At 37.3% G+C, this 144,179-nt stretch overlaps 2 protein-coding genes and 1 long non-coding RNA gene across 4 annotated transcripts; all 3 read left to right on the top strand.

Moving 5' to 3' along the window:
- Positions 1-32,419: 32,419 nt before the first annotated feature.
- LOC149784096 (uncharacterized) lies at positions 32,420-104,131 on the top strand. The gene is made up of 2 exons (XM_089932945.1): positions 32,420-34,290; positions 100,159-104,131. Exons 1-2 carry the CDS (start codon positions 32,704-32,706, stop codon positions 100,366-100,368), a joined length of 1,797 nt encoding a protein of 598 aa, XP_089789071.1. The 5' UTR covers positions 32,420-32,703; the 3' UTR covers positions 100,369-104,131.
- Positions 104,132-129,803: 25,672 nt separating this feature from the next.
- Positions 129,804-131,112, top strand: LOC149784095 (uncharacterized). The gene has a single exon (XM_089932181.1). It carries the CDS (start codon positions 130,120-130,122, stop codon positions 130,846-130,848), a length of 729 nt encoding a protein of 242 aa, XP_089788307.1. The 5' UTR covers positions 129,804-130,119; the 3' UTR covers positions 130,849-131,112.
- Positions 131,113-133,967: 2,855 nt separating this feature from the next.
- On the top strand, positions 133,968-140,141 carry LOC149784094 (uncharacterized). 2 transcript variants are annotated; one of them, XR_016413740.1, is made up of 4 exons: positions 133,968-134,098; positions 134,735-135,055; positions 135,177-135,418; positions 135,688-140,141. It is a non-coding gene; the product is annotated as an uncharacterized LOC149784094 (long non-coding RNA). The 2 variants fall into 2 exon arrangements; XR_016413739.1 differs by having other exon boundaries at positions 135,177-140,141.
- The last annotated feature ends 4,038 nt before the right edge of the window (positions 140,142-144,179 follow it).

The following is a 144,179-nucleotide window of genomic DNA, read 5'->3' as shown; positions in this document are numbered from 1 at the left end:
CGCTGATGAATAAGTTGGCGTTTGCTTAATTACTCAAATATAATTAAATGCCCCGAATGTATGTGCATGCTTATTTTCTTGATAAACATCAAATATAAATTTTGATAAAAAAAATTTAATATAAAAAATGTGATGTATCAACATGTACTGAATGCTGGCCAGAAATGTGTATCATCCTGAGTAATACCTAATATCGAAATTCAATCTAATGCTACTTCATGAAAATAACGTGTATCCCTCTTTCATTATGTGCATGACATTTGACTGATATTGAACTGAAACTCTAATGTCCTTTGCCAATCACACCAATGTTGGTTTGTGCTGCATGCGTGCACTAACCGTGATCAATAGTATTAGGTTTACATTAGAAAGATAACCACATTCAAACAATCACAATAAATTATATTCAATCACAAGCTATATATATATATATATATATATATATATATATATATATATATATATATATATATATAATCCACATTACTCATAACAGGTTATATATTTGGTAAATATGGTATACTGACAAACAATTTTGTGACCATTGACTCCTTCAAGTAAATTTGTTGTGCATAATTACATATATATATATATATATATATATATATATATATATATATATATATATATATATATATATATGTTACCGCACTTGCCTTCTACTCATTGGTGAGAAAATACAAGTCCAGTGTTTTGTTCAGTATTGGATTTATTATGCCTTATTGGGTTCATAGGTGGAGATTGAGACATTTCTCTTTGCTTTGTAACATAAACCCTACAAATACAATAAAAACTACATTTACTACAATAATAAATAATATCGTCATCAGTGCATTATTGTTCTGTATGTTTACATTGATTCTCTTTACAGTACATTCAATACGAATAACTTACAACTCCATATATTTATTAATTATCCATCTAGGGAGAAAATGGACCAACTAAACCTAAACAACAGTCAGTGTTTAGAGCACAAGTAGGGAACAGACAGACAGACAAACAAACAAAGGTATGGACAGAACGATAAACTAATAATAAAATGCAGGTTGATAACCTATTAAAATGTAATAAAATACAACAACATGCATTCCCGAGAAATATGCAGAGTACATATAAAATAAACTATTACATTAATCATATTATAAATATATATTTACCTTATCATATGGGACAAAGGCCAATTTACATCCTTGCAAGCACAAGAAACTCTAATGGACTGACCACTAATATGCTGTTCATACTATGTTGTTTATCCAGACAAGTAGCAAACTAACCAATCAGAAAGTTGTTTACCACTTGTTATACAATAGAACAACCTAGCATGACCAGCAATCAGGGTAGTTGCATTGCTCAGTGAACAAAACTCTTAACAGGTAATCCTGGTTCAAGGTTACCTAAATGGCTAAATATATGTAAACTGAGAACAACACACTAATTGCAACTGATGACTGTATTTCACTCAATAATAAACATTAACTATATAAAATAATAAAATACCTGTTTCTGCCTAATTAAAACATGACTATAAAATTATAAAACATATGCTCCTGCTACACACGTCCCTCCACACATTAAATGATGTCCTCATCATTTAGGAGTATCCACCATGATGGAAATTATGGCTTTGAAAATGGTATCAGGCATGCTGTTGAAAACTCCTTTTGTGTGCAATGACTGGAGGATACGGACTTTTGTTAGCCAGTCTGGCTCATTAACGGCTTGGGACATCACATAGTCTCCAGAGGTCATCCATGAAGGTGGTTTTGTAACTCTACTAGAACGTCCTGGTGCTGGAACAGGCAAGGAACTCTTCTCTGTTCGTAACTGATCAGTAACTACTACGTTACTGGGGCTCTCAACCCTGGTTTGCCCTGGTACTGCAGAGTCATTATCAATGTTGATCACAGTGTATTCTGGATTCATAGCTCCAGACTGTTCTGCAGTAAGACCACTCTGCTCATCATCATCAACTGCACTAGCTGAAACCAACTCTTCTCCCACACTGGGATTACCATCATCTTGGTTTGAAGAGGTTTCATCATCCACTGTAAGACTCTCACTGGAGGAGTCTGTAAATGAATTTTCGCCGGCTAAATCATCTTCAACACTGTTCCTGACAGATATATCTCCCGGATCTGCCGTTGCGGAACCACCAGTTACACCAATCATTTCATTATCACTTGGAAGATAAAGCGATATAGAGTTATTTTCATCCTGGTCAGAATCTGTTTCCCTGAAATTATTCTTGGGTGAATTTTTATTTTTGGATGTCGCAGACTTGAAAGCTTGTTTCTCTTGCTTACGATTAGTATGCTCCGACTGAATTGGCAAGGCGCCAATAGGAAGCAGCAAATTTCTATGAAGAGTGCGTTTCAGTCCTTTGCCTCTTCCGATCGTACAACGTATACTGGGATATCCGGGTTTTGTTGGGATTCCACAATGTAAACATTAGTTTCCCAGCGATCAGCAATTTTGTGTTTTCCATCAAATGCCACTATCTTCACAAGAACCCTATCCCCAGTCAGAAGAGTTGCAGCTCTTGCTTTTATGTCATATGTCCTCCTCTGTTTTTCTTGAGATTTTTCCGCAAGACATGTGACTAGTTTGTACAATTCATCCAATCGGTTCCGAAGAGATTTTATATAAGTAGACAAATTGTTTGCTCCACTACCCTTATCTAGTCCAAATGCGAGGTCAATAGGTAAACGTGGCTCTCTTCCAAACATCAGAAAGAATGGAGTCTGGCCTGTAGACTCATGGCGCGTACAATTATATGCATGAACCAATGGTCCTAAATAGCTCTTCCAGTCCCTTTTCTGATCTGGGTCGAGAGTTCCCAACATACCTATCAGTGTCCTATTCCATCGCTCACACATACCATTGCCCATTGGATGATAGGGTGTCGTGCGAGACTTCTTTATTCCAGTAATTTGACATAATTCCTTGATGATCTTGCTTTCAAAGTGTGCACCTTGGTCTGAATGTAAACGCTGGGGCATACCATAATGCACTATAAAACTATTAAACAGAGACTCAGCTGTAGTCCTGGCTGTCTGGTTTCTTGTCGGAATAGCTTGTGCATACCTGGTAAAGTGATCTGTAATAACCAGTATATTTTGGTAGCCTCCTTTGGACATATCAAGAGTCAGAAAATCGATGCAAACGAGTTCCAATGGCTGTGTGGTCACTATGTTAACGAGTGGGGCTCGAACATCCGTTGACGATTTTCTAAGCATGCAACGACGACATTTTTGGATCCATACTTCCACATCTTTTGTCATAAGCGGCCAATATAATCTATCCCTTAGGAGAGAAAGCGTCTTGTCTCGGCCTAAATGACCGCAATCATCATGTAAGTAGTGCATAGCCTCCTCACGGTGAGACTTGGGAAGTACCAGCTGTAGTTGATTATGATCATCAGCACTTGTCTTCCGGTATAGCACACCTCTTCGCAGGCATAAATTATCAGAAGTCCGAAATAATCCCAAATGATCTCTTTCTGTAGGTAGGGACTGTCGATTAGGCTTTCTTTTGTCTCGCACATGCTTTACCCATTCCCTTATAACCGGATCATTGGATTGAGCACCTCTCCAATCTCTATCCGTCATTGCGTCTATTCCCGAACCAGAGTCAATGTCGTCAACAACATCTGCAAACATACAAAGACTTTCAACAAATGGTTGGGCACTAGTTAAATTACAGAGAGCATGTAAGGTCTCTCTGGTAATATTCTTCATATCCTTGGTACTGCTAATGCTCTCTACACATGGCAACCGAGATAAACCGTCTGCGTCCGAATTCCTTGAACCGGCTCTGTAAATGATGTCAAAGTTGTAAGTGGCTAGAGCAGCTAACCATCGATGCCCAGTGGCATCAAGTTTGGCTGATGTAAGAACATGCGTGAGCGGATTGTTGTCAGTGTACACAGTAAAGTACTGTCCATAAAGGTAATCATTGAATTTCTCCGTGATTGCCCATTTTAATGCTAGGTATTCCAATCGATGCGCTGAATAGTTTCGCTCACTTTTTGTTAACCCTCTGCTGGCAAAGCTAATTACTCGTTTGATACCATCTTGAATCTGATGCAAAACTGCACCAAGGCCGTGTTGACTGGCATCTGTGTGCAGCTAGAAAGATTGCCCAACGTCAACGTAGCCTAGAATAGGTGGTGAAGAACGAGCATCCTTCAGCTGTTGAGAGGCTTTCTCCTGTTCCGATTCCCACTTCCACGGTATGTGTTGAATTTTCTTCTGACGCTTACCTGCTTTATTCCGAGTGCTTGGCATTAATTCTGATAATGGTCTAGCTATCTTCGAGAAGTTCTTCACAAACTTGCGGTAATAGCCAGCAAATCCAAGGAATTGTCTCACTTCCTCAGGGGTGTGTGGAGCTGGCCAGTTTATGATTTTGTCAATCTTGGCTGGATCTGCCTCAACACCTGCCTCTGATACAATATGGCCGACATATATGACCCTTTTCTTGAAGAATTGGCACTTCTTTGGGGACAACTTCAAGCCACACTCCCTAAGCCTTGTTAGGACCTTTTCCAGATTTGTTAAATGTTCCTTATAGGTTTTACCGAAAATGATGATATCATCTAGATAGATCACGCAGATGGTCAAATGCATATCTCCGAGGCACTCTTCCATCAATCTCTGATACGTAGCTGGTGCATTGCAAAGCCCCATGGGTAGTCTCTCAAACTCGTAGAAACCCAGTGGACCCACTGTAAAGGCTGTCCTCTACTTATGAGATTCATCTAATTCAATTTGATGATACCCCGACTTCATATCCAGCACTGTAAAATATTTAGATCCAGCCAAACAGTCCAATATATCTTCTATCCTGGGCAAGGCATAGGAATCCTTGATTGTCATCTTATTCAACTGCCGAAAATCAACGCACAGGCGAAGTTTTCCATCCTTCTTCCTCACTAAAACAACATTGCTGGCCCAAGGACTATGTGATTTACGAATCACACCGCTAGCAAGTAACTGATGAAGGTGATCTTTCACCTCACTGTACATGGAAGGGGGTATCCGAAGATATCTCTGTTTAAAAGGTTTTTCGTCGATCAGATTGATGCGATGCTTTACAGCTGCCGTAAATCCCACATCTGTTTCACTTCTGGAAAAAATGTCTTCGAATTTCTTTATAAGATCTATTCCTTCTTGTTGCTCATCTTTGGACAGTTTATCCGAAGTAATGTCCATCTGACTGAGAAGGTCATCTACTCGCTCCCTTCCAACCACATCTGCTGCGATATCAGTCACAAACACTGGTTGCAACTCACACACAATAGCTCTGGGCGGAATACTAATTGTCCTGGCAGTCACGTTTGACACGTGAACTTCTATCAAACCATTCCTCGTGTAATTATAAGTCACCAGGCCTGAAGAAATATCTAAGTCTTCATTTACTGTGGACATCACTGAATTCTGAAGCAAAGCACATGTTGAATGATAAGGTATCTCTTTATTGACGAAAGTTCTCAATATCACATTGCTATTGCTTTCTACAATAATATCATGTGACTCTGCATTCTTCAAAACACCTAGACAAAAGTTTCTCTTTGCTAACTCCTTTTCTCGCAAAGTCAAACATCTGAATGTCAAATACCACGGAGTTGGGCAATCGAGCTGTCTGTAGAAATCTTGCTCCATGCTCACTTTTGCATTCCTCTAGAAAGCGCATTAAGTAGTTTGTTCCTAGTAACACATGAACGCGACTACTGTAGTTGCTGTCTGGCACGACTAAGATTAGACAACGTTGTCTTTCCACATTTGGCAGAATGTTACTTTCTATTTCAACTTCTATGTAGCCATTATATGGTAGCTTCTCTCCATTTGCACATTCAACATTCATAAGGTGTGTAATGGGCTCAATTTGAGTCGTCTTCAAATTCTTGTTATAAAATGTCTGGCTAACTGTTGATACGGTCGATCCGGTATCAATTAATGAATTTACTCTAATACCATTGATGACAACAGAAAACTCGTTAGCTTGTCCTACTAGCTCTATCGTGTCCGCTCCTTTATGCTTCTTGGGCAACCCCTTGAAAAGCCTACTTCTTGCCCCAGCCATAGGACTCGTGAAGTTTAAATCCCGTTTTGAATGGTCTAGTCGAACACGACAAGCGGAAGCGATGTGTCCGATTTGCCTGCAGCGCCAGCATATTCGGTCTCTCCTCTCATCAGTATTATTTGTCTTAAATCGATTCATATAGTGTTGCTGATTGTTGGATACACGGGATGCTGAATGTTCCTTAAGCATCTTCACTTCATTTGACAGCTGCTGGACAAGATCTCTCAATTCACTTAGCTCCTTGTTTTGTGATGTGGTTGAAGTTGATGCCATATTAAGATTAATAGTTCTCTTGGTACGTTTCAGCTCATCTTCCCGTTGCCTGTGTTCAGATTCAATACGACGAAGAGCTATTCTCAATTCGTCAAATATCTTGAGTGAATCAAACTTATGGCCAGACACATCCTTAAGTGTCTGTTTAAGTCCTGTCCACAACATAGCCCTTAGCATATCATTTGTCTCACTGGTCTTTACTAACCCATGCTGGACGGCTTTGTTTAACAAATCTTCCAGCCTACAACTCCATGTAGAAATATCTTCATCCTCTTTCTGGCGAGCACTGTAAAAGTCAGCTAACAAAGTCTCTTTGAAATCTACATTCCCATAAACACTGTCCAGCTTTGATATCAATTCCTTAATGGATGCTGTTGGACCCAATCGCATAGCAATCCGTCCAGCTTCTCCTCTCAAGGAACGTCTGATGGCATGAGATACCTGGTCCTGTGAATACTTGCCTTGTTGTAAGCATGTAACTTCATATCTCCATAATTCGTACGATGTTTCACTCTTCTTTTCTCCTGAAAATACAGATATCCTTAATTCATGTGGTAGTGTGATTGATATAGGACCACTGCTCACGGACGCCATTGCATGTGATGCTGTCAGCTCTTCCTTAATAGGATGTGCACCCATCGAAGACGTGAAGTCTGCCATCCACTTTGCGAAATCTTCAGGTGTGTCTGCCTTGGGTTTGACTTTTAAAGCCTTAAAGGCCCCTACTATGTTTTGAACTTCGTCCTCTGTGAACTTCATATGTACTCGCACACACAAAAAAAAAATCGCGCGATCAAAACGAAGAAATGCACAAACTTCTGTGCAATATCTATATAGGGTCAGTTAAGCAAGAATATTTCAAGAAATAAGGATCACCCTGAAAGAACAATGTTTGCACTGTCAATAGCAAATATTGTAAAATTGGGGGGGGGGGGGGTTAATACATTCTATGAGAAAATAGTTCTAGACGAATCAATTGAACCAGAACTACCTGTATTCTAACTCTAGTATAAAACAGATTTTAAGATGAAACAAATTTCCAAAATAATATATGTCCTAGAAATGTCATAAGGAGAAGAAAAAAATTAATGGCAACAAAATTAGGAAGGAAATTCCTTTAATATGAACATCTGTTACAATAGGTTGCTATATGATGGACTTAATATATAAATGCACCAAATATATATATATATATATATATATATATATATATATATATATATATATATATATATATATATATAGCAAGTTCAAATATTCATAGATGTTTCTGTAATAAATACAAATTATTTCAACTTGCACTGATGATAGCCATTCTTACCTACTTCATCAAAGAATTATTTAGTCCAGGTTAAATGAACAAACAAATTATACAGTGTCATAAGGAGTCAAAACACACAAATATCAGTCTATATAAGCACAGGATGAATGTCACTGTCAATCACAAGGTTCAGATGATCCACAAAGTCGCAATTAAAATGATTCACAAACATTTCTTGAATCCCATGAATGAAATAGAATAAATACAGCTGGAGTTCCATTTGTATTCTTCTAAGCTGATATGGCTGGAGTACCCACATGTCCACATCTACTGGCAGCGTGATACTGAAGGGACTGCATCTATTGCATCTATTCTTGTTTAATCCACTTGGTCCTGCCTTCCATCATACACATGTACACAAACTCAGCTTCAGCACAATAAGTCCCACGACCTTCAGCACAATAAGTTTCACGACCCTCAGCACAATAAGTCTCACGGTGGGCGCCAAATGTTACCGCACTTGCCTTCTACTCATTGGTGAGAAAATACAAGTCCAGTGTTTTGTTCAGTATTGGATTTATTATGCCTTATTGGGTTCATAGGTGGAGATTGAGACATTTCTCTTGGCTTTGTAACATAAACCCTACAAATACAATAAAAACTACATTTATATGTATGCCATAATTATTCTTTGATGATATGTATCAGTTCTTGATACCTGACTATACTCTTGAATTAATGTCTGCACGTGCACATTTGTAATTATATAAGTTTAGTAAATTTCATGAGATATAACAGTTACTTTTACTGTGTATGAAGCTGTGTACATTCATTAGGGTTTTCATATAAAGGGTATTATTATTTCTGTGGTGAATGAACACATTTGAAAGAAATGAAAATTTGATGCCTTAATTGGTGTCAAGTATGTTTGATTTAGTTGTAATCAGATGGCATTTGATGCATATACGTGATATAGCATTCAAGGTCGCTTTTGATGAACTAGTATTTTAGTCTTAAAAATTTATTGGAAGTTTCCAGAGCCATTTTGTTTGCATTGAACTGCCAAAGTTAACGAGCAGTATTATGCTTGATAGAATAGTATCATAGTGTTTGTAGTTCTGTTGATATTTACAAACCAATCTGTATTCATGAAACACTACAATAAGTTTTCCTTTCTCAACTCAGTATGAATATGCGTTATTTATCATTTGACTTGATGTGTAAATGCAAGAATACAACCATGTTCACCCTCTAATGTTGTGCCTTACATCCTTTGCATCCCAAGACAATGCTAGTCAACTTTAAATTTTCCTAGTTTTTAAATAAATTTTCTTTATAATACAAGTAAATGGTCTTCTCACAGTTGCTTTTAAAACAGAGCCATACATATAATCATTCTTTGGCGGATAGGTAGCTAATAAAATGTTAACAAAACTTGTTCATGCAAAATAAAAATTGCATAATACAAAAGAAATGCTTTATACAACTTAAAATAAAATCACGAGTTCCTAAGAAAGAGAATCCTACCAAGAAATTAATATCTGGAATCAGATACTAAATATCTAATATATTTAAGGACAAGTATTCAAGTAAAAATTAAGATGTATGCCTAATAACAGAATTTCTCACCCATGTGACCAAGAAATCTAAGAGTTTTGCTAATGTTCCTTTTTTATCTCAGCCTCGCTGTCTACTTTTAAAAAGAAAAACCCTTGTTGTCTTCTGCTTTGCCAGATGGAATATATATATATATATATATATATATATATATATATATATATATATATATATATATATATATATATATATATATATATATATATATATATATATAGATAGATAGATAGATAGATAGATAGATAGATAGATAGATAGATAGATATACATACTCCAAGAACTTTGCTCATAAATCAACTTAGTTTCTCCAACTTTGTTAACACACCATACAAAATATTTTGAGACAGATACACATACAAGAGGTTGATCTATTTGGCAGAACTGCAGACCCACAGGCAATACATATCACTGCTTAAAACAAACCAAATTCTCTCAAGAACTACTGCAAATCCAGCAACAACCAGAAATGTGTTATGTCAAGCTTGTTTTTGTTTCTCTTAAAAACTTTTCAAACATCTGAATCTGCTCCATATGAGAATGCAAATGAAAACTTGTGCACTCGCTATTTCACAAGATTTCTATGTAGCATACCACTAAATTAGTAATAGCTATACTTGCCACTTTTCCAGGATAGACAAAATAAATTTCTAAGTAAGTCATCAATTCAAAGTCTCCTCGTAGTCACTACATACCTATTTAGAACTGTGCACCAAACATTGTACTGCACGGTATCATGCTGCTGCATACCATATAATGTTTTCCAAATTGATGACAGTTACAAGTTAGGAGTATATAAGCTATTAATTACTTATGATTACTTTTATAGGACATCCTTCAATTAAATGTCATAAGTTCTCACTGGACAGTTTATCTGGTGAATTTTCATCCAACAAGGACATATTGCAGAAATATGAGAATAATTTTACACTGAAGATACAAATAAAAACAAACTAATGATTTTTGTAGAAAGCATACATGTGAGATTTTGACTGAGGCAATGAGGCTAATTCCTATTGCAACTGGTGGCTTTTATACTGAACCAACCCTGCCGCCAACCCCTATTTTGAATGTTTTCCTGTTACAAGGCAGCTAAAAGAATCAGTATGTGCCTTATGCATGAATCAAGTTCACTAGTACTATAACAAATTAGCATACTTGTCATCACCCCTCAACCATCTAGATGTTTAGATATTTACCTCTGTAGCAGACACATGTAAATACGTAAGCCAAGTCGGCTGCTCATTTTCAGCCCAAGTTACGCATTTGATCTCCAATGCTTGTCAAACTGACAGGCAGTCAACATCAAGCCAACCCATTTCCAAGCCTAACAAAGTAAATCTCAACCACATTACAGATTTAGCTTCTGTGGGAATTTATAAATGATATGCTTGTGATTGTTAGGTTCATGTCTTCTACCTCAAAAATTAGGGAGGTGTCAAAACAAGAAACTATCCAGTGAGACCTAATACAGCAATAATATCAAATGTTTTTATTTTTCTATTTTCTAATGCATGAACTTGAGTAATTAGTGTTGACAGGTCACCCGATTGCCCTCATTCATATATTTGTATCAATGTGCTGTATTTATACATAATAGCACATTTTTCCTGATGCTTATTGTGCAGTACTTCCAACATGTAACAATTATAACTCTTCTTTATTTCCTTTTTCTAAGAGCAGCATATAAAGCTATATTCTATTTAGGTAATTATTCTTATTTTAATACAAGTGTACAAGACCTGTTGACTTTATATAAAGTGAGAGGCAATAATAGTACTTGCCTAATATGTGTTGAATCTGCTAACTATATTACAAACTTGCAGGGTTCTTTTAATTGGAAAAATTGCGTGAGAAAAATACTTTAAGTCAGTGTTTGTACCAAGACAATAAAATCACAATCTTTGATGGGGATTTTCTTGTCTTGGTGCAAACCCCAATATAGATTCTATTATTCACACATCATATCACTGGACAGATCACCCAAGTCTTCCTTGAGTAAAGCCACAGTACTGGCCAAACCAATCTGGGTATTTATCCTTTATACGCCATACACAGCAGCTTGGAATGACACGTCTGTTGCCAGCACCAAGGTATCTGTAAGTCCATAAGATAAACTGCCTATAAGCAGCATGCCTTTTCCCCCCAGTTGTAATCGTTATCTTCTTCTGCTGCCAGAACAAAATTGCCTATACCTCTGTGCAACAAGGAGCATGACTTCGTCTAAAAGAACCAGGTCGAAGTCCTGCAGAAATTTAAAAAATTGTCAGTATAAAATATTCCAAAAAGATAAGAGCATTAAATGTTCTGTGGGAAAATAGTGATTCTTCTGTTATGTAATGAAGCAAACATATAATGATAAACAAGTGTTTCAATCAGCTGCTTAATTCACTAATAGTAAGTTATAAATAACAAAAATATTAATTCTGGATGGGCAATTAAGTCAGATTACAGTCACGAGACTTATGGAAAGTAGAACTACAAAGACAATTTACCAAAAAATTACTTACAGGAGCCTTGAATAGCAGTTTGGCATTATTTGTTTGCAGCACTGCTTTTCATCATCAGTTGGCATTTCACAGCAGTTACTATATATGCACCAACCTGGTGATTCACCTCTTGGTCTTGGATGGTATCACTGTTGGAGCACTGTTGATGAGCCATTTATCACTTCAAAGACTATGTTGGTTTGTTTTTGGCATATTCGAGCCTAAAGTTTATCTTTTCCTTCCTTTGTCATTTTGGCTGTGTGTTCCTATAAGAAATGAATTCAACAATTAAAAAAAAAACTGGCAAAAAATATATCATAAATTTACAAGTCTTAATACAAAAGCTAACTGTAATGGGTAACAAAAATCATGTTTACCTTCCACTGATGATCCCTGGCTTCAGCTGTAGTAGCCACTTTTGTCCTGCTAAGTGATGGTCCTTGTTTTCCTCTTCCTCTCCTTTGCCTTGTAACTCTTCTGCTATCCCTACTTGACTCCCTTCATGTAATTCTTCTACTAGACTCACTTCCTGTACCCCTTCTAGTAGACTCACTTCCTCTAATACCTATTCTTCAAACATCTCTTACTTGATGTTGGTCTGGGCTGTCAGTACTTGTATGAAGTGATGACGTCTGAGATCCTGATTCACTTACAGTGTTATCAGAAACCTATAATTAAATCATATGTGATAAAAGCCTGAAAAATCACAAGTTTTTCAATTGTAATTGGGAGTGGGGTATTAATTATTATTTTTAATTTACACTTTTGTCGAAGCTAATATTTTTATTTTTAATTGCACTTTTGTCGAAGCTAATACTTCTATCACAAGTTTCTAAATGACAAAGCCATGAAATCGATATTTATTTAGAATGGAGCTTACCCACAACACTATTATTATTATTATTATTACTGAAGCGTAAAAACAAATACGCAAATCACATTGAGTATCGGATGATTGAGCCTGAGGTGGTGATGCAAATTTACAAGATAATCAATTTCATTCTGAGTCAAAGAGGCGACTTTAGCGAGATCTTTTAATAGCGGTTCTGACCGCAATGATACGAATTGTCATATTTGTATTTAGTTTATCTTGCAACGTAACACACAATCTCACAAACACAAGTAATGCGGAATGGGAATTTTAAGAATTGCCCCATGAAGGAACCCCTTATCGTCATAATGCTCCATCATATTGCCGTTTTTGCCTACTTCTTGTAATTTGTTATATACAATGAGAAATCTATAATCAATACATATATTGCGCCTGACTATAAAGAACTAAGGAGAAGGACATACGAAGAAATATGAAGAATAAAGCAATAATTACATCAAAAGAAAAACGCATGTTTACCTCGACTTCCATATTTCTTGACACGCGTCACGTGACACTGCGACTTCGGGTAATATGGGTAAATTCCGCTTCCGCATAAATAATTAGCAATCCGTATATACGTGACTAGAAAATCATTACATTTTCATTGATTAAATTGACAGTTGTGCACTTTATGAAGCTGGATGACGTGTAATTACTCATTATTTGTACTATACTTTTCATAATGTCAATTATTTGCAAGAACAGAAAAAGTCGAAAATCTTAGGTTGTATTCCTTTAATCAACTATATATTTACTTATTTATATAGGCAACAAAGTTGGTTCATCGGCTCGTCTTTGTCTTCACCTACCACCGCCATGGTCATACGTGGTAGAAATAATTTCTTAATATTTAATTGCTTTATATCATACTTGATTAAATTCTCTGCATGTCCTGCATGTAAAACCGATTTACCCTCTGTTATTTACAGCCCCCCCCACCCCCACCCCCCCCCCACCCCCGTACGCCAGCAAGGATATTCCTAGAATAAATAATTTATTATATAATCTTCTAGGATAAATGTTTCGATTCATACTCAGTAGGATGTACAATTAAAACCTGCAAGGGCCAAAACATTCATACGAGATTTAATGGAACACACGAAGCTAAATATCACCATCATTTGCAGAGAATTGTTTTAATTGTCTTAAATAAAGAGAATTTTATTAAATAAATAACTGTTTCCTAATTGTTGTGCCCTGTGCTGTAAAGGTCAACACTAGGCAAAAGTCTCGTCGATTATTTTATTTTCAATGGCCTGCATCGCCATATGTATGTTTCATTGTAGGACTTGTGACTTCAAGAAAAGGTCGAGCACGCAAGACTAATAAATGTGTTTGCTCATGCTCCCCTATTTCCAATTGAATGGTTATGCTGCATAGAAGTGAATGTGAAGATTATATATGCTTTTTAAAGCATACGCGTGTATTTTAAGCATTACGATTGCTTCACATAATATGGCTGACGGTAACCAATTCTAAGGGTAAAACGCATATATGTTATCAAATAGGGTTGATATTGGTGGCAATATTGTATATTAACTTTTTATCTTAAGCATAGTCTTATTAATATGAATATGAAACTATATTTAAATTTGTCGTTACTAGTGATGCACATGCGATGTTGCCAAAACCCACACATGTCACAAGCAATCGCATGCTGTCGTGGCCTAACTACCTTAGCACAATTAATACAGTGAACATACGCCATTGTACTAATTGCGTATCTTTTTAATAAGTCGTAATAAATTGATAGACTGGTATTGAAAACAGATTATGGTGAAACAAAATGAAACAATATGTAACAAAACCTTAATTGTGTGTTGTTGAGATAAGTTGTACACACCGTGTAATTTAGTAAAACATTGCTAAAATTAAAATAAATAGATTGTAATAACATTATCACACAAATAAATCACTAAGCACCTGAATCAGTGATTACCAGTAAAGACTGCCATTTATATAGGTATTACATGTTGTAATTATCTTATTTGTTGCTGCTCATGCGCATATACCTTATGAGAGTAGAGGTTTCCTCGTCCCATAGGATGTTTACAGATAATCGCCGGGGGTAGTTCCGTCAAGAGTGTCTCAGTAATCGCTACAAAAACTGTTAAAATCGTATGACACATCAAGCGCTGTTGAGACTGTGGATATGGGAAAGTGTTGTGATGGTAGAGACTTGTATTTGCGTCTTAATTGTGATTATCAAAGTTTCCTAACATATTAAATAAATCTGAGACAGAAAAACAGGTAAAGGAAGTGTGAAAATTACAATGCGATCGCTATTTCTTTTCTAATATCGGTACTACAATCTGCGTAATAGGTAAAATTCTGATGTTTGCGATCTGCGCTTTTGTTTTGTCTAGGTGTTAATCTTCACTGACTGTGACCAGTGCTTCAGTTTTAGAAGCTCATTGGTTTAGCAATATATGTAAAAATTTCATTTTGACTTAGAAGTGAATATATATGGGTATTGTAGAAAATTCTTCTTCTTCTTCTTCTTCTTCTTCTTTTTCTTCTTCTTCTTCTTCTTCTTCTTCTTCTTATTATTATTATTATCAGTAGTAGTAGTAGTAGTAGTATTAACCAAACTTTAAAACGGTCGTTTCTAACTCGGGCCTTTTCCATCCAGGTCCTTTCTGACCCGTTACTGGTCTTTCTGGACCGGGCCTTTTTAACCCGGGCATTTCCCGTACCGGTCCTTTCTGATTCGTTACCATTCTGGTGACAACCAGGTTAGAAATGATAAATCAATGATTCAGTTGACTTAGTTCTGTGCACTTTGTATCACATTAAACGTTTTCGTCATTGGAATTGGTAAGGGGGGGGGTACAAACTATATTTTGTCCTGACAAATAAATTTCGGCAATGTAATTTTTTGAAGATAAAAAAAAGATATTATACCATTGGGGAAAAAGTCGGGGGTCGGCAATGAGAAACATGGACATTCCGCCAACTGGAAACACATATTTTAATATTATTATTTTGTATTTGCCTAATCCAATATGACTTGACTTCCTACAGATAGAGCTTCATATCATACGTTAACGTGATTTTTTGCTCGCGATTCTAGAACAACAACAACTTGTTTACGTGTGTATTATTAGCGAGCGACCGAAAATCTGACAAAAGATTGATTACGGGATAATGCCGTGATCTCCGCTACTAGAAATGTCAATAACAAAAAAGCGGATATCTCACAACAGACAGTACTCATACTAGATGTAAAGATAAGTGGATTATGATATAACAATGAACTGTTAAGATGGTTTGTCAATGTGGACAAAGAAATTGTTTATGAAACAATAGATACATTTCAGTCCATTTTATATCAGGTTTGCGGCTTACTTTCTTGGGGCCTCTGAATTTCTCCACTCCATACCAATGGTTGTATATACAAGTTTAAACAGTCAACAATGTCGCCAATAATAAAAAGTCCCCAGATGGTATATTTTCCAGCCAAAAAGAAAAATAAAATCGCAGTTTGCGACATTGGCGAAGCCCTACGCGATCCTAGAATAAACACTTTATACTTTATTTTAGTACTTTTAAGAATAAAAACTTTTAGTATACGAAAAAATACATATAAAATTTCAGAAGCCACTCCACGATCGTCTTGTATTATTCATGCGTGATCTCTTCCCCAAAATAATAATAAACATTTTACGTTTTTTTCGCGTATTTTTCGAAAACAAATGTGTGTGTGTGTGTGTGTGTGTGTGTGTGTGTGTGTGAAAAATACGGGTAGATACAATTTCGGGAACCACGCCGCGACCGTGTTATATCCGAATTCGCGTTATAACGAAGCGTGTTATAACTGGGTTATACTGTATATTGTTGATGAAAATCCGTGGAAAAACTTTCATATGCTTCAAAGAAACAGAAATATCAATCAAAACAGGAAATACAATATGTGCAGCAAATGCAGTCCATATACAATTGTTTCATAGGATCGTATAATTTAGAAACATTGCAGTATAAAGAGAAAGAGCTTGAAAGTTTTAGAAACAATAAGCTCCGAGGAAATATTATTAGATCTAGAGTAAAATTGATATAAGGTCAGAAACCAACCAGAAACTTGTGCCATCTTGAAAATAGAAACTATGTTAATAACATAATTACAAAATTAATTACCGGTGGATATGCAATTATAACTAGTCAATCTAATATTCTAAGGGAAGTAAAAAAAAAGTATTACAATAATCTGTATAATGAGGAAAACAGGAACATGATATAGACTTAGAGGACCTTCTAAAAACGTTCAAATTCCTGGTCTTAACCAAAAGTGGAAACCTTAGGATTAGAAGGTAAAGTTACCAAAACAGAAGTATTTAAATGGTTAAAAAGTACGAAAAGTATAAAAAGTCCATGATCGGAAGGTTACACAGCTGAAATGTTTCAAAGTCGTTTGAATTTACGTTGGGGCATTTGTAGTTATAACAAGTAATGAAGCATATAAAACGGGATCATTCGCTTTAAACAAGGCGAAACAGTATCGAGATATCTCTTCTTATCATGTGCAGAAATCTTTTCTATACAATTAAAAATTAAGTACAAATATAAAATATATTAAGTTAAATGAAACAAAATTGCTACTGTCACATAATCCAGATGACACTACTTTAATTCTTGATTGCTCTTTTGAATCCTTGGTATCCTCTTTTTGAAGTAGTTTTTGCAAAGATTTCTGGACTGAAACCTAATATTACAAACACATAAGCAGTTTGGAGTGCAAGCAATATGTCCAGCGCAGAAACATTTCATCATAGACAAAAGTTACGGTGGGTGGCTGAATTTACATCTCTGTGCTCTGTGCATAAAGGTTTTGGTACACGTGGATGAAATGGTAAATAGATTTTTGAACTTTTGAGAACTTTAATTATTTCAAAGTTGACTCATTGGTCCATCTCATTACCTAAAACTCTACAAAATTTTATGCAGGAGCTAAATTAATTATTTTTCACCTTAATATGGAAATAAAATATAAACAATGTTAATAGAGAGGCTGCGAATGAAACTTGATCTAGAGGTGGATTGGCAATGATACATACTGATATACTTACATTAACTTTAAAAATAATATGGATTCATAACATTCTTCTACCTTACAGAAAATTGGTCAATTTATTTCTGAATAAGACAAATGCAAGGTACAAATGTGATGATCGACTAAACACGAGTGATGGCTTGGAAACTATTAATAAAGAAAGTTATACCCGGAAGGGGAGATGTTATGAAAACAAGGTTATGATGAACCCCCTTCTGAAGATAAACAAGATACCCATTTTCCATAGGTACTCAGTATTAGCACACCCTCCGGTTTGTTTGTACCCCCTCCCCACCGATTTTTGAAGCGAAAAGCATCAATCATATAACAGAAAGGCACACAGCATAGTCATTTCATTCATTAATTTAACCAGATTGTCGACAAGGGGTCCATACTACGGTCGAATTATTGGTCTTTCAATGAAAACGGAAGCTACCGAATGTAGAAAAGCAGAGAGACCTATCGCTGTCCATTTCATTTTCAGTAAAACCTTGCCTGCGTCTAATATTTGCAATGCCTACTTATAAAATTTCAAAAGCCAATTCAACAAAAATGGAGAAACTCTTGAACTTGAATACATGTGTTGAATCTTAGACAGCCGCAAATTATACAGAATTATTGAGATTATCTGAAATGGTGAACTACATCACATTTGTTGCTTGAAAACATAGACTCACCGTAGCAAAAATGGAGAACGTGCTACAAACGAAACTGCATAGCCATTGTTGTGACAATATACATGGTAATTAAAATAAGAATGAATTGTTGATTTAGGGTCGTAATGCAAGAGGATTATCACAGTCGTCATGTAACAGTCTTCTTTTTCTCTTCTGTTAATGCTACAAATATAAACCACCCTGAACAAATACGGTCTTGTACACTGACAACTGTTTGTTTCATCGATCTCTCTTTCACTCTCACACACGCACATACTTGCGCGCACTAGCGCACATTAACTAAAATGTGCCTTCAAGTTCTTTATTTTTATTGCAATTTGGTAATAAGATTATTGTTGACGTAAAAATACAAGTTGCACGTAATTTCTTGACAAGGTGGTCTCATATCGTTGCGTACAATTTATCAGTAAATAATACCCATAACTAATACATGTTCAAACCATCTTAATCATTTTGCTAGTCATACAATGTAAGAATTCGAAGCTGATTTTTATTTTTTGACTTTTGTGTGCACTAAAATATAATAACATGTGACACGTCTTATATATAAGACTATCATTTTGCAAACATTGCACAATATAACAGCTACATATGCTCTAAATGCAGACGAGCTTGCACATCGAAATATAATCATCTCTCTCTCTCTCTCTCTCTCTCTCGCTAATAACAACAACATCCTGTTGAGTACTGTAATTTTTGTTGTAATTTTGTTCTTGAGTTGAGAGCTGAATGAGACAGAAAAACTATGCTTACTTTGCACGTTTGTACCGTTAGGTTGTCGAGTAGCGTGTATTCCGTAGAACTTGTTCAGGTACGATCCCTTTATTTTCGTCTCTTTCATGAAACAGACATCATCCGTACAGACTGATTTTACACCAAAACACATTTCCTTTTCTGTGTTGTGGGTCTTCCTTATGCTAATGTTTACATGGAATCATCAGCTTCAACCGTAACAGTCGCAGTTATTTGAATATGTATACATTATTTCTGTGAGCTTTTTATAAACTCATAAATGACGCTTGATGCGTTTCAAAATCTGAAAGTTTGACTTTGATTATCAATGTTTACCTAAAAGTTTGAGAAGTAATGTATGGGTCTGAAATTTGTGTCTTTAAGGACTACAATTCCCTGAAGGTGTTTGTAATTAACTATTTCTTGATATGATACAGTACTGCTCCTTTAAGACCTAAATTCATAACACTATTAAGCTAAACATAAAAAACTGCACCCTTTAATGTCTATTCTCCATTATGTTTTATCATGTCATGGTTGTATATATCCTCTCCAAAAACCACTGAATACTTCACCAACAACATAAAACATCCTATGGCATTACATAAAACTAGTGTCCAAATATTTAATAAGAAACAAAATAGTTGAATGGTTAATGTCCAGTACATATTCTCCTGTCAACCCCGCATAAACATTCTATCACAAACTTAAAATTTTCATGTTTTATTTTCTCCAGTATTCATCCTCCTGCGTTTATCAAAAAGCAGTATTTTGCACCAAAATGCTATTACCAACTTAATATGTGAATGGTTTATCTAAAGTGCCTTTTTAAACAACATTATGTCTAAACCTTTACTCTTGCACTTCACCTTGTAATTGTATATTTAAGGTATGAAGGATGTGATTTCATACAAGGTTAAAATACTATCGATAAATTTGGATAGGTTTTCAGTATATGAATTACAACATGATATAATGGGTAGTGCTGGAAAAATTAAAGGTAAATTATGGTCAGGATTTTTACGAGTTTAGGGTAATATGTAGAGTTAATGTTAAGAGAAAAAATACAAATTGCTCATATACAATTTTTTTGTACCGATCTCATTAATGCATGTTGAAATGTTTTATTTAATTTCTGTTGACGGGTCTTCGTTAATATGTTTGTAGTATTTGTCATCATTTAATTGAAGTTCAACTTCTTTAACATAGCCATTTTGATTCACAATAATAATAGTGTTTGACTTATCCATTTTAATCACTATACTGTCGTCATTCATTAGATTATATAAAAACTTAATTTTGTCCTTAGAAATATTACTATGATATTGCTTTTTATGATTACCAAATAACATCTCTTTTGTGATTGCGAATATATAAAAATCTAAATATGAAACAAGGAAAAGATGATTTAATTCTGATATGAAAAGGTTATCTGGGTGACACGTTTTGGGGTGACTTCTCCAACCAATTGGGGTGAATTCTCCCACCACTCTGGGGCGACTTCTCCAGATACGTTGGTGCCAGTTCTCTCAGGGCTAGTTCTCCATGGGGCGAGTTCTCCGCATACCTGAAATAACTCCTATGTCCAAATATGTTATCACAAAATTCACATCTCAGTGGTGTATCTCTAGTATGGATTCTCATGTTGTTCTTCAAATGAATAGTCTATCTAAAGTTTTGATTAGAAACTTTACATTTAAATGGTTTATATCCAGTATGTATCCTGTTGTGGTATTTCAAACGACTATTATATCAAAATATTTTATCGCAAAGTTTACATCTGTATGTTGTATCTCCAGCATGTATCTTCATGTGACTATACCAACTGCAACACCGTGAGGTATAATATTAAACAAATTCCAATACAAGCACCGGTTACAACACCAGATTGTCATTGGCTGATTCGCAGGAAGTTGACTGGCATAGCCGCTGATGGACATAGAACACAATTAATGTTACTATATGTTCTCTACATTTGTCTCTCAGTACTGACCTTTCCACTGTGTGACAATCAATACAAATCAAATATTAATCTAAAATACCTTCCAAGATGACTTCACGGTGAAGTTCTTGTCAAAGGTTGACCTACTCGTTTTTGAGAAAATGGACCGTCAACAGAGCAGCATGTAAACAGAACAGATTTCACTTCCAGATCATCGCCAACTGTGCATTGTGGCCGACATACACACAGACAACAACGCCCTGAGTTCATATTATCAAGAATTAAAAAAATACCTTTAAAACTCTGCAAAAAATGCAATAATAAAACTCTTCTATCAAAATGAGAGCATAAAAATGTTCTAAAATTATAATAGAACTACCTTCGTGGGTACTTAAATAGAAGTACTAATTGTGACCCGAATCCTGATGCACTTGAAAGACACGTTGGTTTAAATTTTCAAATGTTTCCTTTGTCTGTTTGCTAAAGGCCATATTCAGAGATAAACGTTCAGGAAATATCTGTGCAAATAAAACAACTGAATTCAGATCACAAGCGGAGGATGTGCTCTACGTGACAGTATTTCAGAAATATTACTATGGAAACCCGTGAGGTTATATTTTGGAGAGCTTGGAGAAGAAGGTACAGTAGTATTTTTTCTTCTCGATATGATATAATTATTAGCATAAAATAGTAGCACAAAATTTAGCTATCAGTTTTGTTTTGTATCTGTACATAATGACATATAAATAAATTAAATAAGTAAAATATGTTGTTTTCCATTTTGCGTAACATTTCTGTTGGGTTTGTTTATTAGCATCGAGATCTTACGTGTAGGACTAGGCCCATTCCTAATCTATAGCTTAAAATAATATTTCGTGGGCCCCCGTGCTTTTCATTCTAACAGTAGGATTGAACAGACTTTGGTTAAAGAAAGGTAGTGCCAAATATTAAAATAACAATTTATATCTAATTGAAAAATGAGAAAATGTACATAAATATCCCGTCTGACTTGTACTATATTTATTCTCTTTCTGAAAATGAGACATAATGCGGTCTAGCTGAAGTTTTATATGATTATATTTTTTTAAATAGCAGGAAGATGTATGCTGATAATATGCCCTTTATTTTTGCAGGCTAAGATTTGGGTGGAAAATTCAAATGATGAACCTAGCGTGGTAATGTTTTAAGTGCCCAGGCCTAGCAAGTCAAAACCAGTACCACAAATTTATTTTTTGGGTAAGTGGTTATGCTATGCTTCTATTTAATGTAACTTACTGGGTGGTTTAATATATGTTAGTCAGTTACATGATCTTTTGCAATTTGCGTGTAAAACCTAAATTCCATGACAGTTTTGTTTATTAGTTTCATACCTGGTATATTTGTTTTTCTTTATTATGAACCAGCATCTTATTGAAGGGTCACAGAGTTTAGCATCTAAATGCTATACAATTTGATTATCCCCATCACACAAAAAGCATGCACGCAAGTTTCGATATTTTAAAAGTTAAAACGTGTTTTAGAGTGAAATAAAAATAAGTTACAATTATCGTAAATTTTAATGTTTATATTGTAGTTTTCACAGTTCACATATTTTGTTCACTATGTTAAAAATGATATTACTTCTAATTTGTATGAAGGGTAAGTCATTCAGTCAAGACTATTTATTCTTGGAGTGATAATATACAAAAAGCACACAATATCATTTTTGTGTTGAGACATTCTACGACAACAATCTAAACATTATGCTTTATGAAAAGGATAAAATTATACATGTTTGAGGGCAACTTACTTTCTATTATTATTGATGCTTACATAAGAAACATTTTGTTCTGAAGTAATAAAAAATAGCTATCAGAGGTATATCCTGGGTTAAAATACTGTCGTATATATCCAGCAAAAGTCTTATACATTTTATTCATCACACCAGTTTTCAAGGTATTAAAAGCTACAACATATACACTATCTTCGGGATCGTCGATCATGAAGAATTTCATAGATGATATAATAGTACAAGGTAAGTTTGTTGAGGCCTGCGAAAAGCCCATTGAAGTTGAAGAACCTAAAAGCTAAAATGTGATATGTCTGTAATAATTACCTTTCTAACTCTAGATTCTGTACTAGACATACAAATTATTAGACTCATAAATGAAAGAGAAATACAATGGTTCCCCCGGCGTCTACATATGCCACCCACCATCACCAGCGGCCACCTACCTTGCAAGGCCAGTTTTCTCAGCAGTGAAGACTTTGTGTACCAAAATATTCCTGTGATTTAGAATGTGGTCATCATTTTAGGCACAATGTATACCTAACACGCAGCCAAATGTTATTTGATGTGTCCAATACCGATACTTAATTAATAAAGTATAAGTAATCCTATTATAGTTACTGATGTACGTTTCCCAATTTCAGGTTCTCATTAATGAAAACAGTGTTGACCAATCTAGATTATAACATGTACCAGTAATGGTTATTATTATATAATTATATTATTATCTGTAAATAGATACATTTACAGGAATTGGTACAGCAAAGTTGTTATAAAATATTTGGCTTCGCACAGCTAGGTATATATTTCCTCTGATGATTATAGCTAGACATAATTGTCAAGATCATAACATGGTCAGCGTAAGCTATGTATATATTTTGTGGATTCACGCAAGAAGAAAAATTACCATTGAAAAAACCAGGGTACCGAGACCAAACAATCATGTGACAATACGTGTATCATTTACTTTATGACTAAGGCATATCATCTACTCTGCAAAAACTTCATCTGTACGACTACATTATGGTACTGTACAAGTAACAACATGGGAATATATCATCACAAAGGTAACACAGTAATTACAGAAAAAGTTCAATACAAGATTAATGTACAATCACTCCAATTCCTTGTGTATTTTACATCAACACTGATTCTCCTATCATTGTCACATCTGTCAAAGTTTCGATAAATTATTAGCAGTACCATTGACTTGCTTCCAAAACATAACCTGTGATTGGGAAACATGAAGCCTTTTGATAGGTCTGCTGGTGTAATTATGCATGAAAATATGTGTTAACACTTCAAACAGTTGATGGTTGAAGCAGTTGCTCAAACTAACCATGATCAAAAACAGTTGGCTTTAATGAGAAACCTGTGATGATTAGGTGAAAATATGCTTCATGTGGTTATCTCATATAAAATAACTTAACATATAATAAGCCTCTCTCATCAAACAGAAGAAGTTTCATTTGCATACTCGGAGCTGTCACTGTTTATAAGATTCAACGACTGTTGTAGACTGGGTGAAACTATTTCTTGTTTAAGAAACATATGGCTACTATATATATATATATATATATATATATATATATATATATATATATATATATATATATATATATATCGGGTTTTTATTTTGTCTCCTAACACGTTACTTTACATATTTAATTGGCATACGTGTCTATAGATTATTCATCCCAATGTTTATGTAAAATTTTGCCTTTTATTTCCACCTTTACTGCCAATCAGTTTTATTGTTTTGCAGGCTTTTTCGGATAAGTATTTTAATTCACATTACGTTATAATTGTATGTATAAGCCAAATAATTCAGAACAAAAGGAAAACATATGAGAAGGGAGGTTGCCTTGTTCGTGGTACATGGTCTAAACTTGGAAATTTGTAGGTTTTCGTCTTTACCAATGGCATAATATTGTTGTTGTATATCACCCAAAATTATATCACATACTTTACCTGAACTCCTAGTACCTCCTGCACTGCATCCCCATGTCAGTATGACTATCCTCTCAGACGGATTAGCAATAACAAGATTTTCAGTACAGTTGGACATTTTTGTCAACTTATGCATGTGTTGCGCACTTAATGTTTTACCTATTCTGTTTGGGGCAATAGGCTTATATGGAAACATGCCTATTTGCGAGTATATACGGTAAGTGTCATAGGGTTAAACTCTAGCTTTCTTTGTTATTGCATTTTGTAAGTACACTTTGAATGATTGTATAGTTATGCTATTATGTTTTTGTACACTACTTAAATAATACAACAATATGAAAATATGTGACAGAGTTAATGTCACTTACGAGCAAATGTTCATTTCTTTTGATCAACGAACAAAAATATCTGACATTGGATGAAAGGGGGATGAGTCATGCATAATATGAATCTTATGTCTCAATGTTTTTAGAAGACAAATCTAAAAACAAAGATTATGTTTATTTTTTTTATAACGAAACAATATGTTAATTTTATTATGTATTTTTCATCAGCCTTAAACTGCCACAATACAGACATGATAGGGATGTTACTGAAAAAAATCCTAAATCATCAGATATACTTGTAATAGGTTTTGTATAAGGTGACTGTATCTTATCATATGTCTTAGTAGCTAATTTGTGATAATTGTTTTTACTTGTGGGATATATGCAATTTTGTTTAATTAAAATGACATCCGTATTATTTCCAATCTTAAAGTTAAAAAATTGGTACAAACTGCTTTTCTCACATTTTAACAAGTCAACGCGTATTTCTCATGAAAGCATTGTGTATGGATCGGCAAGACTTAAAAGATGCAGAGATACATTTGTTACCTATTTAAATCAAATATGTTTTAGTAAAGTCAGTTTGGTATTTTGAACTTTTTACACTTAGGACACACCTTAAGTCATGATGATCATAGCAAGATTATTGATTCGTACATACTTTATAATTTTGAGGAACAGTATGGTGTCAGAAAATAATGGAGAAATAATGTTCAATTACATGTTATGCCAGTACAAAATATTAAGATATCGTAACTGTCAGATACTTAAAATACATTTGCTGACTTATTTTTAAATGTAATGTCCCTATTGTATATATATATATATATATATATATATATATATATATATATATATATATATATATATATAATTTGCTAATGTTAAAAATAAAATATGGAAAGAGGTTTTTAATTTGCCCCAGCTTATTGTCGCAATTCTGCCAAAGGTTCCTCCAAGACTGACGAGTAGCTTGATAACTCTAAGTCATTTGTTTACAACATTATTTTATAGAAAGTATTTTTTCTTGCTAAATGTTACCATTATTTGTTACATTTGTTGCAATGAAACATACATGGTATGCAAGGAAGTCACATTCAGTACGTAGGATTTAGCCGGAAGCTGTTCGTTTTTGCATCATTTTCATCTGAACGTTTGAGTAATGATAGTGCCCAGGAATAACGTTTAAACATTCTTCTCTTGGTGCCATCTATGTTTAAAGATAACAAACCTTACTGTAGACAAGTGCAATATCATAACTATGATAATGTGATACTACTACTACTACTGCTACTAATTATAATAATCATAATATATCTAGTTATGTATGTTTTAAATGATATATGTTGTGTTGATTGCACTTACTGCTTTTTAAAAACCCAATTGACATGCAAGACATGTAACCCTATGCATAATACTATGGTTTGGAAATAGGACTTCATAAACGTCTTTGAGTTTCAAAGATTGATAACTTAATTACTTTAATGTTTTTATTTATGATTATATATAATGTTACCCTGCAACATAATATATGTGCAGTGTGGTTGTTTGACAGTATCGTCTTCAAAGTCAAATTCAAAGTGAAATATAATCTAAGTAACACATGTTTGAAGTCAAACCTGTTAATTCTCAACTCGTCATAGGACATATTTTTTATGGTATTTTTAGGATGCTATGATACATAATATGTTAACAAAACAGTGTCTGTATAAACTGTTTAATAAGTTTATTGTAATTTAAAATGTTTGGTAGCAAAGCTAAGACGTTATTGTCTTTAATATTCGATATCGTTGCTGAATTAAAAACAATGATCCTTTTGGTGCAAACAAATCTTTTACTGGCTATAGGTTTAGGAAATGAAGGTTTCTTCTCTTACAAGTGCAGTATGATCCAGAGAGGATTACTGGAACTTATAGCTGCTAAAGATTTTCTGTGTTAAATATAAAGACCACTAAGGTATTTAATAAAATTATTATTTATTCAGTTGTATAATTTTTAGACATATATCAAGCAGATGAAATTTCTCTTAACTTAGTATGGAGATTAATTAGGTAGCCCTAGGTCTGAAAAAATTCACTTTGTATGAGAAGCCATATTCATTATGTCATGCTTGACTTGTCAAAAGTTTAAAACACTTGCCTGCTTCCAAACAATTTCGTTTCATAATGATTTCATTCATTTCAGAAATGTCCAGGATTCAGTCCAGGATATTGTCCAACACAGGTAGGTTGTTTATTTTCATCATTGTCATACATGGAGACAGGTGATATGAGCCAGATTGTTCAGGTTTTTATAATAGGGGCTGAAGCACATGCAACGTTACATATTGATCATCATTTAAGAAAGGTTTGAGAAATTATACTGTTGATCTTATTTTGTATTTTTTTTTAACCTGGCTGCTCAGAATATACAAGTATTCATAAAGGGCATACCTAAGGAGAATGATATATATTTGGAGTTTATAAGGAATTGGAATGTATACAATTTAATCAGCAATTTGATTCTTGTGCTTATATAGTAACCGCATGAAGCATATAATCATAGGATATATATATATATATATATATATATATATATATATATATATATATATATATATACCCACTGTACATTGCATCAAGAGTTGTGTATATCATCTCATACATTCAGAAAAGCTTGTGAACGCGATTGCTCAAAACGTGTCTAACATAAACAAATGCAATTTGGTATGCATATAAAAATGCCTCTGTTAAAATCTTAGGCAAATTCAGCAATTTCTAAACTGTTTGATATGGCTTTCAACATTTCGTTTACTAATACTATTTGAAGGTAATGCTTGTGGATAAACTTAGCAAGGGTAGTAAATGGATTACTTAAATTACGTGTCTATGTTTATATCAAGATGTAAAGAATATGATAAAATAGACCGGTATTCTAAGCGTTTGTTCTTATTTTCATTATTTTCTTACTTTAACCTGAAACACATTTAAATAATTGCAACAGTAGAGATATTGCAACCCTCAGAATGTCATAACCATCTGCAGTTTGCACTGGAAGCTGTTCAATGAAACATAACAGTTGGTCTGAAGATAATTGTGTCTGACTGCCACCTATGTGAACAGACAACGTTTAGCTTGTCATAATTAAATACTTTTGTCTGGGGTGGGGGATAGGCTGTATTTATATGTTCTTGGTTGTGATCCTAACGTATTATGATAAGACAAATATTGTCGATCAACATTTTTTACTCCAAAATTTTGAATGCCTGATAATATTAGCATAGGCAAATCAGAAATCTCGTTGTTTTACGTGATGTTTATGTTAAGTGTATATGCATCATGTATCAGTAACGCAAAAAGAACTTGAAAATTGACAGTTGTGCAATAAAATGGTATAAGTTTTGTTGCTACATGGATTTCTCAACTCAGGAAATAATTTTTCTTCATCGAGGCCATTAACAACACTGAAGTCGTTAATTGTTTAATGTTAACCGCTTAAACATTGATCTTATCTTTTTTAAAATTTCAATTGGACGAGTTTATACTAAATTTCATCCAATTTATGCTCTGCTCATCTTTATACTTTGCCTTTTAACAACCAATTATATAGAATTATGTTCAGAACAGCAAGTCACATTGCATTACTTTTTTTCAGTGAAAGAAACATATTCTTGAAGCAATTTGTTACCAGAAAGATCAGTAAATAGAACAACGAATTTATAAAACGTTTTGGCAATAGATTCATATCTACTAAATTATTTTATCTTTCATTCTTGGCTCTTAGCTCATCTCAGACTTATTCTCCATCTGCTGATGATACGAGAATGCTGCTTGAGAGCTTCTGCCCAGAAGAAGTGCGGCAGAAATATCCAGAAGCAGACAATCCAGAAGAATTGTTAACATTCATATTGCATAAATAGTCCAGATTAACAGAAAAACCCAATTGTTTTTTTTTTTTTTTTTTCAGGTATGTGATGGCTGGAGAGGGGTTGTGTGGGGTTAGATATTATGGTTTGAATTAGCTAGCAATAAGTGTCTTGACGACATATATATTTTTCCAGAGAGTGAACATTACAATCATTTTTAAAAATAATAAAATATTTCTTTCTTACTGTGGCTGTAACTTGAGCAGCGTGAAATGGTGATAACATGGCGAATAAGGGTTTACACTTGTGTGTCTTTGTTGAATTTATATCAGAACAGTTTTAAATAGCAACGAAACATTTTCAGAAAAGTAAACATGCCTAATTTTTAATTTTAGAACTAAGTTTCTTTTTAACTCCATACATACATACGCAATTTATAACCTTGTAACTTGAATGGTGTAATAATTGTTCGGCAATTTTGTTTTTCCTCATCTTTATGTTACTGCTTTTCTTCTTAGTTAAAAATGAAAAATTACTAAGTATAGTGATCTGAGGCAGATTTTATATGGTCCAGAGTCTACATGAACAATAATTCTGTACTATTTTCTTTTACAATCTTTCGTTTTTATTCATGTATACTTTGTACTCCTCCCCCCCTCCACCATTATCTTTCTTGAAACAATTGGCATATCCAAAAAAAAAAAACCAAAACAACTTTGACTATTATGGTTAGAATAAAAGTGGCTGATCATTTCCCTTTTCTGTCCCTCTGTTTTGTCAGTTTATGCCTCTGCTGTTCACTGTGTGACTTTTCAGTCTTTTGTTCTACATATTTTGATTTTGACTTATAGTGTAACTTTTTCATTTCAATACATTCAGTTTATTTGAATTATGAATTTGTTTGATAATATAATGCTTAAAGTATATTTGCTTAAAAGTGTAACAAAAAATTATAGTTTTTACAAATGTTATGATCTGGTTAAAAATATAGGCAAAAAATATGTTTTGCCTTGAGAAGGATTCCATTCAACGAGGATTTCATAGATGTAAAGATATAGATTTATATGGTATAACATATGTTTCGTGTTAAGTGTTTCCACTGTATTTATAAATTAATCCTTAGCGTCACAAAATAATAGGTTTAACAGGTCAATATTCAAATCTTTTAATTAAGAGGTTTTACCTGTCAAAAGACTTATCATATGCTTGAAGTATATATATATATATATATATATATATATATATATATATATATATATATATATATATTCTCTGCGTAGGTTCGAGTCTCGGATTCGGCCAATGTGGGTATGTGAGAAAGCATGCCAGTAGCTTCTCGAGGGTCGGTGGTTCTTTCCGGGGATTTCCTGGGTTCTTCCTCCACTATTAATACTGGCCGCCATGTATAACCTATCTTGTGCTGAAAAATGGCGTTAAAACATACAACAACAACAACATATATATATTCAATGACTAGCTTTTTGACGTGCAAGTGTGTGTGTGTGTATGTGTTTCTAATTCTTTTGAAATAGAAATTCGGTAACTAGATTTTGGCGTGCAAGATAACCAGTTACCTGCTATAAACTGAAGCAGATGAATAGCATAGATAATAATGCCTTTATTGTTGAATAGCATAGATTATCATGCCCTTATTGTTGAATGGCACATATTATCATGCCTTTATTGTTGAATGTCACATATTATCATGCCTTTATTGTTGAATAACATATATTGTCATGCCTGTATGTATGTATGTATGCATGTATGTATGTATCTACTGTCAAATACTAACAGCAAAACAGACAAGTCTCCAGTTAAATCATTGTAATATTTTTTCATGGGGCCCATTCAAGTAGGCTTTCTGGCTGGCTACCTGGATCAGAGGATACAAATGCACTCAATTAACAACCTTAAATGGTATAACGAGAACATTCACCCTTCTACTTGCAAGCATCAGACCATTCCTAATGATCCAAATCATATCCGGGAGGGGGGAATAGGGGTGCATGTTGTTCCACTGATTCTCATCTAGATATATCTGATACTTATCTGTTTTGCTGTCTGTAGATGCATTTATTTGTAGGACTACATTTTCAGAAATGACATTTTTACTGCAGTTGAAGTATTTATTCTTTTAGGTGAGCTTTACTGTCTTTCTTTTGAAAAGTCTCATACTTATAAAATTGTATGTCTCGTGCAAAAGGTTATTTACACCTGTTCATCTGGAAACAAACTTTAAGCAATTTCAGTTCAGTATTAATTACTCTGTTTATGATTACAGGATTACACCTTTAAGTTCATTTCGTCCAAAAATGTATACGTACTTTAAAATTGTATTGCCGTATCCACTTTTTGGGGCGTCTAAAAAATAATGACCTTCCAAAGAAGTGTGGATGTATAAGAATCCAAATAAAGTTAATACTTGCCACTTGAAGGTCGTAGAATCAAATTCTATAAAATGTCACCCATTTATGAAACAATCGGTGTTAAAAGCATACATACATAACTTGTGTGACTTTTACTATGCCACAAAACGAGAGTGTGAAAAGCACAAGGGCCTACGAAATATTATTTTAAGCTATATATTAGGAAGGGGCCTAGTCATAGATGTAAGACCTCGATGTTAATATTTATGTTTTGGGTGTCTGGGTCGTAGCATTAAAACATAAATAACATGTGATAAGTCTTACATTGCAGGACTAGGAAGGAGACCATCAGTATGCTTTGCATAGGTGGTGAAATATCCTAGCGATGCCTACGATTTTAGGGCTATAATTTGCTAAGAAAATGATGCATTAATTACACATAAATTTAATATAAACAAATTCGACTAATGTCATCTTATGATTATGCCCAAATCTGTATTATAAAGGCCAAGCAGTGGTCTGTGCGGATCTATGAAGGGACCATTAATATTTTCTCATGAACTAGTCTTTCGGGCAAGTTATCGGAAAAACTGGAAGATCTGCACCTTGGACAGACACCTTTACATATGTTCCCTGAGAGGAATTAAAAAAAAAAAAAAAGCAACCAAGAAATAAGTTAAGCAAAATGGAAAACAACATTCTTTTAGTTATTTAATTCATTTATATGGCATTATGTAGATAAAATAAATATTTTGATATCTAAAGTTTTCTGTGTCTATTTTATGCTAAAACTTATAACTATTTTATGGAAAAATTTAAACATATTATTGAAAAGGAAAAATATTACTGTTCCTTCTTCTCCAAGCTCTCCTAAACCTAGCGTCACGGGTTTCCATACTAATATTTCTGAAATACTATCACATACAGCACATCCACCGCTTGTGATCTTAACTCAGCTGTTATTTGCATATATATTTCTTAAACACTTATCTCTAATATGGCCTTTAGCAAACAGGCAAAGGAAAACATAGAAAAATTTAAACCCACGTGTCTTTAAGTACATAAGGGTTATGCCAGTCAAGTTTCTGCAAACGAGTCAATGAGAATCCGGTGCTTTATCCGGTGCTTGAATAATATTGTTTAATATTATATTTCACGGTGTTGCAGTTGGAAGTCACATGACGATACATACTGGAGATAAAATATATAGCTGTAAACTTTGTGATAAAATGTTTTGACAATAATCGTTTGAAGCGCCACTAAGGATACAGAATGGAGATAAACCATTTAAATGTGGAGTTTGTGATAAAATGTTTGGATATAAGTAGTAATTTCAAGAACCACACGAGAATGCAACCATTCAAATGTGATGATTGTTATAATTTTTTTAGATAGAGTTGCCATTTGAGGAAACACACGGAATTTCGTACTGGATATAAACTATTCAAATGTGAAAATGTTTGCACAAAGTAGCCCTTTGAAGAATCACATGAGAATCCATATTGGAGATAAGCTATTTAAATGTGAAGCTTGTAATAAAATGTTTGGACAGAGGAGTACATTGAAGAATCACATGAGAATCCATACAGGAGATAAACCATTCAAATGCGAAATTTGTCATAATATGTTTGGAGAGGGCAGTAGTTTGAAGAGGCACATGAGGATACATACTGGAGATAAACCATTCAAATGTGAATTTTGTGATAAAATGTTTGCACAGAGTAGTTCTCTGAGGAAACACACGAGAATCCATACTGGAGATAAACCATTCAAATGTACAGTTTGTAATAAAATATTCGGACAGAGTAGTAATTTGAAAGTTCACATGAGAATACATACTGGAGTTAAACCATTCAAATGTGAAGTCTGTAATAAAATATTTGGACAGAAATTTTATTTGAAGAGGCACATGAGGATACATACTGGAGATAAACCATTCAAATGTAAAGTTTGTGATAAAATGTTTGGATATAGTAGTTATTTCAAGATCCACATGAGGACACATACTGGAGATCAACTATTTAAATGTGAACTCTGTAATAAAATATTTGGCCAGAGTAGTGGATTGAAAAGGCACATGAGAATCCATACTGGAGATAAACCATTCAAACATGAAGTTTTTGATAAAATGTTTGGGCATAGTTCTTTCAAGGTCCACGTGGGAACACATACTGGAGATCAAACATTTAAATGTGAAGTTTGTAATAAAATATTTGGACAAAGTTGTCATTTGAAGAACCACACGAGGATACATACTGGAGATAAGCCATTCAAATGTGAAGTTTGTAATAAAATGTTTAGACAGAGTAGTCATCAGAAGAGACACATGAGAATCCATACAGGTGATAAACCATTCAAATGTGAAGTTTGTGATAAAATGTTTAGAGAGAGTAGTCATTTGAAGAATCACATGAGAATCCATACTGGAGATGAACCATTTAGATGTGAAGTTTGTGATGAAATGTTTGGACATAGTAGATATTTCAAGGCCCACATGAGGACACATACTGGAGATCAACCATTTAAATGTGAACTTTGTAATAAAATATTTGGAGAAAGTAGTCATTTGAAGATGCACATGAGGATACATACTGGAGTTAAACCATTCAAATGTGAAATTTGTGATAAAATGTTTGCACAACATAATCCTTTGAAGGACCACATGAGAATCCATACTAGAGATAAACCGTTCAAATGTGAACTTTGTTATAGAATGTTTAGACAGAGTAGTAGTTTGAAGAGGCACATGACAATACATACTGGAGTTAAACCATTCAAATGTGAAGTTTGTAATAAAATGTTTGGATATAGTAGTCTTTTGAAGGACCATGTGAGAATCCATACGGGAGATAAACCATTCAAATGTGAGGTTTGTGATAAAAGGTTTGGACGGAGTAGTACTTTGAAGATCCACACGAGGATACATACTGGAGATAAGACATTCAAGTGTGAAGTTTGTAATAAAATGTTTAGAGAAAATTGTCATTTGAAGAAACACATGAGAATTCATGCTGGAGATATACAAACACAATTCAAAGGTGAAGTACATGATTAAAGGTTTATACAGAATGCTGTTTAAAGAAGCACTTGAGATAAACCATTCACATGTGAAGTTGGTGATAGCATTGTAGGATAAAATAATGCTTTGGAGAACTACAGGAGGATGAATACTGGTAATAAACAATGGAAATATTAAGCTTGTGATAGAATGTTTATGCATAGTTGACATGCTGGACATTAACCATTCAAATGTGTTCTTTATGATGAAATATTTGGGACAGTATTACTATGAAGTGCAACAGGATGGTGTATACTGTTGATAAAGTATTCAGATGTTTTGGCACAGTACACATTCAACCATACTATGATAATACATAATGGAGAATAAACATTAAAGGTGTAGTGTTTTCATTAAGCTTGATAGTTTCAATGAATGTGGGTCTTAACTCATTGACCCCTGAGCCAAACAGCTAGGCATTCCCCTACAGGACTCACGGTACTAATTCCACTCCAATGGTAAACATATGGAAACACTATCATATTCAAAATTCAATAACTTAAAATTTATGGGTGCTGATAATGACACCTATAATTTTTCGTGCACATCTAACCTTGGTGCAAGCTTATGTGTGGAGAACACCATATGACCAGCGGCAATTTGTTTACATACATGTGCATGAAACGTGTTATTGATTCTGCACCAAATGAATCAGGTGCTACTTTCAGTATTGAGTACTCCTGAGTCAAGCCTGTAAAAATGCTAAAATTGCATCAGTAGAAATTTGTCAATATTTTTTTTACATTACATATAGGATAAGCTCTCAAAAGATATTTTTCCTAAAATTTTAATTTTCATTATTAACCAGTTATGGACCACCAAACCTGTAAATACTCTATTATTTCTTCACCCATTTCTAGACTGGTTCACAGTTCTTCTGTATAATTTGTACCGTGTGTCCTACAGCCTATGTGCGGTGAGATTACCTAGTGCAGTGTTAGCTATACCAGGGTCTGTATCCCTGATCCTTGCTGAGAGTACTTGGCTTGCATATTTTTTCAGATGGAGCTTCTTGCAATAAATGTTATTTTCTAATTTATGTTCCTTTAATTGAGCTAAAAGATGGCACAGCAGTTTTCAATAATATTATGACATAATGGTATAAATTTCATGCTACATGGAGAAATAAAACTTGTGCCTAATGATGAAATAAGTTATTTTCTTACCAATTTTTTCTCTTGCCTTAAATAATCCATAAAATCTAAGATGAATTCACATTGGATAATTAACACAATCAACACATGAATTTCGTTCCATTTTATGTATACAGAAATTCTACTTGTCGCCTTTCTTCCAAATTTAACTTTGTGTGAATACTCCGTCAGAATCTGTTAAGTAAAAGTCTACTCCCAGCAAATGATTCTCGTAACTTTCATCATTTTCTGCTCAAAGTATTTCCACTGTTTTTGCCGCTATCTAACCCAAGATTTTTTCCCCTTTGTTCAGCATTGTTCACTCTATATACATAAGCTAAATTTTCATCGTATTCTATTCTTAATATTTCTACTATATTAACCGCTATAGTCAATTTTTTTCCCCTTTGCTTAGCAATGTTCACTTTATGTAAACTAAACTTTTATTGGTTAAAATGCCTTCATAATTAGGAAATGCTTGAAATCAACCAATGGTTTGTGACGATTTAACACATTTTGTGGGATACAGGCCTAGACTAATACTATCACTCAGACTCAGCGCTCACAAAACAAGCTAGGTAAACTGCGCCATATTAAAGCAACACTCGGGAGATGAGGAAGGTAATTATGATGAGTTATATTGGTGGCAGGGGTTAATGGGTTGAAGAAGCAGTACTCTCTCAAATGAAGAATTACAGAATTACAAACACTTTCAGGGAAATATAGTCCTTAAAAGAATACATTTCAGACCATAAATTACCATCAAACTTTTCGGTAAACATACATAATCAAAGTTAAATTTTCTGATTTTGAAAATTTTGAAAAGCATCCAATGTCATTTATGAGTTTATAAATAGCTCAGAGGAATACGGTATACATATTCAAATAACTGCGGCTGTTACCGTCGAAGCTGATGATTCCATGTAAACATTAGCGTAATGAAGACTCACATCCCAGAAAAGGAAATGTGCTTTGGTGTAAAAACAGTCTGTACAGATGAGATCTGTTTCATGAATAAGACTGAAAGAATAAATCTCTGGAACTACAACAGATGCAATGCACACATACAACCTATGGTAAACGATCAAAAGTAAGTTGATACAAGAAAAAGAAGGACATCTCTACACAGTTAACTACATATGCTAGATTATTAATGATTTAGTTCATAAAATGAATTCAAATTGATGATGCCTTTTACCCAGCTCTGCCAGAAGTGCGTAGCAGGGGAAAATATCAATTGGATGGAAAGAAAGTGAAGGTACCATTTTGCAGCAGGAAACATGGAAGGCATCCCACACTGTAACCAGGAATATTTACTGTCTTTTGACACCATGGTATGATGTTCCGTGCTTGATTTATTGATCAGTTTATGTTTATCCTTTGTTTTTAATAACAATTCTATTTTGTTACCAAATTGAAGTGAGTTCTTTTACTTTTAGTTTCTCATCATCTGCAACATTGGTTTAAGTGATAATAACAAAATTTATATGCTAAAATTTTGTCTTTGAAAACAGCTTATTGATTGTTTATCCATCATTGCGGATGATTTGGGCTACACGAATAGTAAAATAATTGCTTTTTGCCATGTTTTATATTGGAATATAGTAATAACAGATTGATTTGTTTAGTGCATTGAGTGTTTGTGATTTTAATTTGTAACGTAGCTTATACATTTTTTCAGTCATGTTGTTATGATGTCTACAGTGGCAATTTAAAGTGATGTCTAGCATGTGGGCATCATGCCATCGACAAGTTGCATCATGTCCCACCCAGACAAATTATTCTGACACCAGGCTGATAATTCCTAACACTAACCTCTTAATTCCGAGTACTAAGTGAGACAGCTCTATGTACCATTTTCATTAGCCTTTGGTATGACTCTGCGAGGGTTTGAACCGTCATCCAAGGCTGATGCTCCAACAACTTAGGCCGTCTCAGCTGTCTTTCAGAGCAGTGAGAATTATTTGTCAGTAATTCAACTGACTGAATGGTACTGCTGACATAAGGTACATAATTTTCCTTGACGTGGGTTCGCAGCCTTGTGGACAAGCATTAAGGATGTTAATAGTGATATCACAGCTATAAAAAGAGTGTTACCAACAACACATAAACAGAGCCAGTATTATGTATATTAACACAGGGAAAAGCACTACTAACATCCTTCAAACAGTACTTATGATATGTGGTCTCACCACAATTTATAGTCTTTTCGGATTTGTTTCTGTTGTATAAATGCCCCCAGTTTCTTTAATCAATCCTTATTTTACACAATAATCTGTCAAATTTGTAATATGCTGTTTTTTTGTCTCTGGTGTTTGCTATGGGTGCCAGATCATGAAATCGATGGAGTCGCCTAATATTCGATTCACATTCCTGAAAACAAAATTTGAAAGTTCTTAGCAGTTCATATTACACATTTTGATTTTAATCTTTGATGTTTAAGATAAATACTTTTGTTAATGGTGAACTCTGTAGAGCCTGTGTTGTATCTGCAAACTGGAATGTTTTATTAAGAGTATTTCATGAATATATCCAACAACAGAAACAAAAGTTCATTTAAATTACATTGGTCATAAGTACACGCTTTAGTCATGTTGAAAATACAGTGTAATTTTGGTTATTTAAAAAAATAATTCATTTATATGCATATTTTCTTATGCAAAGAAATTATAATATCACAGTCACAGTCATAAAGGTAAATTAAACAATAAAAAAGTATGATTATGGAATCTAGAGTTGATGAGGTTGTCTTTCTATGTCTTCATTATTATATGTTTTCATTTTTTTCTTCATTTGTTCCAGAAGCAATAATTTTTGACAATGCCTGCAACTTGCCTGCTTACCTTACTTTTTCACTAGAGATCCCATTGTCCTTGCAAGGACAGTTTGCAGTTGATGCTTTGGATTGGTTTGACCACATTGGTAATGCATTTCTACCTGTACGTTATTGCAATTGTATGTTCTTCATTCTGATTTTTACTCATGTATTGATGATTCTTAGGGTTGGAAACTATTAACTGCATCAGTATATACATGCATATCATTTCATTGTGATATTTTTACAATAAATGCAATTATTATAATATGGCATATGTCTGTGTTTATTCAGTCACATGACCTGTTATGAAAAACACATGTTATACTTTTTAGTTGTTTTGAATGTAGCAGTAATTGAGATCATGTTGATTCAAAGAACTTGTTTCATAGTTGCTTTAGTGCACACAGTTGACACAGAATGTTTCTAAAGTTGGTAAATAAGTGGTATAACATTAAATCTAGTTATCATTATTTTATATGTTAAAACATTTTAAGTTTGCAGCTACTGGTAACTATAAGCATTGACATTTATTTACATTGTACTAGCATTGTTGTAGTATTTACATGTTGTTTAATTTGTTTGCAGTGGTATCATGAGAACAGAGCATCATCATAAAATATGACTAAAACACACATTTCAGTTAAACAACCTTATCTCATTCTTATTCACATTTTATAAGTTGTTCCAACAGTAGGCATTAGTGACATTTTAAATGATCATACTTTTTCCAAAGATTATTATTTACAATGTACTGAGAAGTTTTTAGCTGAGGAAAAGATACTGATTTATTGCAATATTCTTCATTTTTCACAAATAATGGTCTATTCTGTTGGCATTTTATAGAAGAAAAGATGTGATACATGCACATGCCTGTGTTACAAGCAGATGATTTAGTGCAAAATAGTTAAGGTGTGATATGTCATTTGTAATGATGTATATGTAATGTTTCAATAAAACCATTATTGTTGGTAACATGTGTATAATGTCAGTCATTTCCTATGTATACAAGGGAATGTGCATGTGGTTTCATCTCTTCTAGCATTATTTATTTCTCAGACTTTTGGTTGTTTGTAGTCGTTTGCACGAAATTGAATGTAGTAGAAAAATTTAAATATGAAACTTGTAAATGTTATATATTTCCTTTGCCTTTCATAATTTTCAGGGTAATCATGTCAAATCTAGTTGTATGTGTCACATGATGTATATAGTTGTAAGTTTCTTGATTACTGTATCTACATTGTGTAAATGTTACACATGGTTTTAATGATACTCAGTATGTCAGCAGACTACACATTTGTTTATTATGGTGATTGCCTTTTGCACTTTGTTGTGTACGAGTTGTATTGCCATAGTGTATGTGTTGCAAATATTTAATTACAAGCTATAAAATATATAAAGTAGTAGTAAAGTAGGGCGATTCAGGGACAATGGGACTTACCATTAAAAACAGGGTCCCAGCACTTTGGGGACTATGTAAATTTAACATGGGGAAAACTGGCCCGGCACTTTGGGGACAATGGGAATTAACATGGGAATCTATTTTGGGTCAGTCTAGGGACAAGGGAAATTTAACATGGGAGAAAAAAGCAATTCTAGGGACAAGGGGAATTGAACATGGGAATTTTTTGTTGTTTTTTTTAAAAAAACAAAAAAAAAATAACTAAAATAAAATAAAATAAAAATAAAAAAAAAAACAGGTAGGCAATTGAAAGTCTATCTCTTTTCGAGAGATGTGGGTGGCCCTGAAAAGGGCCTTTGGGTTTATGTTAATGTATCCATTAACATAAGGGGCACTGCATTGGTCTTCTTCTTGTCCTTAGGCTGCGTCTCACTGTAGGACCGTACATCAGGACTCTTTTGAGGCATCCTTGTCTTTCTACGTAGATCCTACGTATCCACAGACTGGTGTGTGTCCTGTGGACAACTGTCCACTTGGATCGGACATACATGGCTATGTCCGTCCGGAACATCCTTGAAGACACAAGCGTAGAAGATTGCACATTGGTCCACATCTTGAGGCGCCGAGAACAGGTGAATCAATGCAGTGAACTGCGCTTATTTATAGGTAGAGGTAGGATTGAAACGGATTGAGTTTGTTGACCAATCCAAACACGCGTTACAAAATTCAGTCAGCCCGCATCCAATCCGAAGAGAGCAGTCTGTGACGTCACGTGGTCTATATAGATTCGCTAGCGCCTGTGTGCAGTCAATCTATGCGACAGTTATTCAACATGACGGAAACTCAGAAAATGATCCATTGGGGTGCACCAGCAGTGGAGACCACCCAAGGGAACCTGGACTTACTTTCAGAAGAGGTAAATTGGGATTTTGTGGATTTTCTTACCTCGCAAGAATTTGTTCCGGAACCTTCGTCACCTTCATTACAGCAAGTGGAGAATTTTAAACAGAGACAGAAAGAAGAATTGAAGAAATTTATACAGCGACAAAAGGAAGCAGAACAAGCTTTTCTCCTACAGCAACAGCAACAAGAAGAAGAGGTAAGAAAAAAAACAACAAGAAGAAGCAGCAAAGAAACAAGAGTTTGAAAGTCAAATCGTCATGGTCCTGTTGGACATTTTAGCGGAGTTAAGAAGTCTGAAACAAATGTATCAGACTTCTTTATCACAACCGAAGAGAATACGACCTTCCCGAGCTAAACACGCCAACCCTGTGACTAAGCCTACTGTACCACCCTTAGTGATTTCAACCAAATCATCATCATCAGAAGTAGCCTCGGCCGTGGCAAAGGCTTAAGACAGTTAAATTTGATTGCTTAAACTCACCCCTACACCAAAAAAAGGCCCTTTTCAGGGCCACTCACGTCTCGAAAAGAGATACACTTTCAATTGCCAATAATTAAAAAAAAAAAAAAAACATTTTACCCCTATAGTACGTGTATATGAGTGCGTGAGTGTAGCTTCTTATTTAAAATCAAAACTCAAAGACACTTACCTTTTTATACCTAATTTATTCTTTTATAAATAGTTACAATCCAATTCACAATTCACAACAGAGCACTTTAAAAAGTACATTCACTTCTTCTGTCTCACTGTTTAGTCTCTCTGTTTTTTAAATTTCTTCACCGTCACAGTCTTTTCCTCCTCTTCCTCCTCACTTTCTTCCCTTCTTCTTTTCTTCTCCTGTTTCTTTTTCTTCACCTGTCTGCTATCTTCCTCCTCTTCTTCCTCTGAAGAATCCCTCTCTTCTTCTGACTCCTCTTGTTTCTTTTTTGGGCAATCTGGAGACCAATGTCCTTTTTCTTGACAATAATAACAGGTATCTTGACTTTTGTCTCTTTTAACCCCTGTTTTTCTATTTTGACTGGACACTCTGAAGACCAATGACCTTTCTTCTGACAGATATAGCAAGTATCTTCACTTTTATCTCGAATAGAAGGAGAGTAGTCCGAAGGCTGGTCTGAAGAAAATTTTCTAATGACCCCTCGCAAAGCTCTGATGAAACGTTTGATCTGGCTAGTCTCTTCCATCGTTGTGCTCGGTTTGAGAGTGAAATGAATAGTGAAAGGACAAGACACACACCCTTTTATATACGCTGGTCTGCCATGACTATAAATTAGTCTATGGTGTTTAAACTTAAGTCATTTGACGTTTTGCACTCAAGATGAAACGATCCAATTCATTTGAGAAGAAAGAAGAAGAAAGTTAGAGGCAGAAACGTGATCTATCGCCTCGTACCAGGGCTGAAGTCTTGGCACAAATTCATGCCAGTGATTTTGAAGAGGACATGAGCGAACCAGAATCCAAACCCTCTAAACAAAGTTCGCCACCCTTAGTCAACCCTGAAAAATACTATTCCATTCGAGAAACCGAAAAGCGCTCCTCTAGAAAATTTAGAACCACGGCTTCCAAATACACGGTGAAGTTTAAAGATTTCAAGTCCGAAGTACCGTTAGAGAAAGCAGGAGGGTTCATCACAGGGGTGTGGGATTCTTTGCTCACCACACTCAAAGAAGACGATCGCTTGAGACTTTCCATACAACACGACGGTTTGAAACCCCCTGTTTGGATCGAGTTTAGCACCCCTGCAGAATTGACCGCTTCCAAAGTCATGGAGAAGATTCAACACGTGCAACAATCCAATGACCAGTTTGACATCACCGATGGAAAAGCCACACTCGACATGACCCACGTCTCTCCTCCTCAAGGGACCGGACAACGCAATAAGGTGTTATTGGTGAACGACCTTCGCAGCACCAAAAAGAGTCTCGTCCAAATTCACAATTCTCAAGACCAGATGTGTTTAGCCCGAGCCATCGTGGTGGGACGAACCTATGCCGACAAGAACGACACGGCAGAATGGAAAAGAGACTGGGGGAACATTCGAAAATCGAACCGAGCCAAACAACGAAGTGAAGCAGAACTCCTGTTGCAACAAGCCGGCCTGTCCAAAGACACACCCTGCGGCATTCCTGAAATGCAAAAATTGAAAGATGTCCTAGCTACATTCTACACCTTGAAAGTGCACCCTCAAGAAGTGCGGGGACCTCTGTTGTTTTGAGGGAATGACTTTAAGGATGGAAAATACATTCATGTCTATTATCACGATGACCATTTCGATACCATTACCAGTATCACTGCATTCCTGGAATACAGTTATTACTGTGAGAAATGTGACTATGGCTATAAAAATCGAGAGCAACACAAACATTGCGGATCGAAATGCTCAGGATGTTTGGCCTCTCCACCCTGTCTGAGCGAAGGGCAAAAACCATTGCATTGTCCTGCTTGTCTGCGCACATTTGTCAGCCCTGCCTGTTACCAACAACATCTGAAGACGCAAGGTTCACAGCAGAAATGTGCTTGTCAACTCCTGAGATTGTGCCCTACGTGTGGACAAGGCATACGTGCCAATAATGCCAAGACACACGTATGTTCAGGAAAGAAAAAATGTCACATTTGTCACCACATCGTAGACTTGGAACACCAATGCTACGTGCAAAAATACCAATCGACACCGGAGAAAGAGGATGCACACAAGAGGAAAGGCAATTTCATCTTTTTCGATTTCGAATGCATGCAAGAGACCGGTATTCACATTCCTAATTTCTGCGTGGCTCATCGAGCGTGCGAGAAGTGCATTCAAGAACCTATCTTCAGTCACTGCCCTCACTGCAGCAAGATTCCCGGAGGGCGTGAAAAAATCTTTCGGGGACCGAACACGTTAGCCGATTTTGCCCAATGGGTCTTAGACCCCATCGACAAGACGTGGAGCCAAGAGAACATCGAACGTTACGGAGATTGTCATCGTCATGCCACAGTGATGGCTCACAATTTCTCCGGATACGATGGACAGTTTCTTTTGAGATACTATACGGAACAAGGCACCGAACGTCCTAAAGTCACTTTGAACGGAGCCAAAATCATTTTCATGCAAGTGGGACAAGTGCAGTTTAAAGATTCGATGAGTTACTTAGCCATGTCTTTGAGTCGAAGCCTAAAACATTTGGAATGACAGAAATGGCTAAAGGGTACGTTCCACACTTTTTCAATACGGAAGCCAATCAACACGCCATTCTACCCCATTTACCTGAGGCTCACTATTACGACCCTGACAACATGCGTACCGAACAACGAGAAGCTTTCTACGCTTGGTACCAGGCTCACGCCTCGGACCCTTTCGACTTTCAGGAAGAAATGTTAAAGTATTGTCGTTCCGACGTGGACATTTTACGACGTTGCTGTGGAAAATTTCGAGAACTGTTCATGGAACACGGATGGGTCGATCCTTTGAAAGAAGCTTGCACCATTGCCAAAGCGTGTTCCTTAGTGTACCGGCAACGATTCATGCCTGAAAAAACCGTGGCTGTCATCAGTCCTCAAACGACCAACTATGTCAAACGTCAATACTCGGTCAAAGCCCTACGCTGGTTACATTACTTGTGCGACAAGGAAAACAAATGGATTCAGCATGCCCGCAACGGAGGAGGCGAAAAGACCACCGGAACGCATTCGGTCGATGGCTGAGACTTAGAAAACCCCAAGTTCGTGGACGAGTTTAACGGTTGCTTATTTCACGGATGTCCCGACTGTTACCCTGACCGTGGCACTAAAAATCAGTTTTTACAACGAACCATGGAAGACTTGTACCAGGCCACTTGTCAGCGACGCCTAAAGTTAGAACATGAAGGATACCAAGTGGTGGAAATGTGGGAACACGAGTACGATCACCGTTTGAAAACCGATCCCGAGTTTAAACGCCTCGTGGAAAGTTACCAGTTCATGGACCCGCTGAACCCGATGGATAGTTTGTACGGAGGAAGGACCAATGCCACCTGTTTGCTGTACCAAGCCGACGAACAGAAAGGAGAAGAAATCAAATACTTGGACGTGCGTTCGCTGTATCCCTACGTGTGCAAATATTGTCGCTTTCCTGCAGGGCAACCATAATTGTTGACGGAACACATCGACCTGAAAAACATTCGACAATACGAAGGCTTGATCAAGTGCAAAGTTTTGCCTCCCACGGACTTGTACCATCCCGTGTTACCTCACCATTGCCAAGGCAAACTGATGTTTCCTTTGTGCCGTACTTATGCCGAAACGTGCAAGCAAGACCAACCTTGTCAGCACACCCAGGAAGAACGGGCCTTGACGGGAAGCTGGGTCATCGTAGAATTGTTCAAAGCTCTGGACATGGGATATCAACTGTTAGAAGTGTACGAAATTTGTCACTTTCCCAAGACACAACAATACCACAAGGGTGACCCCACGCAGAAAGGCATTTTCGCAGACTACGTGGATGCCTTTTTGAAACTGAAACAAGAAGCCAGTGGCTATCCTTCCTGGTGTCACACTCCCGAAGACCAAAAGACATTCAAAGAGAAATACTGGACACAAGAAGGCATTACTTTAGATCCCATCGAGAAAAACGAAGGCAGGCGATCGTTTGCCAAAGTGATGTTAAATTGCTTGCGGGATAAAATGGCACAACGTCCGTGTTTACCCAAGACGGAATATTTGACAGAACCTTCCCGTTACTTTCAGATGATTCACGACAAAACCAAATTCATGAAACACGTGGACGTCGATCGCGAGGATTTGATCTTGGTCAAATACGAAGAAGATCTGGACTTTGTACAAGACGACCTTTTTGGAAATGTCATCATTGTGGCTTACGTCACAGCTCATGCTCGCTTAAAATTGTACGAAGCTTTAGAACTGTTAGGGGAAAGTGTCCTGTACTTTGACACGGACAGTTGTATTTACATCCATCACCCGAGTCAACAGCACCCTGACATCGAAGGAGACCGTTTAGGAGACTGGACAGACGAGCACCCTGACGACAAAATTCTAACTTTCGTCAGTGGCGGTCCAAAAAATTACGTCTACGAATACCGGGACCCACAAGGAGAAGTGCACACGAAGTGTAAAGTGAAATGATTGACTCTGAATTATCGTACCAGTCGTATGGTCAACTTTGGGGTATTGAAAGAAGCCTTGCAATCTGGAGAGGATGAACCCCTTAAAGTGACCACCTATCAACCCAACAAGATTGTACGTTTACCCACTCACCACATCATCAGTCGACCCTTGGAAAAAGTCTATCAAATCGTGTACCAGAAGCGAGTGCGACTTCCCATTCATTTCACCTTACCGTATGGACACGTCGGTATTGGTCTGTATATAAAAAGGAACCCTAGGCAAGATCGATAGTTCATTGTGACTACCAAGACCAAGCGAACAAGATGAATACTTTCAGAGAAACACAAAACAAGTTTAGAAAGGCACAATTCAAGTTTGGGGCTTCTGAAGTGGAATGCGATTGTGAGCCTTGCGATGGGAACGATGCTGTACGCTGTGACCTTAGCGATGCCGTAAAGCATCATGGGAACTTTGTTCTCACTACCCTTATCATGGAAAGTGATGCTGTGCGTGTCAAACCTGAGGGATGCGAAAGCGATGCCGCTCGTCCTCTTGGACATTTTACTGGGTTTCGTTTTAAAGGTGGATGTTCACCTTCACGTCTACCTCCCTACGGATGTCATCCAGCCCTGAGCAAACTCCTGTCCATGTCACCCAACCCTCATCGAAACGAACCTGTGAAAGACGAATATTCGTTTCCTGTGCGTTTGTCGGAATACTGCGACTTTGAAAATCGTCTTCAATGGTTCAAAGGAAAATGGCCTAAGTATCTGGGAGGACCGACCCCCGAAGAATTAGCCAGAGCCGGATTGTTCTACTTGGGCGAAGGAGATAAAGTCAAGTGCTTCAGTTGCGGTGTGTCACTTCACCACTGGGAACCACAAGATTCGGCCTACGTAGAACATGCTCGATGGTCACCGAATTGTCATTACTTACCCTTAGTGGGACCGAGACATTGAAGTAACTTACCATAATCTGTTTATGGATACTTTACAAGAGAACATTCGCACTTTGCCTGTGGAGTTGAGAGAAAGGATTTACCGAGAGCTGGTCAAAATACAAGTGAAACGTAAAGAACAATTGCATCCGTTACGTCACCGGTGTTTGAACCACTGGTACCTGAAGGCTATACAAGGACTGATTCAGTTGAAAGTGTTCCATTGGACAGACATTGATCAACGATCCCCTAGTTTTAAAAAGGATTGGTTTGCTATTGATGATTCTATCTACTACATTGTAAACTTACTGCATCGAATTCCAGAGGAAGAGTTAACGAATTACCAACATCTTGTACACAATGTCAACTTACTAAAAGAGGAAATTTCTGAACAAATTGTAATGTGTAAATTAGTAACTAAACGATTTAAATTCGACACTGAAATAAAACCATGTCTGTGCAAACGGTACATTTCTTGTGTCAGACAAAAGAGGATTTAGTATGACTTATTCATGGATACTTTACAAGAGAACATTCGTGCTTTGCCTGTGGAGTTGAGAGAACGCATTTACCGAGAGCTGGTCGAAATACAAGTCAAACGTAAAGAACAGTTGCATCCGTTACGTCACCAGATCTTTAACCACTGGTACCTGAATGGTATAAGAGGACTGATTCGTCAGAAATTGTTTCAGTGACCGGACCTTGTTGAACACTTTCAGTTAGTGAATGAACTAAACGTTCGTAATTTTGGTTATTTCGAGATTCACCTAGTGCAACGTATTGAGGAAGACGAGTTAAAGGATTACCAACATATTTTACGTGGAATCTGCTTAGCGGAAGACGAAACATCTAGACAAACTCTGACGTTTCGGTTACAGTATGCAAGATTTAGATTCCCTACTGGAGAACGAAGAGATCTAGTTAGAAAGTACCTTTATTGCTTCCGAAACAAAGAGACTATAAAATCAGGAATCCATGCCACGGCTTATGTCACATGTAATTGAACAGATTCCGTGGAAGGAACTCAATGACCATATTCAAACCGTGGACCATTACCATCGATTATTACAAGAACTGTATCCATTCAATTTGGGTCGACAAGTGGTGTGTGTCTTAGTGACTTGTTTTCTGGGATTTCGTTTACCAACCGATTCCTTGTGGACTCTTTACGAACAGTACTTACCACCCCAATGGCCTTCAATGGTCACGAAAGACTCCTTTTGGTCAAAGCCTTGCGTTTTCATCTGGATACTTCTCGACCTCTACGGGAAAAAAAGATTCGTCAACTTTTAGCTACCGAAGACGTGTATGACGATGTGTGTGTCGCTTGTGACTTACACCCCCATTGGACAGATGTCCGTGACTGGAAAAAAGGGGGTTTTGAGGCTTGGACCCAAGAAGTGGCCCAGTATGCACGAGAGTTGTTCAAGGAAAAAAGTTACTTTTCAACCTGTGTTAGTGACAGTGCCAGAAGAACCCGTCACCCAGGACAGGACTGTCGTGGACATGCCTGAAAGACCCTTTCGGGAGGACAATTGTGTGACCTTACCCCCTATAGAACTGGTCAGAACATTACCCAAGACATGTAGTACCGACACTTGTGTTTATTCCACGTTGATGGTTATCATGTGCCTTTTATGGTTGTACTTAAGCCTTCGGCTTTAATGTGTTTTTGTCTTTCGTGTTCATATTTAAAACATTCAATAAACGTCTTCTGAAAAAAATATATAAACTCTTGTATTGTCTGTTTTCGTATCACAAGTGACATTCCTAACACTATGGCTACCTCTGCTGTCTCTGCTCCCTCTTCCTCTACTGTCAAAATCATCGACGAACACTTAGATCGTGCCAGTAGGGAGGCTTTGTATCTTCGCCATCCTTTTAACATGCTCATTGCTGGACCTAGCGGTTCAGGCAAAATCGAATTCGTCAAACGCTTGATCGAACATAAACATCATTTGATCGATCGACCACCTCAGCGCATCGTGTGGTGTTACAAAGAGTGGCAATCGGCGTACAGCCTCTTTCGAGAAAGTCAAGGCGATTCCATCGTGTTTGTGGAAGGCATTCCTAAAGAAGACGACGGCATCGTCTCTGACTCCCGTCAAACCCATTTGGTCATTTTCGACGACATGTTAGGAGAAGACGAAGAAGAAATTAAACTGTGGTTCACGCGCAAAGGGCATCATCGTAATGCCAGTGTCGTTTACATCACTCAAAATTTGTTTCAACAAAGTAAAGCACATCGCACCATCAGTCTCGATGCGCATTACGTGGTCTTGTTTAAAAGCCCTCGAGATAAATCGCACGTGCAAGTCTTAGCCAAACAGTTACGAACGCCTTGGCTGACTCAAGCGTACGACGATGCCACTCAAACTCCACACGCCTATTTACTCGTCGATTTGAAACCTACGACTCCCGATGATTTGCGATTTCGTACCCACTTGTTTCACCACTGGTGCCAAGACGGAAGGCCTGTCCTGTATACCTCTCCGTCCTCGACATAACTTCATTCCACAAGAAAATCTATAAAAACGTCAGACCCTTTTCGTCTTCTCACACAACGTCAGCATGACGTCCCTTCAGTCTCATCTTCCCGTCAAATTGATTCGTGCCTTGTATGGCATCAGTCGAGAAAAAAATCCACAAACACGAGCTCGTGTCTTAGAAGCTAGTCTCAAAGAAGTCTTACGATGGTTCACGGTGACGGCACGTCAATTACTACAAGGGATCATTCAGATTCCTCATCAAACCAAACGCTTTTTTGATCGAAACAAAGTCGCTTTGACCCAACTGGCCGATCGCCGCATCGACACTCAAACTAAAAAACAAATCATTTTGAAACCTGGAGGGAGCGGTACTCTAGGAGGGGTCATCATTCGCTCTCTCTTAAGATGGGATCCTAATGCCCCCAAAGTTCTCCCCAAGAAAAAAGTCAAACGAAGTTCCAAGAAGAAGAAAAAGACCAGGTCCCCAAGGAGACCCGTGTCTACAAGAACTTCTCCAGTGGCGGGACCCTCCTCTTACCAGTCACCACCCCGGAAAAAGAAAAGAAGCCCCCAGAGAATGAAACAGAGAAAAAGTCCCCAGAAAAAGAAAAGCCCACAGAAGAAAACTAGTCGCAAGAGAGGCACTTCGGCCAGGACGCAACCTTACACTATCAAACCACGACCTGCAAAGGCGGTGACCACGTCATCGGTAGCCTCAGGTTCATTCACTTCCCCGTTGATGTCACCAAGAACTGAAGAGTATTTGGAGACGTTGATTACAGCAAGAACTTCTCCGTTCATAACCCCAAGAACTTCCCCAGTCGCAGGACCCTCCAGTTTAGCGGCAGTGGCTGCTGTTCACAAAGTACCTTCTCCCAAAATCAAAGTCCAAGAAAGATCGGGCACGTTACAAAGTTTACTGGATTTGTCCAAGCAAGAACTGGCTCGATTTAGTCCGTTACGTACCCCTGCACGACGTGTCATGCCTGTCCTCAAGTTGATACGACGTAAAGACAATCAGTGGCGACGCGTTCCAGTATAAAAAAGGTGTGTGACCAAGTAGGGTATCAGTGTTTTGGTGTTCCTGAAGATGTCACCCTCCAGAAAACATCCCTCTTCTAAACAACCCCAAGGAAAGAAAAGGAAAGGAATGCCACCACGTTTAGTCAAACATGGGGACATGTTATCTGTCCTGTCCAAAGGTTCTCCACCCCTACGAAAATAACTCATTCAATCAACTTCCAAAGAGGTCATCGATACCGTGTGCGAATGTTGTTTGAACGTCTTGAAAGGCACGATCCCTTTGTCCAAACACCAGAAACAATGCTTAGGCAAACATCGTCACGTTCTTCGCCAAATGGTTCAAAAGAAAATCCCCCTTCGTCAAAAGAAGAAGATGTTGGCCCAACGTGGAGGCATTTTACCCCTCTTGTTAGGCCCCTTGCTGAAAGGAGTCTTGGGAACCATGTTGGGAGGACTGGTGGGAGCAAGATTAAAAGGCCCTCTGAAGTCCCAAGATCTCAGAATCGACCCCTGACAACCCCATGGAAGGACGAAAACTAGCTTTAGTGCCTTACAAACGACGGATGGAATACCATCGTTGGCAAGAACAACGCACCCCGCATTTACCTCCCAATCCCCATTTGAGCGAGATGTCCCAGTTACAACACGAATTGCAGTCCTTGATGGATCGCCAAGATTTGTCCGAAACAGAAAAATCGCAAAAGTACGGTCAACTCTTACAACGACTGCAACTCTTTCACCAAAAAGCTTTAGACGAAACAGCTCTTCCCACTCTGAAAGATTTTAAGACCTTGATGAAAAGTCCAGCACCATCACCAGTACCACCACTACCAGTGACCAAGACAGAAAAAGGAGAAGAAGAAGAAGAAGAAGAAGAAGAAGAAGAAGGGTTTCAAACTCCACCAGAAAAAGTATGCAAGTTAACACCACCTACCTCCAGAATTGGATGGATTAAAAAGATGATGACCACCCCTTCTTCATCACAAGAGAAAAAGATGGTGAAAACAGAAGTGAAGACAGAAGTGAAACAAGAACCGATATCCCCCGCTCAGACATCCTCCTCTGCAACACCTATTGCCGGTCGCACACGCAAAGCATTGCAATGCAAGAAAGTACCCCAAGAGAAAAAGAGTAGCATCTTCCAAGAGTGGGTGCCTTATTAACACACAAACACAAAATGGAAAAAGTTTTAGCCATCATTTACTACGATCCCTCGCATCCTGCAGGTTACGCAGGAGTTCAAAAATTGTATCATGCTGCCGAAACGCAACTGAAAAGTCTCCGTTTACCTCAAGTGCAACGATGGTTACAAGAAGAAGCTACTTACACTTTACACAAACCCATTCGACGCAAGTTTTCCAGAAGTCGCACCCGAGTGGAAGGCATCGATCATCAATGGCAAGCCGATTTAGCCGATGTCTCTCATTTGGCCAGCTACAATCGTGGCTACAAATATTTGTTTTGTGTCATCGACGTCTTTTCCAAATTTGCCTTGGTCTTACCCTTGACTTCCAAATCGAGCAGCGAGTTAGTGCGAACCCTGCAACGAGTGTTGAAACAAAGTGGTCGTCACCCTCTTCGATGGCAAACAGACAAAGGCACCGAATTTCTGTACCAAGCTTTCCAAAAAGAATTAAAGAAACGTGACATTCATTTTTTTACCACCGAGAATCCTGAAACCAAAGCCAGCATCGTGGAACGTTTTCAACGCACTTTGAAAGAACGCATGTGGAAATATTTTACGCATCACCACACTCTGAAGTACATCGACATCTTACCGCACCTGGTGCAAGCGTACAACCAATCTTACCATCGAAGCATCGGACGTGCCCCGCAAGAAGTGACTCCCGAGAACGAAGTGTTGGTGTTTGAGCGCCTGTTTGGTACGTCCCCGACGAGGGCTGTCCCCAAGAAAAGTGGAGTTTTGGCCGTAGGAGATTGGGTACGCATTGGCAAAACCAAACGCACTTTCGACAAAGGTTACTTACCTAACTGGACGACCGAATTGTTTCGTGTCACTGGACGAGTGCATGGCCGTCATCCTGCCGTCTATAAATTGGAAGACATGAACGGAGAAGTGCTCAAAGGAACGTTTTATTTGCCCGAGTTACAACGTGTCACCAAAAAGGAAGACGACGTGTACGACATCGAAAGCATTCTCGAACGGAGAACCCGTAAAGTGGGTAAACGACGTGTCAAAGAAGTCAAAGTACGTTGGAAAGGATATCCGCCCAGTTTTGATTCTTGGATCGACGCTTCGCAAGTCATCGAGTATAAAAAGAAGTGACCATCATGCCCTTTCACACAGACGCAGCTACGTCGACCACTCCTTCACCCAGTTCTTCTCTGCAAGATTTACAGAAACAACCCTTGTGGGTGTGGTGTGGAGAACGTGTGCCTAAAATGCAAATCGTCTTTTTCTGCCAAATCTTCGTGGTATATTGTGTCATCGGGGCAGCCATCGCCAATTTAAGTTTGCAACAAGGAGACAAACAATTGTGGACCATTTTATTGAGCAGTTGCATCGGTTACCTGCTTCCCAATCCCTCCCTGAAATTCTCTTCCAACGGGAACCAGGGGAACCTTGTGTCCAGTGCCAGTGTCAGTCACCACTCCAATAACAACAACAACCCTATTTTGGGCGGAGACAGGCCTCTGACGTCCAGTAACCCCTCGGACAGCCACAGAACTCTGGAATTATGAGTCACCAAAACCAATTTTACTTAACCTTACCCTGTGACAGTTCCATGGAGGTGTTTCCCAAGAACACGTTGTGCTGTTACATAGCCAGATTACCTCAGACCATCCCATTAGATCACGAAGCCCATTGGGAAATGGCTTTAGTAGATATCATTCACCAGACCCAAGTCCTCAATGTCCTTCCCTATCAAAATTATTTTGATGTGGAAGTTTATGACGAACAATTGCTACAGTACTTGGAAACCTATGGCAAATATGACAAGAAAACCCCTGGCACAAAAAATCAAAAGTACACCACCTATCACTTGTTCGTTCCCCCAGACTATTATTTTAGTGGTCAACATTTGGTGAGCACCATAACCTTCAGGTTTAATATCGTGTTTCTGAAAGCTTTGGAAAGTGTCAAAAAAAGTGTCACCATGGAATACCACAAAGCAGCTCGTCGCTTCTTGATGAAATATGACGGGAGTAAAATCGTGTCCATTTTATTTTGTCCTGAATTGTTTGACATGTTGGGCGGAGACATGGACATGAGAAAGGCCATGCTCAAGAAAAACGAATTACCAATCATTTACGACAACGAGTCTTTTAGCAAGTTATTTCGTGCCCCGGTAGAACTGAACCAAGGACTGAATATGATGTTTGTGTACTCCGACGTGGTGGAGTACAACGTGGTGGGACACACCTCTGTGCCGTTACTGCGTGTCATTCCTTTCAAAGTGGATTCTGCCACGACCGCTGACGAGGAAGGTGGAAACACTTACCACGTCAACCGCGAATTTGTACATCCTCACTATTTGCCTGTCAGTAAGTCTTATTTGGACACGGTCAACATTGCTATAAAAGGAGATCTGGGACAAAATATTCCATTCACCAAAGGAAAAGTCACGGTGAAACTCCATTTTCAAAAACGGTTCTTTCACGACTTGTAAGTCATGTAGCCAGTCTACCGAGGGGTTGCTCGACAGCGAGGACACGGTTTAGGAGATATGTTAAAATCGGCCTTTCGTTCGGCGGCTCCGGTGTTGAAACCGATGGTGACACGCAGATTGTACGTCTTGAAAGATGCCGCACTGACGCAAGGCAAAGAATTTCGCCAAAATGTCATCATCGACAAACAAAACCCAAAAGAAGCCTTCATGAGGGCAGGCAAAAATGTCTTGCTGCAAACGGGTAAAGACCTTTTGGGCCGACGAGACAGACCTATAAATGCCCTGCACGCTACCGAGTCAGACATTCAGCAAGGACAAGGCAGAAAGAGACGACGAAGAAAACACCCTTTCACCAGACTTCACACGTCTAAAGCTAGAAAGACAAAGAAAAGAAGAACCGTTCGAGACTTAGACGTTTTCGATTATTGAGAAAGAGAAAAAAATGATGCACCGAGAGTCTTGCGCTTGTTCCAAGTCGGAACTGGATCTGTTTGCCATGCCACCCACCATGATGACCATGCAAGAATCCCAATGTGTGGAATTTCACCCCGTCTCCTCTTTGACGGATTCCGCTCCCATCGAGTTTGAAATCAAAGGTCAGCCCAAAGATTACATCGATCTGAATAGCAGTTACCTGTATTTGAAAGTGAAAGTGATCAAAACGGACAACACTAATCCAGGAGGCGATGCTAGAGTAGCTCCTGTCAACAATTTCATGCATTCCTTGTTCAGCGAAGTGGACTTGTACTTGAATAACAAACTGGTCAGCAGCAGCATGGATACTTACCCATATCGTGCCTACCTGGAAAATCTCTTGACATACGGAAAAGAAGCCAAGAATACTCATTTGGATGCTTGCGTGGTATGGAAACCTGACACGGCAGGTGTAGCCACGTTTAGCGACACAGTCCTGACAGAAGATGACAATCCTCACAATGTGGGGTTTAACGACCGTCGTAAGAAAATTCTGCAAGGGCGAAGTTTAGAACTGATGGATCGTTTGCATTTGGACTTGTGGTTACAAGAAAAGTATTTGCTGAACGGGGTGGATATCCATCTGAGACTGAATCGTAGCAGTGCCGCTTTCCATTTGATGGCCCATGCCAATGAATACAAAACTATCATTCAAGAAGTCCGACTTTACGTGCGTCGTGTGGAAGTGTTATCTAAAGTGGGAAACGACGTCAGTCAGACGTTGAGCAGAACGACCGCCAAGTATCCGATACGACGCGTAGAAGTGAAAACGTTCACCATTCCCGCTGGACAGCGATCTATGATCGAAGATCATCTGTTCCAAGGACAGTTACCCAAGCGTTTGATTGTTGGTATCGTCAGGAATTCAGCCTTCAACGGAACCCACGATCAAAATCCTTTTGAGTTTCAACATTACAGTGTGTCCAAGATCGAAGTCAGTCGCGACGGCAAGACCTTGTGTACCCGTCCCTTTGAGCCCAACTTTGGTGTCGCGAAGAATTATTTGAGATCGTACTTGTCCCTGTACGAAGCCACGGGACAGTTAGGAACCAACACAAGTCACGGTATTTCGTACGACGATTATGCAGGAGGCTATGCTTTGTGGGGTTTTGATTTCACTCCAGACCAAGGCAGCGACAAGGGACATTTCCACCCTATAAAATCGGGTCAGATTCGTGTGGAACTTCAGTTTGCAAATCCACCTCCAGATCACACAGTGAACGTCATCCTGTATGCAGAATTTGACAATACCATAGAAATCAACAGTTTGAGAGAAGTCATTCTAGACTATTAGAAGCCATGGAGGACTGTTATCCCTCTTTGCCTAGTGGAGAAACTTTGAAGATGGAATGTGAGGAGACCGGGGAAGAAGAATCTCAAGACAAAGACGAAGAAGTTATCACGATGAAGTCAAGATGGCCAGAACAAGAAGCCCATTTAGTCTCCTGTTTTGCCAAACACTTGGTTGAAAAAATGACGGAACTGATCAAGAAAGATTGCTATGGATGTCAAAATGATCATCCCAGTCAAATTCAACACGATAAATGCCTAATGCTGAGTCAAGAAGAAAAATTGAACGAGTATCTGGACGAAGCTTGGAGTCTCATCTCGCACGAAGCCGTGTTGCATCAGTGGTATAAAGACTTGCGTGAACATTCTTGTCCACCATTAACCACTCAAGAGATCCATCGTATCGAAGCTCTCCTGAATCAGAGTGGGGAGACGAGGCGAAGAAACGGTTATTTGTCAGACATTTTCAAGCAAAAAGTCAGGATCGAATTGATGAATTATTATTACCTGTGAAGAAGAAAAAAACACACAAAACATGGATACCTGGGAACTTTATTACCTTTTGAACCACAGTTTGTACACGGCTTCTTGGAATCCTGTCGTATGTGCTAAAGATGAACTCCCTCATCGCAAACCTCAAGACCATCTAGCTTATGTGATCAACACGGACGACAGTCATCTCCCAGGAACCCACTGGGTAGCCATCTACTTTCCTCAAGAAGGATGTGTGGAATATTTCGATTCGTATGGATTGCCCCCTTTGGAAGAAGATATCATTGACTTTATGAGAAGAAATGCTCAGACCACCAGATTCAATAATGTGAAATTACAAGGCACAGATTCCTTGGTGTGTGGACAATATTGTATGTATTTTCTGCATCATCGCAGCCTGGGCTATTCCTTAGAACATTTAGTGACTCATTTTGATCCTCGTTCTTCTTCTAGAAACGATGTGAAAGTAGATTAATGGTTTTGTGACCATTATGCTTATCCTTTGTCTCAAGCTAGGAAACGTAGTGTCCATCAATGGCCTAATGACTTCCAACAGTGGAAATCACAATTTCATTCACAACGTTGTCAGCCTTGTCCAAAATAATGTGTGAGTTGGAAAAAAAAATGTTTGTCATTTGAAACAAAATGTTTGATGTTATATTGTTGGATTATTGTTAAAATGTTCGAGTTGTTTATTAGTGTTAAGTGATTTTGAATAAAAAATGTTGTGTTTTGAAAAAATGCCTTGGTCTTTTGTTTGGCTATAAGAATTTTGATTCATGCTCTTTGACTTCTTACTATCCCTCTCATGGCACTCATTGAATGTTCCGGCTGGAAAACCGTGGAGGGATGTTTTCCTTCACGTCCGCGCTTTGACTTTAAAGCCGGGGTAGCCTCCAGTCTAACCATCCATTGTCGACTCATCCTCCTACGAAGATGTGCTCCAAACTAGCTAAGCTAAACGAAGCCTACGTGAATTTGCATAGGGTCAGACACAGTCTGATACCGAAAGCTGAAATGATAGAGAATGTGAGAATGTTAAAAGTCACTGAAGACCTGATAGAAGAGCTCTTCAAAAAAGAAGTGAACAGGGAGAAAGAAGAATGGACAGAGAAGTACAGACTTGAAAATCAGCAGAGAGAGCAGCAACAGCAGCAGCAGCAACCTGACAGAGGCTTTGTAGATTGTCGTATCGACACCAAAGAGTTCTTCTTCTCTTTCCGAAGAAGCAGACCTATCGTCAGAAAGTCTATCGTCAGAGGACGTCGCATTCTTAGAAACTAAAGATGGCCCTAGCTTCAACTTCACGCAAGCAATCTGAGCCATTCTATTATTGTATCGACATGAAATTCCATAAATAAATTAAATATTAACATTTCCGATTTCTTCCCCACCCCCCTGTCCAAACTTAAAATAGGCTAGTATATTTCTGACGGTTTAAAAAGTTACATAACTTGTTAGGAATGATGTCCTATTTTCCATTTCAACATGGGAACTTTACTAAAAACTGAAGGTTTTTAATGAGAATGGTACCACTAAGGCCACCTCAGTCACCATTTTAATGGTCATATCAGCATGGTGTTTTAATTGAAAGACTTATTATGTTTGGTTGATCATAAATGACAATGATGCTATACTGACCTCCCTAATGGTAATTTAGATATTCTTATTCTACTCTTCAGTGGAAAGTCATTTTGCCATGTGTATTTATTAGAAGAGTTCTTCTGATGCCTAGTTAGTCCCGAATGGAAACAATGCAAACTGTCCCACAGTACGACCACTATGCTAGTCATGTTGAGGTGTCGTTATGCTTCTCCTAAATGTATGGCTATATCAACATAGAGTTTTCACCAGTAGACTTCTTATGATACGTAGCTGTTTTTAAGTGAAAATATTGCCATTGGCAGATCCAATATTGATATTAAAAAGGCTGTATTGAAAATGTGGCTGTCACGAACGCCCTCCCCCGTGCATGGTTGGTCATATTTCCATCGAAATTTCACTAGAAGACTTTTAATGCTGTCTTATTACAAGTTTATAGTCTTCAGCAAAGTAAAAGAATAAAAGCATAAAGTTTTGTAAAATTCAGCAAATAATTTTTTTTCTTGGAATAATATGAACTTAACAGTATTGTGAATAAATCCCAAATAATCCTAAAAATTCTATCACATTTCCAAAAGTATTGTGTTCCAAATAAATTCCAATGTTATTCCAAATAAATTCCGATATTACATGTATTGATATGTGAATGGTCTTGAATTTGCGAATTTGCAAATGATCTTGCTGTTTCAAATTGATGTAATCTACAATGTCTCACTGATAAATTTACAATAGTCAATGAGCACTGTGCAATTCCAAATAACTACTGGTAATTAAAATAAATGAATCTCCTCAAATAATAATTGTACACTACCAAAAGACCGATTCCACTGCATATGTTATGATAAGAATAGCAATTCTGATTTAAACAACATTACATGTATGATGTATATACCTTCCTACATGAAGTATTTTGTCATCATAGTAGAATTTCCATCAATTTTGTGCAAAAAGATCATGTCTGTTTGCATAAATTTTACCAAGCTGTCAGGAAAATGGCAGGTAGAACATGTTTTTCTGAGAGGAATACCAACATCATGATTTCACATCCAGCTAAACATGTTTACAAACAAAATAACATCATCTTAAAGAACAGACCCACAATAACGGACGAAATTACTATTTAATATGTCCTTTACAAAATTACCCATAAAAATGTATAATTATTAAAAGAAAGTGTAATATAGATTTACATAACATTCCACTTAGACGTAACGAAAATGGTATTGTATTAAATCCCTGGAAACTCTTTTCACACAGAAAAGCATCAGTCCATTCTAAAGACTCTTTTTATTTTTATTGTAAACATTAGTATTCGTTGTTATAGTTAAGAGATTGTTGTTGTTATTTTCTGAAATGTGGCAAGGAATTTTGTGCAAGAAAACTAGACATTACTCAAGAATTGCTTTTAATTTTGCAGAGTATACTCCTAGCAAGAAAAAAAACGAAAAAAAAAACCACATTGATCCCAAAACACAACTGAAATTGGTGCTGCACTAGGACTATTACTTTTATATATCCAATTAGGAAAAGGTACAACTTGGATCTTGTAATTTACCTTGTTTTGAAAAGGCAAATAAAAATGAGGGATTTCTCCTTTTAATATTTTTTCCAATGATAAACTAGTTGCAATTGGAAATTTTTGCATGATAATTGAGTGTTGATAGTTTGCAAGCATCATAGTGCTGCATTAATTGTCATTATACTTTCATTTGCTAGAAGCACAGACGTGAGTAGTTAAGTGGGGCGATTTGGCGACAATGGGAATTAGCATTAAAATACCCCTTGTGTTCTGTATAGCGACATTGGAAAATTAACATGGAGAAAAATCGTGGGTCTGTATAGCGACAAGGGGAATTAACATGGGGAAAAATGGTAGGTCTGTATAGCGACAAGGGGAATTAACATGGGAATAAATTGTGGGTCTGTATAGGGACAATGGGAATAAATCGTGGGCCTGTATAGGGACAAGGGGAAATTAACATGGGATTTTTTTTTAAAAAAATAAACAAAAATAAAAGTAAAAAATAGGGTAGGCAATTGAAAGTAGATCTCTTTTCGAGAGATTGGAGTGGCCCTGAAAAGGGCCTTTGGTTTTATGTTAATGTATCCATTAACATAAGGGGCACCGCATTGGTCTTCTTCTTGTCCTTAGGCTGCGTCTCACTGTAGGACCGTAAATCAGGACTCTTTTGAGACATCCTTGACGTTCTACATAGATTCTACGTATCCACAGACTGGTGTCTGTCCACTTGGATCGGACATACATCGGTATGTCCGTCCTGAACATCATCGAAGATACAAGGGTGGAAGATTCAACGTCGGTCCACATGTTGAGGCGCCGTGAACGGGTCAATCAATGCAGTGAACTGCGCTTATTTATAGGTAGAGCAAGGATTGAAACGGATTGAGTTCATTGACCAATCCAAACACGCGTTACAAAATTCAGTCAGCCCGCATCCAATCCGAAGAGAGCAGTCTGTGACTTCACGTGGTCTATATAGATTCGCTAGCGCCTGTGTGCAGTCAATCTATGCGACAGTTATTCAACATGACGGAAACTCATAAAACGATCAATTGGGGTGCACCAGCAGTGGAGACAGCCCAAGGGAAACCGGACTTACTTTCAGAAGAGGTAAATTGGGATTATGTGGATTTTCTTACCTCGCAAGAATTTGCTCCGGAACTTTCGCCACCTTCTCCTTCATTACCGCACGTGGAGAATTTTAGACAGAGACAGAAAGAAGAATTGGAGAAATTTATGCAACAGCAAAAGGAAGCGGAACAAGCTTTTCTCCTACAGCAACAGCAGCAAGAAGAAGAGGTAAGAAAGAAACAACAACAACAAGAAGTAGCAGTAGCAAAGAAACAAGGGTGTGAAAATCAAACGGTCACGGTACTGTTAGACATTTTAGCGGAGTTAAGAAGTCTGAAACAAATGTATCAGACTTCTTTATCACGACCGAAGAGAATACGACCTTCCCGAGCTAAACACTCCACCCTTGTGACTAAGCTTACCATGCCTCCCTTAGTGATTTCAACCAAATCATCATCATCAACAGTACGCAGTCCAGAAGTAGGCCTTGGCCGTGGCAAAGGCTTAAGGCAGTTAAAGTTGATTGCTTAAACTCATCCCTACACCAAAAAAGGCCCTTTTCAGGGCCACCCACGTCTCTCGAAAAGAGATAGTCTTTCAATTGCCAATAAATCAATAAAAAAACCAAACCCATTTTACCCTTATATTACGTGTGTATGAGTGTGTGAGTGTACATTCTTATTTTCAAATCAAAACCCAAAGACACTTACCTTTTCATACATAATTTATTCTTTTATGAATATTTACAATCCAATTCACAATTCACAGTTCGCAACAGAACACTTTAAAAAGTTCATACACTTCTTCTGTCTCATTGTTTAGTCTCTCTGTTTTTCAGTTTCTTCACCATCATAGTCTTTTCCTCCTCTTCCTCCTCACTATATTCCCTTCTTCTTTTTTTCTCCTGTTTCTTTTTCTTCACCTGGCTGTTTTCTTCCTCCTCTTCTTCTTCCTCTGAAGAATCCCTCTTTTCTTCTGGCTCCTCTTGTTTCTTTTTTGGGCAATCTGGAGACCAATGTCCTTTTTCTTGACAATGATAACAGGTATCTTGACTTTTGTCTTTTCTAGCCCCTTTTTTTCTTTTTTGACGGTCTGGACACTCTGAAGACCAATGCCCTTTCTTTTGACAGATATAGCAAGTATCTTCACTTTTATTTCACAAGGAAGGAGAGTAGTCCGTCGGCTGGTCTGAAGAAAATTTTCTAATGACCCCTCGCAAAGCTCTGATGAAACGTTCGATCTGGGTAGTCCCTTCCATCGTTCTACTCGGTTTGAGAGTGAAATGAATAGTGAAAGGACAAGACACATGCCCGTTATATACGCTGGTCTGCCATGACTATAAAGTAACCTATGGTGTTTAAACTTTAGTTATTTCACAGTTTACACTAAAGATGAAACAATCCAATTCATATGAGAAGAAAGAAGAAGAAAGTAAGAGGCAGAAACGTGATCTATCGCCTCGTACCAGGACTGAAGTCTTGGCACAAATTCATGCCAGTGATTTTGAAGAGGACATGAGTGAACCAGAATCCAAACCCTCTAAACAAAGTTCACTACCCTTAGTTAACCCTGAAATATACTATTCCATTCGAGAGACGGAAAAGCGCTCCTCTAGAAAATTTAGAACTACGGCTTACAAATACACGGTGAAGTTTAAAGATTTCAAGGCCGACGTACCCTTAGAGAAAGCAGAAGGGTCCATGACCCGGGTGTGGGATTCTTTGCTTACCACACTCAAGCGACAATGTCGACCCAAAGAAGACGATCGCTTGAGACTTTCCATACAACACGACGGTTTCAAATCCCCTGTTTGGATCGAGTTTAGCACCCCTGCAGAACTGACTGCTTCCAAAGTCATGGACAAGATTCAGCACGTGCAACAATCCAATGACCAGTTTGACATCACCGATGGAAAAGCCACACTGTCCATGACCCACTTTTCACATCCTCAAGGGACCGGACAACGCAATAAGGTGTTATTGGTGAACGAGCTTCGCAGCACCAAAAAGAGCCTCGTCCAAATTCACAACCCTCAAGGCCAGATGTGTTTAGCCAGGGCTATCGTGGTGGGACGAACCTATGCCAACAAGAACGGCACGGTAGAATGGAAAAGAGCCTGGAAAACTATTCAAAAATCGGACCGAGTCAAACAACGAAACGAAGCAGAACTCCTGTTACAACAAGCCGGCCTGTCCACAGACACACCCTGCGGTATTCCTGAGCTGCAAAATTGCAATATGTCCTAGCTCCACGCTACACCTTGAAAGTGCACCCTCAAGAAGTGCGCGGACCTCTGTTGTTTCGAGGGAAAGACTTTAAGGATGGAAAATACATTCACCTTTATCATCACGATGAACATTTCGATACCATTACCAGTATCACTGTATTCCTGGGATATGTTTATTATTGTGAGAAATGTGACTATGGCTATAACAATCGAGAGCAACACAAGCATTGTGGATCGAAATGCCCAGGATGTTTGGCCTCTCCACCCTGTCAGAGCGAAGGACGAGTGCGTTGTTCAACTTGTCTGCGCACGTTTGTCAGCCCTGCCTGTTACCAACAACATTTGAAGACGCAAGGTTCACAGAAGAAATGTGCTTCTCACCTCCTGAGATTGTGCCCTACGTTTGGACAAGGCATACGTACCAATAATGCAAAGGCACACGTATGTCGAGGAAAGAAAAAATGTCACATTTGTCACCACATCGTGGACTTGGAACACCAATGCTACGTGCAAAAATACCAACCCCCACCAGAGAAAGAGGACGGTCACAAGAATTAAAAAAAGCAATTTCATCTTTTTCGATTTCGAATGCATACAAGGGACCGGTATTCACATTCCTAATTTCTGCGTGGCTCATCGAGCGTGCGAAAAGTGCATTCAAGAACCTATTTTCAGTCATTGCCCTCACTGCAGTAAGATTCCTGGAGGGCGTGAAAAAATCTTTCGAGGACCGAACACGCTAGCCGATTTCGTTTGATGGGTCTTAGACCCCATCGACAAGACGTGGAGCCAAGAGGACATCGAAGGTTACGGAGATTGTCATCGTCATGCCACGGTGATGGCTCACAATTTCTCCGGATACGATGGACAGTTTCTTTTGAGATACTATACGGAACAAGGCACCGAACGTCCTAAAGTCACTTTGAACGGAGCCAAAATCATTTTCTTGCAAGTGGGACAAGTGCAGTTTAAAGATTCGATGAGTTACTTGGCCATGCCTTTGAGTCGAATGCCTAAAACGTTTGGAATGACAGAAATGGCTAAAGGGTACTTTCCACACTTTTTCAATACGGAAGCCAATCAACATGTCGTTCTACCCCATTTGCCTGAGGCTAAAGACAACGACCCCGACAACATGCGTACCGAACAACGAGAAGCTTTCTACGCTTGGTACCAGGCTCACGCCTCAGACCCATTCGACTTTCAGGAAGAAATGCTAAAATATTGTCGTTCCGACGTGGACATTTTACGGCGTTGCTGTGGAGAATTTCGAGAACTGTTCATGGAACACGGATGGGTCGATCCTTTGAAAGAAGCTTGCACCATTGCCAAAGCGTGTTCCTTAGTGTACCGGCAACGATTCATGCCTGGAAACACCGTGGCTGTCATCAGTCCTCAAACGACCAACTATGTCAAACGTCAATACTCGGTCAAAGCCCTACGCAGGTTACATTACTTGTGCGACAAGGAAGACAAATGGTTTCAGCATGCCCGCAACGGAGGGGGCGAGAAGACTATCGGAACGCATTCGGTGGATGGCTGGGACTTAGAAAACCCCAAGATCGTGTATGAATTTAACGGTTGCTTATTTCACAGATGTCCCGTCTGTTACCCTGACCGTGACACTAAAAATCAGTTTTTACAACGAACCATGGAAGACTTGTACCAGGCCACTTGTCAGCGACGCCTAAAGTTAGAGCAGGAAGGATACCAAGTGGTGGAACTGTGGGAACACGAGTACGATCACCGTTTGAAAACCGATCCCGAGTTTAAACGTCTCGTGGAATGTTACCAGTTCATGGACCCCCTGAACCCGAGGGATAGTTTGTACGGAGGAAGGACCAATGCCACCTGTTTGCTGTACCAAGCCGACGAAGAGAAAGGAGAAGAAATGAAATACTTGGACGTATGTTCGCCGTATCCCTACGTGTGCAAATATTTTCGCTTTCCTGCAGGGCACCCTCAATTGTTGACGGAACACATCAACCTGAAAAACATTCGACAATACGAAGGTCTGATCAAGTGTAAAGTTTTGCCTCCCACGGACTTGAACCATCCCGTCGTACCTCACCATTGCCAAGGCAAACTGATGTTTTCTTTGTGCCGTACTTGTGCCGAAACGTGCAACCAACACCAACCTTGTCAGCACACCCAGGAAGAACGGACCTTGACGGGAACCTGGGTCGGCGTAGAATTGTTCAAAGCTCTGGACATGGGATACCAACTGTTAGAAGTGTACGAAATTTGTCACTTTCCCAAGACGCAACAATACCACAAGGGTGATCACACGCAGAAAGGCATTTTCGCAGACGACGTGGATGACTTTTTGAAACTAAAGCAAGAAGCCAGTGGCGATCCGTCCTGGTGTCACACTCCCGAAGACCAAAAGACATTCAAAGAGAAATACTGGGCACAAGAAGGCATCACTTTAGATCCCATCGAGAAAAACGAAGGCAGGCGTTCGTTTGCCAAAGTGATGTTAAATTGCTTGTGGGGAAAAATGGCACAACGCCCGTGTTTACCCAAGACGGAATATTTGACCGAACCTTCCCGCTACTTCCAGATGATTCACGACAAAACCAAATACATGAAACACGTGGACGTCGTTCGCGAGGATTTGATCTTGGTCAATTACGAAGAAGATCTGGACTTTGTACAAGACGATACCATTGGAAATGTCATCATTGCGGCTTACGTGACAGCTCATGCTCGCTTAAAATTGTACGAAGCTTTAGAGCTGTTAGGGGAACGTGTCCTGTACTTTGACACGGACAATTGTATTTACATCGATCACCCGAGTCAACAGCACCCTGACATCGAAGGAGACTGTGTTGGAGCCTGGACAGACGAGCACCCCGACGGCAAGATTCTAAGTTTCGCCAGTGGCGGTCTTAAAATTTACGGCTACGAATACCGGGACAAACAAGGAGAAGTGCACACGAAGTGTAAAGTGAAAGGATTGACTCTGAATTATCGTACCAGTCGAGTGGTGAACTTTGACGTATTGAAAGAAGCCTTGCAGTCTAGAGAAGATGAACACTTTAAAGTGACCACCTATCAGTCCAACAAGATTGTACGTTTACCCACTCACCACATCGTCAGTCGACCCTTGGAAAAAGTCTATCAAATCGTGTACCAGAAGCGAGTGCGACTTCCCAATCATTTCACCTTACCGTATGGACAAGTCGGTATTGGTCTGTATATAAAAAGGAACCCTAGGCAAGATCGATAGTTCATTGTGACTACCAAGACCAAGCGAACAAGATGAATACTTTCAGAGAAACACAAAACAAGTTTAGAAAGGCACAATTCAAGTTTGGGGTTTCTGAAGTGGAATGCGATTGTGAGCCTTGCGATGGGAACGATGCTGTACGCTGTGATCTTAGCGATGCCGTAAAGCATCATGGGAACTTTGTTCTCACTACCCTTATCATGGAAAGTGATGCTGTGCGTGTCAAACCTGAGGGATGCGAAAGCGATGCCGCTCGTCCTCTTGGACATTTTACTGGGTTTCGTGTTAAAGGTCGATGTTCACCTTCACGTCTACCTTCCTACGAATGTCATCCAGCCCTGAGCAAACTCCTGTCCATGTCACCCAACCCTCATCGAAACGAACCTGTGAAAGACGAATATTCGTTTCCTGTGCGTTTGTCGGAATACTGCGACTTTGAAAATCGTCTTCAATGGTTCAAAGGAAAATGGCCTAAGTATCTGGGAGGACCGACCCCGGAAGAATTAGCCAGAGCCGGATTGTTCTACTTGGGCGAAGGAGATAAAGTCAAGTGCTTCAGTTGCGGTGTGTCACTTCACCACTGGGAACCACAAGATTCGGCCTACGTAGAACATGCTTGATGGTAACCGAATTGTCATTACTTACCCTTAGTGGGACCGAGACATTGAAGTAACTTAGCATAATCTGTTTATGGATACTTTACAAAAGAACATTCGCACTTTGCCTGTGGAGTTGAGAGAAAGGATTTACCGAGAGCTGGTCAAAATACAAGTGAAACGTAAAGAACAATTGCATCCGTTACGTCACCGGTGTTTGAACCACTGGTACCTGAAGGCTATACAAGGACTGATTCAGTTGAAAGTGTTCCATTGGACAGACATTGATCAACGATCCCCTAGTTTTAAAAAGGATTGGTTTGCTATTGATGATTCTATCTACTACATTGTAAACTTACTGCATCGAATTCCAGAGGAAGAGTTAACGAATTACCAACATCTTGTACACAATGTCAGCTTACTGAAAGAGGAAACTTCTGAACAAATTGTAATGTGTAAATTAGTAACTAAACGATTTAAATTCGACACTGAAGTAAAACCATGTCTGTGCAAACGGTACATTTCTTGTGTCAGACAAAAGAGGATTTAGTATGACCTATTCATGGATACTTTACAAGAGAACATTCGTGCTTTGCCTGTGGAGTTGAGAGAACGCATTTACCGAGAGCTGGTCGAAATACAAGTCAAACGTAAAGAACAGTTGCATCCGTTACGTCACCAGATTTTTAACCACTGGTACCTGAATGGTATAAGAGGACTGATTCGTCAGAAATTGTTTCAGTGGTCAGACCTTGTTAACACTTTCAGTTAGTGAACGAACTAAACGTTCATAATTTTGGTTACTTCGAGATTCACCTAGTGCAACGTATTGAGGAAGACGAGTTAAAGGATTACCAACATATTTTACGTGGAATCTGCTTAGCGGAAGACGAAACATCTAGACAAACTCTGACGTTTCGGTTACAGTATGCAAGATTTAGATTCCCTACTGGAGAACGAAGATGTCTAGTTAGAAATTACCTTTATTGCTTCCGAAACAAAGAGACTATAAAATAAGGAATCCATGCCACGGCTTATGTCACATGTAATTGAACAGATTCCGTGGAAGGAACTCAATGATCATATTCAAACCGTGGATCATTACCATCGATTATTACAAGAACTGTATCCATTCAAGTTGAGTCGACAAGTGGTGTGTGTCTTAGTGACTTGTTTTCTGGGATTTCGTTTACCAGCCGATTCCTTGTGGACTCTTTACGAACAGTACTTACAACCCCAATGGCCTTCAATGGTCACGAAAGACTCCTTTTGCTCAAAGCCTTGCGTTTTCATCTGGATACTTTTCGACCTCTACCGGAAAAAAAGATTCGTCAACTTTTAGCTACCGAAGACGTGTATGACGATGTGTGTGTCGCTTGTGACTTACACCCCCATTGGACAGATGTCCGTGACTGGAAAAAAGGGGGTTTTGAGGCTTGGACCCAAGAAGTGGCCCAGTATGCACGAGAGTTGTTCAAGGAAAAAAGTTACTTTTCAACCTGTGTTAGTAACAGTGCCAGAAGAACCGGTCACCCAGGACAGGACTGTCGTGGACATGCCTGAAAGACCCTTTCGGGAGGACAATTGTGTGACCTTACCCCCTATAGAACTGGTCAGAACATCACCCTAAACATGTTGTACAGACACTTGTGTTTATTCCACGTTGATGGTTATCATGTGCCTTTTATCGTTGTACTTAAGCCTTTGGCTTTCATGTATTTTTGTCTTTCGTGTTCATGTTTGAAATATTCAATAAACGTGTCCTGAAAAAAGTATATAAACTCTTGTATTGTCTGTTTTCGTGTCACAAGTGACATCCCTAACACTATGGCTACCTCTGCTGTCTCTGCTCCCTCTTCCTCTACTGTCAAAGTCATCGACGAACACTTAGATCGTGCCAGTAGGGAGGCTTTGTATCTTCGCCATCCCTTTAACATACTCATTGCTGGACCTAGCGGTTCAGGCAAAACCAAATTCGTCAAACGCTTGATCGAATATAAACATCATTTGATCGATCGACCACCTCAGCGCATCGTGTGATGTTACAAAGAGTGGCAATCGGCGTACAGCCTCTTGCGAGAAAGTCAAGGCGATTCCATCGTGTTTGTGGAAGGCATTCCTAAAGAAGACGACGGCATCGTCTCTGACTCCCGTCAAACCCATTTGGTCATTTTCGATGACATGTTAGGAGAAGACGAAGAAGAAATTAAACTGTGCTTCACGCGCAAAGGGCATCATCGTAATGCCAGTGTCGTTTACAGCACCCAAAATTTGTTTCAACAAAGTAAAGCACATCGCACCATCAGTCTCAATGCGCATTACGTTGTCTTTTTTAAAAACCCTCGAGATAAATCGCAAGTGCAACTGTTAGCCAAACAGTTAGGAACGCCTTGGCTGACTCAGGCGTACGACGATGCCACTCAAACTCCACACGCCTATTTACTCGTCGATTTGAAACCTACGACCCCCGATGATTTGCGATTTCGTACCCACTTGTTTCACCACTGGTGCCAAGACAGAGGGCCTGTCCTGTACACGTCTCCGTCCTTGACTTAACTTCACCCCACAAAAAAAATCTATAAAAACCTCAGACCCTTTTCGTCGGTCTCACACAACGTCAACATGACGTCCCTTCAGTCGCATCTTCCCGTCAAATTGATTCGTGCCTTGTATGGCATCAGTCGAGAAAAAAATCCACAAACACGAGCTCGTGTCTTAGAAGCTAGTCTCAAAGAAGTCTTACGATGGTTCACGGTGACGGCACGTCAATTACTACAAGGGATCATTCAGATTCCTCATCAAACCAAACGCTTTTTTGATCGAAACAAAGTCGCTTTGACCCAACTGGCCGATCGCCGCATCGACACTCAAACTAAAAAACAAATCATTTTGAAACCTGGAGGGAGCGGTACTCTAGGAGGGGTCATCATTCGCTCTCTCTTAAGATGGGATCCTAATGCCCCCAAAGTTCTCCCCAAGAAAAAAGTCAAACGAAGTTCCAAGAAGAAGAAAAAGACCAGGTCCCCAAGGAGACCCGTGTCTACAAGAACTTCTCCAGTGGCGGGATCCTCCTCTTACCAGTCACCACCCCGGAAAAACAAAAGAAGCCCCCAGAAAAAGAAACAGAGAAAAAGTCCCCAGAAAAAGAAAAGCCCACAGAAGAAAACTAGTCGCAAGAGAGGCACTTCGGCCAGGACGCAACCTTACACTAGCAAACCACGACCTGCAAAGGCGGTGACCGCGTCTCCGGTAGTTTCAGGTTCATTCACTTCCCCGTTGATGTCACCAAGAACTGAAGAGTATTTGGAGATGTTGATTACACCAAGAACTTCTCCGTTCATAACCCCAAGAACTTCCCCAGTGGCAGGACCCTCCAATTTAGCGGCAGTGGCTGCTGCTCACGAAGTACCTTCTCCCAGAATCAAAGTCCAAGAAAGATCGGGCATGTTACAATGTATACTGGATTTGTCCAAGCAAGAACTGGCTCGATTTAGTCCGTTACGTACCCCTGCACGACGTGTCATGCCTGTCCTCAAGTTGATACGACGTAAAGACAATCAGTGGCGACGCGTTCCAGTATAAAAAAGGTGTGTGACCAAGTAGGGTATCAGTGTTTTGGTGCTCCTGAAGATGTCACCCTCCAGAAAACATCCCTCTTCTAAACAACCCCAAGGAAAGAAAAGGAAAGGAATGCCACCACGTTTAGTCAAACATGGGGACATGTTATCTGTCCTGTCCAAAGCTTCTCCACCCCTACGAGAAAAACTTATTCAATCAGCTTCCAAAGAGGCCATCGATACCGTATGCGAATGTTGTTTGAACGTCTTGAAAGGCACGATCCCTTTGTCCAAACACCAGAAACAATGCTTAGGCAAACATCGTCACGTTCTTCTCCAAATGGTTCAAAAGAAAATCCCCCTTCGTCAAAAGAAGAAGATGTTGGCCCAACGTGGAGGCATTTTATCCCTCTTGTTAGGCCCCTTGCTGAAAGGAGTCTTGGGAACCATGTTGGGAGGACTGGTGGGAACAAGATAAAAAGGCCCTCTGAAGTCCCAAGATCTTAGAAACGCCCCCTGACAACCCCATGGAAGGACGAAAACTAGCTTTAGTGCTTTACAAACGATGGATGGAATACCATCGTTGGCAAGAACAACGCACCCCGCATTTACCTCCCAATCCCCATTTGAGCGAGATGTCCCAGTTACAACACGAATTGCAGTCCTTGATGGATCGCCAAGATTTGTCCGAAACAGAAAAATCGCAAAAGTACGGTCAACTCTTACAACGACTGCAACTCTTTCACCAAAAAGCTTTAGACGAAACAGCTCTTCCCACTCTGAAAGATTTTAAGACCTTGATGAAAAGTCCAGCACCATCACCAGTACCACCACTACCAGTGACCAAGACAGAAAAAGGAGAAGAGAAAGAAGAGGAAGGGTTTCAAACTCCACCAGAAAAAGTACGCAAGTTAACAAAACCATCTACCTCCAGAATTGGATGGACTAAAAAGATGATGACCACCCCTTCTTCATCACAAGAGAAAAAGAAGGTGAAGACAGAAGTGAAGACAGAAGTGAAACAAGAACCGATATCTCTCGCTCAGACATCCTCCTCTTCAACACCTATTGCCGGTCGCACACGCAAAGCATTGCAATGCAAGAATGTACCCCAAGAGATAAAGAGTAGCATCTTCCAAGAGTTGGTGCCTTATTAACACACAAACACAAAATGGAAAAAGTGTTAGCCAGCATTTACTACGATCCTTCGCATCCTGCAGGTTACGCAAGAGTTCAAAAATTGTATTGTATCGTGCTGCCAAAACGCAACTGAAAAGTCTCCGTTTACCTCAAGTGCAACGATGGTTACAAGAACAAGCTACTTACACTTTACACAAACCCATTCGACGCAAGTTTTCCAGGAGTCGCACCCGAGTGGAAGGCATCGATCATCAATGGCAAGCCGATTTAACCGATGTCTCTCATTTGGCCAGCTACAATCGTGGCTACAAATATTTGTTTTGTGTCATCGACGTCTTTTCCAAATTTGCCTTGGTCTTACCCTTGACTTCCAAATCGAGCAGCGAGTTAGTGCGAACCCTGCAACGAGTGTTGAAACAAAGTGGTCGTCACCCTCTTCGATGGCAAACGGACAAAGGTACCGAATTTCTGAACCAAGCTCTCCAAAAAGAATTAAAGAAACGTGACATTCATTTTTTTACCACCGAGAATCCTGAAACCAAAGCCAGCATCGTGGAACGTTTTCAACGCACTTTGAAAGAACGCATGTGGAAATATTTTACGCATCACCACACTCTGAAGTACATCGACATCTTACCGCACCTGGTGCAAGCGTACAACCAATCTTACCATCGAAGCATCGGACGTGCCCCGCAAGAAGTGACTCCCGAGAACGAAGTGTTGGTGTTTGAGCGCCTGTTTGGTACGTCCCCGACGAGGGCTGTCCCCAAGAAAAGTGGAGTGTTGGCCGTACGAGATTGGGTACGCATTGGCAAAACCAAACGCACTTTCGACAAAGGTTACTTACCTAACTGGACAACCGAATTGTTTCGTGTCACTGGACGAGTGCATGGCCGTCATCCTGCTGTCTATAAATTGGAAGACATGAACGGAGAAGTGCTCAAAGGAACGTTTTATTTGCCCGAGTTACAACGTGTCACCAAAAAAGAAGACGACGTGTACGACATCGAAAGCATTCTCGAACGCAGAACCCGTAAAGTAGGTAAACGACGTGTCAAAGAAGTCAAAGTACGTTGGAAAGGATATCCACCCAGTTTTGATTCTTGGATCGACGCTTCGCAAGTCATCGACTATAAAAAGAAGTGACCATCATGCCCTTTCACACAGACGCAGCTACGTCGACCACTCCTTCACCTAGTTCTTCTCTGCAAGATTTACAGAAACAACCCTTGTGGGTGTGGTGTGGAGAACGTGTGCCTAAAACGCAAATCGTCTTTTTCTGCCAAATCTTCGTGGTGTATTGTGTCATCGGGGCAGCCATTGCCAATTTGAGTTTGCAACAAGGAGACAAACAACTGTGGACCATTTTATTGAGCAGTTGCATCGGTTACCTGCTTCCCAATCCCTCCCTGAAATTCTCCTCGGAAGGTAACAACGGGAACCTTGTGTCCAGTGCCAGTGTCAGTCACCACTCCAATAACAACAACAACCCTATTTTGGGCAGAGACACGCCTCTGACGTCCAGTAACCCCTCGGACAGCCACAGAACTCAGGAATTATGAGTCACCAAAACCAATTTTACTTAACTTTACCCAGTGACAGTTCCTTGGAGGTGTTTCCCAAGAACACGTTGTGCTGTTACACGGCCAAATTACCTCAGACCATCCCATTAGATCACGAAGCCCATTGGGATGTGGCTTTAGTAGAAATCATTCACCCGACTCAAGTCCTCAATGTTCTTCCCAATCAAAATTTTTTTGATGTGGAAGTTCATGACGAACAATTGCAACAGTACTTGGGTACCTATGGCATATATGACAAGAAAATCCCTGGCACAAAAAATCAAAAGTACACCACCTATCACTTGTTCGTTCTCCCAAGCTATTATTTTAGTGGTCAGCATTTGGTGAGCACCATAACCTCCATGTTTAACGTCGTGTTTCTGAAAGCGTTGGAAAGTGTCCAAAAAAGTGTCACCATGGAATACCACAAAGCAGCTCGTCGCTTCTTGATGAAATTTGACTGGAGTAAAATCGTGTCCATTTTATTTTGTCCTGAATTGTTTGACATGTTGGGCGGAGACATGGACATGAGAAAGGCCATGCTCAAGAAAAACGAATTACCAATCATTTACGACAACGAGTCTTTTAGCAAGTTATTTCGTGCCCCGGTAGAACTGAACCAAGGACTGAATATGATGTTTGTGTACTCCGACGTGGTGGAGTACAACGTGGTGGGACACACCTCTGTGCCGTTACTGCGTGTCATTCCTTTCAAAGTGGATTCTGCCACGACCGCTGACGAGGAAGGTGGAAACACTTACCACGTCAACCGCGAATTTGTACATCCTCACTATTTGCCTGTCAGTAAGTCTTATTTGGACACGGTCAACATTGCTATAAAAGGAGATCTGGGACAAAATATTTCATTCACCAAAGGAAAAGTCACGGTGAAACTCCATTTTCGAAAACGGTTCTCTCACGACTCGTAAGTCATGTATCCAGTGTAACGAGGGGTTGCTCGACAGCGAGGACACGGTTTAGGAGATATACTGAAATCGGCCTTTCGTTCGGTGGCCCCGGTGTTGAAACCGATGGTGACACGAGGATTGCACGCCTTGAAAGATGCGGCACTGACGCAAGGCAAAGAATTTCTCCAAAATGTCATCATCGACAAACAAAATCCTAAAGAAGCCTTCATGAGGGCAGGCAAAAATGTCTTGCTGCAAACGGACAAAGACCTTTTGGGCCGACGAGTCACACCTATAAATGCCCTGCACGTTACCGAGTCAAGGACAAGACAGAAAGAGACGACGAAGAAAACACCCTTTCACCAGACTTCACACGTCTAAAGCTAGAAAGACAAAGAAAAGAAGAACCGTTCGAGACTTAGACGTTTTCGATTATTGAGAAAGAGAAAAAAATGATGCACCGAGAGTCTTGCGCTTGTTCCAAGTCGGAACTAGATCTGTCTGCCATGCCACCCACCATGATGACCATGCAAGAATCCCAATGGGTGGAATTTCACCCCGTCTCCTCTTTGACGGATTCCACTACCATCGAGTTTGAAATCAAAGGTCAGCCCAAAGATTACATCGATCTGAATAGCAGTTACCTGTATTTGAAAGTGAAAGTGATCAAAACGGACAACACCAATCCAGGAGGCGATGCTAGAGTAGCTCCTGTCAGCAATTTCATACATTCCTTGTTCAGCGAAGTGGACTTGTACTTGAATAACACACTGGTCAGCAGCAGCATGGATACTTACCCATATCGTGCCTACCTGGAAAATCTCTTGACGTACGGAAAAGAAGCCAAGAATACTCATTTGGATGCTTGAGTGGTATGGAAAAATGACACGGCAGGTGTAGCTACGTTCAGCGACACAGTCCTAACAGAAGATGACAATCCTCACAATGTGGGATTTAACGACCGTCGTAAGAAAATTATGCAAGGGCGAAGTTTAGAACTGATGGATCGTTTGCATTTGGACTTGTGGTTACAAGAAAAGTATTTGCTGAACGGGGTGGATATCCGTCTGAGACTGAATCGTAGCAGTGCCGCTTTCCATTTGATGGCCCATGCCAATGAATACAAAACTATCATTCAAGAAGTCCGACTTTACGTGCGTCGTTTGGAAGTGTTACCTAAAGTGGGAAACGACGTCAGTCAGACGTTGAGCAGAACGAGCGCGAAGTATCCGATACGACGCGTAGAAGTGAAAACGTTCACCTTTCCCGCTGGACAGCGATCTATGCTCGAAGATCATCTGTTCCAAGGACAGTTACCCAAGCGTTTGATTGTTGGTATCGTCAGGAATTCAGCCTTCAACGGAACCCACGATCAAAATCCTTTTGAGTTTCAACATTACAATGTGTCCAAGATTGAAGTCAGTCGCGACGGCAAGACCTTGTGTACCCGACCCTTTGAGCCCAACTTTGGTGTCGCGAAGAATTATTTGAGATCGTACTTGTCCCTGTACGAAGCCACGGGACAGTTAGGAACCAACACCGGTCACGGTATTTCGTACGACGATTATGCAGGAGGCTATGCTTTGTGGGGTTTTGATTTCACTCCAGACCAAGGCAGCGACGAGGGACATTTGCACCCTATAAAATCGGGTCAGATTCGTGTGGAACTTCAGTTTACAAATCCACCTCCAGATCACACAGTGAACGTCATCCTGTATGCAGAATTTGACAATACCATAGAAATCAACAGTTTGAGAGAAGTCATTCTAGACTATTAGAAGCCATTTAATACTGTTATCCCTCTTTGCCTAGTGGAGCAACTTTGAAGATGGAATGTGAGGAGACCGGGGAAGAAGAATCTCAAGACAAAGACGAAGAAGTTGTCATGATGAAGTCAAGATGGCCAGAACAAGAAGCCCATTTAGTCTCCTGTTTTCCCAAACACTTGGTCGAAAAAATGACGAAATTGATCAAGAAAGATTGCTATGGATGTCAAAACGATCATCCCAGTCAAATTCAACACGATAAATGCCTAATGCTGAGTCAAGAAGAAAAATTGAATGAGTATCTGGACGAAGCTTGGAGTCTCATCTCGCACGAAGTCGTGTTGCATCAGTGCTATAAAGACTTGCGTGAACATTCTTGTCTACCATTAACCAATCAAGAGATCCATCGTATCGAAGATCTCCTGAATCAGAGTGGGGAGACGAAGCGAAGAAACGGTTATTTGTCAGACATTTTCAAGCAAAAAGTCAGGATCGAATTGATGACTTATTATTACCTGTGAAGAATAGAAAAACACACAAAACATGGATACCTGGGAACTTTATTACCGTTTGAACCACAGTTTGTACACGGCTTCTTGGAATCCTGTCGTATGTGCTAAAGATGAACTCCCTCATCGCAAACCTCAAGACCATCTAGCTTATGTGATCAACACGGACGACAGTCATCTCCCAGGAACCCACTGGGTAGCCGTCTACTTTCCTCAAGAAGGATGTGTGGAATATTTCGATTCGTATGGATTGCCCCCTTTGGAAGACGATATCATTGACTTTATGAGAAGAAATGCTCAGACCACCAGATTCAATGATGTGAAATTACAAGGCACAGATTCCTTGGTGTGTGGACAATATTGTGTGTATTTTCTGCATCATCGCAGCCTGGGCTATTCCTTAGAACATTTAGTGACTCATTTTGATCCTCGTTTTTCTTCTAGAAATGATGTGAAAGTAGATCAATGGTTTTGTGACCATTATGCTTATCTTTTGTCTCAAGCTAGGAAACGTAGTGTCCATCAATGGCCTAATGATTTCCAACAGTGGAAATCACAATTTCATTCACAACGTTGTCAGCCTTGTCCAAAATAATGTGTGAGTTGGAAAAAAAAATGTTTGTCATTTGATACAAAATGTTTGATGTTATATTGTTGGATTATTGTTAAAAATGTTCGAGTTGTTTGTTAGTGTTAAGTGAGTTTGAATAAAAAATGTTGTGTTTTGAAAAAATGCCTTGGTCTTTTGTTTGGCTATAAGAATTTTGATTCATGCTCTTTGACTTCTTACTATCCCTCTCATAGCACTCATTGAACGTTCCGGCTCGAAAACCGTGGAGGGATGTTTTCCTTCACGTCCGCGCTTTGACTTTAAAGCCGGGATGGCCTCCAGTCTAACCATCCATTGTCGACTCATCCTCCTACGAAGATGTGCTCCAAACTAGCTAAGCTAAACGAAGCCTACGTGAATTTGCGTAGGGTCAGACACAGTCTGATACCGAAAGCTGAAATGATAGAGAATGTGAGAATGTCAAACGGCACTGAAGACCTGATAGAAGAGCTCTTCAAAGAAGAAGTTAACAGGGAGAAAGAAGAATGGACAGAGAAGTACAGACTTGAGAATCAGCAGAGAGAGCAGCAACAGCAGCAACAACAACAACAGCAGCAGCAGCAGCAACCTGACGGAGGCTTTGTCGATTGTCGTATCGACACCAGAGTTCTTCTTCTCTTTCCGAAGAAGCAGACCTATCGTCAGAAAGTCTATCGTCAGAGGACGTCGCATTCTTAGAAACTTAAAGATGGCCCTAGCTTCAACTTCACGCAAGCAAAAAAAAAAACAAGCCCTTTTCCGGGCTACCCAATCTCTAGAAAAGAAATAGTAATCCATTTGCCAATGTGTGTATGTAGAGTAGTGTGAATATAAACACTGACTCTTTTTTATAGTGTGAGTAAATGTGTTTGTGTATATGATTGTGTGTTTGTAAGTGCTCAAGTACGTTTGTGTAAATAGTAGATTATGATGATTTTTTTTTGTTTGACGTGTGGGGAGAGTAGATTTGGGGTTTGATTGGATTGATTTGTGTATGTGGATAGTATATTATTTGTTTAATAAAATTTTTTAGAATAGTGATGGGTAGTATAAAAAGTGAGTGAGTGTTTCTTTTAGGTCCGCGCGTTGTTTGGTCATGATCTAGGTAATATCAATTTTGTTTAGGGGATGTTTTCCTTCACGTCCGCGCTTTTAGTATAAATTAAAAATCGCTCGGCAGTCGGGCTACCCTTGTTGATTGATCAACACCAGAAAATGAGTAGGAGACGACTTAAAAAACTTTTTGAACTCCAGATACACCTGGAATATGCTTGGCGCATAGTAAACGAACTGGCTGCAGTGGCCATCGTAGAAGAGGGAAGGATCAAAGAGAAGGAGGAGAGAAGAGAGAGAGGGAAGAGGAGGAGGAGGAGAGAAGAAACAAAGAAGAGGAGGAGAGAAGAAAAAAAGAAGAGGAAGAGAGAAGTAACAAAGAAGAGGAAGAAAAGGAGAGAGGAAATTTCAGAATCCCAGACAGAAGATTGGGATTCTGAAGCCACTTATCCCGCCTCTGCTCTCCTCCCAAAAAGAGTGAAAGGAGACTGGGGAAAAAGATGTGTGTGTGGTGCCAGGCCTGGAAGGTGCCATCATTAACCAGGTGTCACTGGAGTTCAAAAACAAACAGCCCTTTTCAGGGCTACCCCAATCTCTAGAAAAGAAATAGTAATCCATTTGCCAATGTGTGTATGTAGAGTAGTGTGAATATAAACACTGACTCTTATGTGGTGTGAGTGTATGTGTTTAAAAGAGCTGACGTACGTTTGTGTGGATAGTAGATTATTGGGCTTTGTAAGTGATCACGTATGTTTGTGTGGATAGTAAATTTGTGGTTTGATTTTAATGCTTTGCGTGTGTGGATAGTAGATTTTGGGTTTGTTTATTGTTGCTTTAGGCATGTGGACAGTAGATCATATGAAATGAGAAAAGTAGGGGATGTTTTCCTTCACGTCCGCGCCTTTTAAGTGATGATCGAGGTAATATCAAATTTATGTTTTAGGGGGATGTCTTCCTTCACGTCCGCACTTTAACTATAAAAACTAACAGTGTTTGCCATTGGAGCCCATTCCACGGAATAAGCAAACAAGAAGATGCCAGCAGCTTCAGATGTGTATAACAACCTTATGGGAAGTTGGTATTGGATGGTGGATGGATTGAATGTAGCAGAAAGGCTTGAACATGAATGGAGGCATGCAGTGACAAAAGACTTCGTCTCAAGACAAGTAACCAGCCTCCACTTAGCCATCGATATTGTGAAAGAAATGATAGAGGATGAGGAGAAGAGAATCAGAGGTTTCATTAACCCACCGTAAGTGAAAGTGGGCAAGTTGAAAGAAGCCATAGTTTATGTGACGAGTGTAAGGTGTTTTTTAGAAGACATTGTAGAATGGACAGATTTGTCTTTTGTGAAGTGGGGCTTAGACAAGCTTAAGAAAGCGGAAGAAGTAATGAGGAAAGTGCTGACCGAAGAGGTCAAGAACATAAAAAAAAAATGGTCTAAGGAAAGAAAAGAAGAAGAAGAAGAAAATAGAAAGAGAAAAGAAAACTTCGACAAGCTCAACCATAACTGGATAAGAATACAGGAGAAATTCAGAGCGCTAGGCCATCCTGACTGGATGCCAGAGACGAAGGAGAAGAAGATAGGAATTTTGGGAAAGAGAAGGGTATGGTGGAAGAAGTGGAGGAGTTAGAAGAAGAAACCCAAAGGCCCCTTTCAGGGTCACTCCAATCTCTCGAAAAGAGATCTACTTTAAATTGCCTACCCTATTTTTTATTTTTATTTTTTTTTATTTTTTTTTTTTTAAAATCCCATGTTAATTTCCCCTTGTCCCTATACAGGCCCATGATTTATTCCCATTGTCCCTATACAGACCCACAATTTATTCCAATGTTAATTCCCCTTGTCGCTATACAGACCCACAATTTATTCCCATGTTAATTCCCCTTGTCGCTATACAGACCCACGATTTTTCTCCATGTTAATTTTCCATTGTCGCTATACAGACCCAAGGGATATTTTAATGCTAATTCCCATTGTCGCCAAATCGCCCACTTAACTACTGACGTGAGCATAAAAATCTCGACCAGTGAGCTATTTTTACAATTTATAATTCCCATTGCTGATCTTAAAACTACATTATGTCTGACATTTGGAATAACTATAATCTTGGATTGTTTCAACATTTAAATTCAAAGAGGAATGATTTTCGATCTTTATTGAAATTCAAAGATTAATAAATTTTGACATGTAAAAAGTTGGAAACAAGAAGTAAATGATGTAGCAATCCAATTTGTATCAAAATGGCTGACTGTAGAAGAAATTTTGGGTTATCAATTATTTTACAAATTCAGTTGGGCCCCGAGTGGCCGAGTGGTCTAAAGAGATCACCATTACGGATGACAGCCATCTCACCTGTGTTTGCGTAGGTTCGAGTCTCAGGATCGGCCATTGTCGGTATGAGACAATGTTTGCTCCACAATTTATACTGGCCGCCATAATTAACCTATCTTATGTTGAAAAATGATAATTAAACCCTAAAACAACAACAACAATTTCCGTATGTCGTTTCGAATTTGTTTATCAATATGCGTATTATTTTTTTCTTCTATTTTTTTTTTCTTCAACACAGTATGCAATAATCAATCCTGATTGTACAGGATTACACCTTTAAGTTCATTTCATCCAAAAATGTCCAGGTACTTTAACATTGATTTTGCCGTATGCACTTTTTGGGGCCTCTAAATAATAAACTTCCAAAGGAATGTGGATGTATAAGAATCCAAAATGAAGTGAATATTTACCACTTAAAATTATGTAGAATGAAATTCTAAATAAAATGACACAACATTCTAAAATAATCGGTGCCGAATGCCTACCTGCATGACCTGTGTGAATTTTAGGATACCATAAAACAAGAATATGAAAAACACAGGGGCCCACGAAATATTATTTTAAGCTATAGAGTAGGAATGGGCCTTGCATTACATGTAAGACCTCGATTCCGAAACTTATGTTTTGGGCGTCTGGTTCGTATCACTAAAACATAAATAACATGTGACATTGTCTTACAGGGCAAGGAAAGGGCACATCATTATGATTTGCATATGTGCCCAAATATCCTAGCTATGCCAATGATCTTGAGTTTCTAATTTGCCAAGAAAATGATGCATCAGTTTCACAGCAATTAAAAATAAATAAATTCAACAAATGTAGGGCAAATTATATAAAAACCTGGCATAGCAGTACACTGGACAGCTACCTGGACATATGATCCGTGACAGACATAAAAACACAAGAAATAAGTCAGGCGACGTGGAAAGCAGCATAGTTTTGGTTATTTAAGTCATTTATATGGCATTAAGTAGAGATATAAAAAAAAATTATAGCTATGTTTTCTGCTACCATTTTATGCTAAAAATAATAACTATTTCATACTGAGAATTATAACTGTTATCAAGAAGAAAAAATACTACTTTACCTTCTTCTCCAAAGCTCTCCAGATCCTAGCGTCACATGTTTCCATAGTAATATATCTGAAACTAAATGAAATAATGTCACTTATTATATGCTCTTTTTTCCCCCGTTAACTTTACATTGTCAGAATCGTCCAATATTCCCCAATACTGAACACGCTCGACAATACACATATATCATTCGCGTGAATAAAGTAATTACTTTCTATTGTAAAAGGTGACGCAGACTGCAGCACTTTTGACTTGCAAACAAATCATATACACTCGCGTAAGAGGCTCTTTACGTTGTGGTTGTTTAAATTTGTTTCTGAATGAACTTAAGTTTGTTTCGTGGACTGCAAAAGAAACCTAGCTGTTTTGGCACATTCCGCATTGATACAATGTTACAGATTTAGGCTAGCTACATTATAAAAAAAGACGGAAGATTAGTTCCTTACAAATAACATACAAGTGACAAGGCATAAACTGTCTTCTTTATCTGGTGATAACAATGGCAAAATAAAATATACTTACATAATGAATTTCCTCAAAATGTTTTTTCTTAATTCTGCAAATCCAGATTGCATCAGCTATGCTATAGGTTTTCAATCTGGATTACATATTTCGAAATTGTGCTGTAATTTCGATGATAATTGCAATTGCATCCTCCTTACTGCACTTAAAATTCAATGACAGAAACAGAAACATATTTTCAGAAGAAAACATGCTTCTCCCTCGACACTTCAATCCGATGTATTTCATGTATAATTTGCGCAGATGAATCCAGTCCAAAATCACAAATTTTCGTCGAATGGAAACAAAATACCAAAATATATTCATTCCAGATCAAATGGAAAAGTTGTTGCAATGCCCATTCATTCACAATATGACTGCAAATTTCAATTTTAACTAGACACGCCATTTTCTTTCGAAAGTTATGTCGATCGCGCGACTAAGTTCAAATTTATATGGGCGGAGTTATGTGCGCATTAATAATGATGTCATTATATGATCACAAATCTGCGCTTGTGTATTTAGTTTGGAATACGGCATTCATTCCTTTACGTTGTTTCTTGTAGTGTATTTTGTTTCTACAATTAAACTTTAGGTAGAACTTAAAAAATGAGCATATAATAAAAAGGTTACTGCATTTGTATGAGAAAATATAAACTCTTTTTGTCGGAAGGATATACTGCGCTCACAAGTTCGTGCAGTATTCCATCCCAAAACTAGTTTATTTTTTCCCATACAAATGCAGTAACCTATAAATACGGCACATAAACTGCCTGTGATCTTAATTTAATTATTTGCACATATTTTTCTAGAACACTTATCTCTCAATATGGCCCTTAGCAAACAAACAAAGGAAAAATTTGAAAATTTAAACCAACGTTGTCTTTCAAGTACATAAGCGGCTATGCCCGTCATCTTCCTGCATACTAACCAATGAAAAGCCGGTGTTTGTGTTCAAATTTGTTTCTTATTATACCTCGATGTATACATGTAAACAACCAATGTAATCTTATGCCAAAACATGTATTATACAAGGCAAGCGGTGGTCTGTGGGGACCTGTGAAGGGACAATTAATATTTTCCTATGAACTTGTCCTTCGGTAAAGTTATCTAAAGAAAAAAAAATGGAATATCTGTACATAGGGCAGATACCTTTACATTTGCTCCCTGACAGGAATACAATCACAAGAATTAAGTTAAGCGATATGGAAACAACATATTTTAATTATTTAATTCATTTATATGGCATTATGTAGAGATAAAAAAAAATTGATAGCAGAATTTCTGCTTACTATTTTATGCTAAAACTTATAACTATTTTATGGAAAAATTTAAACATATTATTGAGAAGGAAAAATACCACTGTATCTCCTTCTCCAACCTCTCCTAAACCTAGCGTCACGGGTTTCCATAGTAATATTTCTGAAATACTGTCACATGCTGCACACCCACCGCTTGTGATCTTTATCCATTTGTTATTTGCACGTATAATTTTTGAAAACTTATCCCTGAATATGGCCTTTAGCAAACAGACAAAGGAAAAATTCGAAAATTAAAACCGACGTGTCTTTCAAGCACATAAGGGCTATGCCAGTCAGCAGCAGGGAGACTGGGCCCACCAACTCTTTCGTCCAACAGGACCATCTATCGAAAACTTTTCTGATAGAAGGTCTTATTTCACAAAAATAACCCTTCTATTCAGAAACTATGATGACTAAATCCTATTTTCTGGATAGAAGGGTTATTTCGACAAAGATAACTCACTATAAAAAATGTTTCTTGACGTGGTGACGTCGACGACGACGTTGGCGGCCCAGTCTCTCTGCTGCTAACGATGTAAAATATTTTAGGATTTTTAGTTAAAAAATGTATCTAACCCAACTCGGTATCGTGTCCTAGGATCATGTAAATTTATTGTTACAAACCCGTGTGGTTTTCGCTGTGCATGACTGAAGAAATTTCTGAATCTATTTATGTCCATGTCACCACTGCACCAAGTCTGATGAATATTTCTCAGCGTGTGTGCGTCAACTCCGTTAAACACTGCAAGAACGTTACAATTATCTCTGATCACTTTTGGAATTTGTGTATACCGTTGAGTCACATAAATAACATCAGTGTTTTTGTGTCGACCACGGGAGAATATTCTGGCTGGATTTTTTTGTTTATCCAACATTACATCATCGTACACAACTAAGTTGTTAATTGATCCATCAATGTCACCGACGGATGGAGCTTCTTCGATGTCAGTTATAAAATCAATAACATCTTCGTCGTTTATCGATTTTGCACTTTCGTTAAAATCTTTTAGCACTTGATAACACCGCTGATCGTCCACAGACGGGGCTATCAAATATAATTTATCCCACTTCATCCACTTCATTATTAAATTAAGTAACAACTGTGTCTTACCCGACCCAGATGGGCCTATGATAATCATTCGAATAGAATTTGGTAGCGCTGAGTTATGCTTGATTGGTTCTTGTCGCTTTGTCGCGGAAAAGTCAGTGATTTCCATTTAATATATCATAAAATAAATATGGATTTATATTGTGTGAAATGCCGAGCACGTACCCCAATTACGCATACAACAACAATTACAACAAAAAATAATCGACAAGCGCTTACAGGCAAGTGTGAACGATGTGGCACAAAAAATTTAGATTTATTAAAAAAAAAGCGGAGGTGATATCGCAGCCAAGTTAGGAGAATTACCAGGAGCTCCGTGGGCTAAATACCCAGGAGAAAAACATCTTCCAGGATATAATTACTGTGGTCCAGGAACCCGACTTGATATCAGACTTGATGCTCAGGATCAACCAAAACCCGGTGAGTATCCGATAAACGCTATTGATAGCGCGTGCCATGCTCATGATGTAGCTTACCGAAGCAAGGATTTGCAACAGCGCCATCTCGCGGACGTGAAATTAATTCACGCGTTAAATGCCATCCCTGATAAATCTTTCAAAGAAAAGTTAACATCCTGGTTGATAAAATCCGCAATGAAAGGTAAATTAGCGTTAGGTACTGGTATATAATGGAGTCGATTTATTATTCCCCAAGCGGATACTGGAGAGGTAACGCAGCAATTGATAAACTTGCCAGCGCGGCATCAGTAACACGCGCGGTTGCCAAAAATTGGTTATCCCGACAGGCAATATGGCAAATTTATCTACCGCGCCCTAAACAAATTCACTTCGCGCATTTCGATGTTAGTGTACCAAATGAGGTTCATCAAGCTGATATATTATTTCTGCCACATGATACTATCCGAAGACGCACATACAAGTACGTGTTAACCATAGTTGATGTTGCCAGTAGATACAAAGATGCGGAACCGTTAACAACTAAAGCAGCATCTGAGGTTGCTTCTGCGTTTGAAAGAATTTATCGGCCAGGACCTCTGCGATGGCTAAATTTATTACAAGTTGATCCTGGCAAAGAATTTCAAGGTGTAGTATCATCGTTGATGAAACAACATAACGTCACCATACGACGAGGACACACTGAAATTCACCGTGATCAGGCAATTGTTGAGCGATTCAATAGAACACTTGCTGAGCGGTTATTTGGATATCAATACGCGAAGGAATTTATTCAGGATACGAGATCGCGCGAATGGGTTGCAAGATTACCAAGTGTGATAACTGCGCTAAATAATGAAATTACCCGAACCACCAACATGAAACCTTCCATCGCGATCACAAAAACACAAGGTGTTTTTCAAAAAAATATACCACTACAACGAAAGAAAGAAAAACAGCAAATACTGGGTAATGTTACAGTTAGATATTTATATGAACCAGGTGAACTTGAAGGTGGTAAACGAAGAGCAACTGATCCCATTTGGAGTGTTACCACACATAGCATATCCACCGTGACAAGATCCACTGGCAGACCAGCAATCTACAGGTTGGATTCAACTGCTCCTCAACGCGGATTCACCCGTGGGCAACTTCAGGTAATTCCCGAGGACACACAATTGCCGCCAAAATCACTGAAGTGACTTAACTAGCGCTGGCACCCCGACGTCGATTACACTCAAGACAGGTCAACATGACATTATCACGTGTATGACCGCGACTGTCATCTTTTCTGTCTACGGTAAATTGTCTTGAATTTTTATTCGAATACTGCCATAGCATTATACAATTACAGCTCGCGCAGTGATTATTCTGTTGTTGTTTCAGCGCAACAACGAAGTCATCGTCAAGATCAAAATCGCGATTATTTTTTTTGTCACTCTGTTTGTTACCGGCGAGTTTTTTTCTTATTATGTTGCTGTTGTTTTCATTATTAATTTTATCAGCGTTTGATTCATTCAAGACAATTCTTCGCAGTTGAGATATTCTTCTGACTCTGGACACCGCTAAGTAAACTAAGTTTGACCATTCGATTCGATCATCAATGATCCAGACAGTTGTATCTGAAATAGTCAGTCCTTGAGAACAATGAATGGTCATAGCGTATCCTAGCGTCCACGGGGATTTATTCATCGCTAGTGCATACTCGACAGCATCGATGTCAACTAACACAATAGCATTCAATACTAAATTCTGTTTCTCTGTCTTTCCTGGAATATCAACATCTATATTTTGTAACCGCGTATCAGTTGGTCTATAACATAACGGCGTTGGCAGCATTGGAAACTTTTTTTGTTGCAACCGAAATAGCTGTTGTTGAAGTGTGTCTCTGACTATCTTTCTACTTGCCACTATCAAATCGTCTGGTTTCCACACTCGTAAAAAGTCACTCATCGAAGTTTCAGGAATCATCTCGCGCATGATTTCACATTGAATTTTATTCGGTTGTAGCCTGATTAATATTTTAAATTCTTTCAGCGTTGCATCAAGTGCTCGGTAATCATCAGACACTTCTTCGTGATAATCAACAAAATTCCTCAGCCAATCATGCGGAGATGCGCCGACAAACGGAGGTGGTTGACCGTGATCGCCGCACATAACGACTGCAGTATTTTTCGTTAACAGCCAATCAAGAAATGTTTTTAACGTTTCCAGCGATACCGTACATATCTCATCCCAAATTATTATATCATTGATATATTTTGTTCCCATTCGATCTGGCGTCCACACACCGCCGCTGTATTTGAAAAAGCTGTGATAAGTACAAGAATTGACTCCTCGCTGTTTCATCTCTCTGGCAAGTCTGCGTGTAGGTGTTAGCACAATCATATCTGAATTTCGAAATAATTCAATCGCTCGAGTTGTTTTACCAGACCAACCCGGCCCGTTCAAATAAACAGTTTTATGTCTGGTGATTGGATCATCCACAGACGGTGCGGAAGATATTTCTGGCATCTCGGATTTATAATAATCATCCTCGATTGCAACATCAGCGGATTCACAATACTCGTGTAACATCTCGGCTTTTATTCTCCACGAACCCCATTCATCTCCGCCGCAGAATTTCATTATATCGGTCAGTGATTCTGAATATTTCTTGTCGATGTAAAATGAATCCGTGGCAACTCTGACTGCCATACCAGTATGGTATGGGTCAGGAAATCGATTTACCATCGATAACAAATTGATAGAAACATAAGCCAGCATTGAAGATCTAAAATGTGTGTATTGAGGCGATTCTCCGTCGATATAACTTACAATTGTGCCCAACTTTTTCCCGTCGGACAAGAACACATCCTCCCTGTTACAAAATATGTCTCTGGCAACCGCGTCGGCGATTATAAAATCCAATTCAGCTTCATCGATAATCAACCGCGAGTGATGCATTTTATGATCAAATGCTGCACCCTGAGTAAATTTACCGATTATTCTTCGTCCAAGATCTTTCGCTGTGCTTTCACTGTTTTTGAGTTTAATCTTGAGAATTTTAGGAGCCTCACTGACGATGACATCCATCGGGGTATTTGGACACTCTCGTGCATACTCGCTGATAACTTCATCTACACTGACACGCTCCGGTGTTGGTAACCAAACTGAGGTCTGCGGTCGATAACATATGATAGCTTCACTGACAGTCAACGATACCAGTATGCCGCTGTCAAGCATATATCGCAATAACACTATTGGTACCCAGCGCTTTTCGACGTGGCGAATACAAACGAAGTCACACGAGCAAATCCTGTCAGGTCAGCGTCGGGTAAACTGCCGTTTACGGCGACTCGTGTCATCGAGTTCGTGGGGTGCCCAAACCGCGCGAAGTATTCGCGGCACTCGCCGTTCCCGAGAAAACTTCCGGGTTGCAGGCAATCATATCCACGGAAATCATATCCCGGTAGTCATATCGGGTATTCCACAACCCGCCATGACCATACTCGACACAACTTAATTCTATATCCGAAAGAAACTGACTTCGGGTTGGTCTCCACGAATTTCTTTCTCTGGCGGCGTGAGCGGCAACACTTGGAACTGTAAAACAATTAACCAATAACTGCTCATCGCTAGCATTTCTCATATACGTTTTTGCGAGTTTATTTCATTTGTTGTTGCAACGATTCTGTTCTGTATAATTCTCCGTTGGGTCTCACAAATTGATCATAGTCGCCATCTTCAGAGCTCCTAAATAACCACACCGACACAGGGTCGGTTTTACTCAGAGCGTAAATAACCTCGTATATGTTTCCAGAATAAAACTTGACAACACGGTCTCGTGGAAATATTGTAACTGCATCAGTCCACGCATCCGAATTATGATCAATAATTTCAATCGGTGTTCCTGACTTTTTATAATGCTTCGAATTATATAATATTTCTCCGGTTAGTGTTTTTACTGTTATTGAGCATTTTAATTTACTTGATAGCACAGCAACATCATTTATTGTTGTCCCGGTATCCTTAACCGAATCGCCCCAGGCTGTTATTTTTTCACGTCGCAGATCGGTTAAACCGTTTCCTCGTTTTGCGTTTTCAAAATGTTCCATTACTCGCTCGGCTACACAATTCAACACCGTCGAAGTAAATGACGCAGTCATTCGCATCGGGGTGAGTTTATCAATTTTTGGTTTTTTTACAGGATATATTCCATAAATGACTGCGGCTACAGAATACGCTCGAGCGTAATATGGTATATCAATCCCGGTCAGCATTCCTGGTTTACAATTGCTGCTTAACAGAGCGGTCTTTCCGTTAGCAAGAACAGGGTCGAGTTTGTCACGGATAATCCACGTATCGTCTTCAGCGTTCACGATAAATTTTATTCTGAAAAAGTATTTCTTTTCACGTTGATGAAAATTAATATAATCAATAATTGTTTTTGCTCGGGCATCAGTCATTGTAGCATCGATGATGTTCTCATCACTGACATCGTCAACGTCGCGGATAATTTTAAATGTCGACCATGCATGAGATGAGCCGTCGTCGCGAAATTCTTTTTTACCCTCGTTGATAATATTAAACAGATCAGTTAGATGCCGTCGTCGTGGATCCGGGTTTAGCCTGTCAAGATCGAATCTCCCAGCGCCAACTGCGGATAACCTCGAAAACTCCTCCATGTTATATTTAAGACAAATATTTAAATAAGAAAATATTATATACACAATGAACAACTGCAAGTGGTTAAAAGTTGGATCCGTAACAGTCTGTGGTAAGCCCTGCAAGAAAGAATTCTGCGGTGAACATATACAGAGCATCAAACGAGGAAGCACAGGACCTATTCGTTGCCTGCGATGTGGCATTGGTGTCAGGGGTAAAACACAATTATGTGCGGGGTGCGGGGCGAAACGATACCGTGAACTCAAGCGATATTACAATAAAAAAAATAACGGAGACGCGCTAAAATCCGAAAGTGATTATATAACTAGGTTTTCAGACAAATTATAAGTTAGACAAATACATGAAGTATATATGAATCAAGAATTTGTCTCACATCCAGCCATTAAAAATTATGAAGCATCACGACAGAGAATAGTTAGAATTAGCAGGTTGAAAAAAACCAGTTGGTAATGTTGAAAATTCTGGTTATCTAAGATTTAATGCTGGAGGGATAAAATATAATCACAAGTTCGTGTTCGAATGTTTCTTTTGGAAAAATCAAAGACGGTCTTGTAATTGATCACAAGGATAATAATAAACTTAATAATAATTTATCCAATCTGAGAGCAGTGACGCAGAGTGAAAATTGCAAGGCTGGGAATGCTGGCTATAACAATAAAAGAACCAAGAAGGTTGTATGTATAAATTTAAATACGAATGAAGAAATAATATTTCAATCGACATATGCAGCTGGCAAGCATTTTGGTATTTGTAGGGCTTCGGTACGAAGAGTCGCAGAAAAAATAAACAAATCCGCGTTGTCAAAAACATAATAATCAGAAAATTGTTTTTCATTATTGTTAGGTAATTTACTGTAATCGAGAGAATTTTCCAGCGGAGATAACTCTGCAGTGACTGCGTGAAAGTCAATGATACAATTATTTCCCCGTTGACGCTGTCAAGATGACTTTGTCAACAGAGCGCTATAACACTTCCGCATTTACAGGTAAATTTATCCAGAGCAGACGATTTTCTGCACAAGGAAGTAAATAACTACCTGTATAAATTTCACGACAGGTAGATCGGTATATAATAATTTGTAAACCCTATATTATCAGATTGGAAAGTGGCACAATGGTAACGCGTTTGACTTTCGTCCCGGCGCTATCAAATGTCATCTTCGAATCCTCGTTACGGACATACTGTCGACGGGCCCGATTTATAGGGTTTTTATAATAGTTGGGGGTCGAACCCCAACGAAGTTGCACAACTTTCTCCGCTATCACCCGTCAGGGGTGATCTTTTGCCCCAAACGGGATTGATTTTGGGGGATTGGGGTGCAACTTCGTTGGATGTAGAATTATAACCCCGCATCTGTCTGTGTTGTCTATATGTTTGTATAGTCCTAGGATAAGTTATATGTTTGTACCGTCCTAGGATAAGTTATATGTTTGTGCCGTCTTAAGATAAGTTAGAATTAAGTTATATGTTTGTACCGTCCTAGGATAAGTTATATATACAATTGTAAAATACAACTGCTGTAAATAGCTTCTACTGCTGTAAATATGCTTCTACTGCTGTAAATAGCTTCTACTGTAAATACTATATGTTTGTGCCGTCCCTAGGATAAGTTAGAATTAAGTACTAGGATAAGTTATGTATTATGTGTTGTCCCCATATGAGCCTTGCTAGCATATCAAATGGTAAGCTAGGAGGTTCACAAATGGGGAATGTCTCGTCGTTTCGCAAACACACCCTCTGGGCTTTCTAGACTGTTATTTGGCAGTTTAGGAGCTCAGTCTGGGGTAGTGTTTCCGCCCCCTCCTGAGTTTGGTAGGTTATCATATGATAAGCTAGAGACTCAAAGGAGATGTGATGTTTTTTTATTTTAAATATTTAAATATTTAAATAAATAAAAATATATATAAATATGAATCAAGAAAATATCAATAATGTGATTGATGCTATTAAAAAATTAGAAAAACAAGGATTTAAAATATTACTAAATGTTGAAACTATTCTGTCATATTTTGAATCATTATACGAAGCTAAGCGCGCAGGGCGTTATATTCTTCCTGCTCAATATCGATTCATAAAGATGATTCAAAATACTTTGTATAAATCGCTAGCCAGCGTAGCGGAGACACAAATAAATGAATTTGTTCCACTGTCTCGTGCAATCGAAAAGATCAGGCTGGCACTGGCAGCCGAGTATGAAACAAAGAAGATAATTAATAATCGGGTCAGAAGATTAAAGCATTGTATGTCCGCTGATTTCATCAAGGACGAAGTCAAGGGTGAAAGCAATGATAGCTTCGTCACGGATGACGAAGTAAATATCTCACCTTGATTGCATTACTTCCTTGACTTCGTCAAGGAAGTGAAATCGGGTACCTAGAAGTGAAATCGAAAGTAAAAAAAAAGTAATATTTTTTTTTTACTGTGTAAATTATGCAACTGTCCGATTTCGTTGGTTTGTATTAGCTGATACCCTATGAAAATCAGCGAAATTGTCAGTGGTAAAAAAATATATACAAAGTAAAATATTTTTAAGACATTTTTTAAAATCCTAAAGGATTTTTACTGCAGTATTTTATCAAGATGATCCCGTGAAATGCAAGAGTGAACAACGTTGAGGATTTGGTCTGCATCACAGGTAATCATCGTGATATTGTTTTCGGGGAAATTGCTTCAGCTGAAATTCTGTCAGTAAAAAATCATCATTGCCGTACTTATCGATGATTATTTTAACAACGCTCGGGAAATGATTTCCGGTAAATATTTTTCGGAAGAATTCTTCAAGCGCGCGCTTGTCAACGATGGAACATTTCACGTGTTGATACATACTATTATTTTCGCGTTCATTTAATATAATTTATTACGACAGTGCTGTCGCTGATGGTGATGTCGCTGACAGTGCTATCATCGTCGTCGTTGTCACTGTCAGCGAAATCACTGTCAGAGACATTTTCATCTTCATCACTGACAACAAAATCACTGTCAAAATCACTTTGTGATTCACAAACATATTGTGTTTCTACGCTAGCGTCAGAACTGTCAGAGAGATTTTCATCGTCATCATCGTACTTCTGGTAATTCGAAGATTTTTTGGACATTATTATGATAGCGATATCGCTAATTGAAAGTCTTAAAATCGTTTCTGAAATTCCCTGAATTTCCATTGAAAATCCTTTAGGATGGAAATCGTTTCACGATTTTACCAGCAAGTTTATACTAACAGTCTCGCCACGTAGGTCCAAAAGTCTACCCTGCTGGTCAGTGACTTTAAAATTTATCCTTGTCAGCGTAGGGTTATGACACCGCAGAAATACAGGATTGATTGGTTCTTGCACAATCAAAAATCCAGGTGGTTCTTTAGGAGTAAATGAGTATAATGTAAACCCTTGCTGGGCTTGATTTGATATTGTCGTGGTTACGCTGTAGCTGCCATCGATTACATCACATACAAGATTGACCGCGACGACATCAGTGATATTTACTATCCCTGGAGAAATATGTCTGCTATCGCTCGCTGTGGAATTATTGTGTGTTAAGATAGTTGGCGGTGGTAATATTCGCTTGTGCGCGTCAAGAATATCCGGGAAGTATTCATCGACGATATCAGTGACTGATTTTCGTAGCGTGGCCGGGGAAACGTATCCTGGAAATTTATAATACGGTAGCTCAGCTTCGGTCAGCGAGAACATACTTAGAAATAGTTGTCTATAGAAGGGGTAACTGTTATATACTATTTGAATCATTCGCTGGTTATAATATTCCATATCTGCGGCAATCTGATTTAATATCTCAATTTGTTTAATAATTTCTTTGCGTGAACCTGTTATATCGGAAATGTGTACATTTCCAAGATGTTCTTGGAGTCGGTACCGTAGATGCGCTAGTTGTGCTCGGTGAAACACATTAGCAATTTTAAAAAATTCAGTAGCAATGCTTAGACGAATAATAATTAACATCGGCTCCCCCCCCCCCCATCCGGAAGTGTGTGAAAAAGTTGCCACTCAATATCGGTGTTATCATTACGGGTGGTCATGTTGTTAAGCAACGATGTTTTTTTTTATATCATCCAGGAGTTCTTTATATGGCGGTGTAATACCATGATATGACTGCGCGTCACTTATGTAATCAGACTTTTCGGGTGTAGGTAGTGTCGGCGGTATCGGCGCTGTCGGTGGTGGATTTTCTGGCCATCCTAGCACGGTTCTGATTGAACTGTTATAGATATCAACGGCGTACCCGGGTGTTGAGATTTCAATGATCGTGGACAGCGTTGGCTCGTGTGCTGATATGCTGATCTTTGATTCTTTTCCGGTGATACGCTTCATTTGACGCTGTATTTCTTTGTTGATTTCTTCTATCTGATAACTCCCAGTTGGTAACGTGATAATGTCCCAGTCTGGGGTTCCATCATCGTTGTTTTTATACGAAAATACAAATGAATTATTCGGCGATTGTCCGTGAAATAATGTCGACCTGATGTTGGGCCAACTGTGATATACTCGTAATTGTGCCAGCGCTATTTCGGTAACTGGAATTGCAGTTGGAAAATTAATATCGAATTCTGGTTGCGTCGAGGATGTTGATATCATTGTGGTCCTTACCGGAGTTGTATTTGCGGCTATCTCTTGAAGTATCTCCGTCATTATTTATCTTCATCGTTTTCAAATTAAAATTCCTTGCACGTTCGTAATCGTTGTATATGCCAGACATCAACGTGAATTCGGAATCTGATATTGTTGTATCGTCAAGGCTGGATGATATCAACGAGGACAATTTCGAGTAGGCGCTGTTGGCTGCGTTGTTTAGCCGCTCATATTCGTGTAATTTTGTTATCGCGCACGAGGATATCTTTTTTGCAATTATATTAGCAACTCCTGCAATCGTCGTTGATGCTGAAATTGTGATTGTAATCGTTATTGCAGTTGTCACTGGCGTCAACGCTGACAATAGCACACCCGTGGATGCAACTACCGCGGATACCGAATACACTATTGTGTCTAGCGCGGTCACACGCCGTTTGTATTTTTTATCTTTGTTGCGCATCTGTCAATGGCGCTTCTCAACATTGACTGCCATTCGCGTACCTGATCGTACCGGTATTGCTGAGCATCTAATGTTGTCGTTGATGTTGATTTCATTTTTATTATTTACGCGGTAACCAACTGAGGCGTTTCTGCGACGAATTCCAAACACCACCAGTAAGATGTTGCGGTTAATTTCTTGTCTGCGGCTTCAAGTATAAATATTTCTCCGGTTCCGCTGTTTAATATTACAGTTACAACCCCGGAAAACCTGTCGGTGGAATGTCTCCAGGGATATGTTGTGAAGATTTCAAATTTAGCGGCGGAAAACACAGACAGTCTATACACGCCAGTGGCTGTTGCTGTATATTTGATAGTATTATTTTGTCGGGACCATGTTGCAAATCCCGATGATACCGTGAATGCGATGTTGGTGATATGCCCGGAGGTAACTCCAGTGGGGACTTTAATTAGACTGGTTTTGTTAACGATCTCAGGAATTCCCGCTACGATGTTTTGCTGTGTTTGTGTGATCGTGTTAATGTTATTTTCTATCAACGCGATTTGATCTGAAAAACTTTTTTCTGTTCTGACTACACCTAACCGGGTATTAATCTTGTTGATATCGTTGGCGTTAGCGGTAAGATTTGGTATGATTTCATAAAGTTTCATGTCGATGACTGGAGGGACCCCAAAGAACTTATCAATGGACTCATCAGCTTTTGCGAAGTTTCTTCGAAGTCTTGTAAACGCGCCCACGTGAACATCATACTCTGCCCGCAACGTGGCTAGTTTACCGTCAATGGTGTCTACATATTTTTTGTTGGTGGCATCTTCGGGGCCTTCCGGATCCGCTAACACAGTTATTTTGTTACCGTTCATGCTGAGTTCACCTGTCATTGTATCACCGGTCTTTGCTACACGTCTTTCTGCAGCCTTTTGTGCATCATCTCGAAGCGCCGCGATTGATATCAACGAATCTCTGATTCTGCCGCTGTCAGTGAATACAACGATGTTGTCCGTGGTAACTCCAATAACCCTGCGAATTATGTGATTCCACTTAATGTTACTGGTTTTTAGTTTGCCGTGCCTGTCCTGAAAAATAACAACCTCATCTGGGTCTATCCCGGTTAACGTTAAAAGATTATCAATTTCATCTTTGGTCGCATACACTGATAAATCAATATCTTTTTTTTTCTTCCTTTGTTCTGCTTGATCTTCCATAAATATCAACCATTATTAGTTATGGGGTTGTTTAAATTTAGAAATCACATCTGTGGTGTATTCATGCACGACTTTGTGAGGAGGACTCGCTGATTTCGACATCACATCAAGAACATTTAATACTTCACGACCGCATATCGGAGGATCAATCAGTGTTTGTGTTGGTAACGTTGACTGCCAAACTGGAATGTTGGAAAATCTTTGGACGTACCTGAAAAACTCAACTGGCGGTGCTAGCCCGTACGAGTCAAAATAGATAATTCCACGTGGATCGATCGCGTAAGCAACCCAGTGAGTTCCAGGACCTTCCTTGTTGTCGAGATTAATAATACCGGTTTCTGTGCTATTCGGTCGTGCTGGTAATTCATCTCGCATAAATACACCTCTGAAATTCTTTATACGTAATTGTTTAACAGCATCAAGCAAATCAAAATTGGACATCGGTGTGAAAACGCTAGCGTTTTTCAAAACACTTAAAACTTTTTTGGGTACCATGACGCCGAGTTCCTGGAAGTCTTAGACCGGATCCCTTTTTTTTTTGTATCCTTTCCCGGTGGCTTTCTTTAGTGCCATTCCAGCAGCGGTTCCAACAGCTCCTAACGCGGCTGCCTTTGCTGCTGCGGCTGCTCCTGGTGCTAGTGCTGCGGCAATTATTGGAAGAAATGGAAGTATTCCGCCGGTTTTTTTGACCATATCTTTGATCGCGGCCGGAGAGAGATCAAGTCGAACTCCAGTCGTTGCTTGTTTCGCTTTATTGAAATGTTTTTGTTGGGTTTTAGTCAATGACAGTTTGTTTGGACCGCCCGCTAGCTGATCGTGTTTTAGTGTTATTGATGTCCCACATGTGCTTGCGTTTTTCGATTGTAATTTCTTCACCTGACCAGGAGTCAGTGTGACATTAACATGACTGTATGACATTTTATTTAATACGATATTGATCTAATTGTTTACAAGTTTTCCACGGGAGCATCGATGACTCTCATTCGGCCGCCAGTACCTTCAAGCAACATTGCTTTATCGGAAAGTATGACCTCGACGGCTCTGTAATCAGCTATAGCCGCTACGTTTCTATCTACGGTAGCCCTGAGGTGAATATCGACGACAGACTGTCTGGTTAAATCAAGATGCTCCAGCGAGAAGTAATAGGTTGGATAATTAGATATAAAATCCAATTGCGATATTTGCAAACCAGTGTCGATATTTAGATCACGCGCTAGATACTTTGTCAATCGTTGATATGCACGTGCAACATGGTTGTTACCAAAATTTAATTGTATATTTTCAGCTGGTTCTTGATGCCCGTTTATTTTCAGAGAAACGTCAGTGATACCAAGTTGATCAAATATCATATGCGAACGTGTTTGATCACCTATTCGTCTAACATCCTGAAAAGCAATGAAAATATGTCGCGGCGCGGCAACCCCCTGCTGTGATGCTATCTGCCATGTGAATGTACCATTGACGGTACTGCGATAACTATCTGTGGTTGTTGTAAGCCACGATAGCAGCGTTTTGCCACCTTGATCCATGAAAGAAAGCAGTCGCTGTTCTTGGGCAATTGCAGGGGACAATACCGGCATCCACAGTGATAGTTTTGTTATGTTTACCTGACCAGGGTCACCTATAGGTCGCCATAGCGCATCATTGTCGTTGGTTTTTCTAACAAGCACGACTGTATGTTTTGCTCCGAAAATTACCTTTCTGACACCCCGGCAAAATCCAAAGATATGAGACAGCGGAATCGCACAAGAAAAAATTCTACGATTTCCTACTAGCATGTGTCTGCGTGTAGCGAAACCTAAATTAAATTCTGTATTAGCACCATGAACCACCGGCCACACATCAGCGTCAGCGTTATCGGCAAAGATTTTTGGTCGTCTAATATTGTACTGATCACTGTTAGGAAAATTAGAAGTGTCCTTGGCAAACATCATTGATGGACCAGCTGATCTTGTATAATCATCAGAATATCTCGCTAAACCAATTATTGTTGTAGCAACATCGACATCATTCTGAATCGCTTCGATATTTTTTCCATCAATCATATAAATAGCGCTACTAAACAGCGCCATAATTCCATGATTGACAAAACCGACTTTAACATCAGGTACGTATTCTGTGTTAATGTCTCTTATAATTTCACCTTCTACCTCAATAAATGCTTCGGCAGGCAGGAAATATCTACTGGTATCCTGAACCTGAAGTTCAATTCGTCCTCGTCTGTTTGGTTCTCGTGCGTCATAAGAGTAATACTGATAATCACGCACTGATTCATTTTTAGAGACTGGCTTGTCTACGTCGAATGCTGTATCGGATTCCAGTTTGAACATTTTATTGTAAAAGTTATCGTCTAAAACGGAGACCACTTCCCGCGACCAAACTTGTGTTTATTTTGTTCAGGAATTTCGTTGACTAGCGCGGCTAGCTTTTGATTTGCGGCTTCGTTTATTACTTTACTGACATCCGCTGGCATGTCTGCGGTGGCTGGTAATTTTACCGGTGGAGGTTTTCTACGTATCAGTCGTGCTAGTCTGCCCTTGATCGCCGTGAATGCTTTACCGGCAGCGCTACCAGCAGTGCCAATAGCTTCATCTTTAATAACATCAATGGCTTTCATGCCTAATTGTTTTGCGATCGGTATTGCTTTAGGTGCCTTTCCCGCAAATAAACCCGTAACAACATCGCCGAATCCGTTTCCATAAGTCATCCTGTATACGGGTAGTCGTGAATTTACCACTCTGACCATGACTGGTCTACGTTGAGAATTGTGTACTATCATTTATTTAATTAGTTATTTCTCTAATCGCGGCGACTTCAGTCGCTATCGACGAGTTCATCAATAAGTTCCCGATAGATGTGAGTATCCATGATGCCGCCGCGAAATAGTCGCTGACAGATATCAGCCGCTTCATTAATTATTTCCGGAGAGTTATTTCCGGCTCGTTTTCCTCCAATGAGAACTTCTAGCCGTGATACATCATTGATGATATTATCAGGGCAAATATTTAAACCCTTTCCAGTTGTTGCAATTCTTGGGGTTAAAATATCTTGCGGTAAACTTTCAGGAGATGTTGTTAAACCAATTATCGGCGACCTAGTTGGCTCGGATTTTTGACGACGTGGACTTTGTTCAGATGCAACCTCATATTCACTTAACGGGACTAGGTCAGTATCTGTTATCCTCTGCCGTTGTTGTTGTAAAGATGAAGAAGGTTTCTGCTGGGAGGATTCTAGTTGTTTTACCTGTTCGTTATAAACTCTTTTTACTTCTTCAAGGAGACGTCTGTATTCTAAATCATCGTCTCTGGCTTGTTTTTTGTTTTTATATATACGATATAGCCATTTAATAAAATTATCATCATTCACGTTTTCAAAACCGGGGTTTAAGATACTAGATTTATTAAACATACCAATTAATATTTTTCTGGGCAATTCTTCTCTTGGAGTATTTTTAATATCTTTGACAAACCCTTCTCTAAATTTTGCAATCAGTCCAATATTTTCCTTTACTGGTTTGGACGCGAGTTCAGCACGAATTTGCCCAATACCTTCAAGTATTTCTTTGCCGACGGGCGGAGGTTGAGCTACAGCTATATCAGTTGGAAGATCTCGTAAAATCTTTTTTGTTTGTTTGGTTCTTCTAGCAATCTTTTCAGTTTGCTCAGCGGTTTGTTTTAACACTGGAAGAATACCCTTTCTTCGTTCCTCCTCCTCTTTGATATCATCCTTAGGTTCTCCTAGTAAAGCTCTTTCTGTGACCACCGCAGCCTTTTCAGTAGCTGTTGTAACGGGTTTAAATAATTCTTCTGCACCTGTTGCAAATTCAACTTGTGCTTGCTGCCGTGCTTGTAATTTTTCTCTGACACTATCACGAACAGGAAGAAACTTTTTTATTGCTTCTAGTCGCTCTCGAGCTAGTCTAGCAGAATGTGCTTCTCCGATGTTGGCCATTATTGTTAACTTAAATTTTTAATTGACAACAGAAATCCTAAAATATTTTTCATGATAGCAGCAGAGAGACTGGGCCGCCAACGTCATCGTCGACGTCACCACGTCAAGAAACATTTTTTATAGTGAGTTATCTTTGTCGAAATAACCCTTCTATCCAGAAAAGAGGATTTAGTCATCATAGTTTCTGAATAGAAGGGTTATTTTTGTGAAATAAGACCTTCTATCAGAAAAGTTTTCGATAGATGGTCCTGTTGGACGAAATAGTTGGTGGGCCCAGTCTCTCTGCTGCTCAGTCAACTTCCTGCGAACGAGCCAATGAGAATCCAGTGCTTTATCCGGTGCTTGAACTGGCCTTTGATTAATATTATACCTCACGATGTTGCAGTTAGAAGAGTGACATGAAGCACTGGAGATAAAACATATAGATGTAAACTTTGTGATGAAAAGTTTAGACAGCGTAGTCTTTTGAAGCGTCATACATACTGGAGTTTAGACCATTCAAATGTGATGGTTCTAACATTTGCACAAAGTAGTCCTTTGAAGAACACCATGAGAATCCATACTTGTGATAAACTATTCAAATGTGGGGTTTGTGATAAAGTGTTTGGATAGAGTAGTCATTTGAAGAACTACAGTAGAATCCATACTGGAGATAAACCATTCAAATGCGAATTTTGTGATAAAATGTTTGCACAAAGTAAATGTTTAAAAAAAAATACGAGAATCCATACTGGACATACACCATTCAAATGCGAATTTTGTGATAAAATGTTTAGTCGGAGTAGTAATCTGGGGAGACACATGAAAATCCATACTGGAGAAAAACCATTCGGATGTGAGGTTTGTGATAAAAAGTTTAGACAGAGTAGTCATTTGAAGAGACACATGAATATCCATACTGGAGATAAACCATTCAAATGTGAACTTTGTGATAAAATGTTTAGTGAGAGTAGTCATTTGAAGGACCACATGAGAATCCATACTGGAGATAAACCATTCAAATGTGAAGCTTGTGATAAAATGTTTGGACAGATGATCAGTTTGAAGACTCACATGAGAATCCATACTGGAGATAAACCATTCAAATGTGTAGCTTGCGACAAAATGTTTAGAGAGTGTTGTCATCTGAAGAGACACATGAAAATCCATACTGGAGATAAACTGTTCAAATGTGAAGTCTGTGATAAAATGTTTAGAGAGGGTAGTCATCTGAAGTCACACATGAGAATCCATACTGGAGATTAATCATTCAAATGAGAAGTTTTATGATAACTCGTATGGAAAAAGAAGCAGCACATGAGGATACATACTGGAGTTAAACCATACAAATGTGAATTTTGTGATAAAATGTTTGCAGAAAGTAAATTTTTAAAGAAACATACAAGAATACATACTGGACAAAAACCATTTCAGTGTGAAGCTTGCAATAAAATGTTTAGAGAGAGTAGTAATCTGGAGAGACATAAAAATGCATACTGGAGATAAACCATTCAGATGTGAAGTTTGTGATAAAATGTTTAGTGAGAGTGGTCTCCCTAAACACAGTAATGTACAGTAATGGAGATGAAAATATTGTAATGTAAGAGAAATTACAGGAATGGAGTAAATTACTGGAACTAGTTTTATATTATTTATATGCAGAAATTGATTATTATTTTTGTTTCATCATGATTGTTATTTAAAATTTTACATTCCAGACAACATGAATCACTATCCCTCTGACTTTATCATTCTTTCATCCCTCTCCTTTAATTCTATTCATGTATGTCAACTGGTAAGTTGACAAACTTATGTCCAATATATTTGCTCTGTATACACAGATGCGATCTTCTGGGGGAATCAAATATGTATAACAAAACAAAATATATATGTTGGCACTTGTGAACGGTATATACTAATCTATGTTATCAAATAATAACAATATCCAATAGACATATATTCCTTATATAATAACAATATCCAATAGACATATATTCCTTATATAAGAAGATTGCAGTCAGACCAAAAAATAGTTTTCTATTCACCGTGTTAAAGTTTTCAATTTAGTGGAAGTTTGTGATATCTTGGATATTATCAGAATGGTAAAAGGAAAGAGCAAGAAACAGTTTCATTGCGGTGATTGTAAAAAAGCTTGTGAGTCGGGCTGTCTTTTATGTTAGGTATGTCATATTTTGAATTGCTTATATATTGTTTCGTTTCCATTTAATTATCTTTAATATATATCATTATTAATTATTATATTATCCTTGCAAATTCTTTGAACTGTCTGTACAATCATTCATTTGAATTTGCAAACCTAATGTTATCTGTGTTTAAATTTAAACAGTATCTACATAAAACACATAACTGCCAATAAAATGGTCAGTTGTTGCCATTTATAATAAACAGAGTGCTTCAATAATATGCTTTCAAATGTTAAAAGGAAAGATGAAAGAAGCGATTAGAATTATAAATATCATGTTCCCAAGCGTATATATGCCCTGGTTATGTAATGTTAACAACATCGAATATAAAAATTAACTAAGTTAAACTTGGTAAAGTAGATGTTTTTCAGTATTAATTGCATTTTATCATTAGCTTTATTATCAGATTGATTATTGTATGTCACTGATCGCAAAATGATGATTTTTAGTCTTTAAATTAGCATTCCATCTTTCCGTCTTATAATTGAGACTTTGATAAGAAAATTTGACCAGTTTGATGTCATTTGTTGCCAGTTGCATACTGGTATGTATCTTGAAAATGGTCAGTGTAATGTAGTAAAATGAATTTAAAAGAAGAGAATGTACTGAATATCATATAACATTTTGGGTGATGAATTCCATTACCTCGATAATACATGTTCTCTCTCTCCATCTCTCTCGTAATGGTATTCATACATCTCAGCAACTTTATTGTCAGATGATACATGATAAGCATATTAGGTATTTTACTGTAGTAATGTATTATGCTGTTTCTGTATATTTTTTTGCAAATCATCCATGTTGTAATGACTCAAGCCTATTTTAAATGATGTTGGTAATATGCTCCCTAGAATTATTGTTGTTGTTTTTAATCAGGCCATGAAATAAATCATATTTTATCTTTCTCATAGGCTATTATATTTGAACTCCCAAAATTATCCACTGGAAATATTACAAGAAAAGATTATCTATCTTCTCATTTATTCTTTCTGTATATCTATATCTATCTATATATATATATATATATATATATCTATTATGTATATTATTTTCAACATACTTGATTCTTTTAAGAGCCCACATCACAAATTACTTTTGGATGTTTATGTCAAATCTTAAACCATCTGATATATCTAAATTAGATACACCCATGACCTTCCTAGAACTAATTGGATTAGCATCATAAAATAAAGTTATTATTATTATTATTATTAATTTACATACATATAAATGTTAATAGTTTACCCATTTCAATTTGTGACTGCCGGCAGTTTGCATCTATACATTTTGATTCAGGTATGTGATTCTTGGTTCCACTCTACGTGCGAAGTGACAATGTGCAAAGACTTTAAGACATGGTCTTCCATTGATGAGAGCTACATCTGTCGTTAGTGTCCTTCGTTAGGAGGCCAGTATGATTACTTGATGGGTATCACACGACTTCAAAAAGTAATGAATTATTTTATAAGGATTTTATTGTTTATTTTCTAGGCTATTCGATAAGTTTCTCCCAAACATTTATAATGGTCCTATTATTAGACTTGTAATTATATAACCTCGATTTCAATTTCTTGCAACTTTTCAGGAGACCAAATACATTTTTGATTGTAATGATCTTTAATTTTAGGAATCTGTAAATTACTGAGACTTACTGAAATTTGATTTTTAGTTTGTGTTTACTTACTTAAATATAGTTATATGTGTACATGTCTTGTATTTATTATTGTGGAGTACATGTTGGATTGTTTAGTTTTAATCAATATATCTACTGTTTAAAAATGATAAAATTACTGGTATATTATATATCTGGTTGACATGAACTAGTTCATTTTTATTGGTACATTTATTAAATTTGATTTTGATCGTAAATAATGAGAACCAATATTCAGAAAGTTTCTCAAAGACAAGGGTACAAATAAGTTAAAAGTAAGGTCGACACATGGTAAAATCACTATACCAAAGACACCTTCAGGAGTGAAAAAACCTCACCAGAGAAAAAGGATGAGATCTGAGCGGAGTCAGACTAGAACAAAATAAAAAAGTAGGACAGTCTTAGTAAAGATTATATATATATATAGAGGGAGAGAGAAGTTTTGGCAATATTTTAATTAAAGCTTATTATGTGCACTAATAAAACTATATCACAACCACATTTGTTATTTATGATTTTGTACAATAAAAATTATAATATTTAATGTACATTACTATAATTTCTTTCGCAATCTTCTATTACTGTCCATTATAGCCCATTACTGTCCATTACAGCCCCATTAGTGTACATTACTGTGTTTAGGGAGACCCTAGTGAGAGTAGTCATTTGAAGAACCACATCAGAATCCATACTGGAGATTAACAATTCAAATGTGAAGTGTGTAATAAAATGTTTGGACATAGTAGTTATTGATGATATGTTTGCACAAAGTAGCTGTTTGAAAAATCACATGAGAATCAATACTGGAGATAAACTATTCAAATGTGAAGTTTGTCATAAAATGTTTGGACAGAGGAGCACTTTGAAGACTCACTTGAGAATCCATACCGGAAATAAGCCATTCAAATGCGAAGTTTGTAATAATCTGTTTGGAGATAGAAGTAGTTTGAAGCAGCACATGAGGATCCGTACTGGAGTTAAGTTTTTGATAAAATGTTTGGACAGAGGAGAACATTGACGAATTACATGAGAACACATAATGGAGATAAACCATTCAAATGTGAAGTTTGTGATAAAATGTTTAGAGAGAGTAGTCATTGGAAGAATCACATGAGAACACATACTGGAGATAAACCATTCAAATGCAAAGTTTGTGATGAAATGTTTGCACAAAGTAATTCTTTAAAGAAACATGAGTGTGACGTTTGCACGCATTGGGGTGGGGTTCTTCCAATATAATTTAATTAAATCATGATGAAAGTTCCACCCTGGCTCGTGAGGTTAGAAAGTTAAATTAGTGACGAGGTAGATTTACAGCTCTGAGAACCCAGTCAGCAATGCCGACGGTTAAATTATAGAGAACACGAGGATGAAATTCAATCAATAACAATTTAATAAATTTGATAATTTAAAACGATAACTTCCAATCACTCGTCTTTCCCTCGACCAAGTGACAGCCTAATTCATCCCGTGATTTACAGTGTGAGTTCGATTTTCTCCCGTCCTTGTATCTACTCATCTCTTTCTTTCCTGCTAATTTCTTCCTTCTTTCCGTTCCTCTAACAACTCCTTCAGCTCCGTTTCCCTCTCTACAATCTCCTCCTCCAATTCCGCTCCCAAACTTCAACTTCTCCTGACTTCTCTCCTTTCTTCTCCTTTCCTCTGTCTCTCTATCTGAGACTACGGGACCAAGCTGTAACTGGTTTGTCCCTCAAAGCTTCCTCTTTCTTTCCCGCTAATTCCTTCCTTCTTTCTGTTCCTCTAACTCCTCCTTCGACTATGTTTCCCTCTCTACTATCTCCTCCTCCAATTTCGCTCCGAGACTCCCTTCTCCTGACTTCTCTCCTTTCCTCTCCTTTCTTCCATCTCTCTATCTGAGACTATGAGACCAAACTGTAACTGGTCTGTCCCTCAAAGCTTCCTGTGAAAAACCACAAGGCGTTAACATGTGTTTTATCGAATCACACCTCACACTATATCGACCATTAATCATCAGATAAGCTATCACGGTTTCGGTCACTCATGCGTACACATCGAAATTCCCACAATTCTTGCAGGGTAAACAATGGCGTAATAACACAGTATCAGCGAATTGTCATACAGACATCAATACATTGCGTCAGACAGTATATACACATATATTTAATCTCATCGTGCTACAATCTGACAACAATCAGATGCATGTCTGTACATTACACAAATATTCAACAATGGCAAAATCTATAATCACATGAACATATGTGTTAGTCTACTATAAAATACCCACATAGCGAATTACAATATTAACTCTTGCGATGGCTAGCAAGCTATATAATTCTTTACAAATATCAACTCATTTCTTCAAAATATGCAAAAATATTAACAAAACAAAGTAATTCTTCGTACTACAATTCTAGTAATAATAAAGTATACATACAACCTACAATTAAAATGCAGTCGCATTCCACAAAGACCGAACAAATATCCTACTGATCTTATTTGAAGCCCTCTACTTAGAATTTCCTACTCTAAGATTTTCCCGCCAATAACGAATGGCTATTCGGAGTTACGCTAACCTCTCCTCTGGGTAATTTCTCTCAGCGAACTAATTCTGGCCAGAAGACGCGGAGATATCATTCTACCCAAATCAAGGTCTCTCCCCTATCTCGATTCTGATTGGGTGGCGCTGTGACCCTGTCCAATCATCTTAGCGGCCAGTTCAACCTGTCTGTCTGTTTGCAGGGAAAAGAAGTTAAGACACTCCCACTTCTTCAGGCAACTTCTTTTGATCTTGGACAACATTTCCACACCTAGGTGATAATTGGCTATCTGTGGCTTCGCAACTCCTATGTCCGGCTCTCCACTTCTAACTACGGCAATCTTACGTAACGGATTAGTGCTAGCCTGCGGCAATGTTTAACATCAAACAATGGCTTGTCAGAATTACCTTGATTATACATGTTTCAACTGGGGCTACTCTGGGTCGGGGTAAACATGACAATGAGAATCCGTACTGGAGATAAACCATTTAAATGTGATGTTTGTGATAAAATATTTGGACGGATCAATACTTTGAAAATCCATATGAGGATACATACAGAAACTAAGACATTCAAATTTGAAGTTTGTAATAAAATGTTTAGAGAAAATTGTATTTGAAGAAACACATGAGAATTCACACTGGAGATATGCAAACAGAATTCAGAGGTGAAGTAGACGGAGTGCTGTGTAAAGAGGCACTAGAGATAAACCATTCACATGTGAAGTTGGTGATTGCATTTTAGGGTAAAATACTGCTATGGAGAACAATAGGAGGATGAATACTGGCAACAAACAATGGAAATATTAAGTTTGTGATAGAATATTTATACAAGGTTGACATGAAAAACATACTGGAAATTAACCATTCAAATGTGCTGTTTATGATCAAATATTTGGGACGGTAGTGCTATGAATTATGACAGGATGGTGTATACTGTTGATAAAGTATTCAGAGGTTTTGGCACAGTACATATTCAACCATAACATGATAATACAGAATGGAGAATAAACATTAAAGGTGTAGTGTTTTCACTTTTAGCTTAAAGGCATACAACCTAAGAATTTTGACATTTTCTGTTCTTGCAAATGCATGATATTATGAAAAGTATAGTACAAATAATGAGTAATTACACGTCATTCAGTTTCATAAAATGTACAACCGTCAGTTTAATCAGTGAAAATGTAACGATTTTCTTGATATGTATATATGGATTGCTAATAAATTATGGAGAAACAGAATTTACCGATATTCCCTGAAGTTGCAGTGTCACGTGGCATGCGTCAACAAATATGGAAGTCGAGGTAAGCATGTGTATCTCTTTTGATGTAATTATTGCCTTATTCTTCATATTTCTTCGTCTGTCCCTCTCCTTAGTTCTTTTTTTAGTCATGAGCAATAAATATATTGCTTAGATATTTCTCATTGTATAGAAATTACAAGAAGTAGGCATAAAGGGCAATATAATGGAGTATCATAACAAGAAGGGGTTCCTTTAAGGGCAATTCTTAAATTTCCCATTGCGTATTACTTGTCATGTTTGTCAGATTGTGTGTTATGTTGCAAGATAAAGTAACTAAAAATATGATAATTCGTATCATTGTAATCAGAACCGCTATTAAAAGATCTCGCTAAAGTCGCCTCTTTGGCTCCGAATGAAGTTGATTGTCTTGTAAATTTGCATCACCACCGCAGCCTCCGGCTCATGTATCCGATACTCGATGTGATTTGTGCTTTTGTTTTTATGCTTCAGTAAAATTAATAATAATAATGTTGTGGGCAAGCTCCATTCTAAATAAATATTCATTTCATGGATATGTCAATATGAAACATACGTTACATTATGAGATAAAAGTATTAGCTTCGAGAAGTGCAATTAAAAATAAAAATTAATAAAATAGCTCCCCCCCCCCCATTTTACAATTGAAAAACTTGTGATTTTTCTGCCTTTTAGCACATATGATTTAATTATAGGTTTCAGATAACAATGTAAGTGAATCACTATCTCGGACGTCATCACTTCATACAAGTATTGACAGCCCAGACCAGCATCAAATAAGAGATGTTAGAAGAAGAGGTATTAGAGGAAGTGAGTCTACTAGAAGGGATACAGGAACGGAGTCAAGTAGAAGAAGTACAGGAAGGGAGTCAAGTAGAAGAAGTACAGGAAGGGAGTCAGGTAGTAGGGTTAGCAGAAGAGTTCCAAGGCAAAGGAGAGGAAGAGGAAATCAATGAACATCACTTAGCAGGACAAAAGTGGCTACTACAGCTGAAACGAGATCATCAGTTCATGGTAAACATGATTTTGTTACCTATTACAGTTATCTTTTGTAATAAGACATAAATTTATTATTTTTTTTGGTCTGTTTTTTACTCTTTCTTTCTAATAATGTTGAATTCATTTCTTACAGGAACTCATAGCCAATATGACAAAGGATGGAAAAGATAACATTTTGGCTTGAATTGCCAAAAACACCCTAACATGGTCTTTGAAGTGATAAATGGCTCATCAACGGAGCAACAAGGATACCATCCATGACCAGGAGGGGAATCACCAAGTTGGTGCATATGTAGTACCTGCTGTGAAATGCCAGCTGATGATGAAAAGCAGTGCTGCAAACAAATAGTGCCAACCTGCTATTCAAAGCTTCCTGTAAGCAATTGTTTGGTAAATTGTGTCTTTCTAGTTATACTTTACATAAGTCTCGTGACTAATCTGCTTCAATTACCCACTGAGAGTTAACATTTTTGTTATTTATTATTTTGTATTAGTGAATTAAGCAGCTGATTGAAACACTTGTTTTCCATTATGTTTGCTTCATTGCATAACACAAAAATCAATAGTTTCCCACAGAACATTTAATGCTTTTATCTGTTTGGAACATATTTTAATGACAATTTTTTATATAATTTCTGCAGGATTTTGACCTGGTTGTTTTAGATGAAGTCATGCTCCTTGTTGCAATGGTATAGGCAATTTTGTTCTGACAGCAGAAGAAGACAAAGATTACAACCGGGGGAAAAGGCATGCTGCTTATAGACAATTTATTTTAAGGACTTAACGGATGCCTTGGTGCTGGCAACAGCCATGTCATTCCAAGCTGTTGTGTATTATGTATAAAGGAGAAATACCCAGATAGTTTTGGGCAGTACTGTGGCTTTACTCAAGGAAGACTTGGGTGATCTTTCCAGTGATATGATGTGTGAATAATAGAATCTATGTTGGGGTTTGCACCAAGACAAGGAAATCCCAATCAAAGGTCCAGATTTCATTGTCTTGGTACAAACACTGACATAGATTATTTCTACAAGGCACGGCAATCCCAATAAAAGGTTGGGATTTCATTGTCTTGGTACAAACACTGACATAGATTATTTATCTCACCCAATTTTTCCAATTAAAAGAACCCTGCAAGTTTGTAATATAGTTAGCAGATTCAACACATGTTAGGCAAGTACTATTACTGCCTCTCACTTTATATAAAGTCATCAGGTATTGTACTCTTGTATTAAAATAAGAATAATTACCTAAATATAATATAGCTTTATATGCTGCTCTTAGAAAACGGAAATAAAGAAAAGAGTTATAATTATTACATGTTGGAAGTACTGCACAATAAGCATCTGGAACAATGTTCTATTGTGTATAAATACAGCACATTGATACAAATATATGAATGAGGGCAATTGGGTGACCTGTCAACACTAATTACTCAAGTTCATGCATTAAAATTAGAAAAATAAGAACATTTGATATTATTGTTGTATTATGATCTGGAAACTTCAATAAAGTTTTTAAGACTAAAATACTACTTCATGAAAAGTGACCTTGAATGCTATACATACATGCATTATGAGCCATCTGAGTACAACTAAATTAAACATTATACTTGACACCAATTAAAGTTTCAAATTTTCAGTTCTTTCAAATGTGTTCATTCACCACAGATATATAGTAATACCCTTTATATGAAAACCCAAATGAATGTGCAGAACAGCATGCACTGTAAAACTGTTATATATTATGAAATTAACTAAATTTATATAGGGGCATCGAGTGGTCTAAAGCGCTCACCGTTACGGATCACTGCCATCTCACCTCTGTCTGCATGAGTTTGAGTCTCAGGCTCAGCTAACATGGGTACGTGAGAAAGGCTGCCAGTAGCTTCTCGTGGGTCAGTGGTTCTTCCCGGGGTTTTCCAGGGTTCTTCCTTCACCAATTATACTGGCCGCCATGTATGGCCTATCTTATGCTGAAAAATGGCATTAAAACATACAGCAACAACAACAACAACAAATTTATATAATTGCAAATGTGCACGTACAGACATAATTTTAATAAAGAGTACAGTCAGGTATAAGAAACTGATACATATTATCTAAGAATAATTATGGCATATATAGAAAACTCTTTCACTCTCCACATTATAACTACAGTATTGCTACTATATTATATAATTCCCAGAAGTTTGTTTAAAATTTATAGATAGACCTATCAGATGAAGTAATTGTCAATGCATCCAGAAGTGACTTGTCCATCAATCTCCGTCTTTACATTAACTGAGTTATTTTAGTTTATGATAAGAGCATTGTTCCAGAAAAGTCATAAAACTTACTTTTAAAGGAGGAATTATTCTACTATTACTTTAACAGATTGATTACAAACGTTCCAGTCCAAAACACTACCCATTTCTATAGAAATTCTATTGACGTTTTATTATCCTGTGTTGGTTTATATGCTTTTGACCAAAGTAATTATCATTTATTCAATGCCAAACTTTAGTACATCACCTAAACGAACTACTGCACAGAAACAGATATTGTACTGAAGCCACCACCCCATGTGTGTTTCCTTTGTATTTGTTTTAAAATTAGGGTAGCGAGGTACTTATATATATATATATATATATATATATATATATATATATAGAGAGAGAGAGAGAGATAATGATGATTAGTATATATAATGTATACATAATTATGCACAACAAATATACTTGAAGGAGTCAATGGTCACAAAGTTGTGAAAGACGGTATACCACATTTACCAAATACATAACCTGTTATGAGTAATGTGGATGATATATATATATATATATATATATATATATATATATATATATATATATATATAACTTATTGTCATTGTTTGAATGTGGTTATCTTTATAATGTAAACCTCACTCTATTGATCACTGTGCACGCATGCAGCACAAACCAACATTGATGTGATAGGCAAAGGACATTTATAGTTTAGCTCATTATCAGTCAAATATAAAATACACAATGAAAGAGGGATTCACATTATTTTCATGAAGTGGCATTATATTGAATTTCGATATTAGGTATTACTCAGGATGATGTATATTTCTGACCAGCATTCAGTACATGTTGATACACCACGTTTTTTATATTAAAAACAAATATCATAATTTATATTTGTTGTTTATTAAGAAAATTAACATGCACACATGTTCAGGTCATTTCATTATATCAGAGTAATTAAGTAAAAGCTAACTTATTCAGCAGATCTGTAATCTGTAACTGTGAATCTGTGATGACTTATACAATTTTTATTTTATTTTCCTTTTAAAAATTCAACCCTTTTACAAAGCATGCCTTTTCTAAGTTTGTGCTTTTCCTGTCTGTCATTCTTTTGTCCATTGTTATGATGCAAAAATGTTCTTTCTGGAATTTTCCATGAATGTGTATGTGCAATACTGGGCTGAATGCCCAGGGCTGTCCATTCTACCATCCCCTAAAAAGTAGGATGCAGTTCACATTGGCTCTAAGTTTCATATAAGCATTTGTAATAAATAATAATAATAGCTATAATTATAATAATTGCCATGTTATTTCTGAGTAACCTATAACATGATTAGAGTTGGGATTTAGCCTGAAATTAATGACTAAATGCTGAAATCCAGCCTTCCCCACCTAAATTTCATTTTCCCACCTAAATTTCAAAATATGTTTACAAGCTGAATGATCAAATTTCAAGTCAATCGGTTAAGATCAAATAAGACAAAATATTTTGTGTAATATTAAGAGATCCTGAGTAATAAGGTAAGCACATTGATTTACCTGGATTTGTCTTTGTTCATCTATCAACAATAATAATGCTTACATTTTATATCAATACCAAGTGCTGAGCATGACGAAAAACAACCGAAATGTTCTTTTACTTTGGTTATAGGTGTTTTCATATTTGGAATTTGAAAGGACATGTATATCTTGGATATACCTATAGGTTTTAGACAACTTTGAGGTTTAGCTATATTAACTGAAATTTGAGTTACCAAGAATTGCAACTTCCTTTCCAGGTAATGATAGTAATATGTGTGCATGATGGTCAATCCAATATTGGTCAATGGATGGAATTAAATGTACTTTGAATTTTATGAAATGTCGAAACTTAAAATAGGTAGCTTCAGAAATGTTAAAAACATGACCATCTTCTGAAAGGTACTGCTAGACAATTGTATGGCAGGTGCCAAAAGTAAATCACCACCATGTACTTGCCGATTCAGCAGAGGCTGTGAACACCATTTCTCAGCACAATGTTCATTTACACAGACCTTTAGATACATATAAAATCTGATTTATTTGATGTACCATAACGAGTTCTTTTTATATTTAGTGTAACAGTTTTGTGTAATAAATAGGGACTTCTACCTACCTATATGTTTATGTTTATTCTGCCATTTACTAAGCGTGAACCCACCGACATTAACAGCTAACACATACGTATGACCACCAGCTTAGTATGCGTAAACAAGTCTAACAATTCAGTAACATTAGTTTATACCTAGCCTGATATGATGACAACATGTATAGTAATATAATCTGAATAGCATCCTCCAGTTTGCAAACCTATGGTACTTTCAGAGCACAGCTAACAGTTTTGCTGGTAATGGAGTAAATGTATCTTTGTAAAAGTAAAAGAAACATTGACAAATCTAATGAAAATTGCAATATAAATAATGCTTAAGAATGCATATTAGACTGGAATGTAACTTAGCTGCAATCTTACCCATTTTAAATATAATGCTAATCCAACAACTTTTCTGCATACTGATATTTCTGCCGCACATTCCTTAGATCTGCAAATAAGTGGCACATTTGTCTTTGCAAGACTTAGAAGTGCACTGTAATAAACTAATAAAGGACTGTCATCAACAATGCTAAAGGTATCTTAAACAGTATGAATACACCAAATAGCAGGTCCTACTATTTCTGTTTGATCACTACCATCATCCTCATGATCTTCGTTACCATCTTCCAAACAAATGTTACTGTCTGGTTTTAAAGAAGAGAAGGTCATATCTTAAAAAGTTTCAGTATACAAATCTAATATATGTTGGTTTTCGCACACACACACACACACACACACACACACACACACACATATATATATATATATATATATATATATATATATATATACAGCGATTCTGATGAAAAACATATCCAATGATATTAACAGGCACTATGATAGTAGCTTCATTATCTTTTCACTATTTATTACAGTTACATACATGATAACATTTTAATCACATACAAATTCATTATTGAAAAGATAACACTTTAATTACCTGACTGAAATATTTAAACTGGCTCATAATCTTCATCTGAAATATGGTCATCAGATTCAAAGTTACCTCAGAAACTTCCATTGTAAGACTAGAAAAAAAAAACAATAGTGTCAGGTCATGCTTAAACATATTCATTCCCCTCTCATTTCCAAGATTTCAAATTTTGGTAGGTTGGTAGGAAATTTAAAAAAAAATGTGTGGGAAAGCGCATCAGATATGGGAAAGTCACGTTGTTACTTTCAAAAGAAAAAGTATGATTAAAAAAATACGAAAATTATAATTTTGAGTCAGTGGCTGTTTAGATCAGTTGGACATGTAAATGAAAACAGAAAATTCTTAAGAGGCCATCCATTTAGTACGTACGCAAAAATCTGGCAAAGCTTGACCCCTCCATGTACACATGCATACATTTTTGCACCTTGACCTGCGTACGTCCGCTTGATTCATAACCACCCCCAAATTATATATAATGGCCTATATTTAATCCACGCAGAAACGGTCAAGGAATAAAATTATTAACGTGTTTAATAAAACAGATAGTCCACCGACGTTGAATGTCTGGCTGCATCAAACAAATAAGCTGCATAACTTTAAAAAGTTTGTCTAGTGTCCACTAAAATCCAATCACCGACTGAACCCAGCTGAACAGGTTACGTCTTAGACAAATTATTATCGAGGTTTCACACCCCACCCACCCCGGTTTCTATGCGTACGTACATTACCAGACACACACCCCGTTTACGCAAGTGTATGAATTTGGGTTAACCACCCTCCTTCTCCATGCCTATGTTCTAAATGGATGTCCCCTAACTATTTCCTTAGCTTGGATTTGTAATACAATGTATTCATATCCTTTCTATGAAAGACAGTATATCTTTATGATTTCAATTATGCATATATACTATACTTACGATATATTGTAATTACACAATTGTAACTTGTGGAGTAAAGAAAGCTTTTGTGGGAGCAGCTTTCTCATTCACACACACACACACACACACACACACACACACATATATATATATATATATATATATATATATATATATATATATATATATATATATATATATATATATATATATTACTAATAATAATAATAATGAGGACTTTGTATAGCGCCTAATCTTTAGAAGCTCTGAGCGCTTTACAACATTAGACAACACCTATAAGATAAAAAACATAATGCTATGATTACAAAAACAAACAACATGAAATTAGAAAACGTTAATATAAAAAAAACATGCTGAGAATATTTAAGGTAGGAAACATTATTCAGTCTCTAATTTTGTTCTTGCAGTCGAAATAAGTGAGTTTTGAGCGCCCTCTTGAATGTGATAACTGTGTCTTAGTTTCTAAGTTCAGTGGGCAATTCATTCCACGTTGCTGGGCCCTGGTATGTAAAAGAACGCTATCCATATGACTTTGTTTTCATAGTGGGAATAATGAGTATACGATTGTCAGAAGAGGAGCGTAAGTATCTTGCTGGTGTATATACATGGGTGAGGTCGGATAGGTATGTTGGACTAGAGTGAAACATAGCACAGAGAACAAATTTGGTATTTGGTTCTGGATCGAATGGATAGTCAGTGTAGGGTACAGAGCAGCGGGGAGGTGTAATCTGCTCGTGGTACTCAAAGTATAATCCGGTCAGCTGTGTTTTGAACTTTTTAAAGTTTCTGGAGCAGATATTGAGATGAACTAGACATAACGGAGTTAGAATAGTACAGTCTTGAAAGTATTAAAGAACACACAAGTGTTTTAGTGGGATCAACTGAAAGATATTTGCGAACTGAGCTGATGCGTCTCAGCTCAAGATATGCAGCCTTACATATGTTCATGACATGTTGGTGCAATGTGAGAGTACTGTCCAGAGTAACACCTAGGTTTCGTACTGATTGTGTGAATTTAATGTTGCCATTGCTGATATTTATTGTTTGAGGTAAAGGATGTGAATGAGGAAGTCTTTGTGTTGAGATCAGAATGGTCTTAGTTTTATCATCATTCATCTGCAGCTTGTTACATGTAATCCATGATTTCACATCAGAAATGCACATATCTACACCTTGGATGGTAGCAGCAACTTCAGTTGGGTTTTTATCGTTCGACATGAGCAAAGTATTATCATTTATCATGGTTTTTATGATGGGAATGAGATATAATGCTTCAACAAATAATAATAATAATAATGATAAGAATAATAATAACAATGATATTAATAATAATCTTATTGTATTTACAGATAGTGACTCATTTAGTCAAGGACTATTCTCCCTTGTGGCCCTATAACTAAAATAGCCACTGCATGATGAGGAAAATTCAGCTATAAAGCAAATATTATTTGCAAAAAATGACACAAGAAACTTTTCTATCTTCTGTTTTTGGCTACTTATGCACTCTTTTCAACCAAATGATTCATGTTCTTTGTAATTCATGTTTACAAATGCCAGCAAATAATTTACACAAAAAATATTATTATAATTCATAGTCTTAATATATGCAAGTCACAATAAAATAAAATAACGTACCATATTTTAAAAAAAATGTATAATCTTTACCAACTGTAAAATATTTCAATAATACAGAATGTAATAAACAAATTCCTTAGATCTGCATCTACCAAAATATTTGTAAACAAGTAAATACACAAAAGTTTAAAGGTCAACGGCCATACTCCAACATTTTCCTATTTATATCAGATTTGCATTACATGATTGAAAATAGTTATACTCGCACACAAAAAAAAATATTTTCAAGTGTAAAGAAGAAATAATAATTGAATTACTCTAAATAGAAGTATACAATGCTGTTACTTCCCCTTAGTTACGATTTCCCACCTACAGAGGACGCAACCGGAAATGACGTACATTTATCCCTACAAGACGAAGTACATGCTTCTTGTTGTCGAAAAATAAAACACTATAAACTATGGCTAGGGAATATTTTAGTTGAAACCAATGAATACTAATTTACTGTTGAGCCTTATAACGGTATGCGTGCACGACGCACTATATTGTGTCGCTTTCAAAACTGTTCCATGGTGTCAATTATTTTTACAATTCCTGTTAATACAGGTAAAAAGAATCAATGATGGCTTCCCTGTGTTGGCAGACTTTATAAAAGAAAGAGATGAAAGAAATCGGCACACTTGAAGCATCCAAAGGAACCAAACTTGACTTCCTCTTGTCGGCCGACTTCAGAAGAATAAATTGCCACAACAAAAATTGCAGCAACCAAGTACTGACCAATTGCTCAGCATGACTCTCTCTCTCTCTCCCTCTCTCTCTCTCGTGTAATCTATTATGTATTGTAAGCAGCTGTGTTACAACGTGAAGATTAACATTATTTATATTTGTTAGAAATACCCATGTAGCAAAATGTATACGTATTATGTAGAATAGTATCCGTTACGTATTTTTGTTTTATAAATGATTGTTGACAGTTTGACCGGAAGACTTAAACTGAGAATGTCTTTGTGCAGATGCATATATTAGCATAAAATATGTATATGAATAGTTTAATTAGAACAAGCAAGATATGTCAGTTTGTGTTTTTTCTCATAAATATGTATGTTACGAAGTATGATTATTCTCTTTCAAAGAATATCAAAATGGTTTGTTAGAATTTTGATTATTTTCTCCCTAAAACCTATCTTACATAGCATCTACGTTTTTGTTGAAGACAAAGAACGTACAGAATGTTTTTAAGTTTGGCAGAATTGTATTTCGAGTTGGGCCGAATTGTCTTTTAGCGAAATTCACAATAATCCGGCATAAAAGATGCAACTTTCCCATCCGTCCTCTGTTTGATCCTACAGATTAAATATACTTTTTTCCCTGGTAAACATGGTTTTTCGGAAAAAGAAAGAACGCTTTTTCCCCATCATCACTCTTTTGGTAACATCCGTATGCAACACAGTGCACCGTATTTGCTGTACAAAAGCACGATCGTATGCTATATCACATAGACATTTACTTGGGAAAAATAAGCACTTGAATGGCTAGGTTGAATAGAAGGGGTAAATGTATGTCATGTCCGGTTTTGGCACGCGGAAACTACCGATTGTTTACGGAGATTGCCGAATAAAAAAAATTTCATTTTATAAAGCGGAGTTTTAAGTCTAATTAAACATTTTTATGGTGTGCATACATAACCAATGCGTTTTGTTTATAACGATAATAATATCACACGTTTGTACAATAAAGGTGGCCGGGGACCATTAATAGAATGTAGTAATACTTACACATCTGCCACGTCTGATTCTGATGTGATTGTATCAGTCACAGCATGAATCGGTATCCGATGAACTTTTGGCCCAGGTGTATTGGTTGTGGCCATGTCTTCTGTGACATTCCTCTCTGTTTCTGATGAATATTGCCGTTTTTCTTTCACTGCCATTCAATTCATAACTAATATACCCAGGAAAAATAAATATTTCGTTAGACACAATAATTATATATGCTTTACCAATAATTTCATGCATAAAATGTTCTCAGCTGTATTGCAATACTTTCCTTTACAATTATCACCATTTACATTAAAAACAGTAGTGACTGCATGCCTATAAATAAAGTTGTATGGTTGCTGCGAAAATGAAGATGAGCCTTAATTCCCCTTTGGTTGCCTAAAAACCAGCATAAGTACATGTTATGGTTTACACGTGTCCAGCGATATGCCCTGTACAGGCTATAGTGATGCAGGGCTGTATTGCAAGATAAATGGAATAATGTCAGTTTATATAAAATCTGTTAATTTAAAATATATGATATAGCATTAACAATATAGAGATAAATGGTGGTATCACAAATTGGCTGTTCATTGCAAAATTTTGACTCCCCTATCCAGCAAGAATTTGGCGACCTCTGGATTAGTTTTCAGGCTTAAAGTGGACTTCACTTCATTCCATCGTTCATACTGGTCACCAATAAATATGCGCGGATTGCCATGATTTGCCCACAGAGTTTTTTTTTTTATTCTTTTCCCTTTCAGAATCAGTAAATTTTTGCTTTCTACCGACTTCAGATTTAGTTGCTTCAGCCATTAATTTTGTAAACACGCGTTTGTGCATGGCTAAAATTCGTAACCTTTGGGAGAGGTCAACCAAGAAGTTACATGAATATAGGTGTGGCAAACAGCGAGTTTCTGTCTGCCAGACATTAATGAAGAATCGCGTGTTTTATCACAAAATGTCCGATACTAACCTGATTTCGGCCTCAGTAAGAGCATGAATCATAATTGTTCATCTAAATAAATAATTATAAACTAAAAAAAGAAATGCATAATTTCATTCGTTTTTCCTTAGCTTGTATGTCTTTAATAGTTTTATGAATGTGGGTCTTAACTCATTAATCCGGAGCCAAACAGCTAGGCATTCCCCTACAGCCTATGTGCGGTGAGATCACCTAGAGCAGTGTTAGCTATACCAGGGTCGTATCCCTGAGACTTGCTGAGAGTACTTGACTTGTATATTTTTTTTCAGATGGAGCTACTTGCAATAAATGTTATTTTCTTATATATGTTCCTTTAATTGAGCTAAAAGGTGGCACAGCAGTTCTCAATAACATTAACTTCATAACGGTATAAATTTCATGCCACATGTAGAAATAAACCTCGTGCATAAAGATGAAATCAATGATTTTTTTAACAGTTTGTTTCTCTTGTAATGAATAATGCATAAAATCCACGATGAATTCACACAGAATAATTAACACAATCAAGACGTCAATTTTATTCCATTTTATGTACACAGAAATTCCACTTGTCATTGTTCTTGCAAACTTAACTTCGTGTGAATCCTCCGTCAGTGTCTTTTAAGTAAAGGCCTACTGTCAGGAGCTGATTCTTGTAATTTTCATCGTTTTCTATTCTAAATATTTCTACTATAATAACCGCTATTGAGTCAAAAAATTTCCCCTTTGCTTAGCAATGTTCACTTTATGTAAACTAAACTTTTATTGGTTAAAATGCCTTCATAATTAGGAAATGGCTTGAAATCAACCAATGGTTTGTGACGATTTAACTCATCGTGTGGGATACAGGCCTAGACTAATACTGCCACTCAGACTCGGTACGCGGGAAATAAGCTAAATAAACTGCACCATATTAAAGTGGTACTTTGGAGACAAGGAAGGTAAAGTATGATGAGTTATTGTGGTTGCAGGGGTTAATGAGTTAAAGGAGCAGTACTTTATCAAATGAAGAAATACAGAATTTCAAAAACGTTCAGGGACATGTAGTCCTTAAAAAAACACATTTAAGACCAAATCTTTAGGTACACATAGCTAATTAAAGTCAAACATTCAGATTGTGAAAAGCATCAGACATCATTTATGAGTTTGTAAATAGAGGAATGAGGTACAGGTATACATATTCAAGTAACTGCAGCTGTTGCTGTCGAAGCTGATGATTCCATGCAAACATCACCATGATGAAGACCCACATCCCAAAAAAGGAAATGTACTTTGGTGTAAAAACAGTCTGTACATATGAGGTCTGTTTCATGAAGGAGACTGAAAAAGTGAAAGGATAAATCTCTTGAACTACAATCGATACGAATCACACATCCAACCAATGGTAAATGACAAAAAAAGTATGTTGATACAAGAAAAAGAAGGGCATCTTCAAAGAGTTAACTACATATGCTAGAATTTTAATGATTTAGTTGATATAACGAATTCAGATTGATGCCTTTTACCCAGCTCTGCCAGAAGTGAGTAGGAACGGAAAATATCAATTGGATGGGAAGAAGGGTGAGGTACCATTTTGTAGCAGGAAATATGGAAGTCATCCCACACTGAAATGAAGAATATTTGCTGTCTTTTGACAACATGGTATGATGTTCTGTGATAGTTTTATTGATCTGTTTATGTTTACCCTTTGTTTAAAATGACAACTATAATTTGTTACCAAACTGAAGTTAGTTCTTTTATTTTCCATTGCTCATCATCTACAAGATTGGTTTAAGTGATATTAACAAAAATTATACTCTACAGTTTTGTCTTGGAAAACGGCCTTTTGCTTGTTTATCCATCGTTGCTGAAGATTTGATCTATATGAATAGTAAAATAATTAATTTTTGCCGTGTTTTATATTGGAATATATTAATATCAGAATGGTTTCTTCAGTGCTTTGATTGTATGTGATTTTAATTTTTAATTTAGCTTAAATAGTTTTTCAGTCATATTATTATGATGTCTACAGTGTTGCAATTTTTAGTGATGTCTAGCATGTGGGCATCATGCCATCGACAAGTGTCATCATGTCCCACCCAGTCAAATTATCTTGAAACCAGGTCAACCATTCCTAACACTAACCTCTTAATTCTGAGTACTAAATGAGGCAGCTGTATGTACCATTTTTGTTTGTCTTTGTTATGACTTGGCGGGATTTCAAACCGGCATCCAAGGCGGATGCTCTAGCAGCTTAGGCCATCTAAGCTGTCTTTCAGTGCAGTGAGAATTATTTGTCAGTAATACAACTGACAGAATGGTACCGCTGACAAAAAGGACATAATTTTCCTTACACTGGTTTCATAGCCTTGTACATAAGGATTAAGAATGTTAATATTTATTTCACAGTGATAAAAAGAGTGTTACCAACAACACGTAAACAGAGTCATTATTGTGGATATTAAGACGTGAAAAGCACTATTAACATCCTTTAAACACAGTACTTATGATTGACAGTCTTACCAAAGTACAGACATGATATTCTTTTAGCGTTTATATGTGCCACGTGCTTCTGTTATACAAATGCCCCAGGTTTCTTTAAACAGTCCTTATTTTACATGATAATTTGTCACATTTGTAATATGCTGTGCTTTTTTAGGCGTTTGCTACGGCTACCAGATCATAAAATCGATGGAGTCACAAAGTATTTCATACACATTCCTGAAAACAAAATTTGAAGGTTCTTAGCAGTTCGTATTATACATTTTGATTTTAATATTTAATGTTTAGATAAACCCTTTTGTTAACAATGTTGGACTCTGTAGTGCATGTGTTGTATCTGCAAATTGGAATGTTTTATTAAGAGTAATTCATGATATATCCAACAACAGGAACAAAAGTTCATTTAAATTACATTGGTCATAAGTACACGCTTTAATCATGTTAAAAATACAGTTTGCTTTTGGTTGCTAAAAATTATAATTCATTTATATGTGTATTTTTTATGCAAAGAAATTATAATATTACAGCCATAGTCATAAAGGTAAATTAAACAATAAAAAGTATGATTATGGAATCTAGATGAAGGTGTCTTTCTTTGTCTTCATTATTTTATGTTTTATTTTTGTTTCATTTGTTCCAGAGGTAACAATTTATGACAATTCCTGCTTACTTTCTCACTAGAGATCCTGTCTTCCTTGCAAGGACACGGTTTGTAGCTGATGCTATGCATTGGTTTAACCACATTGGTAATGCATTTCTATCTGTATGTTATTGCAATTGTATGTCCTTCATTCTGATTTTGTTCATCTATTGATGATTTTTAGGGTTGGAAACTGTTAACTGTATCACTATGTAAAAGCATATCATTTCATTGTGACATTTTTTTATACAATAATTGCCATTATTATAATATGGCATATGTCTATGTTTATTCAGACACGTGACCTGTTATGAAAAACATGTTATTCTTTCCAGTTGTTTTGAATGTAGCAGTAATTAAGATCATGTTGATTCTAAGAACTAGTTTTATACTTGCTTTAGTGCACACAGTTGACACAGAATGTTTCTAAATTTGGTAAAATTACCATCATCTTCAAAAAAGCGGTTTAACATTAAATCTGCATGTATCATTATTTTGTATGTTAAAATGTTTTAAGTTTGCAACTACTGGCAACGATAAACTTTGATACATATTTACATTGTGCTAGCATTGTTGCAGTATTTGCATGTTGTTTAATTTGTTTGCAGTGATATAATGAGAAAAGAGCATCATCTGATATCCATGTGATCACTGTCCTCATTGTTCATTTTGTTGCACTGATCAGTTAAAAAGTAATGGTTTCTGATTGAAAGTCATGTGTCTTACCATTAAGAAAAATTGTAAACTTTTAATTTTGTATTTTTAAAGTAATTATTTGCTGCAATTTGTTTCCAACTCTCCGTACATTTATAGGCAAGCGAAAATACTACCATTTTTTAATTTTGTTGATCTAATATGAGGAATGTGTTTTGATCAGAATCATTGTATGTGAACATTTTTGTTTTTTATATCTTAAAGAATATAGCTTTATTCGTAAATTCTAGGTGGCCCCATGAGATATGAATCAAAACTTTATTCTAAATTCAAAGGTGTCAGCAATCCAGATTGAGGAACAAAATAATTCCAAGTAGAAGAAGTTGAAGTCTTTGCCGATCATAGATGACTCCACATAATTTTCATGCCAGCTTGCGTTTCTTCCTATGGAACTACAACAGGGAAATGAAAGTTCATAATTAGTATTTCTTTAAAGATAAGTTGATTATACAGACTCTGAATTAAAATATGACTAAAACACAAATTTCAGTTAAAAATGCTTATCTCATTCTTATTCACATTTTATAAGTTGTTCCAACAGTAGGCATTAGTGACATTTTAAATGATCACAATTTTTCCAAAGATTATTATCTACAATGTACTGAGAAGTTTTTAGCTAAGGAAAATATACTGATTTATTGCAATATTCTTCACTTTTCACAAATAATGGTCAATGCTGTTGTCATTTTATAGAAGAACAGATGTGATACATGCACGTGCCTGTGTTATAAGCAGATGTTTTAGTGCAAAACAGTTCAGTTGGGATATGTAATTTGTAATGATCTATATGTAATGTTTCACTAAAATCATTATTGATGGTTGCATGTGTATAATGGCTATGTATGCAAGGGAATGTGCATGTGAAGGTTACATTTTCTAAAAACATACCAGGCATACTTCTGAAAATCATATGCCACAATTTGGAATACATTATCAGAAGTACATGTGTCTGGTACTAGGGGAATGATAATAATTGTTTCTGGTGCTTTGGTCTAGGAAGTAAATACATCTTGTTCAAAAATCCAGGAATTGCATAAATCTGATGCAAAGGTCCATAAAGTACATACCTCTGGTGCTCAGATGTGATGAATAATCACCTATTAATATAGATCATATATTTCACTGATTGTTGGGCTTTTCCAATTTTAGTATCATCTTACTTACAAAGTTTAATTGAAATCAGAGATATAGCCTTTTGACTGGTAAGTATTAGTTGCTAATGGGCAGTCTGATATGCTCTAGAATGTAACAAAACTGTGAGAAAAACGGGTGGTAGCCTGTGCGAACTTACATTCACGCATTGTAAAACGAACCGTATAATTACTGCATATTATATACACGTACATTTTTATCTCTCATGAGGGGACTGGAAGTTCATAAAATTGGGCCACCAGTCTGGCCTATAAATGGAAATCCATCCAAAATCTTAACCGAAATGCTACCTTTGGTTGCCATACACGCAAGCTGAAGGCGACCGCGGTCACCTAAAGGATATAACAAGTAAGTCCTGTTTTAAGCTGGGCCAACATAGCTCATAGTGGCTCGAATAATTCTTTGATATAGTGCTTAATGTAGTACAAGATTGGTTTTTGACTTAATCTACATGTAATTTATGTGCTGGAGATACTGCAAAATGCCACACCATTATATGGGTAAGGGTGGGTCTCGTATTGTTGTTTAGGACAGTTTACCTATAAATAATTTTGGGTACAGATAAAATAGCCATAGGATAACACTCATCTCCCACCCCTTAACAATAAAAGACAGGACATAATCCCACCACCCAGTATAAGTTTATCCCCTTTTAAACTTTTTCTATCCAACACAAATATACATTTTTTTTTGTGTCGCCATGGACCATTTTATTCTGAAGCTTAGTGTGGGTCTCCTTTGAGTAGATAAATGAAAGTTTGTGTGCGTGTTAGATGTTTGATCATAACTATAACAGATAAGGAGATTACGATGCCTAATGATATTGGGACTTAATGCACGTACATGTTTCTCACCTCACTTTTATAAGCATCATTAAACACACTTTTAATCCAATGCATTAAATCATTCAGCTGTTCTTTAACAATTGAATTTTTATTTTATACCATATCCATTGGAAAGTGAGCATTCCTAGCATTGAGATAGACTAAGAATTGAGTGTACTGTATTTAACTTATTTTGTGAATTACATATAATCTGAGCCATTATATTATTGTATAGGCATGAATTTCCATAAATAAATTAAATATTAGCATTTCAGATTTCTTTTTCTTTTCCACCTGTCCAATCTTAAAATAGGCTAGTATATTTCTGGCGGTTTAAAAAGTTAATAATCTTGTTTGGAATTATGTCCTATTTTTCATTTCAACATGGGAACTTTACTAAAAACTGAAACTTTTTAATGAGAATGGTGCCACTCAGGCCACAGGCCACCACAGTCACCATTTTAATGGTCATATCAGCATGGTGTTTTAATTGAAAGACTTCTTGTGATGTTTGGTTGGTCATAACTGACAATGATGCTAAACTGACCAACCTAATGGTCATTTAGAAATTCTTATTCTACTCTTCAATGGAAAGTCATTTTGCCATGTGTATTTATTAGAAGAGTTCTTCCGATGTCTAGTAAGTCCCGAATGGAAACAATGCAAACTGACCCACAGTACGACCACTATGCTGGTCATGTTGAAGGTGTCGTTATGTTTCTCCTAAATGGATGGCTATATCAACATAGGGTTTTCACCAGTAGACTTCTTATGATACGTAGCTTTTTTAAGTGAACATATTGCCAATTGGTAGATCCAATATTACTATTAATAAGGCTGTCTTGAAAATGTTGCTGTCACGAACCCCCTCAACCATGCATGGATGGCTATATTTCCATCGAAATTTCACTAAATGACTTTTAATGTTGTCTTATTACAACGTTATAGTCTTCAGCAAAGTAAAAGAAAAGATATAAAACCATCAAGTTTTGTAAAATTCAACAATAATTTTTTTCTTTGGAATAATAGGAACTTAACAGTATTGTGAATAAATCCCAAATAGTCCTAAAAATTCTATCACATTTCCAAACGTATAGTATTCCAAATAAATTCCAATGTTATTCCAAATAAATTCCGATATTACATTTATTGATATGTGAATGGTCTTGAATTTTCGAATTTGCAAATGGTCTTGCTGTTTCAAATTGATGTAATCTAGAATGTGTCCTTGATAAATTTACAATAATCCTTAAATGTCATTTTATCCTATAGTCAATGAGAACTGTGCAATTCCAATGACTACTGGTAATTAAAATAAATGAATCTCCTCAAATAATAATTGAACACTACCAAAAGACCGATTCCACTGCATATGTTATGATAAGAATAGCAATTCTGATTTAAACAACATTACATCTATGATGTATATACCTTCATACATGAGTTGTGTTGCAATAAACCATTTTCTGGAAATAGTTTGTCATCTTAGTAGAATTTCCATCAATTTTGTGCAAAAATATCAGGTCTATTTACATAAATTTTACCAAGCTGTCAGGAAAATGGCAGGTAAAACATGTTTTTCTGAGAGAAATACCAACATCATGATTTCACATCCAAGCAAACATGTTTACAAACAAAATAACATCATCATAAAGTACAGACCCACAATAACGGACGAAATTACTATTTAATATGTCCTTTACAAAATTACCCATAAAAATGTATAATCATTGAAAAAAAAGTGTAATATAGATTTACATAACAATCCACTTAGACTTAACGAAAATGGTATTGTATTAAATCCCTGGAAACTCTTTTCACACAGAAAAGCATCAGTCCATTCTAAAGACTCTTTTCATTTTTATTGTAAACATTAGTATTCGTTGTTGTAGATGAGAGATTGTTGTTGTTGTTGCTATTTTATGAAATGTGACAAGGAATTTTGTGCATGAAAACTAGATGTTACTCAAGAATTGCTTTTAATTTTGCAGAGTATACTCCCAGCAAGAAAAAAACACAAAAAAAACACATTTATCCCAAAACACAACTGAAATTGGTGCTGCACTAGGATTATTTCTTTTGTATATCCAAGTAGGAAAAGGTGCAACTTGGATCTTGGAATTTACCTGTTTTGAAAAGGCAAATAAAAATGAGGGATTGCTCCTTTTAATGTTTTTTCCAATGATAAACTAGTTGCAATTGGAAATTTTTACATGATAATTGAGTGTTGATAGTTTGTAAACAGCATAGTACTGCATTAATTGTCATTATACTTTGATTTGCTAGAAGCACAGACGTGAGCATAAAAATCTCGACCAGTGAGCTATTTTTACAATTTATAATTGCCATTGCTGAACTTAAAACTACATTATGTCTGACATTAGGAATAACTATAATCTTGGATTGTTTCAACATTTAAATTCAAAGACGAATGATTTTCGACCTTTATTGAAATTCAAAGATTAATAAATTTTGACATGTAAAAAGTGGTTCATATAAAGTATGGTAGCCAGTTAAATTGTTGGAAACAAGAAGTAAATGATGTAGCAACCCAATTTGTATCAAACTGGCTGACTGTAGAAAAAAATTTGGATTATCAATTATTTTACAAATTCCGTTGGCCCCGAGTGGCCGAGTGGTCTAAAGAGATCACCATTACGGATGAGAGCCATCTCACCTGTGTTTGCGTAGGTTCGAGTCTCAGGATCGGCCAGTGTCGGTATGAGAGAATGTTTGCTCCACAATTTATACTGGCCGCCATAAATAACCTATCTTGTGTTGAAAAATGGTATTAAACCCTAAAACAACAACAACAATTTCCGTATGTCGTTGCGAATTTATTTATCAATATGCGTATTTTTTTCAATTTTTTTTTCCTTCAACACAGTATGCAATAATCAATCCGGATTGTACAGGATTACACCTTTAAGTTCATTTCATCCAAAAATGTCCACGTACATTAACATTGATTTTGCCGTATGCACTTTTTGGGGCCTCTAAATAATGAACTTCCAAAGGAATGTGGATGTATAAGAATCCAAAATGAAGTGGATATTTACCTCTTAAAATTATGTAAAATGAAATTCTAAATAAAATGACACAAATTTCTAAAATAATCGGTGTTGAATGCCTACATGCATGACATGTGTGAATTTTAGGATACCATAAAATAAGAGCATGAAAAACACAGGGGCCCACGAAATATTATTTTAAGCTATAGAGTAGGAATGGGCTTAGTATTACATGTAAGACCTCGATTCCGAAACTTATGTTTTGGGCGTCTGGTTCGTATCACTAAAACATAAATAACATGTGATATGTCTTGCAGGGCAAGGAAAGGGCACATCATTATGATTTGCATATGTGCCCAAATATCCTAGCTATGCCAATGATCTTAAGTTTCTAATTTGCCAAGAAAATGATGCATCAGTTTCACAGCAATTTAGTATAAATAAATTCAACAAATGTAGAGCAAATTATATGAAAACCTGGCATAGCAGTACACTGGACAGCTACCTGGACATATGATCCGTGACAGACATAAAAACACAAGAAATAAGTGAGGCGAAGTGGAAAGCACTAGTTTGGTTATTTAATTCATTTATATGGCATTAAGTAGACATAAAAAATAAATTGATAGCTATGTTTTCTGCTACCATTTTATGCTAAAAATAATAACTATTTCATACTGAGAATTATAACTGTTATCAAGAAGAAAAAAATACTACTGTACCTTCTTCTCCAAAGCTCTCCAGATCCTAGCGTCACATGTTTCCATAGTAATATATCTGAAACTAAATGAAATAATGTCACTTATTATATGCTCTTTTCTTCCCCGTTAACTTTACATTGTCAGAATCGTTCAATATTCCCCAATACTGAACGCGCTCGACAATACACTTAAAGCATTCGCGTGAATAAAGGAATTACTTTCTATTGTAAAAAATGACGCAGACTCTAGCACTTTTGATTTGTAAACAAATCATATATACTCGCGTAAGAGGCTCTTTACGTTGTGCTTGTTTAAATTTGTTTCTGAATGAACTAAAATATGTTTCGTGGACTGCAAAAGAAACCCAGCTGTTTTGGCACATTCCGCGTTGATACAATGTTACGGATTTAGGCTAGCTACATTATATAAAAGACGGAAGATTAGGTCCTTACAAATAATATACAAGTGACAAGGCATAAACTGTCTTCTTTATCTGCTGATAAGAATGGCAAAATAAAATATACTTACAGTTTTACATACTGAATTTCCTCAAAATGTTTTTTCTTAATTCTGCAAATCCAGATTGCATGAGCCATGTCATAGGTTTTCAATCTGGATTACACATTTCGAAATTGTGCTGTAATTTCGATGATAAGTGCAACTGCATCCTCCTTACTGCACTCAAAATGAAATAAGCATTAAATTCCATTGCGTCTTTTTGATAATTGTAATTGAAAGACTTCATATTTTTCCCACGTTATGATTTCAAACATTCAACGACAGAAACAGAAACACATTTCCAGACGTAAACACGCTTCTCCCGCGCCACTTCAATCCGATGTATTTCATGTATAATTTGCAAAAATGAATCCAGTCCAAAATCACAAACTTTCGTCGAATGGAAACAAAATACCAAAATATATTCATTCCAGATCAAATGGAAAAGTTGTTGCAATGCGCATTCATTCACAATATGACTGCAAATTTCAATTTTAACTATACACGCCATTTTCTTTCGAAAGTTATGTCGACCGCGCGACTAAGTTCAAATTTATCTGGGCGGAGTTATGTGCGCATTAATAATGATGTCATTGTGCAATGACAAATCTGCGCTTGTGTATTTAGTTTGGAATACGGCATTCATTCCTTTACGTTGTTTGTTGTAGTGTATTTTGTTTCTACAATTAAACCTTAGGTAGAACTTAAAAAATGAGCATATAATAAAAAGGTTACTGCATTTGTATGGGAAACTATGAACTCGTTTTGTCGTGCAGTATTCCATCCCAAAACTCGTTCATATTTTCCCATACAAATGCCGTAACCTATAAATACGGCACATAAACTGCCTGTGATCTTAATTTAATTATTTGCACATATTTTTCTAGAACACTTACCTCTGAATATGGCCTTTAGCAAACAAACAAAGGAAAAATTTGAAAATTTCAACCAACGTTGTCTTTCAAGCACATAAGCGGCTATGCCCATCATCTTCCTGCATACTAACCAATGAACAACCGGTGTTTGTGTTGAAATTTGTTTAATATTATACCTCCAGGTATACATGTAAACAACCAATGTAATCTTATGCCAAAACATGTATTATACAAGGCAAGCGGTGGTCTGTGGGGATCTGTGAAGGGACCATTAATATTTTCCTGTGAACTTGTCCTTCGGTAAAGTTATCTGAAGAAAAAAAAAAAACCTGGAATATCTGTACATAGGGCAGATACCTTTACATTTGCTCCCTGACATGAATAAAATCACAAGAATTAAGTTAAGCGATATGGAAACAACATATTTTAATTATTTAATTCATTTACATGGCATTATGTAGGGATAAAAAAAATTGATAGCAGAATTTCTGCTAACCTTTTATGCTAAAACTTACAACTATTTTATGGAAAAATTTAAACATATTATTGACAAAGAAAAATACTACTGTACCTTCTTCTCCAAGCTCTCCTAAACCTAGCGTCACGGGTTTCCATACTAATATTTCTGAAATACTGTCACATGCTGCACATCAACCGCTTGTGATCTTTATCCAAATCTTATTTGCACGTATAATTTTTGAAAACTTATCTCTGAATATGGCCTTTAGCAAACACAGGAAAAATTTGAAAATTGAAACCGACGTGTCTTTCAAGCACATAAGGGCTATGCCAGTCAACTTCCTGCGAACGAGCCAATGAGAATGCTGGGCTTATCCGGTGCTTGAATTGGCCTTTGATTAATATTATACCTCTCGATGTTGCAGTTTGAAGAGTCACAAAAAGCAGTTAGAACAGTGACATGAAGCACTGGAAATAAAGCATATAGATGTAAACTTTGTGATGAAAAGTTTAGACAGCGTAGTCTTTTGAAGCGTCATACATACTGGAGTTTAGACCATTCAAATGTGATGGTTCTAATGTTTGCACACTGTAGTCCTTTGAAGAACAACATGAGAAACCATACTTGCGATAAACTAATTACATGTGGGGTTTGTGATAAAATGTTTGGATAGAGTAGTCATTTGAAGAACTACAGTAGAATCCATACTGGAGATAAACCATTCAAATGCGAATTTTGTGATAAAATGTTTCCACAAAGTAAATATTTAAAAGAAAATACGAGAATGCATACTGGACATAAACCATTCAAATGTGAAGCTTGTGATAAAATGTTTAGTCGGAGTAGTCATTTGAAGAGGCACATGAAAATCCATACTGGAGATAAACCATTCAAATGTGAACATTGTGATAAAATGTTTAGTGAGAGTAGTCATTTGAAGGACCACATGAGAATCCATACTGGAGATAAACCATTCAAATGTGAAGCTTGCAATAAAATGTTTGGACAGAAGACCAGTTTGAAGACTCACGTGAGAATCCATACTGGAGATAAACCATTCAAATGTGTAGCTTGCGATAAAATGTTTAGAGAGAGTTGTCATCTGAAGAGACACATGAAAATCCATACTGGAGATAAACCATTCAAATGTGAAGTTTGTGATAAAATGTTTAGTGAGAGTAGTCATTTGAAGGACCACATGAGAATCCATACTGGAGATAAACCATTCAAATGTGAAGCTTGTGATAAAATGTTTGGACAGAAGGCCAGTTTGATGACTCACATGAGAATCCATACAGGAGATAAACCATTCAAATGTGTAGCTTGCGATAAAATGTTTAGAGAGGGTTGTCATCTTAAGAGACACATGAAAATCCATACTGGAGATAAACTGTTCAAATGCGAAGTTTGTGATAAAATGTTTAGAGAGGGTAGTCATCTGAAGACACACATGAGAATCCATACTGGAGATTAAACATTCAAATGAGAAGTTTATGATAACCCGTATGGAAAAAGAAGTAGCACATGAGGATACATACTGGAGTTAAACCATACAAATGTGAATTTTGTAATAAAATGTTTGCAGAAAGTAAATATTTAAAGAAACATACAAGAATACATACTGGACATAAACCATTACAATGTGAAACTTCCGATAAAATGTTTAGAGAGAGTAGTAATCTGGAGAGACACATGAAAATGCATACTGGAGATAAACCATTCAGATGTGAAGTTTGTGGATTATGGACGTTTCGGCCCAGGACATTTCGCCCCACTTCAATGGACATTTCGCACCATTTCAATGGACATTTCGCCCCACATGGTATATGGACGTTTCGCCCCATGGACGTTTCGGCCCAGGACATTTCGCCCCACATCAATGGAAATATCGGACATTTCTAGAAATTCACAAGCATTACACCATTGTCTTCATCTTACTTTAGGGGCCTGCCGTTAAGATTTAATTTCATGCCCCATAATCCCATCACTGTCCTCCATTTCAATAAAATGTATTTTCCCAATTTTGACATGTAGTAGTCTCCCTTTAAAATCTTTACCCTCTTCTATTCTCTGCCATTGGATTCCTGGACATTGTTCGATCTATTGATTTACGTGATATTAAAACAACTAGTACCAAGAAAAGTAAAGACTGCAAGTCATAGAGCCACTGATAAATTTCCATGCAAACACATGCACGAGCTTCTATACCAAACGATCTGTCGGACAATGCACTTGAAGAATCATAATTTTTATCCTAAAACTCAGATTTTGATATACTAAGATCAAACGTTGTTTATTTATATGTCATTGTTTTTGTCATTAGTGAACGCCATAACATCTGTGCTAAATTGTAATTTCCTTGTCATAAAAGCTTACACGACTTACTCAAAACTCTGGCTGCAGCTTAATTACCTTGATACCACATTAGTAGATTATTTAAATATGAAGATCAAAGAAGTTACCCGGCTGTAATTAAGTCCTATTAACACTTGCTGGGAGCAATAGTGAACGCCAGAACATTTTTTTTCTTTATGGCACCAGACAGATGCACCCCTACATATAAAAAAAAATAAATTTGTTTTATATGTGTATATTTTCCAAAATTTTGTCGGGGTATTTATGTATTTCCCTAGTGTAATCTATAGGGATGTTCATCCTAGTCCGGTTTTTGTCACCTTACTCGAAATCCCTCCCCATAATTTCGAGTTGACCATGGCTAGAGGAAGGGACAGCCACTAAATCAAATTATCCACGTTTTATTATTATATTTTCTTATTGGATACAATCTATCCAATGATAATTTGTCATTGTTTTAATATTTTAAATTTAAATTGGGATTTTTATTTTAAATTTAATTTGGAATTTGGGCAAATAAAGGGTGGATTGTATTTGAACGACAAATAAATCATATTGTTTTGTATGATTGATGGTGTGTGTCGTTTCTCGCATTACCATTATACTGAGACAGGCTGTACTCGAGTGAGGGTGCATACTTTATTTAATTGTACTTCTCCCGACTGGAGCAGGCCGTCTCTTTAACTATTTAGAATAATGCCAAAGAATTCAGATCACAAGGGACACTTAATTATATTTTTGATCATTTTAAAGTAAAATGAAGAACGTAGTGAAATGCTGATGAATTTCTATAAATGTCCGATATTTCCATCAATGTGGGGCGAAATGTCCTGGGCCGAAACGTCCATGGGGCGAAACGTCCATGTACTATGTGGGGCGAAATGTCCATTGAAATGGGGCGAATCCATACTGGAGATTAACTATTCAAATGTGAAGTGTATAATAAAATATTTGGACATAGTAGTTACTGATGAAATGTTTGCACGAAGTAGTCGTTTGAAAAATCACATGAGAATCAATACTGGAGATAAACTATTCAAATGTGAATTTTTTTTGTGATAAAATGTTTGGACAGAGGAGCACTTTGAAGAATCACATGAGAATCCATACCGGTGATAAGCCATTAAAATGTGAAGTTTGTAATAATCTGTTTGGAGATAGAAGTAGCTTGAAGCAGCACATGAGGATACGTACTGGAGTTAAGTTTTTGATAAAATGTTTGGACAAAGGAGTACATTGAAGAATTACATGAGAACACATAATGGAGATAAACCATTCAAATGTGAAGTTTGTGATAAAATGTTTATAGAAAGTAGTCATTTGAAGAATCACATGAGAACACATACTGGAGATAAGCCATTCAAATGCGAAGTTTGTGATAAAATGTTTGCACAAAGTAATTCTTTAAAGAAACATATGAGAATCCATACTGGAGATAAACCATTCAAATGTGAAGCTTGCGATAAAATGTTTAGACAGAGTAGTCATTTGAAGAACCATTTGAGAATCCATACTGGAGATGAACTATTCAAATGTGAAGCTTGTGATAAAATGTTTAGAGAGAGTAGTTATTTGAAGAACCATATGAGAATCCATACTGGAGATCAACCATTTAAATGTGATGTTTGTGATAAAATATTTGGACGGATCAATACTTTGAAAATCCATATGAGGATACATACAGAAACTAAGGCATTCAGATTTGAAGTTTGTAATAAAATGTTTAGAGAAAATTGTATTTGAAGAAACACATGAGAATTCACACTGGAGATATGCAAACAGAATTCAAAGGTGAAGTGCATGATTAAAGGTTTAGACAGTGTTGTGTAAAGAGGCACTAGAGATAAACCATTCACATGTGAAGTTGGTGATTGCATTTTAGGGTAAAATACTGCTATGGAGAACCATAGGAGGATGAATACTGGCAACAAACAATGGAAATATTAAGTTTGTGATAGAATGTTTATACAAAGTTGACATGAAATACATACTGGTAATTAACCATTCAAATGTGCTGTTTATGATCAAATATTTGGGACGGTAGTGCTATGAATTATGACAGGATGGTGTATACTGTTGATAAAGTATTCAGAGGTTTTGGCACAGTACATATTCAACCATAACATGATAATACAGAATGGAGAATAAATATTAAAGGTGTAGTTTTTCACTTTTAGCTTAAAGGCATACAACCTAAGTTTTTCGACTTTTTCTGTTCTTGCAAATGCATGATATTATGAAAAGTATAGTACAAATAATGAGTAATTGCACATCATTCAGCTTCATAAAATGTACAAACATCAGGATTTACCGATATTCCCCGAAGTCGCAGTTTCACATGACGTGTATCAACAAATATGGAAGTCGAGGTAAGCATGTGTATCTCTTTTGATGCAGTTATTGCCTTATTCTTCATATTTCTTTGTCTGTCCTTCTCCTTAGCTCTTTTTTAGTCATGAGCAATCCAGATTAATATAAGTTACAAGAAGTAGGCAAAAAAGGCAATATAATGAAGTATAACGACAAGAAGGGGTTCCTTTAAGGGGTAATTCTTTAACTTCCTATTCCGTATTACTTGTCGTGTTTGTGAGATTGTGTGATATGTTGCAAGATAAAGTAACTAAAAATATGAGAATTCGTATCATTGTAATCAGAACCGCTATTAAAAGATCTCGCTAAAGTCACCTCTTTGGCTCAGAATGAAGTTGATTGTCTTGTAAATTTGCATCACCACCGCAGCCTCCGGCTCATGTATCCGGTGTGATTTGTGCATTTGTTTTTATGCTTCAGTAAAATTAATAATAATAATGTTGTGGGCAAGCTCCATTCTAAATAAATATTCATTTCATGGCTATGTCAGTGTGAAACATACGTTACATTATGAGATAAAAGTATTAGCTTCGAGAAGTGCAATTAAAAATAATTAATAAAATAGCTCCCCCTCTCATTTTACAATTGAAAAACTTGTGATTTTTCTGCCTTTTATCACATATGATTAATTATAGGTTTCAAATAACACTGTAAGTGAATCACTATCTCGGACGTCATCACTTCATACAAGTACTGACAGCCCAGACCAGCATCAAATAAGAGATGTTAGAAGAAGAGGTATTAGAGGAAGTGAGTCTACTAGAAGGGATACAGGAACGGAGTCAAGTAGAAGAAGTACAGGAACGGAGTCAAGTAGAAGAAGTACAGGAAGGGAGTCAGGTAGTAGGGTTAGCAGAAGAGTTCCAAGGCAAAGGAGAGGAAGAGGAAATCAATGAACATCACTTAGCAGGACAAAAGTGGCTACTACAGCTGAAACAAGAGATCATCAGTTCAAGGTAAACATGATTTTTGTTACCCATTACAGTTAGCTTTTGTATTAAAACTTATAAATTTATGATTTATTTTTTGTCTGTTTTTTTTCTTTCTTTTTCATAATGTTGAATTCATTTCTTATAGGAACTGATAGCCAATATGACAAAGGATGGAAAAGATAACCTTTTGGCTTGAATTGCCAAAAACACCCTAACATGGTCTTTGAAGTGACAAATGGCTCATCAATGGAGCAACAAGGATACCATCCAAGACCAGGAGGTGAATCACCAAGTTGGTGCATATGTAGTAACTGCCATGAAATGCCAGCTGATGATGAAAAGCAGTGCTGCAAACAAATAGTGCCAACCTGCTATTCAAGCCTTCCTGTACGTAATTGTTGGGTAAATTGTGTCTTTCTAGTTCTACTTTCCATAAGTCTCGTGACTGTAATCTGTTTCAGTTACCCACTGAGAGTTAACATTTTTGTTATTTATTATTTTGTATTAGTGAATTAAGCAGCTGACTGAAACACTTGTTTACCATTATGTTTGCTTCATTGCATAAACACAAAAATCAATATTTTTCCAAAGAACATTTAATGCTTTTATCTTTTTGGAACATATTTTAATGACAGTTTTTTATATAATTTGTGCAGGATTTTGACCTGGTTGTTTTAGATGAAGTCATGCTCCTTGTTGCAACGGTATAGGCAATTTTGTTCTGACAGCAGAAGAAGACAAAGATTACAACCGGGGGAAAAGGCATGCTGCTTATAGACAATTTATTTTAAGGACTTAACGGATGCCTTGGTGCTGGCAACAGACAAGTCATTCCAAGCTGTTGTGTATTATGATTAAAGGATAAATACCCAGATAGTTTTGGGCAGTACTGTGGCTTTACTCAAGGAAGACATGGGTGATCTTTCCAGTGATATGATGTGTGAATAATAGAATCTATGTTGGGGTTTGCACCAAGAAAAGGAAATCCCAATCAAAGTTTGGGATTTCATTGTCTTGGTACAAACACTGACATAGATTATTTCTCCAAGACAAGGAAATCCCAATCAAAGGTTGGGATTTCATTGTCTTGGTACAAACACTGACATAGAATATTTCTCCAAGACAAGGAAATCCCAATCAAAGGTTGGGATTTCATTGTCTTGGTACAAACACTGACATAGAGTATTTTTCTCACCCAATTTTTCCAATTAAAAGAACCCTGCAAGTTTGTAATATAGTTAGCAGATTCAACCACATATTAGACAAGTACTGTTACTGCCTCTCACTTTATATAAAGTCATCAGGTATTGTACTCTTGTATTAAAATAAGAACAATTACCTAAATATAATCTAACTATATATGCTGCTCTTAGAAAAAGGAAATAAAGAAAAATGTTATAATTGTTACATGCTGGAAGTACTGCACAATAAGCATCTGGAACAATGTGCTGTTGTGTATAGATACAGCACATTGATACAAATATATGAATGAGGGCATTTGGCTGATCTGTTAACACTAATTTCTCAAGTTCATGTATTAGAAAATAGAAAAATAAAAACATTTGATATTATTGCTGTATTATGACATTTAATTGAAGGATGTCATCTAAAAGTAACAATAAGTAATTAATATTTATTACTAGTAACTTTTAACGTTCATCACTTTGGAAAACATTCTGTGGTATGCAATACAATACTGGGTGCATAGTTCTAACTAGGTATATAATGACTTTGAGAAGATTTTGAATTCATAACTTACTTGGAAATTTATATTTTCTGTCCTGGAAATTGGGCAAGTATTGCTGTTACTAGTGTAGTGATACGCTACATGGAAATCTTGTGAAATAGCAAGTACATGAGTTTTCATTTGCAATCACATTGTGATTCATTTTGGGCAGATTCAGATGTTTGAGAAGTTTTGAATATTAAAAAAAACTAGTATGACATAACACATTTCTGGTTGTTGCTGGCTTCTTAGTAGTTCTTGAGAGAATTTGGTTTGTTTTAATTAGTGACATGTATTGCCTGTGGGTCTGGAGTTCTACCCAATAGATCAGCCTCTTGTATATGTATGTGTGTCTGTCTCAAAGTATTTTGTATGGTGTGGTATCAAAATTGGAGAAACTAAGTTGCTTTAAGTTCTTATATATATATATATATATATATATATATATATATATATATATAGTTATATATATAGTTATATATATAAATATACTCCATCACGCAAAGCAGAAGACAAATTTTAAAAGTAGACAGCCAAGCTGAGATAAGAAGAACAACGCTAGCAAAACAGCTAGATTTCTTGGTCACATGGGTGAAAAATTGTCTTATTAGGCATACATCTTAATTTTTAATTGAATTCTTGAACATTAAATATATTAGAGATGTAGTATCTGATTTCAGATATTGATTTCTTGGTAGGATTCTCTTTTGTAGGAACTCATGATTTATTTTAAGTTGTATAAAGCATTTCTTTTGTATTAGCTACCTACCCACTAAAGAATGATTGTATGTATGGCGTTTTTTTAAGAGCAACTGTGAGGAGACCATTTATTAATATTATACTACTGGTATTATACAGAAATTTTTTTTAAAAACATAGGATGAATTGAAGTTGACTAGCATTGTTTTGGGATGCAAAGGATGTAAGGCACAGAAGTTTTGGATGAACACGATTGTATTCTTGCGTGTACACGTTAAATATAATGATAAATAACGTATATTCATATTGAGTTGAGAAAGGAAAACTTATTACAGTGTTTCATGAATACAGATTGGTTTGGAAATATCAACAGAACTACGAATACTAGGATAATATTCTGTCCAGCATAATACTACTCATTAATTATGGCAATTCATTACAGACAAAATGGCTCTGGAAACTTCAATAAAGTTTTTAAGACTGAAATACTAGTCTTTCTAGTTCTGCTCTCCATAAGTCTCATGACTATTATCTGCCTCAATGGCCCATTCAGAGTTAATATTTTTGTTATTTATTATTTAGTATTAGTGAATTAGGCAGCTGATTGAAACACTTGTTTACCATTACAGGGCTCGAATTTAACACAAATTTCTTTGTAGGCAGAAGGACTAGTATATTGAGAAATTTACTAGTCCTGCCAAATCTTTACTAGTCTTGTTCACAAAACAATGTCACACAGCTTTCATGTACGTCTACTGATTCAATTTTAAAGTTCGAACAACCCGCAACAAAACTGGATGTTTTCTGTGTGTTTGTTTTTGCGAATTGCCTACACCAGTTGCATCACATGATGTTTCTTTCCTCGTCATAATTCGGCCATTCCCTGTCTTTTGTCCATTTCTTCAGAAATTTTCCATTAAGCTTTTCCCTATCATAAGAATTATTCCGCATCATTCTCATTCAACTTTTGCTTCTTTTCCTGTGGCTGAACACCTTCTATCAAATGCTACATTTTGCCTGTTTTATAAGGAGGCAATTTTGCCTTGTTTTGAAATACGAGATGTTATAGTATAGCTGACGCAAGTTATTTAAAGCAAGAAAAGGAATTGCACGTGTCTTTTATATAAGAAAGTCAGAGCAAGAAGCACATTTCAAAACACGTGTCTTTGCCCCCTCCCACAATTAAATGGCCTCTCCCTAACAAAGACTTAACTTCAGCAGATGTTCTTTATGATCAAAGCAGTGGCTATTGTAAACACTGTTATAAAATATCAACATCAAAAGATAGTGTTAGTTTCAGCTTGGAAAAAGTGTGTTCCCATCAAACGAAGCCATCTGACACTCGGCACTTTGTGTTTAACAGCTCCAATTACAGTATTATAAGTCGTAAGTTTGGTAATTGTTCTTAATTAATCGAACCTCATTGTATTGTTGAAATTAACAATAAGGTGGAAAATTTTCAAATCTTAGATGCCCATGATCAGAGATTTTAATTCCCAACAAATATACGGCATTATGCTTGGATATCTCATCATAGAAAAAGTAGTTGTATGGAAAGGATGTGCCAATAACGTAATCGTAATAAATTGATCAAATTCTTATAATTATTTCGATGGAAATGTAAAATATGTAGTTTCCTGTTTGTGACTGTTGGAGCATTTGGGTAGTGAGCAAAAAAAACCAAAAAAACTGGAACAAAAAAACCATACAAACTAATTTCTTTGAATAGCTTTTGCCATGTTCTTTTGTGTGGTATACCACTTTGTTGTTTGTTACTGTGGTTGAGTGAACAAGGTGTGATAACACGTCATGTTTTCATTTAATTCGTTATCAGATAAAGTAGGATCAATTAGCAAACTTCCGTTGCTAATGACGTGACCATAATTTGCGCTGTTAAATGAAATGCACAAAATCGGATGGATTCTTGTTATAGAAACAAGGCAGAAATTGACTTCATCTTCTCATGCTAATATTTTATGACTGTTTACAATGGCCACTGCTTTGATTCTTCAGAACATCTGCTGAGTCAAGTCTTTGTTAGGGAATGGTGTAAACAAACGCTGACTATTGATAACCGAAACTTACTAGTCCATCTTAATCTTTTGGCATTTTATAGAAGAAAAGATGTGATTCATGCATGTGCCTGTGTTATAAGGAGATGTTTTAGTGAAAAATAGTTCAGTTGGGACATCTAATTTGGAATGATGTTTATGTAGTGTTTGACAAAAACCACCATTGTAGGTTGGATGTGTATAAAGTCAGCCATTTCCAGTGTATACACGGGAATATGCATGTGGTCAGTTTCATCTTTTCTAGCATTATTTATTTCTCGGATTTTTTTGTTTTGTATAGTCATTTGCATGAAATCAAATATAGTAGAAGAATTCAAATGTGAATCATATAAATGTTATATATTTCCTTTGCCGTTCATAGTTGTCAAGGTAATTATGTCAAATCTAGTTGTATGTGTCACATGATGTATATATTTGTAAGTTTCTTGATTACTGTATCTACATTGAGTAAATGTTACAAATGGTTTTAATGATACTCAGTACGTCAGTAGACTACAAATTTGTTTATAATGGTGATTGCCTTTTGACCTCTGTTGTTTAAGAGTTGTATTGTCATATTGTATACACCTTTTGTGTTGCAAACATTTAATTACAAGCTATAAAATATCAAAAATACAAACTAATTTGAGTTGTTTTGTATTCATTATATTTTAATTTATGCTACCATCTCTCCCCACCCCTCTTATTTTTCTATGTTCAGGAGATATTTGCCAATATTTTGAGAAATTTCATTCTGGATATGCCATAAATGGGTAAGAAAAAAATCACAATAAAAGTTAAGCAAAAACTACATTTCCTACAAACATTCAAAGCATACTTCTGAAAATTATATGCCATGATTTGGAATACATTATTAGAAGTAAATATGTCTGGTTCTCGGGTCATAGTAATAGATGTTTCTGTTGCTTTGGTCAAGGAAGCAAATATGTCATGCTCAAAGATCCTGGAAGTGCATAAACCTGATTCTAATGTCCAGGAAGTACATACCTCTGATGCTCAGATTTCGGAAGCACATATATTGGTGCTTAGTCTAGGACATACAAAAGTCTGTTCAGAGCAAAGGTCCAGGTACTATGTATGTCCTGTGATAAGTTCAAGGAACTACATACACCAAGTGTTACTCTGCAAAGTGCATATAACTGGTGCTAAGGTCCAGGAAGCACATAGATCTGGTTTTAAGGTTCAATAAGCACATAATCTTGTGCTAAGGTCAAGGAAGCATATAGTCTGGTGCTCCGGTCTAGGAAGTACATGTGTGGAGCTAATGTCCAGGAAGCACGAACATCTGATTCTAAGGTCTAGGAAGCGTGTACATCTTGTGCTAAGGTCAAGGAAGTACATATGTCTGGAGCTAAGTTCTAGGAAATACATATGCCTAGTGATAAGGTCCAGGAAGTACACAAATCTGGTGCTAATGTCCAGGAATTACATACCTCCTGTGCTCCGGTCTAGGAAGTACATACACCTAGTGGTAAATTTTAGGATATACATATGTCTGGTTCTAAGGTAGTGGAATTAAATACATATGGTGTTTATTTATAGGAAGTATGTACATCTGGTGTGAAGATCCTGCTCACTGATCACTAATTGATGAAGCAGCTTGACAAACTTTGGTAATTCAGCTAGCTTCCATTTTGTGGCCGATTTTAGGATGTGATTTGCACTCCCGGAGTTGTTGTTTGTTCACGTGCGTGTAATTTTTCCGTTGTTGACCAGATCTCTGACGTGCTCTTTAACCAGTGGATACAATCTTGTATCAAAGTAGGTGTGGAACTTTCTTTCGCAGGCATGCGAGTCTTTGTTATCGGTGATGGGAAGTAGTTGGTTTAGTCTTTCTTGGTGGGTGTCAACGTCTGTTTTTTGTACAAGACCATTTGAACCAAACACTAGATCAAGAACTTCCAGGCGATTTTCTAATGGAAACACAATTATATCTTCCATTTGTCTGTTTGAACTTTACTTTAGATGACGAGTACAAAGAACGTATGTGCTATAAGGCAAACAGCGTTTTATAGCGGTTTTGAATGTCAATTCCTCATATGTGCCGATAGCACTGGACAACAAATTTTTACAAAAGTCATGTTACTGAAATAAAATTAGTCAATTCTTATCAATTTTTATGTGCTGAACACGAATATGACAGTCAAATTGCAAAATTGGCTCTAGTTTTTTTGTAATCTGCAAGAAATTAATGTTTACATAACGAAATGCATTCCAATAGTAAAAGGTCAACTGTAATAGCCTACCTATAAAAAATCAAGTCATTGACTACATCTTAGATTTCTTCGCCTGTCTCTTGTACAGCTGTTCGGGAGCATCTCTGAGGAGTGTCCAGCAGTAGTCAGCCAGCATTGTAGTGGACCATTTTCCCTGGTATCTTTGTTCCATTGTTGCGATATCTTGATGAAAACGTTCGCCGTGTTCATCACTAACAATACCACAGTTGCTAGGAAAGAAATCCAAATGGGAATGAAGGAAGTGAATCTTTAGAGACATATTGCAGCCAAGTTTCTTATACTTCATCAACATGTCTTCTACTAGTTCCTTATAGTTTTCTGCCCTAACATTTCCGAGGAAGTTTGTAGAAACTAGGCGAAAAGCATTCCATGCTTGTTTCGCGTCACCTTCCAGCAAGTTGTTGAACCGGTCATCTTTGAAAAGCTCTCGAATCTGAGGACCCACAAAAACTCCCTCTTTAATCTTTGCTTCGCTGAGTCGAGGGAATTTTTCATGCAGGTATCGGAATGCTGGCAAAGTCCGGTCAATGGCTTTCACGAAGTTCTTCATCAAACCTAGTTTGATGTGAAGGGGTGGTAGCAAGATTTTCTGAGCCTCAACCAGAGCTGGGTGTTGGATATTCTTCTCTCCAATGGCTACATTCTGCCTGTGAGTCCATTCCTTCCTCATGTAGTGCATTTCCCTTGCTCGGCTATCCCTCTCGCATAAGAAACACATGTATTTTGTATATCCTTGCTGCAGTCCCATTAAAAGGGCAACTACCTTCAAATCACCACAGAGGTGCCAGCTGTACTTGCTATACTCAATGGAATTCAGTAGCTGCCTTAAGTTATCGTATGTCTCTTTCATGTGGACAGCATACGCTACTGGAATAGATGGAAGAATGTTTCCATTGTGCAAAAGCACAGCCTTGAGACTCAGTTTCGAAGAGTCCACAAATAGTCTCCATTCTTGTGGGTCATGAGTGATTTTTAAAGCATTCATGAGGCCCTCAATATCGGAACAGAATATCAGATTACTTTCCTTTCTGAAGAAAGGCTCCAATTGCTGGTGGCGCTTTCGATATGCAGTAATTGTGACATCTTCTTCTAGAAGATTCCATTGTTGGAGTCTTGATCCTAGCAATTCTGCCTTGTTCTTTGATAAGTCCAAATCACGAATCAGGTCATTTAGTTCTTCCTGTGTTATTCTGTGTGGGGTTGATGATGCACCACAGTGAAAATCTGGATCACTGCATGCTGATGGACCAGGAGAAGAACAGGTCGACTCACCTTTGTCTTCGTCAGATGAATCAAGAGAATATTCTGCTGGAGGTTCTGGAATAGGAAGTCCCTCACCATGTGGAACTGGTCTCAATGCAGACGGAATGTTTGGGTAGACTATTCTCGACTTCTTTCGCTTCGTTATTCCGCCGGAAAGAGGAGGAACCAAGCAGAAGTAACAGTCATTTAGGTGGTTGCTTGGCTCTCTCCACACCATTGGGACTGCAAACGGCATTGATGACCTTTTGCAATTCAACCACTGTGAAAGCTGTGTTGTACATGTAGCACAGCATATATGCGGAGCCCAAGGCTTGTCTTGGTCACCAACCTTGCATCCGAAGTAAAGATGATATGCCTTCTTCACTTGAGAATTGATACTTTTCTTCTGGTTGGCAAATGTCACTTCCCCACAAATATAGCAAAAATTGTCCGCGGTATTAACACACTTTCGAGGCATTACTGTTCTTTATTGTACGTAAATGGATAAAATAATAAGTTTTATGTAACAATAGCTTGAACTGTCTCGCACAACGTCTAAAATATTTTAAATGCTGAACCTATCTGATTGGGCTTTATATAGTACACTGCTTACGTCAGCTTCAGCAGCCGCCTGGCATTAGTATAATAGGCCTACACATGTATAGTACACTGCTGACGTCAACTTACTTCAGCAGCCGCATGGCATTAGTATTGCATTGCATCAGAAAATGATGCAATCAACTGTGGATGATGTGAGCATGATGGTATTATGCAATGTTACATCATTATTCCGGATGTTGCTGCAGTCCTACTGGAGAAATTTACACAGTGAAACATAGAAAATGAGGTATATGAATATCTTCAAAACGAGAGCCAATACAAATTTTTCACGGTTATATTCGTGTTCGGCACACCAAAATACTACAGATTAGGGCCTTTTCAAGTCAGTAATGATTTCACTGTTGACCAGTGTAGTCAGTAACTGGAGATGGTTGTCTGTCAAGTTGTCAGCGACGTCATGGAGAAATGTAGAATATGCCTTGGTGCTGGAGTTGGTATGGATGAAAGTTGGGCCGAACACAATCGGATGGTCATCTGTAGATCTCTTGATAAGGGATAAGTCTTTGAAAACTGTCGGAGTCACGTGAAAATCACCAAGGTTATAGGTCTTG

This window comes from Sinohyriopsis cumingii, chromosome 14 (genome assembly GCF_028554795.1).
Source record: "Sinohyriopsis cumingii isolate HCF-2022 chromosome 14, ASM2855479v2, whole genome shotgun sequence".
NCBI lineage: Eukaryota > Metazoa > Mollusca > Bivalvia > Unionida > Unionidae > Sinohyriopsis > Sinohyriopsis cumingii.
Note: the sequence above shows the minus strand (reverse complement) of the source record. Positions and strands in the feature narration are given on the sequence as shown.

Bases quoted from the DNA above. Each gene is read 5' to 3' on its own strand.
- LOC149784096 (XM_089932945.1), top strand. From the start codon at position 32,704: ATGTTTGCACAAAGTAGCCCTTTGAAGAATCACATGAGAATCCATATT. The intron at 34,291-100,158 runs GTACATGATTAA...TTATGATAACTC, and splicing joins AAACACAATTCAAAGGTGAA to GTATGGAAAAAGAAGCAGCA.
- LOC149784095 (XM_089932181.1), top strand. From the start codon at position 130,120: ATGTTTCCACAAAGTAAATATTTAAAAGAAAATACGAGAATGCATACT.